Source organism: Bufo bufo, chromosome 3 (assembly GCF_905171765.1).
Source record: "Bufo bufo chromosome 3, aBufBuf1.1, whole genome shotgun sequence".
In the NCBI taxonomy this organism is placed as follows: Eukaryota; Metazoa; Chordata; class Amphibia; order Anura; family Bufonidae; genus Bufo; species Bufo bufo.
The window spans coordinates 354268387-354412565 of NC_053391.1; the positions used below are offsets into that span (position 1 = coordinate 354268387).

The following is a 144179-nucleotide window of genomic DNA, read 5'->3' on the forward strand; positions in this document are numbered from 1 at the left end:
CCCCCCCTTATGCATACAAAATTACACTGCCCCCCCCTTATGCATACAAAATTACTCGGCCCCCCCGCATACAATATTACACAGTCCCCCCTCCCCCATACAATATTACTCGGCCCCCCTGCAAACAATATTACACAGTCCCCCCCCCATACAATATTACTCGGTCCCCCTGCACACAGTATTACACAACACCGCCTCCCCCCCCCCCATACAATATTACAATCCCACAATCCCAGGGTAAGGGAATCTGAGGTTTTCTGACAGAAAACCCCCACCTCAGCATACAGATCTCCACAGTCACGAACTGTGGAGATCAGAACCTTTCCTCCGTGCACTCTGACAAGCTGGGCACACCTACCATCAGGGGCTGCTGTAGGTAGGATGGTACTGGCACAGTTTACAGTTTACCTCACAGGGGATCCGCTCCTGCCAGGCTCCCGCTCAGAAGTCTGACAGAAACAAGCAGAGTAGGAGCAGGGAGCGCGCCTGTGGCAGGGGCTGACTGGGCATGCGCATTTACACAGTAGGCATGGACGGAGCTTCTCCATGTCTCGTGCAGCCATGGACGGACTGGCTACACATCAGAGCTGAGCTCTGGGGGTGTGGCTTCAGATTGTTTAAAAAATAGGCATATCTACTTAAAGACATATATTAGGAAATGTCCTTTTTCCCTGCCTCCCACACAGTTGCTGAAAATACACGGAGAGTGGCCAACCCCTTTAAGAGCTCTGTGTGAAAAGTTTGCTTGATATATAGGCATATTTTTCTTGCATTCTCTACAACGATATCATGCCGAAGGATATAAATGGAGTTCTTTTCCATTGGCTCCTATTTCGGTTATTTGGACAGCAATCAGCGATGTTGGACGAAGAACCAGAGAGGAGAAGGATTCATCCCACTGTCGCTCAGCATCAGCAGAAGGGACAGTTCCACACTATATATAACAATCTGCCTCAGGACCTTTTCAAATTCCATAGTTACTGCCGTATGTCCATGGAGGCCTTTGATAATCTATTGTCTCTACATCCAGACCTGAACTTCGTGGACACGAGCATTCGACGCAGCATCTCTGCCGAGCAATAGTGTTGATCACGAATATTCGAATTTTTATCGCGAATAAAAGGTACTTCGAAAATTCGCGAAAATTTCGAATATAGTTATATATATTCGAAATTTCGAATATTCAAATTTTTTCAGATTTTTTTTTTTTTTTTTTTTTTTATCAGTACACATGATCCCTCACTGCTTCTAGCTTGTGGGCCAATAAGAAGGCTGCAGGAGTAGTAGTGTTTGCGAATTTTGCTCTATATTCGTTTTTTTTTAATATTCGCTATATTGCTATATATTCTTGTTTTAGAATATTAAGAATATTCGAAAAAACAAAGTTATAGCAATATAGAGAATATTCTAAAAAAATCGAATAGAGCAATTTAGCTAATATAATGATATAATCTTCTTTGTCTAATAGTTGTAAGTTGAAAAATTCGCAATAAAAATTCGAATCCGAAAATTCGAATTCCGAAAATTCGCATATTGCACAATCATTACCTTTCAGATTTTTTGAGTAAAAAAAAAAATTGCGAATTTGCGAATTTGCGAATTTTCGGCGAATATTCTACAAAATATTCGCGAAATATCGCGAATTCGAATATGACCCCTGCCGCTCATCACTACCGAGCAAAGGCTTATAGCCACGTTGAGGTAAGAAATATTAATAATGTATATTTTGGTAAGTTTATTTAAAAAAATTATATATTAATATTATTTTTTTTTGGTTTTCACAGATTCCTTGCAACTGGAAATTAGTTTGCATCGCTGCACTTTGAGTTTTTGCTTGGGATCTCAACAATCTCTGGGATCGTCTGTCATACGTGTAAAGTCATATGGCAGCGACTGAGAGAAGCGGTGATGCCCGCCCCCAAGGCGGAAGATTGGCTTCGTATCGCTGAGGGATTTTACCAATCAGCGCAGTTTCCTAACTGCATTGGGGCACTGGACGGAAAACACATCCATGTAAAGAAGCCGTCTCACTCAGGGAGCTTCTCCATGTGCAAGCAGTAACTTCAATTACAAGCAGTATTTTTCTGTACTGCTATGGTCTTGGCTGACAGTAACTTCAGGTTTGTAATTGTGGATATCGGGGCCTACGGGAGCACCTCTGACAGCCGCATCTTTAGTGTTTCCAGAATGGGTGAACGGCTTTGTGAAAACCAGCTTGCCCTGCCAGAGCCAAGAAGACTACCCGGATCTGCAGGTCTGCCGGCTCCATTTGTGATTGTGGCAGATGAAGGATTCACATTGTCACCCCACCTGATGCGGCCCTTCCCTAGACGCGATCTGGATGATCGAAAGCGCATCTTCAACTATCGATTGACTCGCGCCCGTCGGTATGTGGAGTGCGCTTTTGGAATACTGTCCACTAAGTGGAGAGTATTCATGTCATCCATACAGATGAATCCAGACCATGCCACCCTGGTGATACAGGATACATGATGCCTCCGCTGATGCAGATATTGGTCAAAATATGACATCTTCTGTCAGAGCCAGACTGGACTAGCTGTTCGGGAAGTCTATGCCGACTTTTTCTGCAGTCCAGAGGGGCAGTTGGAAGCCATCCGTGGAAGTCGTTGATTTCAGCTTGATTCTGGATTCCAAGCTACTATATAAATTTAAATTTTCTTAGTTTAGTTAGATCCCCTATTGTTTAGTTTAGGGATTCGCAAGAGAATGAGGACCCTTGACGTGGGCTTGCGGGCTGAGGTATTTTGTAATTTCCAAATTCCACTATTAATAAAAAATGATATCTTAAAAAGAGTAATAATCATTACTCGATTTTTTTTAAGACGCAATTGTACCCGCACTATGTTTTACAGTGTTTTACTTCAATATAGAAAAGAGGAAAAATTATTTATTATGTGAAAATGCTCTTAATAAAAAAAAATATATAAAATTTATTTTTAATGACTCATTACTGACTCTATAAATATAGTCCATATTGCTTAATTTACTGGATATAATAATTTTTCTATCACTTTATACACTGCTCATTTCCATGGTAAAAGACCACTCTGTAATCCATCAGTGGTGGACGTGCTTGCACACAATAGTAAAAAACTTTACCCGCTCTGGTGGCCAATAACATGTGTCTGTACCTAGGCTAGTGTATTTTCCTATATAGTGCAAGTATGGCCATTACTGATGGATTGCAGGGTGGTCTATAACCATGGAAACGAGTAGTGTATAATGTGATTGAAAAATTATTATAGACAGCAAAGTACACAAAAAGGACTATAACAATACATTATTAAGTATTTATTCAATCTATATGGATAAATGCCACATAGGGCTCATGCACATGAATGTGTGCTGGCCCGTTTTGTGCATTGGGAAACGCAATAGCGTTCCCCAATGCACTTGCAACCTCCAAGCTGGCTAGCGCAGACGAATCTAGACCCATTCAACTAGAATGAGTCCGTGATCCCTCCATTCTCCCAAAAATTTGTGCATGCACTAAATTTTTGTTGTGTGGAGGCACGGCCTGATACACCACAGAATATTAATTTATTAGATTAAAGGGGTTCTGCACTTTCATTTAACTGTTGATCTATCCTCTGGATAGATCATCAGCTTCTGATCGTCCGGGGTCCGACACCCGGGACCCCCGCCGATCAGCTTTTTCAGAAGGCAGCGGCGCTCCAGCAGCGCTGCGGCCTTCTCACTGTTTACCACCGGGCCGCCGGCCCACTGACGTCATGACTAGTATCAACTAGCGTGGGCGCGGCTGAGCTCTGTTCACTTGAATGGAGCTTAGCAGCGCCCACACTAGTTGATACTAGTCGTGACGTCAGTGGGCAGGCGGCTGGGCGGTAAACAGTGAGAAGGCCGCGGCGCTGCTGGAGCGCCGCCGCCTTCTCAAACAGCTGATCGTGGGGGTCCCGGGTGTCGGACCCCGGCCGATCAGAAGCTAATGATCTATCCAGAGGATAGATCATCAGTTAAATGAAAGTGCAGAACCCCTTTAATAACAAAATCAGAAACTAACTTAAATTATAATTCAAAAAGTTCCCTAGTAAAAGGGCCAGGATTAGTAGCGGGGAGACGACTTCCCTCTGATGATCCTTGGTATTGACCGACTTATTGTGCACTCCCCTGCGAACAAGGTTCGGAAGTATTATAATACCTATGAGGAGGAGGATTATGGGATGCAGTAGATCTAAATGGCCTCCAATTTAACATGGCATCCCGAGCTTGCTCCAAATTGTGGACAGTATCAATTGGTTCTTCTGGACCTGCAAATAGGTCCAGGACAAGTGCCATTGCTGAAATACATCTTGCTTTACGTTCTTCTGGTATACGTTTTAATAATGGGGCCAAACTTTTTAATAAAGTTTTATCGGTACTCTCACCACGATTCTGGTTTAGATACTCCAGAACCCTTGATTCAACAATGGTTCAAGCATCTAAACCAGAATCGTGGGGAGGGGGACCCCTACGTCTACCAGAAGAACAACGCTGTGAATTTACCGGCTGGTCAGCAGGAATATCTTGTGGCACACTCTCAATGTGTGGAGATGCATTTGGAATTTCTACAGAAGCCTGCACAGACGTTCCTGCAGCTTGACTGGAAGATTCTTCTGTCTCAATGCTCAGGTTATCAACAGTCCTATAAATATATAAAAATAATTATTAATAAAAAAATCATATATATTTTTTTATATAATATACAAAAAATTAGCATTTCTATAGGTTTTTAAAGAATAGTATAGGACAGGTATGCTGAACCTACGGCCCTCCAGCTGTTGCAAAACTACAATTCCCATCATTCCCGGACAGCCTACAGCTATCAGACTACAGAAGAGCATGGTGGGAGTTGCAGTTTTACAACAGCTGGGGGGCCGCAGGTTGAGCATCCCAGGTATAGAATATCGAAATACCTTAGGCCCCTTGCAGATGAGCGTCATGGACTCTGTCTGGATGCGTTGCGGACAAGTTCAAAGAAACCGGCGCAAGTCTGCATGCAATTTCAGTGAGATTGCGTTATGTAGTTCTGTTTTTTTTTTTGCGCTAATTCTAATCATTTTAATGCGTTTTGCATGTGCGTAATAAAAAACTGAATGTTGTTATCTAGAAACGAGTTGCAGTTTTACAACAGCTGGGGGGCCGCAGGTTGAGCATCCCAGGTATAGGATATGGAAATACCTTAGGCCCCTTGCAGATGAGCGTCATGGACTCTTTCCGGATGCGTTGCGGACAAGTTCAAAGAAACCGGCGCAAGTCTGCATGCAATTTCAGTGAGATTGCGTTATGTAGTTCTGTTTTTTTTTTGCGCTAATTCTAATCATTTTAATGCGTTTTGCATGTGCGTAATAAAAAACTGAATGTTGTTATCTAGAAACGAACCCCTACTTCACAGAATTTCGGGTTTGGGTTAGATGTTCAATTGATTTTATTTCTTCCATTATAAGATGGTTATAAAGGAAAATTATAGCTTTCTTAATACAGAATGATAAGTAAAATGTCCATTGAGGGGTAAAAAATATATAATAAACTCACTTGAATGAAGATAGAATGTCCTTCTATCTTCATTCAGCAGGACCTGCGATGAAGTCACAGCGCTCACCACGTGGTGAGCCCAATGACGTCAGCGCAGGTCCTTTTGCAAGTACTGAAGGAAGAAGAAAGAAGAGTAGACCGGCTGCGCTATCAAGTGGATGAGGTGTGTTTATAATTTATTTTTTTTAAACCCTCAATGGACATTTCAGTTAGCAATCTGTATTAAGAATGCTATTATTTTCCCGTATAACCATTTTATAATAGAAAATAAATAAGTTAATTTCGGGGTCAAGTTCAGCTTCGCTCATCCCTATTTGGATCGGATATTTGCACATTACAATGATGCTGTGCACGTCGGGCCACCCGCTGTTCTATTGTCCCGCACTCCTGTAATATGATCATATGAGTGTAGGACAATAGTCCCACGTGTGGCCCAACGTGCACAGCATCATTGTAATCTATGATGCTGTGTACTACCACGCGCATGAAATATGCCACTCACGGACATAAGTCTCGGAGGGCATATGGTCATTTACATGAGCCCTTTAACTTTAACTCAAATTCTCTAAATAAAATAGAAATAGAATGTTTTTTAAAAATTACTTACAGTCTTGTTTCTATTATTGGTCTTTAAAATTGTAGGTGTGCTTTATACAGGTATGGCTACTTTTTTAATGTCCCGTCACCCCTTTTCTGCTTGATATTAAGTTCCCTTTTGAACTGATCACGACAGGAATACCATCGATTCTTGATCCGAGAAACTAAAAAAAATTAAAAAAAAATTTTGTTAACCATACATATATTTTTATATTTTTATCAATTTAATATTTTGTCTATATGAGAATATCAAACTATACAACCACTATTATATTACATATCCTGTATTTTCTATAAGGGGTTAAAATCTTTGCAAAGCAAAAAAAATTTATACAAATGCAGCTGTATATTGATGCTTTGCTATGCAAAAGTTTGCAAAAGTACATTTATTGTAAGTGAGGGGTTAAAATATTTGCAAAGCAAAAAAATGCATACATATGCAGCTGTATATTGATGGAATATGGAAGGCATGGGCAACCTGCTGCTCTCCAAATGCTGAACAACTACAACTCTCAACAGCACGTCATGGTGGGAGTTGTAGTTTTATAGTTGGAAAGCCACAGTTTGGCCAGTCCTGAATACACGCTGTTGATACCAAAAAGATGGGCATACATATACAGAAAATATAAAGTCTTTATACTCACTGACAGTTTGACGCTTTTTGGTGTCAGCCTTCTCCCATTCTGATCCTTCAATTTATTTTCCTTTCTCCTCCCATGACCTGTCCTTTTGAATTCGGTCATGGTAGGAGTCGGACCTGGTATCCCATAGGTTGGGACGTTCTTCAATGCGGGTTATAAGCTTTTCAACATCTATCATTGGCATCTTCAAGATTTGGCAACTCTGGTGAAGACAGGATCCTGCTCTGCCAGGGCCTTGCTCTTTGGTCTCTGAGGTCAGGACTTAATATCCAGGAACGCAATTCGCAATTGCGGATGACATACGGAATGTCATCTGTATGTCTTCCGCATTTTGCGGATCCATTGACTTTCTATTGTACCACGGACCGCAATTTGCGGATAATAGGACAAGCTTTATATTTTTTCGGACTTGTGGAATGGAATCACGAATGCGGACAGCACACATTGTGCTGTCCGCATCTTTTCCGGACCCATTGTAGCGTCATAGACACTTGTTAGGCCATTTTACTCCCTGAAAAAAGTCTAAGGTGTACCAATACGCCTTAGACTTTCCCCAGTCTAAGGTGTACCAATACGCCTTAGACTTTCCCCAGCTTTTCATCAGCGCAGGGTGCGCTGTGAACGGCACAAGCAGCGCAGCAATGCTGCCGTTGCCTGCAATAACCAATAGCAGAGCTCCAGATAGCAAGAAGCTTTGCTATTGGTTCGTTTGGGCGGGCGCGGGAGCAATACAGGCCACTGCGGCAGGAAGGAGGAGGGGCCGGCTCCCGGGGTGGCTGAAGCAAGGAGTGCCGGGCGCGCTGCGCAAGGACCCCGAGAAGCATGGCGGTGGAGGAGCTGAAGCCTATAGCCCAGACATCAAGATGGACCTGCAGAAGAAGGTGACAGCGCAGGGTTTAATGTATTGATGTGTGTAATGTATGTAGTGCAGTGTGTGATCATCACACACTGTACCAGTGGCATAGCTATCAGGGAAGCAGGGGAAGCGACTGCTTCGGGGCCCGAGCTCAGAAGGGGCCCCAGAGCAGTACTGAATGTTTTCATTAGATCTAGGGCTGCCCCTACTCACAACTGCTGCACTTTATAGAAGCAGATGCCACTTACAGCAGCAGTGCTGGAGCTTCTCCCACTGAAGGTCCTTAGTGAGGATCAGATACAGTATAATTGCTGTCTTCTCCTCCTCCTATGGCCATTCTCAGGCTGGGATCCGCAGTACTGGCACACCACTTGCCAGTACTGCTTTCTGTTTTCTATTGGCTGGCAGCTTACTATGACATCAAATGCCAACCAATAGCAGAACTTTATGGGATCAAGCCCCACCCACCAGTGTGAAGCTACTGTAGAGCAGGCTGGCTGCTCCAGCACTCAGAGCTCTAGAATGCCTGCCCCCTTCCCATGTGTCTTGTTCTCTGACCCCCCCCATAGTAGGTTACTGATTAACCCCTCCACTGCTGTCCGTGGATGGCACAGAGGGGTGATGGCACCTACTTCTCCAGGCTGCCTGTGAGGACCAGACATCAGCTGTCTACAGGAAAGGTGTCTGTGTGTACAAATAGGTGTATAAACTACTTGTATGTTCATGTGTGTGTGTGTGTGTGTGTATATAATATATACAGTACAGACCAAAAGTTTGGACACACCTTCTCATTCAAAGAGTTTTCTTTATTTTCATGACTATGAAGGCATCAAAACTATGAATTAACACATGTGGAATTATATACATAACAAACAAGTGTGAAACAACTGAAAATATGTCATATTCTAGGTTCTTCAAAGTAGCCACCTTTTGCTTTGATTACTGCTTTGCACACTCTTGGCATTCTCTTGATGAGCTTCAAGAGGTAGTCCCCTGAAATGGTCTTCCAACAGTCTTGAAGGAGTTCCCAGAGATGCTTAGCACTTGTTGGCCCTTTTGCCTTCACTCTGCGGTCCAGCTCACCCCAAACCATCTCGATTGGGTTCAGGTCCGGTGACTGTGGAGGCCAGATCATCTGGCGCAGCACCCCATCACTCTCCTTCATGGTCAAATAGCCCTTACTTTCAAAGTTTTCCCAATTTTTCGGCTGACTGACTGACCTTCATTTCTTAAAGTAATGATGGCCACTCGTTTTTCTTTACTTAGCTGCTTTTTTCTTGCTATAATACAAATTCTAACAGTCTATTTAGAAGGACTATCAGCTGTGTATCCACCTGACTTCTCCTCAACGCAACTGATGGTCCCAACCCCATTTATAAGGCAAGAAATCCCACTTATTAAACCTGACAGGGCACACCTGTGAAGTGAAAACCATTTCAGGGGACTATCTCTTGAAGCTCATCAAGAGAATGCCAAGAGTGTGCAAAGCAGTAATCAAAGCAAAAGGTGGCTACTTTGAAGAACCTAGAATATGACATATTGTTTCACAGTTGTTTCACACTTGTTTGTTATGTATATAATTCCACGTGTTAATTCATAGTTTTGATGCCTTCAGTGTGAATCTACAATTTTCATAGTCATGAAAATAAAGAAAACTCTTTGAATGAGAAGGTGTGTCCAAACTTTTGGTCTGTACTGTATATATATATATATATATATATATATATATATATATATAGAGTAACCTGATACATTTGAAACAAACCTTGACCAACATGAGGTATGCCTTTAAACAACGTGGGTACCCAGGAAGGAGTCTTGATACACAGATGAAAAAAGTGGTAGAAGTGTCACAGCCAGACAGCTGAGAAGCGCTCACAGGAGCTTCTCAGATCCTCCTCCTTGAATTTCTTTGTTTTGGTTTAGTTTCTCATCTCGTTAGTCTATCTCAGCTGTCATGCAGTTAGACTGATCGCTACCCTTTAAGTTCCTCCCCATAATGCAGTAGTGTGCGGCTGATACAACTTCCTGGAGTGTGTGTGCATGCTGTTCCCAGTTCCCAGTTCCCTGTTCCCAGTCGTCAGTCGTCATTCGTTTGCAAGATAAGTGCTGTTTATGTATTTATGATTTTGTCTTTTCTGGATCCAGGTGACCCTGACTCCCTCCGTGTCAGTGTAGGGAGCCGGTGGTCGTGTCCCTTCACTATTGTAGGGTCTTCAGGTAATAGATAGCCGAGGAACGTGGATATGCGGCGATCCACCTTTGGGGTGTTCGCATAGGCTGAGCAGTGAGGGAGAGCGGCAGGTCTATTGCAGGGGTCTCCCTTTGTTCCTTAGTTGTGGATCCAGAGAGACATTGTTTATATGGTATTGTCTTGTTTCCTGTACACCATCCGTGACATTATCAGCCGCCAAAACCGTCTCAAGCATGGATCCGGTTTCACTTTTGGCTGAACGCTTTCAGGGTCTTTCTTTGGAGGTAGCTGATCTCCGTAAGACTTTTTCTCAGTTTCAAGTGACCGGTTCAGCTTGCGTTCATGGAGTTTGTGCTGAGCCTAAGATCTCGCTCCCGGATACGTTCTCCGGGGGTAGTGAGAATTTTGTGCGTTTTAGAGAGGCTTGCAAACTCAATTTTCGCCTTCTTCCCCATTCTTCTGGTGATGAAGAACGGAGGGTGGGGATCATTATATCGCTGCTCAGGGGTAACGCTCAGTCCTGGGCCTTTTCGCTGCCGGAGGGGGCACGGCCCCTTCGTTCAGTGGATGAATTCTTTTTAGCCCTGGGTCAGATATATGATGATCCGGATCGTATTGCTCTGGCTGAGTCTAGACTACGTCTGTTATGCCAGGGTAAACAATCCGCAGAGATATACTGTTCAGAATTTCGGAGATGGGCAGCAGATACGGGTTGGAATGATGCTGCACTCCGAAGTCAATTTTGCTATGGTCTTTCAGAGGGATTGAAAGATGCATTTGCCTTTCATGAAAGACCTACCTCCTTGGATTCTGCTATGTCTCAGGCTGTTCGTATTGACAGGCGTCTTAGAGAGAGAGGAGAGATCTCTCCTTCCTGTCATACTCAGTCCCGGGACAGTGCAGCGGTCTCATTCTGTGCACAGGGGTCTCAGTCGCTGTCAGCCCCTTCTGAGCAGGAGTCCATGCAGCTGGGGTTGATTGCCTCTGACAATAGAAGATTCAGCCCGCAGGGGAGGGTTTGTTTTTGTTGTGGAGGTATAAATCATCTGGCAAATGTTTGTCCCTCTAGGAGATTCAGGCAGTTTTCTGGGAGTAATAAAGAGACAAAAAGGAAAAAATCTTTTAAAAATGTTCCGTCTGTTACTATTGGCAGGGTTGAGGCGGAAATTGAAGGTTTTCTGTTTGCTTGTAGTTCCCGTTTTGTCCTGCCTGCTAGGGTGGCGCTAGAGAGCAAGAGCATTTTCTGTGAGATTTTTGTGGATAGTGGAGCAGCTGTCAACCTCATTGATAATCAATTTGCAATAACTCATGGTTTCCAGGTATGCACTTTGGGAAAGGATATTCCTGTTTTTGCTATTGATTCAGCTCCACTTTCTCAGAAATCATTAAAGGGCATAGTTCACAATATCCGTTTAATTGTGAGTGATGCTCATGTTGAGGATGTGTCATGTTTCGTCCTTAGCGGTTTGCCTACTCCTCTAGTGTTGGGGCTACCCTGGCTCACTAAACATAACCCCACCATTGATTGGCAAGCGAGGCAAATAAATGGTTGGAGTAACTTTTGCAGAGAGAATTGCCTCATAACATCTGTTTCTGAGGTTTCTACTAAGACTGTACCACCTTTCCTCTCTGAATTTTTGGATGTCTTCTCTGAGAGTGGAGTTCAGGGTTTGCCTCCGCACAGGGAGTATGATTGCCCTATTAATCTCATCCCAGGCGCCAAGCTGCCTAAATCTCGTTTATACAATCTCTCCCAACCTGAGAGGGTCGCTATGCGGGCTTATATCTCTGAGAGTCTGAGAAAAGGACACATACGACCCTCGAAGTCACCTGTTGCCGCTGGTTTTTTCTTTGTTAAGAAAAAAGATGGTTCTTTAAGACCTTGTCTGAATTTCAGGGAGCTGAACAGTATCACTATTCGTGATCCTTATCCGCTTCCTCTGATCCCGGACCTGTTTAACCAGGTTGTTGGGGCTAAAGTCTTTTCCAAATTAGACCTAAGAGGGGCATACAACCTGGTTAGGGTCAGAGAAGGAGACGAATGGAAGACGGCTTTCAATACCCCTGAGGGCCATTTTGAGAATTTGGTTATGCCTTTTGGTTTGATGAATGCCCCAGCCGTTTTTCAGCATTTCGTCAACAGCATTTTTTATCATTTAATGGGAAAATTTGTATTAGTGTATTTGGATGACATATAGATTTTTTCTCCTGATTTCAAGACTCATAAGGAACACTTACGTCAGGTCTTGCTCATCCTGCGGGAGAATAAATTATACGCGAAACTGGAAAAATGTGTGTTTGCGGTTCCAGAAATCCAATTTCTGGGGTTTCTTGTCTCCGCTTCTGGTTTTCGCATGGACCCCGAGAAGGTCCGCGCTGTGCTTGAGTGGGAGCTTCCTGAGAATCAGAAGGCGCTGATGCGTTTTTTGGGCTTTGCCAATTACAGGAAATTTATTTTGAATTATTCCTCTGTTGTTAAACCACTCACTGATATGACCAGAAAGGGGGTAGATTTTTCTTCCTGGTCGGTAGAGGCGCGTAAGGCCTTTTCTAATATCAAGGAGAGTTTTGCTTCCGCTCCCATCCTAGTACAAGCTGATATTTCGTTACCCTTCATAGTTGAGGTTGATGCTTCTGAGGTAGGGGTGGGTGCGGTCTTGTCTCAGGGTTCCTCTCCTGCCAAATGGCAACCGTGTGCCTTTTTCTCAAAGAAACTCTCCTCCGCAGAGAGAAATTATGATGTGGGAGATAGGGAATTGTTGGCCATCAAGTTGGCTTTTGAGGAATGGCGCCATTGGCTAGAGGGAGCCAGACACCCTATTACCGTGTTTACTGACCATAAAAATCTGGCCTACTTGGAGTCAGCCAAGCGTCTGAACCCGAGACAGGCCAGATGGTCTTTGTTCTTTTCAAGGTTTAATTTTGTTGTTACGTTCCGCCCTGGGGTTAAGAATGTGAAGGCAGATGCCCTGTCACGTTGTTTTCCGGGAGGTGGGAATTTTGAAGACCCGGGTCCCATTTTGGCTGAAGGTGTGGTGGTCTCTGCTCTTTTTCCTGAATTGGAGGCAGAGGTGCAGGCAGCCCAGTCAGAAGCTCCTGATCTTTGTCCTCCTGGGAGGTTGTTTGTGCCTCTCGCTTTGAGACACAAGATTTTTAAAGAACACCACGACACGGTCCTTGCTGGGCACCCGGGGTCAAGAGCCACACTGGATCTCATCTCTCGGAGATTCTGGTGGCCTGCGCTTCGTAAGTCGGTTGAGGGTTTTGTGGCAGCTTGCAAGACTTGCGCTCGTGCCAAGGTCCCTCATTCACGGCCATCAGGTCCTCTCCTTCCTTTGCCCATTCCTTCCCGTCCTTGGACACATCTGTCCATGGACTTCATAACGGACTTGCCTCGTTCCTCGGGGAAGTCTGTGATTTTGGTGGTGGTGGACCGTTTTAGCAAAATGGTGCATTTTATCCCTTTTCCTGGTTTGCCCAATGCTAAGACGCTGGCGCAGGCATTTATTGACCACATTGTCAAATTGCATGGGATTCCTTCCGACATAGTCTCTGATAGGGGCACGCAGTTTGTTTCCAGATTCTGGAAGGCCTTCTGTTCTCGCTTGGGGGTTCGGTTGTCATTCTCTTCTGCTTTCCATCCGCAGTCGAATGGCCAGACAGAGCACGTCAATCAGAATCTGGAGACATATCTGCGCTGTTTTGTGGCGGAGAATCAGGAGGATTGGTGTTCTTTTTTGTCCCTTGCTGAGTTTGCTTTAAATAACCGTCGTCAGGAGTCCTCTGATAAGTCACCATTTTTTGGTGCATATGGGTTCCATCCGCAGTTTGGGACTTTCTCGGGAGAGGGCTCTTCTGGTTTGCCTGATGAGGACAGATTCTCCTCGTCTTTGTCATCTATTTGGCAAAAGATTCAGGATAATCTAAAGAGCATGAGTGAGAGATATAAGCGTGTGGCGGATAAGAGACGTGTGCCTGGTCCGGACCTGAATGTTGGTGATCTGGTGTGGTTGTCTACCAAGAATATCAAATTGAAGGTTCCCTCCTGGAAGTTGGGTCCTAGGTTTATTGGGCCTTACAAGATCCTGTCTGTCATCAATCCTGTTGCCTACCGTCTTGATCTTCCTCAGACTTGGAAGATCCATAATGTTTTTCATAAGTCCTTATTGAAACCTTATGTTCAACCTATTGTACCCTCGCCTTTGCCTCCTCCTCCGATTATGGTTGATGGAAATCTTGAATTTCAGGTCTCTAGGATTGTGGATTCTCGTCTTGTCCGCGGTTCCCTCCAGTACCTCGTTCATTGGGAGGGTTATGGTCCTGAGGAGAGGATGTGGGTCCCAGTGACGGACATTAAGGCCTCTCGTCTCATCAGGGCTTTCCATAGTTCCCATCCTGAGAAGGTGGGCCCTGAGTGTCCGGAGTCCACTCCTAGAGGGAGGGGTACTGTCACAGCCAGACAGCTGAGAAGCACTCACAGGAGCTTCTCAGATCCTCCTCCTTGAATTTCTTTGTTTTGGTTTAGTTTCTCATCTCGTTAGTCTATCTCAGCTGTCATGCAGTTAGACTGATCGCTACCCTTTAAGTTCCTCCCCATAATGCAGTAGTGTGCGGCTGATACAACTTCCTGGAGTGTGTGTGCATGCTGTTCCCAGTTCCCAGTTCCCAGTCGTCAGTCGTCATTCGTTTGCAAGATAAGTGCTGTTTATGTATTTATGATTTTGTCTTTTCTGGATCCAGGTGACCCTGACTCCCTCCGTGTCAGTGTAGGGAGCCGGTGGTCGTGTCCCTTCACTATTGTAGGGTCTTCAGGTAATAGATAGCCGAGGAACGTGGATATGCGGCCATCCACCTTTGGGGTGTTCGCATAGGCTGAGCAGTGAGGGAGAGCGGCAGGTCAATTGCAGGGGTCTCCCTTTGTTCCTTAGTTGTGGATCCAGAGAGACATTGTTTATATGGTATTGTCTTGTTTCCTGTACACCATCCGTGACAAGAAGTGAGCAGGGAGCAACTGCTGACCACCAACAGAAATAAGGCACATAGAACCAATAGAATCCCTCTGGTGACTATGTACACGGAGGACAGCTATCAGATTAGGAGTATCATTAATAAATACTGGCCCCTTTGGTGATGTAGAGGAGTTTAAAAGTGCACCCCTGATGTCCTACAGGCGACCTAGGAATCTAAAGGACAGATTAGTCCATGCGGATGTAGGCCCCATTAAAAAAAGTGGGACAGACCTTCTTAAAAACACCTAAGAAGGGTTTTCCATGCCTAAACTGCAAACAGATTCAGAAGGGAGGCAGCTTCACACATCCAACAACTAAGGTTATATGTACAGTCAGGTCCATAAATATTGTGACATCAACACAATTCTAACATTTTTGTCTCTATACACCACCACAATGGATTTGAAATGAAACAAACAAGATGTGCTTTAACTGCAGACTGTCAGCTTTAATTTGAGGGTATTTACATCCAAATCAGGTGAACGGTGTAGGAATTACAACAGTTTGCATATGTGCCTCCCACTTGTTAAGGGACCAAAAGTAATGGAACAGAATAGTAATCATAAATAAAACTTTCACTTTTTAATACTTGGTTGCAAATCCTTTGCAGTCAATTACAGCCTAAAGTCTGGAACGCATAGACATCACCAGACGCTGGGTTTCATCCCTGGTGATGCTCTGCCAGGCCTCTACTGCAACTGTCTTCAGTTCCTGCTTGTTCTTGGGGCATTTTCCCTTCAGTTTTGTCTTCAGCAAGTGAAATGCATGCTCAATCGGATTCAGGTCAGGTGATTGACTTGACCACAAGTGGGAGGCACATATGCAAACTGTTGTAATTCCTACACCGTTCACCTGATTTGGATGTAAATAACCTCAAATTAAAGCTGACAGTCTGCAGTTAAAGTACATCTAGTTTGTTTCATTTCAAATCCATTGTGGTCGTGTATAGAGCCAAAAATCTTAGAATTGCAAATGATGTCCCAATATTTATGGACCTGACTGTAGACAGGGCCGGTGCAAGGATTTTTGCCAACACAAGCGAAGCTACATTTTGGCGCCCCCCCCTCGCAGCTCACCTGGCCCTGGTCCCGTCTGCAGCAGCTGGCTTCTCCTCTGGTCCTGGTATCTTCTCTCTGCTTCAGACAATCGCTGGTTTGAGGACCGTTTTCTTCGCCCTCTAGGTTTTAGAGGAGGATAATAAAAACATATTTTCCATTACACCTCAGGTCAGACCAGCAATCAGAACCCCAATGTTCATCAGACCTAAGCTCACAGCCCCAATCAGACCCCCAATGTTAATCAGACCTCAGATCAGAACCCAATGTCAGACATCAGCTCCCATCCATGAGCCCCCCCATGTCAGCCATTAATTCCCCCATGTCAGCCATTAATTCCTCCATGTCAGCCATTAGCCCCCAATGTCAGCCATCTGCCCCGATGTAAGCAATCATGCCCCCATGTCACATCAGCCCTCCATGTCACATTTCCCCCCTCCATGTCACATTTCTCCCCCTCCTTTTTACATAATCCCCTCTGTCACATCACCCCCATGTCACATTTCTCCCCCCATGTCAGATATCTCCCCCCATGTCACATTTCACCCCCTCGATGTCACATTTCTACCTCTTAAAGCCTCAATGTCACATTTTCTCCCTCCATGTCAAATCACCTATGTCACATCAGCACTCCATGTCACATTTCTCCCCCTCCATCCATGTCACATTTCTCCCCCTCCAAACCATGTCACATCACCCCCTTCGTGTCACATCATGATCACATCATTACCCCCTATTGTGTCACATTTCTCCCTCCCCATGGCACATCAACCCCCCCCCCCCCCCCCCCCCCTGGCCAGCCCTGGCCCTATCCCCATGTCACAGACTACAGACTCCCATCATGTCACGGTCAACATCCCCCCCCTCCATTTATGATTTGTTGTTTTTGTAATTTTTTTTTTAAACACATTCTTAAACACAAGAAGGTTCATTTTTCCGCCCTTCCCCAGAGTGCGCCCTAAGGCAGCCGCTTGGTCTGCCTTATTGTAGCACCGGCCCTGACTGTAGAATCAACTTCTATTTGACATGTAATTCATCCTTTGTGATATATGTGTTGTGGTGCCCCTGTTTGCTACTATATGTAGGAGAAACAACATTGGACTTCAAGACACGCTTTAACTATCACCGCTATACCATCCGCAAAAAGTGGATGGATTTACCGGTGTCTAAACATTGTACATAAATGGGCCATAGTGAGAGAGATATTAAATAGATGCTTATTGACCATGTCCCATTATCACGAAGAGGTGGGAATAGAGGCTTATTTCTAAAAAAGAGAGAAATCCTTTGGATTATGAAACTAAATACCTTAAAACCGATAGAGTTGAATGTTGAGTTCAGACCTTGGATATGTACTTAGATGGCTGCTGTCCTCTGGATGTTACCCTTGTCCTGTTATGTTGACTTGTGAGTTATATATGGGGTGCTTTTTATATTTTCTAAATGGATTCCTTTGTTTTAACCTGCAGATTATGCACAGTTGAACGTTTGGAGGACAAGAGGTAATGATTCGGATCCCTGCCACACATGAAGATGCTGGATAATTGTCGAATAGAAATATATCAATAATTGTGTACAATGGATGAGATTGTACACATGATACCACTGCTTTTGCTATTTATGGTCAGGGCTAGGAAACGTCAGCGTACGCAGAGACCCCTGCCCTGAGCAAGGTGGCTGAATTATGCCGGGAGCCACGACGAGGGTACACCAAGAAAAGGGGGCATACCCAGTGAAACCTTGGAAAAAAGGGGCGGGGGGGGAGGGGCGTGAAGCTCGGGCGCCTGGCTGGACTGGAGTGAGCAGAATATAAGGCCAGACGCCCCTCCCACAAATGCAGGCTGGAACCAGCCTTACCTATTTATGGTCAGGGCTAGGAAACGTCAGCGTACGCAGAGACCCCTGCCCTGAGCAAGGTGGCTGAATTATGCCGGGAGCCACGACGAGGGTACACCAAGAAAAGGGGGCAAAAAACAACCATTAGTAACAACATTTTATTACATGATTTACAAAGCCAAAGAACAAAAGGCACGTGCGATCTCAAATTGAGGATCAGGAATATATCTAGTGTAGCAAGAGGACCGCCATCGCCCCATGCTTCGAATGACGTGAGCTGGCACCTGATGTCGTGATGCGGCTGAAGCTGCCCCTATGCGGAAAGAATGCCCTGATATAATTTTGGGGTCGTATCCTAAACCTTGGGCAAGAGCACGGATGCAGGTAATGAACCGTGTGGCGGTAAGGGGTTTGCCGGCGTGCGGCAGGAGAGGACTGTCTGAAGGACCGACCCGAATGAGTAATAATAATTGGTGCAGCACCTGAACTGGGCACCATAAGTTGGAGGACGGATAAAATTTGATTGCAGTAGGGGGACCCGTCTGACTGGTCTTGGTAGAGGGTAGGAGGAGAGTGTAGCAACCTCGGCCCCAAGACAGATGCTGTTTCAACGGGTGACCCTGACGGTTCGGACCGGCTAAAACTTCCCCAGGCCTAAGAAACCCATAAAAAATGAGGTACATGGCTGCTTTCAAGACCAAGCTAGTGGAGGGCCCAAAAGGATAACCGTCCAAAGACGAGGAGAGAGCCCTAAACAACTCGCTAGACACGGGTTGCCTACGGCTCTGGGACCCCTTACCCTCTTTCTGAATACCCCGAAGGGTGGCCTTAATGGCCTGAACAGAGAAAAAGGACCCGCGGTGTGGATCATCCAGCATGAAGTGGTGTTGCAGCCCAGCTAAATAGAGTTTGATGGTATTGTGTGACAGCCCCAGTTGGTAGTGACAATGGGCTAAAAAAGCCATGATGTGAGCCGTTTCGGAATGAAGACCCCTTGGGTGAGTTCTGGAGAATTTATCGAACGCCCTCAAGCCGGCCTGGTAATTCCTCGCCGTATTATGCGAAAGAGACTTTCTGACCAGACCCTTGGCTTCGTCTATGAGGACATCTAGCCCAGGGTGAGGGTGCTGAAATGAGGCACGGGCGCACCTGACCGATCCGCGTCGGGCACTTCCTGGAAAAAAACCGGAAAATTAAAGCGGGAAAGAGCGTCCGCGGCCCTATTCTGCTCGCCTGATATATGTATGCATCGGAAATGAAAATTGTGGCGGAGGGACAGCCAGACTAGCTTGCGCAAAAATGCCATGAACTTGAAAGACTGGGCCCTGCCTTTGTTAACGATGTCCACCAAGGTCTGACTATCCGTGACAAAGGACACGGACGAATTAGACCAAAGGTGACCCCAAACCTGGGCTGCCGCCACTACGGGATATAGTTCCAGGAGGGGAGAGGATTTAAGAGCAGCAGGATCAGAGGCCAATTCTGGCGGCCATCCGGCGGCCAACCAATGGGACCTGAAAATGGCAGCGAACCCGAATGACCCCGCGGCATCCGAAAAGACGAGAGGAGAAGCTGAACCCCACTGTGGCACGAACAGCGAAATGCCATTCCAATTGGACAGGAAACTGTCCCACATGCACAGGTCCGCGATGGCATGACCGTCGAGATGGACAACAGAATCCTGCTCTGGAGCGGAGGGCAACAGACATAATAAACTGGCGAGAAAGGTCCTGCCTTGAGGCAAGATTCTGGTGGCGAAATTAAGCATCCCCAGCAAGGATTGCAACTCGACCTTGGTCAAAGAGAGGGACCGGACCGCTTGAGAGATGGCTGATCGGATCCGGTGCAATTTCTCGCTGGGGAGGCTGGCCTCCATCTTAACAGTATCCAGAATTATGCCCAAGAAGGTGACCCTGGTGGCCGGACCCTCCGTCTTGGCGGCAGCGACAGGGACCTGAAGACGGGCAAAAATATCCAAAAGAGTGTGAGGAATGGATGGGACCTGACTAGGACTTTCTACCATAAGGAAGTCATCCAGGTAGTGAACTACCATGGATAACCCGCCATGATGGATAAGGATCCAGTGCAGTGCTTTGGCTAGTTGGTCGAAAAGCCACGGGCTACTTTTAGACCCGAAAGTGAGACGGTTGGCGAAGTAGTAATTGCCCGCCCACTTGAAGCCATAATACTTCCAAAGCTGTGGGTGGATAGGAAGCTGCTTGAAAGCATCGGCTATATCTACTTTCGCCAACCAAGCCCCGGCCCCTGCCAGCAAAATGTACTGAATTGCCTCGTCGACCGAGGAATATTGCATTGAATACTCCTCGGATGGGATGAGAGAATTGAGACTCGGGATGGCCGACATATGAGGCGCAGAGAGGTCGTAAATGAGACGCTTTTTATTAGATGACAGTTTAGTAACAAGACCAATGGGACTGATGCGCCAGGACTGGAAAGGAATGTCTGAGAACGGACCGATGACAAACCCCTTGTCGACCTCCAGTTGGATGAGAGAGGTGACAGCCTCAGGATCGCTGGCCGCGGATAACAGGTTAGGACCCGTCCAACAGCCCTGCGGGAGAGTAATGAGGCCCGTATGGAAACCCTCTCGGAACCCATCCAACAAGAAGGAGACAAAAAGCCGATCAGGGTGGTCCCGCAGAAGAGCAGCCAGTAACCCCAAATTAATGTCGGCTAGTCAGGAATCCTTGGCTGCCCTCCTGGGACAGGAGGAGCGGGGATGGGCCCGAAAACAAAGGGAACAAATATGGAGCGCCCGGCAGGAATTGAAGGCACATCCCTTGGCGTTAAAGTTATTGCAAACCTGGTTGCACCCGAGAAACACGATGGGTCTGCCCAGCTTATCTAACGACGGGGAAGACCTGGATGACCCAGAAGGACCTGCCGAGGGGGCTGACTGTGGGGCTTGCACCGGATTGGGACACCAGTCGGTAGAATGAAAAATGGACTGGCAGGTAGCACAGAGGGGGGCCTTGAGACCCGCAAAATGCCGGCAAAACAATTCCATATCCAGCTCCGCCCAGCTAGACACGAACTGGAACTGACTCAAAGCGGCCGCGGCTTTAGCCGAAAAAGAACGATGATAATCGTAAAATGCCGTGCCGCCGTATTTGTGCCCCAAGTCCGTAATCCGGTACAAGTAAGTGTCCAGCTCTTCCCTGCGATCTGGTTGAGCAGAACACACCACGTCCCTGTAAAGGCTGAAGGCCAGGACAAACTCGGACATAGATAGTTTTCTATTGAGCCGAGCATCCTTAGCTCTCAACACCACAGAAACCTCTCCGCAGTTGACGACCCGATTCTCTGAAATATCCTGGGAGGCAATAAGGATGGATGCGAGATTCACGTCCTTGCCCGCCAGGATATCCTTTTTAATATGCTCGGGAACAAAGTGGGAAGGGGCGATCTGAGGGGTGACAGAAGGCCTACCTGCAACGTCCAGCGGAATGGCAGGGGTGACTGCCGACCCTGGAAATTGCGGTGGAACCGTGGGCCTGGATTCCAGGACCGCTACCCTAGCCTGAATGTCCGAAACTGAGCCAGCCAGCCCAGTGATGGACGACTGAATCTGAGCTAAGGCCAGCTGTATAGCATCCGGGTTGGAAGGGCCCGCCATCGGGGCCGGGGCCGTCATCAGCAGGCGATACAATTCGGCCTTGCGAGCAGACGCCGGATGCCGTATCCCCCTGCGGTTGAGTTCGGCGACCAATCTAGGCACCGTCCAGCTTCTTAATGATGCACCGCTGTCGCGCCCAGAGACGGGAGTTCCAGGCATGGAGACGTTATCGACCATATCGGAGGAGACGTGGGACATATCTGACCTGAGAAAAAAGACGAGTAAAGAACACCTAGAAAAAGCAACGATACAGACGTATGCGAAGAGGCCGGACGGAAGAATGTGAGAAACAATAAAGTAAAAAAATGCCCATCGGACGAACCACCTACCTGGTAGGACACGAATGGATTTGGAAGCACGGCCCCAAAAACCCCAAATGCTAAAGATGGAGCAGAGAGCGCTCCGGAATTGCCTGGTCGAAAACGTAGAACGCGTACAACTAAAGTCCGAACTAAAGGGAGGAACAATACAACGATAGAATTAAAGAACATAAACAAACCCTAAGAATAAACCGGAGACACAGACAGCCTGGGCGATCCAGGGACATTGACAAACCTGGACGATCCAGGGACACTGACAACCTGGGTGATCCAGGGACACTGACAACCTGGGCGATCCAGGGACACAGACAACCTGGGCGATCCAGGAACACTGACAACCTGGGCGATCCAGGGACATTGACAACCTGGGCGATCCAGGGACATTGACAACCTGGGCGATCCAGGTACATTGACAACCTGGGCGATCCAGGTACATTGACAACCTGGGCGATCCAGGGACATTGACAACCTGGGCGATCCAGGGACACTGACAACCTGGGCGATCCAGGGACACTGACAACCTGGGCGATCCAGGGACACTGACAACCTGGGCGATCCAGGGACATTGACAACCTGGGCGAACCAGGTACATTGACAACCTGGGCGATCCAGGGACATTGACAACCTGGGCGATCCAGGGACACTGACAACCTGGGCGATCCAGGGACACTGACAACCTGGGCGATCCAGGGACACTGATAACCTGGGCGATCCAGGGACACTGACAACCTGGGCGATCCAGGGACATTGACAACCTGGGCGATCCAGGGACACTGACAACCTGGGCGATCCAGGGACATTGACAACCTGGGCGATCCAGGGACCCAGACAACCTGGGCGATCCAGGGACATTGACAACCTGGGCGATCCAGGGACCCAGACAACCTGGGCGATCCAGGGACATTGACAACCTGGGTGATCCAGAGACACAGACAACCTGGGCGATCCAGGGACACTGACAACCTGGGCGATCCAGGGACATTGACAACCTGGGCGATCCAGGGACATTGACAACCTGGGTGATCCCAGGACCCCGCAAAAAGGGGGAACCGGGAAGTAACGTGAAAAAATCCCCTCGCAAATTCTGGCACCATGATGCTGGAGGATTTCGAACCCTGAAATAAGCGTGAATTGATATATTGTTTTCTTTTATTTATTTTTTTTTTAATAACGCCCCCCCCTTTTTTTTTTTTTTTTTTTTAACCAACCAGCATTGTAGCTCCTAAACCCGCTGGTGACCTGCTGGAGGGGTTTAGGAGGCATGAATGTAGCGAAGCCCCCCTGGACACAGGAGTACCCCTGCACCAAACCTCAGAACCGTGCATGCCTCCAGAGTTGACAGCGCAGCTTCCAAGGCATAACACACCGACTCGCCCTGACACAGGAGTACCCCTGCACCATAACATCAGAATTTGCGAGTACCTCAAGTGCAGACAGCGCTGTTATAAAGGCATACAAACAAAACCCCGCCGTGACACAGGAGTACCCCTGCACCAAAACAACAGAATTAATGAGTACTTTTAGAGCATGCAAACAAAGCCTCGCCGCGGCTCTGCCGCTGGCCCCTTAACTCTTTAATGAACCTTATGCAGAGCGGCATAAATGGAAGCGTGCTGAGTTAGGACACCGCTCCCCCGACCCAGCCGCCTGTGCCTGCGTGGGCGGAACATGCTGGGGGAGAGCGGCATCCCACCGGGCAACCCCCCAAAGCCAGTAACCCGGGCGAACGTGAAACTAGAGCGGGGACGCAACACCCCGATTACCTGGCAGGCTGGCGGCGGAACTGGCGGCGGAGGCACGTGACCGCGATACCCGGAAGTGACGATACTGAAGGAGGGAGCGTAAGCCGCAGTAATGCGTGAAGCTCGGGCGCCTGGCTGGACTGGAGTGAGCAGAATATAAGGCCAGACGCCCCTCCCACAAATGCAGGCTGGAACCAGCCTTACCTATATGTGTGTTCTTTCCTCACCTGGAACTCTTGGACCTAGTTTGGTACAGTTTGTACCTGGTTCCGACTGGGATGAGTTGCAGATTATTACTATAGTAATAAGTGGGATGTAAATGAAGTAGGCTGGAGCTCCTAGGAATGGAAGCCTTGCGTACCTTCAATAATCCCCTTTGGACAGTTTGAGATCAGGTCACCCGATATTCTCTTCGAACATCGTTTGAGGAGATATATATGGGGGCAAATCCGGTCTTCATTACAGGTTTACTCTGCTGTTTTTTGGGGGTTGGCGGGCACGACGATGCTTGCACTTGGGGACAAGTGCGGAATGGCCTGAGCCGCCTACTGATACAACTGATGACATTTAGCGATGTCTGCAGATGTTGAGGACCCCTTTAATGCAGAATTGTAATCTGCTTCTTATGCTTGTCGGCACGTATCACTTCCTATTGAGATTTCTCTCCGTTGTCTGGGAATTTGCGGTTGTGGACAGACGTCACTAACTTGGGGCGATGGAAGCTTGCTTTATTTTTATAAAGTTGGCTTTATCCTCCTAAAAAGTGAGTAAAGACACAGATCCTGCGATAGTTTTACCTAGAAACTGCAGGACCTGAGACACGTGATTGACTCCGTAGCAACATTTACAACACGTGATTGTCTCCGGAGCAACACTTACAAACAGGCCGCATGTGATTTCAACACTCTGGTCACCTGACCTTTAGATCAGCTGATTTGGAGATCAGGTGATACATGTGTTCATAAAAGACGATCTAAACTATTGATGTATGCGCAACAGAGTTGCGCAGGCACAGTTGTCCAGGCACCATGCCAGATCTCCATGTGTCGCTCGGATCTTCATCAGGTCAAAAACGTTCAACTATTGCTTTTAATCATGTTTATATGCAATCACCTGGGTATTAATGAATGTTTCAATTATTATGAAATGTGACTTAGAGTCCTTTTATGTACAAACACTACTGTTGGGATATATATTGCTGTCACATACATATTGCACATATGTCTCATTTGTTTTTGAATCATGCTTTTTTGGATTTTGACACATGAATTTATGAATTTTAACATGTTTCATACTTAATGATGTTATTGATTAATTGATATGCAACATGCTATATATACACTATGTGCACCCCCCTTTTTGTATCACTGCTTGAAAAGGGTTCCAGTGTGCGAACCGAAACGTTGTTATTTGGTGTGTGGCATGTTTTCGTCTTTTCATGTTGTTCCTTGCCTTAGCAATGTGCTCCTACGGTTTGGTGTGCTGACTGACCCCCTTTTTTGGTTTTTCTTTGCAGTCTGTACTGGAGGTGTGGCTGCCTCCCCAGTCATGCACTCCTGACCACCCTGTCTGCCTTACAGGCCGATTTTAATTAGTGTCAGTACATAGTCAGGCCTGCTCCACTTCACTCACTGAAGCCATTGCACCAGGATTGAGATAGTTTGTGGACTCTCACTGCAACCCTTGGTATCCATTGGCGGCGGTGATGCTGTGGAGGGGGCCTGCTGTGTAACCTACACTCCCTGAAGTGTATGGTAGCCGTCATGGCGCCTAACAGGTAGAATTTAGCATAGGAACCCGTCTAATAGAGAGTGCCTTGACGTTCGGCAGACGGGCTCAGATTATTTTGTACAAAACGATTTGCCAAGTATCTCTCACTTATAGTGTAGCACTTGTAATTTTTATGCAATTTTGTACTTTATATTGCAGTAAATTGTCGCATTGCATGTTTTCGTCTTTTCATTCTTTTGATGAGCTTCAAGAGGTAGTCCCCTGAAATGGTCTTCCAACAGTCTTGAAGGAGTTCCCAGAGATGCTTAGCACTTGTTGGCCCTTTTGCCTTCACTCTGCGGTCCAGCTCACCCCAAACCATCTCGATTGGGTTCAGGTCCGGTGACTGTGGAGGCCAGGTCATCTGGCGCAGCACCCCATCACTCTCCTTCATAGTCAAATAGCCCTTACTTTCAAAGTTTTCCCAATTTTTCGGCTGACTGACTGACCTTCATTTCTTAAAGTAATGATGGCCACTCGTTTTTCTTTACTTAGCTGCTTTTTTCTTGCCATAGTACAAATTCTAACAGTCTATTAAGTAGGACTATCAGCTGTGTATCCACCTGACTTCTCCTCAACGCAACTGATGGTCCCAACCCCATTTAGAAGGCAAGAAATCCCATTGGCGCCATGATACTGGCACATTGAGGGGGGAGGAGAGAGGCACTTGATACTGGCACATTAGGGGGCAGGGGGAGAGGATGGCACTATGATATTAGCACATGGGGGGGTAAAAAATGGACATGAATCATGAGGGGAAGAAATGTGAAATGATGGGGGGGGGGCAAAATGTAGATTCGATTGTGTTGACAAAAATCCTTGGACCGTCCCCCCCTTTAAAACGCTTTGACTTACCCAGGCCGTTCTGAGATTGTTTTTTCGTCACATATTGTACTTCATGACACTGCTAAAATTTGGTCAAAAAAGTAAATTTTTTTGCATAAAAAAAAACCAAATTTAACAAAAATTTTGAAAAATTAGCAAATTTCAAAGTATCAGTTTCTCTACTTCTGTAATACATAGTAATACCCCCAAAAATTGTGATGACTTTACATTCCCCATATGTCTACTTCATGTTTGGATCATTTTGGGAATGACATTTTATTTTTTGGGGATGTTACATAGCTTAGAAGTTTAGAAGCAAATTTTGAAATTTTTCTGAAATCTTCCAAATCCCACTTTTTATGTACCAGTTCAGGTTTGAAGTCACTTTGTGAGGCTTACATAATAGAAACCATCCAAAAATGACCCCATTCTAGAAACTACACCCCTCAAGGTGTTCAAAACTGTTTTTACAAACTTTGCTAACCCTTTAGGTCTTCCAGAAGACTTCATGGCAAATGGACATAAAATTTAAGAATTTAGATTTTTTTGGAAAATTTTTAATTTTAACCCATTTTTTCCAGCAATAAAGTAAGGGTTAACAGCCAAACAAAACTCAATATGGGTTGCCCTGATTCTGTAGTTTGCAAAAACACCCCATATGTGGTCGTAAACTACTGTTTGGCTAAACAGGAGGACATAGGAAGAGGGGAACCCCATATGGGTTTTGGAAGGCAGATTTTGCAGGACTGGTTTTGTTTATACCATGTCCCATTTCAAGCCCCCCCCCCCTTGCACCTCTAGAATAGAAATTCCAAAAAAGTGACTCCATCTAAGAAAGTACACCCCTCAAGGTATTCAAAACTGGGTTTACAAACTAACTATTTAGGTGTTCCTCAAGAGTTAATGGCATATGGAGAAACAATTTAGAAATTTCAATTTTTTGGAAAATTTTCCATTTTAACCCATTTTTTCCAGCAATAAAGTAAGGGTTAACAGCCAAACAAAACTCAATATGGGTTGCCCTGATTCTGTAGTTTGCAGAAACACCCCATATGTGGTCGTAAACTACAGGGTGGGCCATTTATATGGATACACCTTAATAAAATGGGAATGGTTGGTGATATTAACTTCCTGTTGGTGGAACATTAGTATATGTGAGGGGGGAAACTTTTCAAGATGGGTTGTGACCATGGCGGCCATTTTGAAGTCAGCCATTTTGAATCCAACTTTTGTTTTTTCAATAGGAAAAGGGTCCTTTGACACATCAAACTTATTGGGAATTTCACAAGAAAAACAATGGTGTGCTTGGTTTTAACGTAACTTTATTCTTTCATGAGTTATTTACAAGTTTCTGACCACTTACAAAATGTGTTCAATGTGCTGCCCATTGTGTTGGATTGTCAATGCAACTCTTTTCTACCACTCTTCACACACTGATAGCAACACCGCAGGAGAAATGCTAGCACAGGCTTCCAGTATCCGTAGTTTGGTGCTGCACATCTCGTATCATCTGAAGGCAATCGTCTATGCTGTGAAGATACGAGATGTGCAGCACCTGAAACTACGGATACTGGAAGCATGTGCTAGCATTTCTCCTGCGGTGTTGCTATCAGTGTGTGAAGAGTGGGAGAAGAGGGTTGCATTGACAATCCAACACAATGGGCAGCACATTGAACACATTTTATAAGTGGTCAGAAACTTGTAAATAACTCATGAAAGAATAAAGTTATGTTAAAACCAAGCACACCATTGTTTTTCTTGTGAAATTCCCAATAAGTTTGATGTGTCACATGACCCTCTTCCTATTGAAAAAACAAAAGTTGGATTCAAAATGGCCGACTTCAAAATGGCCGCCATGGTCACCACCCATCTTGAAAAGTTTACCCCCTCACATATACTAATGTGCCACAAACAGGAAGTTAATATCAACAACCATTCCCATTTTATTAAGGTGTATCCATATAAATGTCCCACCCTGTACTATTTGGCTAAACGGCAGGACATAGACAAAAAGAAGGGGAACGCCATATGGTTTTTGGAAGGCAGATTTTGCTGGACTGGTTTATTTATACCATGTACCCTTTCAAGCCCCCTGATGCACCCCTAGAGTAGAAACTCCATAAAAGTGACCCCCATCTAGGAAACGACGGGATAAGGTGGTTGTTGTTTTGGGACTATTTTAGGGGTAAATATGATTTTTGGTTGCTCTATATTACACTTTTTTGAGGCAAGGTAACAAAAAATGTAAATTCTAAAATTGTTTCTACATTCGCTATTTAGTTTTGTGGAACACCGAAAGGGTTAACAAAGTTTGTAAAGTAACTTTTGAATACCTTGAGGGGTGTAGTTTCTTAGATGGGGTCACTTTTTTGGAGTTTCTAGTCTAGGCTACATCAGGGGGGGCTTCTAATGGGACATGGTGTAAAAAAAAACAGTCCATCAAAATCTGCCTTCCAGAAACCATATGGCGTTCCCTTCGTTCTACGCCCTGCCGTGTGGCTATATAGCCATTTACGACCACATGGGTGTTTCTGCAAACTACAGAATCAGGGCTTTAAATATTTAGTTTTGTTTGGCTGTTAACCCTTGCTTTATTACCGGAAAAAAAGGATTCAAATGGAAATTTTGCCCAAAAATGGGTGTTTTGGCACCGTTTTTATTTTATATTTTTAGCGCTGTTCATCCGAGGGGTTTGGTCAAATGTTATTTTTATAGGGCAGATTCTTACGGACGCGGCGATACCTAATATGTCTACATTTTAGAATTTATTTGGATTTTACACTATATTATCATTTTAGGAACCAAAAAAAAATATTTTAGTATCTCCATAGCCTGGGAGCTAAATTTTTTTTTTTTTTTTAGTTGGGCGACTATCTAATGTAGGGGCTCATTTTTTGCAGGATGAGATGGCGGTTTTATTGGCACTAATTGGGGGTGCATATGACATTTTTATCACTCGCTATTACACTTTTTGTGATGTTAGGTGTCCAAAAATGGCTTTTTTTTACACGTGTTTTTTTTAACGCTGTTCATCCAGGGGGGTTGGGTTACATGTTACTTTTATAGAGAAGATTTTTACGGACGCAGCGATGCCCAATATGTATGGCTCTCAGACTTTGGAAACAATAAGCAGGCATCCTAAAACTGCTGCCCTCCAGATGTTGTAAAACTACAATTCCCACCATGCCCTGCTGATGGCTGTAGGTTGTCTGGGCATGCTGGGAGTTATAGTTTTACAACATCTGGAGGGCCGCAGTTTGAGGATGCCTGCACTAAAACTAATATTTTTGGATAAAAAAAAAATTGTTTCCGTGTCTCCAAAGTCTGAGAGACATAGTTTTTTATGTTCTCTAGGCGCAGAGGCCCAGATGATCGGGGCAAGTGTCACATTGAGTGGTGGTGTCCTTCTGTATCCCCCTCTTGTGACATACTCTGCATCTTTTTTGTACCATGCCCGGGTTTTGCGCATGGCGTTATATGGCTTGAGGACTTGATCAGAGAGATCAACTCCTCCCATATACCGATTGTAGTCGACGATACAATCGGGCTTGAGGACCATTGCCGCGGTACCTCACACAGGGACAGGGGTGATGCCATTACCGTGCATTGTGGACAGCATAAGGACATCCCTCTTGTCCTTATACCTGACCAGCAACAGGTTTCCACTGGTAAGTGCACGGGTCTCACCCCTGGGGATAGGTACCTGGAGGGGGTGGGCAGGGAGGCCGCGCTGATTTTTCCGCACGGTCCCACAAGCGAACGTGGATCTGGCGGCAAGGGACCTGAACAAGGGAATGCTAGTATAAAAGTTGTCCATGTACAAGTGGTAACCCTTATCTAGCAGTGGGTACATAAGGTCCCACACGAGTTTCCCGCTAACACCCAGAGTGGGGGGACATTCTGGGGGTTGAATACGGGAATCTCGCCCCTCGTACACACGAAATTTGTAAGTGTACCCTGAGGCACTCTCACAAATTTTGTATAGCTTCACGCCATACCTCGCCCGCTTAGTGGGAATGTATTGGTGGAAACTGAGTCTCCCCTTGAACGCAACGAGAAACTCATTAACCGCGACCTCCCTTCCAGGTACGTAGGCCTGCTCAAATTTGGCCCCAAAGGATCACCTCGGGGGGGACATGCTGCATTATCGGAATAATGCAGACATTTCTGGATGGCCTCAAACCGGGAGCGTGTCATGGCCATACTGTAGAGTGGGGTCTGGTAGAGGATGTCCCCACTCCAGTATTGCCTGACACTGGGCTGGACGGGGGGGGGCAAGTGGCAGGGGGGGGTCTAGGGTCTGAAGCTGAAACAAAAAAAAGTTTAGATACAAGTGCTTTTTTTTTTTTTTCCTAACTAACTTTTTTCTTCTATCCCTGCCTAACGGTGCATCTCCCTCACTGACCCTAACCTACCTGGAGGGCGATGGGTGCAGGAGGGTGATGGATGACGATTAGGGGGGACTCAGGAGCTGGTGCTGGACGGTGCTGCAGGGTGCTCGTGAAGAACAGGAAGAGGAGCGCAGGAAGTTTGAATCTCGCGCCTCTCTCCCCTGCACCAATCAGCACCCTGGACAGCAGCATTCAGCACCAGGGCCAGCACCGCCTCTTCAAATCTGTGTAATCACGCCACCGATCACAGTCTTTTTCCGGTTCATCGGGTCACCGGAGACCCGAATAGACCGGAAACGCAGCAAACTTGCGGTTTTCTGCGATCGCTGATTACAGGGGGGTCAAATGACCCCCCCGGCGTTGTTACAGGATGCCCGCTGAATGTCACGAGGGTGTCAAGAACCACGCCTGACTCCGTTATACCCGGGGTCAGGAAGTCGCAGCGGTTGTGTAACAGGGTTCCGAAGGTGCACTCGGTCCCCCATTGCCCGCAGAACTGTTGCTTAGCTTTGGGAATGAGGATCTGTGTTTGACCTCATTCCCAGGGCGGCTTTACTAGCTGGGTGGCTCCCTGTTCCTAAGTCTGCCTTGAGCGCCGAGCTGATCACTCGGTGCTCAACTGGTTGGTCTGTCGGTCATGTGACGCTGGCCATGTCACATGACCCTCACTCCCCACTATAAATACAGGCAGCCTGCTAGCCACAGGTTGCCTGTTAATTTCTAGGTTCCTGGCTATTTTTTGGACTACTGAATACTCACCTGATTCCGTTCCCTGACGATCCTTTTGCCTGCTCCTCCTGTACTGCGCATCCGTCCTGATATTCGTTCATGTTCCGTATTTTGTCTTGTCTGTCTTCCGTGCACGTATCCTAAGTTAGGGACTGTCGTCCAGTTGTCCCTTGTCATCAGGACTCGTGAGGCAAGTAGGCAGGGCCAGGGGTGAGGGTGGAGCGCAGTGGTCACTATCCTTCCCCCTGTGTGTGTGTGGACGTGACCGTTACAGGTTGGCTGCGCGCTCTATGTAAGATAGGGCTGTTTCCTTATGGTAGCTTTCTGGGTTTGCTTTGCAACCCTTTTTGGCTCACTCAGGGATCCGTAGCTCCTTCTCCTCAGCTGTTCCTTGTCCAGTACTCCCAACCTCCTTATATTCCCCTCTGTCACGGCCACGGTTATGGTCGTGACTCCTTGGGAGTCGCATACAGTTGCCCGCGGTTTTGGTTGTTGTGTCAACCGCAGCTGAGGCATTATGTAGTTGGCCTCGGTGCGGTTGCCGCGGACAACAGCCTTGTGTGCGGTTCCCGGGGAGTTGTGTGTGGATGCACGTTTGTATGTCTGGTGTGCACTGTAGTTTATGTTTGTGTGCGCACGGACATCATTCCCCGCACTGTGGTTACCCGTGGCAACCTTAGGTGGTATTATGTACATGTGGTGGCAGTGTCCCGGCCTTCGGGCTGACTCCCTGGACACGTGTGCCACCCATGTCGTTGCTTGCGGCAACGGCCACAGTGTGATCTGTTGGACACTTTTCCTTTTTGTGAGTTTCCCTTCTGTGGTGTGTGTAGGGTTAACTCCCTTCCCAGTGTGTCTGTGATGTCACTGGGTGTGTCCTTCCTTTGGGTGTGGCCACTTTGGGCCTATATAACCTCTCTCTGTGGCAGGGCTCAGGAGGTTGCTTCAGCATGCTTGCTGATAGCAGCCTCCTGTGTTTTTCCATCTGCCTGTGAGAGCCACCACTGTGGTCATAGATTTAAGTTTATGTTTATGCCTTCTTGTATGTCATGTTGTATGTGATGTTCTGTTGGGACCTTCCTTGTCACTTTTGTGCAGTTTACGGTTCTGGATTCCTGTTGCTCAGGGATCCAGTCAGCAAGGCTGTGGCAGGTTGGAGGAACTTCTAGTTCGCCTGCCATACCCGTAAAACTGTTTGTGTTCCCCTTTTTCCCAACAGCTTGGCCAGTGAGACTCCTGCTCCTCCGCGTCTAGGAGGAGTAGGTCGTCTTACCCTGACTCCTAGCGCAGGGACCGGACGGAGGGTGAGTTAGGGATCCGAGGTTCCTGCGCATGGGTCCTCCTACCTTTAAGGTCGGCCCATGCAGTTAGGAGTTAGGGTCAGGGTAGGGACGCTGTTAGGAGGTGACCTGCTCCCTATTCTGTTCTCCTGGCCGAGTAGGCCTACAGCATCTGGCACCTCACGGCTGAGGGTTTCCCCCATCTTCAGCCGTGACAGTATGACCACAGCGGCATCTCATGTGGCGTTATTCCCTCGAAAGAGGGTAAAGCATGCACCGCTATCTGCGGATGGGGTGTATGCGCGTTCTCCGGAGGGAGAGCGTTATGGGGCTCACCATTTACGGCGCGGTGAGTGGCATTCCCCGCCATTCCTTGCTCACCGTTGTCCGTGTTGGTGTCCCCTTTTGTTTGTCTTTCCCCTCCCCCCCCTCCCACTGTTTCTTATGCCTCACCAACTTTCCCCTTTTGTTGTTGGGAGGGGCTTTGAGGGGTGGGAGTATGCCTTCCCTCGAAAGAGGGTAAAGCATGCACCGCTATCTGCGGATGGGGTGTATGCGCGTTCTCCGGAGGGAGAGCGTTATGGGGCTCACCATTTACGGCGCAGTGAGTGGCATTCCCCGCCATTCCTTGCTCACCGTTGTCCGTGTTGGTGTCCCCTTTTGTTTGTCTTTCCCCTCCCCCCCTCCCACTGTTTCTTATGCCTCACCAACTTTCCCCTTTTGTTGTTGGGAGGGGCTTTGAGGGGTGGGAGTATGCCTTCCCTCGAAAGAGGGTGTAGCATGTACCGCCGTCTGTGAAGGGGTACATGCGCGCTCTTCGGAGGGAGAGCGTTCTGGGGGTTTCGCCTCTGATGGCGCGGTGAGTGGCGTTTCCCCGCCATCCCTTCACCGTTGCCTCGTGTGGCGTCCCCCTGATTTTATTACACGTGGTGTGTGTTTGGTATGCGGTATGCATACCTTCGAAAGAGGGTGCAGCATGCAGTGCCATACCCCTGTGGCCTGCATGCGCGTTCTCCGGAGGGAGAGCGTTCCTGGGGGTTCTCCGTTAACGGCACGGTTGGTGGCGTATTCCCCGCCACCTTACCTTCCGTGTCCGTGTTGGGGATCCCTCGTCCCTCTCCATGTTCCCATCTCTGGTCGTTTGCTGGCAGCACTCCGTAAGTAGTCCAGCTGCGTGCTGGTTAGGGGTGTCTGCTGGCAGCGACTGGAGTGGGGACGTGTGTGGAGAGTTCCTTCGTCCATCTCTCAGTGGTTCTTTCCCCTTTGTTGCTGGTGCGGGCTGCAGTCCTCGTCGGACTGGCTAGTGTGAGCCGGGAGAGGATGCAGCTGACAGTGACCCCTTTTTTAGAACCGGCACTGAGAGTGGACGTCCCCTTCTCCTATCCCCTTGTCCGAGTCCCTCATGTATTTTTTTTTGGTGGGGGGGCTTTGAGGGGTGGGAGTGTCACGGCCACGGTTATGGTCGTGACTCCTTGGGAGTCGCATACAGTTGCCCGCGGTTTTGGTTGTTGTGTCAACCGCAGCTGAGGCATTATGTAGTTGGCCTCGGTGCGGTTGCCGCGGACAACAGCCTTGTGTGCGGTTCCCGGGGAGTTGTGTGTGGATGCACGTTTGTATGTCTGGTGTGCACTGTAGTTTATGTTTGTGTGCGCACGGACATCATTCCCCGCACTGTGGTTACCCGTGGCAACCTTAGGTGGTATTATGTACATGTGGTGGCAGTGTCCCGGCCTTCGGGCTGACTCCCTGGACACGTGTGCCACCCATGTCGTTGCTTGCGGCAACGGCCACAGTGTGATCTGTTGGACACTTTTCCTTTTTGTGAGTTTCCCTTCTGTGGTGTGTGTAGGGTTAACTCCCTTCCCAGTGTGTCTGTGATGTCACTGGGTGTGTCCTTCCTTTGGGTGTGGCCACTTTGGGCCTATATAACCTCTCTCTGTGGCAGGGCTCAGGAGGTTGCTTCAGCATGCTTGCTGATAGCAGCCTCCTGTGTTTTTCCATCTGCCTGTGAGAGCCACCACTGTGGTCATAGATTTAAGTTTATGTTTATGCCTTCTTGTATGTCATGTTGTATGTGATGTTCTGTTGGGACCTTCCTTGTCACTTTTGTGCAGTTTACGGTTCTGGATTCCTGTTGCTCAGGGATCCAGTCAGCAAGGCTGTGGCAGGTTGGAGGAACTTCTAGTTCGCCTGCCATACCCGTAAAACTGTTTGTGTTCCCCTTTTTCCCAACAGCTTGGCCAGTGAGACTCCTGCTCCTCCGCGTCTAGGAGGAGTAGGTCGTCTTACCCTGACTCCTAGCGCAGGGACCGGACGGAGGGTGAGTTAGGGATCCGAGGTTCCTGCGCATGGGTCCTCCTACCTTTAAGGTCGGCCCATGCAGTTAGGAGTTAGGGTCAGGGTAGGGACGCTGTTAGGAGGTGACCTGCTCCCTATTCTGTTCTCCTGGCCGAGTAGGCCTACAGCATCTGGCACCTCACGGCTGAGGGTTTCCCCCATCTTCAGCCGTGACACCCTCTCACACTTCTCTGGTTGCCAGATATAGAGCTTCCTGCCTGGACTTCTATTCTGACCCTCTGGAGCTGTGTTGCTGCGTTCTCTGGTTGTTGGTCCAGAACGTTACCCTCCGGATCCCTGTTGGACCTTTGTGGTCTGCTGTGGTCGCCCACCTGGGTGTATGTGTTTGTCTGTATTGTCTGTCCTCTCCCTGGTGTTTCCCTCTTAGTGTCAGTGGTGCGGACTAGCGATCCCACCGGCCCGTTCACTATCTAGGGCTCATAGGGAAAGCCAGGGTTTAGGCACGTGATCGCCGCACGGGTGAGGAATCCGTCTAGGGACGTCAGGGCAGTCAGGTGCCAGCCACAAGGTGAGTCAGGGGTCACCACCTTTCCCTCTCCCTTGGGCAGGGCTTTCCCTTTTCCCTCCCTGTGCGTGACGCCGGTCATTACACTGAAGGATTTCAGCGGTCATCCTGTTCCGATTAACCCCCGCGGCGCCGCAATCGCGATTTAAAGCCATGACATACCGGTACGTCATGTGTCCTTAAGGACTCGGGAAACATGCCGTACCGGTATGTCATGTGTCCTTAAGGGGTTAAGTAACTGGCTATACAGCTCTCATAGCTGTGTGGGTAAATACTTTGCCTCTGATGTGAAAGGTCGTGAGTTCGAATCCCAGGAGAAACTTTTCTGAAAGACAGGTTAAAAGAGATTTAAATACACCACGGTCTTGTAACTGTGTGTCAGCTCGCTCTGCCCGAAGTGACTGAACAAACTCAGGCTCGCAATCACAGCGCATCCGGCGGCAAGTACAGGAACAAAGGGAGTCAAGGAGATGATGTTAGATGGATCACAAGTAGTAGGGGGCGGGGCGCATACTGCTTGGCATTCGGACTCCAGAGTGTCGGTGCCCCCAGGCACAGTACGCGGTGGCCTACTCTGCTTATGGGTGGTGCCGGCCCTGAACCCGGCCTTATACTCTCTCTGTGTAATATCGTGGTACGGTGGCCAATTATGCAGTGGGTCAGGATATGTGTATAAAAGTCTATGATTTGTTTGTGACGCCAATTGCAGTTTGCGCAGGGTACTAACACAGGGCCCTTTAAGGTGTTGTAACTCACGTACCAGGTGAGGAATGCCAGAGTGGGGATAATGTCTCTATGTAGTGTCAACGGTGTCTCCTACCTTGGTACGGCTGGACTCCTGGTACGGCTCACTTGCTATAAAATGAGTGCTGCTAGTAGGAGTAATTGAGGAACTTTGGTAGCAGTAAATGAGATCATAATGGTAACATAATCCAACTTGTCTTTACTGAATGGCAGCATGAATCCGTACGAGCTACAGCAATAGTCTTGGATCCCAGCAGGTCTTGGCAATATGTGGCAGGGATCAATATCTCTTCTGCTTCTTATCATATGCCTAGTTAATCTGGCAGGTATCTATCTTCTGCTCTGTCTATCTTCAGCTTGATATGGGCCTGACTAGCTGAGGAGGGATTTGGCTTCTCCTGGTCTCTGGATAAGTTACTCACAGTTCTGCTTGCAGGGAATGGTTCGTCCTGGAGATCTGTAGTACTGGAGGTGCTGCTTCCTTGTCCCCAGCACTGAGGCTGAGGGCTCAGTCTGGGGTTGGTGATCTTTGGTCTCAGCCGAGACAGATCCTGGTCTGGGATCACTATCTCTGGGAGCTCCTACCAACACAGCCTTCCCCTAGCAGGGGGGCTGGTACACTAACTATACTTCCTTTCCTCCCCATGAGGCAGGATGTGGGAACATTCCACACCTCCCCAAAGAGGGGGGAGCTAGACTGGAATGAACTATTCCAGTCTAGAAACACTAAACTGGCTAAGATCCTGCTACATACTGCTGCTACCTGCTGGTGTACATTGAAATTACAGCATAATATATAAAACAGGCCTAGAGAATACATATAATTAAGAATGCAATGTTAGATTACACCAGATGACAATACACATACACCTAACATGTTGTAGCGGGGAGAGAGAGTTTAGTGACATACTCCGGGATGTTACATATCCGATAATAACAGCCTGGACATGCTGAGAGTTGTAGTGCTCTTCATTTTACCTCTCCCTGAGTTGCTCCCTAATTTCCAATAATAACAATCTGGTGATGATGAGACTTATAGTTCCCTTATCACTATTATCATGTTCTGCAGCCGCTGAGGTGTGTATTAGGCTTTGTTCAGATCTGTGCTGGTGACGTTCACTGTTCTGCCGTCATAGGAGCAAATCAACGAATATCACTGCAGTTCCGAATCTGCCACTTCATGGACGACGACACCCGACGGATCCTGATGACTATGAGATCTGACGGGTTTCCATCTGCCAGGCTTAAAAATTGTGTCCAGCATTTATGACCTGATCTGTGTCTGAGGCCCCAACACAGATGTGATCAAAGCATTTTATGTTCTCTAGCATCAGATTATGATGTTCTGCAGCAGCTGAGGTGTGTATTGGGAGGTTCTGCTGCAGCTGAGGTGTGTATTAGGAAGTTCTGCATAAGCTGAGGTCAGTGGCGTACCGCCCATATAGGCAGACCACGCAGCTGCTATGGGGCCCGTGGCGGGGAAGGGGGGCCCGGAGCGCATGGAAGGCCCCACCCCCTACATCTGTATTATACACTGCGTGCAGAATTATTAGGCAAATGAGTATTTTGACCACATCATCCTCTTTATGCATGTTGTGTTACTCCAAGCTGTATAGGCTCGAAAGCCTACTACCAATTAAGCATATTAGGTGATGTGCATCTCTGTAATGAGAAGGGGTGTGGTCTAATGACATCAACACCCTATATCAGGTGTGCATAATTATTAGGCAACTTCCTTTCCTTTGGCAAAATGGGTCAAAAGAAGGACTTGACAGGCTCAGAAAAGTCAAAAATAGTGAGATATCTTGCAGAGGGATGCAGCACTCTTAAAATTGCAAAGCTTCTGAAGCGTGATCATCGAACAATCAAGCGTTTCATTCAAAATAGTCAACAGGGTCGCAAGAAGCGTGTGGAAAAACCAAGGCGCAAAATAACTGCCCATGAACTGAGAAAAGTCAAGCGTGCAGCTGCCAAGATGCCACTTGCCACCAGTTTGGCCATATTTCAGAGCTGCAACATCACTGGAGTGCCCAAAAGCACAAGGTGTGCAATACTCAGAGACATGGCCAAGGTAAGAAAGGCTGAAAGACGACCACCACTGAACAAGACACACAAGCTGAAATGTCAAGACTGGGCCAAGAAATATCTCAAGACTGATTTTTCTAAGGTTTTATGGACTGATGAAATGAGAGTGAGTCTTGATGGGCCAGATGGATGGGCCCGTGGCTGGATTGGTAAAGGGCAGAGAGCTCCAGTCCGACTCAGACGCCAGCAAGGTGGAGGTGGAGTACTGGTTTGGGCTGGTATCATCAAAGATGAGCTTGTGGGGCCTTTTCGGGTTGAGGATGGAGTCAAGCTCAACTCCCAGTCCTACTGCCAGTTTCTGGAAGACACCTTCTTCAAGCAGTGGTACAGGAAGAAGTCTGCATCCTTCAAGAAAAACATGATTTTCATGCAGGACAATGCTCCATCACACGTGTCCAAGTACTCCACAGCGTGGCTGGCAAGAAAGGGTATAAAAGAAGAAAATCTAATGACATGGCCTCCTTGTTCACCTGATCTGAACCCCATTGAGAACCTGTGGTCCATCATCAAATGTGAGATTTACAAGGAGGGAAAACAGTGAACCTCTCTGAACAGTGTCTGGGAGGCTGTGGTTGCTGCTGCACGCAATGTTGATGGTGAACAGATCAAAACACTGACAGAATCAATGGATGGCAGGCTTTTGAGTGTCCTTGCAAAGAAAGGTGGCTATATTGGTCACTGATTTGTTTTTGTTTTGTTTTTGAATGTCAGAAATGTATATTTGTGAATGTTGAGATGTTATATTGGTTTCACTGGTAAAAATAAATAATTGAAATGGGTATATATTTGTTTTTTGTCAAGTTGCCTAATAATTATGCACAGTAATAGTCACCTGCACACACAGATATCCCCCTAAAATAGCTAAAACTAAAAACAAACTAAAAACTACTTCCAAAAATATTCAGCTTTGATATTATTGAGTTTTTTGGGTTCATTGAGAACATGGTTGTTCAATAATAAAATTAATCCTCAAAAATACAACTTGCCTAATAATTCTGCACTCCCTGTAGTCATATTGGGCATTGAGTAGGCCCACTTGTCTTCCGTCCCCCTCCATCCTCCCTCCCCTGAGGGGTTAAAAATAATTAAAAAAAACTCACCTCATCCACTAGATCGCGCAGCCGGCATCCTCTTCTTTCTGCAGGACCTGCGATGATGTCATCGCGCTCACCGCGTGGTGAGCGCAGTGACATCACCGCAGGTCCTGCTGAATGAAGATAGAAGAGGATGCCGGCTGCGCGATCAAGTGGATGAGGTGAGTTTTTTTTTTGTTTTTTTTTTACTATTACTAATTAAAATGTGGCTAGCTGCCAAAAGTGAATATATCTATGGCTACTGTGCAGCATACATTTATAGCTTCTATAGCTCAGTGATATATATCGAGACACTGTCCCCCATTTGTTGGAGGGTGGGGATGTCAGGTGTGCCTTATTGAGATATAGCACCACTGCTATTAGTATTCAGTAATCCCCTGAGCCTAAAATACGGCTCACTGGGGTCCCGGCTTTGAGGTGTGCTATACAAAGAGGTGCCACCTGCCTAACAATCCCTATACCCTCCTTTGAGGCTGACTACAGATAAACTGATTCCCTAACTCGCGTCCTGCTCGACGCGTTTCTCTGTTGGACATAAGCTAGCAGTTCCTCAGGAGTCAAGCGCGGGGAAAAGAGCACCAAACAAACAATAATGGATGCTGCACGCTGCTGATATTGAGCGTACAGCGACGCGTAGCCTCCGGCACTATGATGGCCGTCTCGCTGTACGCTCGATATCAGCAGTGTATATGCACAATTATACCACTTCCCTCTACACTAACGTATCATTTTTATAAATTTTTTTACAATGTAACTATGGTGACGGGTGCCACAATATGGCGTCTGTCTGAGGCGTCTAGTAACATATATATGTTTATTAAATGTATGAAAAAAATGTGATGTGAACCTGGCCTAGCTGACAGGGAAGAAGCTGAACAGACTCCGCCAACTATGATGGAGTCTGTTCAGTTTCCGTTCGGGATCCTGTCTTTTTACCGGACACAAAATTGCTGCATATAAGGCTTTTTTGTCTGCAACAGAGGCTCCAAATGCAGCCTCCAACACAGATGTGAGCAAGTGTAGGCCTATATATCATGTATCTGAATTACTTCAAATTTCTCAGATAAAAATACTCCTCAGAAATGGTCAGAGGAGTATTTTTACTCCTCTGGAGAAAAAATTGTGCAACCTCTGTCCACTGTGATGCCAAGGGTGATAGCACCAGTGCCTCAATAACAGCTAGCCAATGTGCTCCCACAACTGCCAGCCACTGTACCTCCATAGTTAAAAGCCACAGTACCCCCAAACTGCTGCCAGTGAGTCTCCATAAGTGAAATCCACACTGGCCCTACCACTCCCAGCAATATTGCTAACATAGGAGCTATCCACACTGATGCTAAAGTTGACAACCATGTTGCCCTTACAAATGCCATTCACAGTGCCCCCATAAGTGCTAGCCACTATGCCCATCTAACAGAGCAACCACAGTGCTACCATAAGAGACAGCGATTGACAATGCCATATTAGTGCTAGTCAATGCCCCAAAACATTTTATCCACTGCTTCTATAACTGCTTGCCATAGTTTCTTTGTGCCAGTCACCCCACACTACAAATGCCAGTCACAGCTCCCCCATAACAGATACATGTCCTATAAATTTCAGCCAAAGCCCTCCATAAATTTTCACCATATCCATAGTTGTGTCTTTAACTTTCGGGTGACTATTTGTCCTCTTTTTTCCAGACATGTACTCTTTCTGGGACCTAAAAAAATTCCCCAACCAGAATTTATTAATTACTAAAAATGCCTGGCATTCTCAACGGGGAAGGGGGTGGGAGTGGGGCGCGGGCACTATAATCTGCTACAATGCAAGAGCTGAAGGACTTGTGATGACGTCACCTTCATGTGATCAGTGCAGGAAGGGCCGGAGCTCAGCAGTGGAGAGGAGAAGTGGGAAGAACCTGTGATGATATCACAATCATGTGATCAGTGCATATGGGGATGGAGTTCAGCAGTGGAGAGGAGAAGTGGGAAGAACCTGTGATGATATCACAATCATGTGATCAGTGCATGTGGGGATGGAGTTCAGCAGTGGAAAGGAGAAGTGGGAAGGACCTGTGATGATATCACAATCATGTGATCAGTGCATGTGGGGATGGAGTTCAGCAGTGGAGAAATGGTGAGCCTGAGAAACCTTGAAAGTTGTAGTCCTCTTCTCTTATACTCAGTCTCTGAATTGTCCTCTGAGATCCCACTAACAGAATGGGCATGCTGGGAGTTGTAGTCCTCGCCAGTGTCCGACTGGGGGCCAACTACACTGATGCATGCAAATATGCCCTCAGGGGTACAGGTGACTAGTCCCCCACCTTCTGGACACCTGGCGCATGGCAAAGTAGAGTGACTGCACTAGGTTTAGATAGGCAGAGTACAACATCTCAACCAGCCTAAACGTCCAAATAATAACACTGACTAGATTATTTAACAGTTTATTATTACAGATGGATTGGGTGGCTGAGATGACGTCTAGACACTGGGGCAGGCCAGCCAGTGTCCTTGTTTCCTAGGCTCCCGCCTTCTTAAAGGCTCTGCAGGGACCCCTATAATCAAACACCATGTAAAGTCTTGCTGCTGTCTGCCACTGTGTGAACGGGTAATATTTGCAGGCATATGAGCAGTGGACCCCCAGAATGAATTTTACTGGTGGGCCCTAGGCACCCCAGTCCGACACTGGAAAGGTCTAATAAATGCCAAACGTACAAAACAGCACACTGCCAATTACATATAAAATTCATTTTCATTTAATACATCATGTTTAAAAACCTATATAATAACGGACAGAAACATCGACCGCATTAATAATGGCATCATATGAGGTACAATAAAGTGCAAATAGAGGGCTATAGGTTATTAGTAACCATGGTATAAATATATATCATAACCAGGTTCTGAAAGAATAGTAATACAACTAAGCCCTCTCACAGTATAAAATAATACTGACCCAAATGGGTAACAAACAGACACCCCAACCTGTTTCGCATTCCCTTCTTCCAGGGGTTTGATCTGAATTGTCTGGTAGATGGGGGTCCTTCTTGACTCTGTCTATCCGCCGCTAGACATGGTCAGGACTATGGAAACAGCCGTGCTACACTGTTTATGTACAAGTGAGATGCAATAACATATCTGAGATGGGAAAAACCCTTCAAGCCCTCTGAAAACCTGACAGCAAAGGGTTGCAGGCACAGAGCACACACCCAGATGGACTTCCCTGGTAGGCGGATAGAAACTATGGGAGTGCTCAGGTGCTGCGTGGTTACTTAGTGAGTCAGGAAATGATCACGTAGAAATAAGACATGTATACAAGGGGACCGTAATGTAACCATGTCTGCTTGTCTGAAGTGGACCCTCTTGATTGTCAGCTCCATGGCGGGCCACCTTGCAGGTAAGTTCTTCATACATTGTAGTCTCATGTGATACGTAAAGCTATAGCAGGACGCAACATGACGAAGAAGCAACCATTTTCCATGTAGCAGAGCTGAACTTGATATTTCACTGAAGCACCTGCACTTCAATGTGAAGCAGTCAGCTATGCAATGTGATATGATAATGAGTTAACTTGTGCCTGATGACAATTTTAGCTCTACTACATTGAACAAACAAATAGGGAACAAGAATCACTTAAAAAATAGGGTCAAAGGAAAAGTATTGCATACAGTACATGTTTGATTTTCATTATAGGGACTCTTTCATTACAGATGTCAGTAAACACCTAGAGTTAACACAGACACACACAAGTGCCTTCATGACAAAGGACAACTATATCTGCGCTAGGCACATACCTGTAAGTTTATACATGAATTTCCTATGAAAGATATGACAACAAGGAAGTCGTTCTTATGATAGCACATAGTCGTTGGAGCGGATAGTGAGACCTCTTGCACCCGAACGTTGTGTGCCCGTGGCCGTATTGCGGCCTGCATACGGCGGGTGCGCAATACATGGGCACCGGCCCGTGTGCACTCCGCATCATGGATGTGGACCCATTCACTTGAATGGGTCCGCAATCACGGAGATGCGGAACGGAAGCACGGATCGGAACCCCACGGAAGTACTACGGAGTGCTTCCGTGGTGTTTCTGTCCGTACCAACGCACCGCAAAAAAATGGAACTTGTTCTATTTTTTTGCTGTGCGGACGGATCACGGACCCATTCAAGTTGAATGGGTCTGGGTCTGGATCCGTCCCGGCCGCTGCACTGACGTTGCCCGTGCACGGAACGGATTCACAACGTTCGTGTGCAAGAGACCTGACTCTTTACGTTACCTTCTACCTGCTCGTGACGTAAAAGTTGAGCGCCTCTGCAATATACAGAAATGATATAAAGGATCTGCGGAATGTAATGTCTGGCAATAGGATTACATGAAATTTCTGTACCAGATAGATTTTTTATATATCACCTTAAAACCCAGCAAGTGAAATCATGTGCGCAACTTTTTCTGGTCCACGGGCCACAATAAAACTACTTGGAATAAAACTATTGGGTGCCCTTGGTCTAAAGTCACCATACATAGTGTAAAAGGGCAAGTCCCTAATATTATGATTGGGATGATTTCCTTAAAGGGAACCTGTCACCTGGATTTTGTGTATAGAGCTGAGGCCATGGGTTGCTAGATGGCCGCTAGCATGTCCGCAATACCCAGTCCCCATAGCTCTGTGTGCTTTTATTGTGTATAAAAGCAGATTTGATACATATGCAAATTACCCTGAAATGAGTCAGAGCTTGAAAATATGACTCTTCTCTGGTCACACAAGTAAGATATGACTCTTTTATGTTAATTTGCATATGTATCAAATCAGTTTTTTTCCACAATAAAAGCACACAGAGCTACGAGAAAAAGGTGATCGTAAGAGTCCTAGAGCAAGAATTGACAGAGGGGTTTTATTCGACTCTTTTTCTGGTCCAAAAACCAAATGGCTCGTTTTCGGACCATTATAAACGTGGTGTTTAAACAATTTCTGCAGTACGAGAGATTTCGTATGGAGTCCATCAAATAAGTAGTAAATAATCTTTTTACGGACTGCTTCATGGCCACAGTAGACCTGAGAGATGCATACTATCAAATCCCCATTCATCCCAGCCACCAGAGGTTTCTGAGGGTAGCGGTCCAGTTAGAGAAGGAGATTCTGCATCTTCAGTTCCGAGCATTACCCTTCGGACTCTCTCAGGCTCCGAGGGTCTTTACAAAGATTATTTCGGAAATGATGGCTCGCGTCAGGGAGCAGGACATAATCATTATACCATACCTGGACAATTTTCTGCTGGTGGCCTGGTCAGGTCAGATTCTTCAGGGTCAGATTGCCTGATTGAGGGAAGTTCTAGAGAGGCTGGGATAGGAGATAAACCTAGAAAAATCCAGTCTACGCCCAAGCCAGAGATGCAGTTTTCTGGGAATGATTCTGGACTCCACTTCCCAGAAGTGCCAACTACCCCTGCAGAAAGCCTTACTGATCAGGTCAAGAGTTCAGCTTCTTCATTTGTCTCTGTCAGTCACCACAAGAGAGGCCATGTCGGTGCTGGGTCTCATGACATCCGCTATTCCAGGAGTGTAATTGGTCCAGTACCATTCAAGGTCTCTTCAGCTACAGATCCTGCAGCACTGGGATCGGATTCTCCCCTCTTTGGACATGGAGATGTCTCTGTCCTCCCAGACCCTAGATTCCTTGGGCTGGTGGATGGATTTAAAGAACTTAGAGAGGAGTTCCTTGGACCAGGGAGGCGGTTCTCCCCTTAACCACAGATGCGAGCCCCTCCGGTTGGGGAACCCATGTGGGGTCCCTGCTGTTACAAGGCAATTGGGACAGCAGATCTCTTTCCCAATTTCAGGGAGTTGGATGCGATCAGGATAGCCTTGATACAGAGTCTTCCGGTCATCAGGGACAGAAACATGAAAATTTATTCGGACAACATGACAGCAGTGGCCTAGCTCATCTGACAGGAAGGGACAAGAGCTCAGGGCCTAATGTCTCTCACTCATCAGATTTTTAGCCTAGCAGAAGCTTCTCTATTATCTCTTTCTGCAGTTCATCTAAGAAGTTCAGACAATGTGAAAGCAAGCTACCTCAGTAGTCATCAGATATACCAGGGAGAGTGGTCCCTAGATCAGGGGATTTTCAACCAAGTAGCAGCTTTGTGGGGTACTCCAGAGATAGATCTCTTTGCCACCAGGTCAAATAGAAAAGTAGAGGTCTTCTTTTCTCTTTCTCCGGAGGAACATCCGAGAGCAGTGGATACTCTGGCCCAGTCTTGGAGGCAGGGTCTTCTGTATGCCTTTCCCCCACTAAAGTTGCTTCCAAGAGTCCTCAAGAAGATCAGAGAGCAGAAGTCCACGGTAATAGTGATAGCTTTTGGCCAAGAAGGGTGTGGTTTTCCTGGCTCCGCAAAATGTCAATAGCAACACCTTGGGTGCTTCCATAATCCCAGTAGCTTCTATCTCAGGGTCCAGTTTTTCACCCAGAGGTGAGAAATCTGCACCTGACTGCCTGGTTATTGAAAGGGAGATTTTAAAGAAAAGGGGTCTCTCTGAGGAAGTAGTAGACACTCTGTTGGCCAGTCGGAGAAGGGTCACTACCGAGATCTACCTTAGGGTTTGGAGGACTTTTTTCAGATTTGCCAAAAAACCTGTGGATGTGCTAGAAGCACCTGACATCCCGCTTGTGTTAGATTTCCTACAAGAGGGGTGGAATAAAAAACTTAGGCCTAGCACTTTAAAGGTCCAGATTTCAGCCTTAAGCGCCTTGTTTGAATTTAAGTTAGCAGATCACACATGGATTAAACTATTTGTAACAGCAGTGTCTAAATTATCTCCGGTATGTAAAAATAGAATTCCCCTCTGGGATTTAAACTTGGTCTTTCATTTGGTCGTAAAGTACTTCAGGCTGTGGGTCCCACCCTAGAAAAAATTCTTGCCTGTTCTCCAGGGGTGCTGTCATAGGTGAGAAAGAATGATTGGATTACACTTACCGGTTATCGGTTTTATTTGAGCCTATGACCGCACCCGGTTAATTCCCGACCCCAGATAGTTTCTGTAGAGGGGTGTATATATGTACATACAGTACAGACCAAAAGTTTGGACACACCTTCTCATTCAAAGAGTTTTCTTTATTTTCATGACTATGAAAATTGTAGATTCACACTGAAGGCATCAAAACTATGATTTAACACGTGGAATTATATGCATAACAAACAAGTGTGAAACAACTGAAAATATGTCATATTCTAGGTTCTTCAAAGTAGCCACCTTTTGCTTTGATTACTGCTTTGCACACTCTTGGCATTCTCTTGATGAGCTTCAAGAGGTAGTCCCCTGAAATGGTTTTCACTTCACAGGTGTGCCCTGTCAGGTTTAATAAGTGGGATTTTTTGCCTTATAAATGGGGTTGGGACCATCAGTTGCGTTGAGGAGAAGTCAGGTAGATACACAGCTGATAGTCCTACTGAATAGACTGTTAGAATTTGTATTATGGCAAGAAAAAAGCAGCTAAGTAAAGAAAAACGAGTGGCCATCATTACTTTAAGAAATGAAGGTCAGTCAGTCAGCCGAAAAATTGGGAAAATTTTGAAAGTAAGGGCTATTGACCATGAAGGAGAGTGATGGGGTGCTGCGCCAGATGACCTGGCCTCCACAGTCACCGGACCTGAACCCAATCGAGATGGTTTGGGGTGAGCTGGACCGCAGAGTGAAGGCAAAAGGGCCAACAAGTGCTAAGCATCTCTGGGAACTCCTTCAAGACTGTTGGAAGACCATTTCAGGGGACTACCTCTTGAAGCTCATCAAGAGAATGCCAAGAGTGTGCAAAGCAGTAATCAAAGCAAAAGGTGGCTACTTTGAAGAACCTAGAATATTACATATTTTCAGTTGTTTCACACTTGTTTGTTATGTATATAATTCCACATGTGTTAATTCATAGTTTTGATGCCTTCATAGTCATGAAAATAAAGAAAACTCTTTGAATGAGAAGGTGTGTCCAAACTTTTGGTCTGTACTGTAGGTATATAAAAAAGATAGAGAGATATTAAGGTGTGTTAAGACGTTTTGTTTTTAGTTCTTGAGAAAAAGACTGGAGATAGAGGGGATGATCCCTCCTTTAGGGTCCATTCACACGTCCGCAATTTCGTTCCGCAGTTTTCGGAACGGAATTGCGGACCCATTCATTTATATGGGGCAGCATGATGTGCTGCCCGGATCCGGAATCTCAGATCTGCACTTCCGGGTCTGCAATTCCGTTCCCGAAAAAAATAGAACATGTCCTATTCTTGTTCGAAATTGCGGACAAGAATAGGCATTTTCTATTAAGTGGCAGCGATGTGTGGTCTGCAAAATGCGGAATACACATCGCCGATGCCTGTATTTTGCAGATCCACGGCTCAAAGAAAAAACAGATCATTAGCTATTAAACAGGCTGACATTATACATGTGCAAATGTCACCTGAATTTAACTCCGCTATTCGTTTTTATTATATGCAAATTAGCCTCTAGGAGCGGGGGGGGGGGGGGGACATTGCACCTGCTCCTAGAGGCTCTGTTCTCCCACCTTATGTCACGCCCTTCTACTCTTGATTGACAGAGCCAGGCCAGTGTTGGTCTCCTCCTGCCGGTCCTGTCTGCCGGGGAAATCTCGTGTTAAATTCAGAGTTAAATAGCAGAGATAAATTCAGGTGACATTTGCACATGTATAATGTCAGCCTTTTTAATAGCAAAAATTGTGGTGACAGAAACCCTTTAATTGGGGTTTCTGATTTTTGTAAAAACAAATCAAAATCATTGCAAGGGCCCATTCACAATCCAGCTTTTGCTGCCAAAATTTTTGCTGCAGATTCTGGTTTAAAGCCACACCCGCCCCAAGAAGGGACAGGTCTCTTCTTGGCGCAATTTCCGGTATACAAAAGCGTTATTCTGACTAATACAAGCAATCCAACTACAGGACAAAAAAAATGAAAAAGGTAAATAAAGTTTTTAAAGTCATAAAAACATGAAAATATTAAAAGTTCAAAATCACCCTCTTCCCATTTATCACATAAAAATGATTAAAAAGCTAAACATAAACAGTATTGCAATGATAAAATATCGTAGTATCACACATGGTAAATGCCATAAAGAAAAACATGGACATGTTTTTTGATCATGTCAAACACAAGGTCAATATAGTGAAAGCCACCCGAACTAACTGAAATGTTTTTACAGTTTTGCAATACATTGTATGGGGCCTTTAACAATTACAATTCATTCCGCTAAAAGAAAACCCTTATACAGTTAGGTCAATGGAAAAATAAAAAGTTGTGTCCCTTGGAAGGCGAGGAGAGAAAAATTAAAGCCTAAAGGTAGATTTATCAAAACAGTTATAAAGGAAAACTGGCTTACTTGTCCATAGCAACCAATTAGATTTCACCTTTCTTCTTTCAGAGCTCCTTGGGAAAATGAAAGGTGGAATCTAATTGGTTGCTATGGGCAACTAAGCCAGTTTCCTTTTAAACCAGTTTGATAAATTACCCCCGTAATTTCCAAAATTGCACCCTGAAAGGGCTAAAGCCATTCTGTCCTCAGCCTATACAGTATAGTATGGGGATAGTGCCACTCTCTCATTAGCCCAAATGGCACAAAAAATGTGTGTGTCATTTGGCTAATAGGCTGCATTACATAATACAGTGGAATTTGGCGTATTCTCTCTCAGCAAAAGTCATTGAGATGCTATTAATGATCTTTGTCAGATGGCTGCTTTCTATCTTGTGTTTCTCATGACCTTCCAGACTGCAGGCACCATCAACAAATTGCGGCATCGTTTACAGCAGCCTGTATTACGTGAATGAACCAAATTCTGAGAATGACATCACATGATTATAGTAATAATCTGTTTATATAGCACCGACATATTCCGCAGTATGATACAATTCAGACTGTACAAACAAAATCAAACTAATCAGCAATTCAAAAAAGAAAATAGATGTGACGCACTGGACTAACTATTGACCCAAGAGGTGCACTCAGTCGAGTGGACTCACCCAGTCCAGTCAAAAAGAGAAATATAATAGAACAAAAGTAACTGGGCACTCTCAGGATATCTGGACCATTTGAGATTTATTAACATATAATAGCATTAATAACTGTACTTACTGACAATGATAATATAAAACTGTAATTTAAAATACCTATTCACTACACCATAAAACACAATATGCAGTAGTCTAATATGGCAAATACTAAAATATAAAATACTAAAATTCGAGGAATAAAATAGAATATTCAATAATTAGTACGAATATTCGGCAGATACTCTTATGGGAAAGTCTAATATTTAAAATTTTTGGCGATAATCCAATGTCCTTTATGTATGTCCCTTTCGATATATAACAGGGATATCCGAAAATAAGCAAAGTCCCAATGCGCAATCAAAGAACAAACTCAAGCGGCGTCCCACTAATAGCATCCACCAGCAGCGTCTCACTGGAATAGTAATGCAGTTTTTAAATCGCTGGATAATAATTGCTGGATAAAATCGTACGGTCTTACCGTCTCCTTTGATAAGTCGACAAAGATGCAGTTATGGACCTCTGAGTTTGCAGCCCATATCTCGTAGTAAACTCGCACACCAGCAATTGTTTGGCACATGTAGTCAGGCCTTCACCATGGAATCAGGCCTTGCACATTCTTTTCCAAGTATACCTTTCGTGTGACTAAGGGTTCTTTCTTTGCGACTTTCCAGTCAAATCTCCAGCTTCCCAAGTGATCCAAATGTTGGGGTCCTGTCTAGGCTAGACGCGTTTCGGGGTAGCTACTGAGGAAGGGGTACTTCTAAACCCCGAAACGCGTCTAGCCTAGACAGGACCCCAACATTTGGATCACTTGGGAAGCTGGAGATTTGACTGGAAAGTCGCAAAGAAAGAACCCTCTGTCACACGAAAGGTATACTTGGAAAAGAATGTGCAAGGCCTGATTCCATGGTAAAGCCCTGACTACATGTGCCAAACAATTGCTGGTGTGCGAGTTTACTACGAGATATGGGCTGCAAACTCAGAGGTCCATAACTGCATCTTTGTCGACTTATCAAAGGAGACGGTAAGACCGTACGATTTTATCCAGCAATTATTATCCAGCGATTTAAAAACTGCATTACTATTCCAGTGAGACGCTGCTGGTGGATGCTATTAGCGGGACGCCGCTTGAGTTTGTTCTTTGATTGCGCATTGGGTCTTTGCTTATTTTTGGATATCCCTGTTATATATCGAAAGGGACGTACATAAAGGACATTGGATTATCGCCAAAAAATTTTAATATTAGACTTTCCCATAAGAATATCTGCCGAATATTCGTACTAATTATTGAATATTCTATTTTATTCCTCAAATTTTAGTATTTTATATTTTAGTATTTGCCATATTAGACTACTGCATATTGTGTTTTATGGTGTAGTGGATAGGTATTTTAAATTACAGTTTTATATTATCATTGTCAGTAAGTACAGTTATTAATGCTATTATATGTTAATAAATCTCAAATGGTCCAGATATCCTGAGAGTGCCCAGTTACTTTTGTTCTATTAATCAGCAATTCAACCATAGGAGAGAGGGCCCTGCTCACAAAAGCTTACAATCTAAGAGCAAATTGGGATGGCACAAAAGGTAAGTGTTTTTTGTACAATGGTCCGGTCATCTTTTATGGAAAAAAACACAAAGTAATTTACATAAAGCTGCATGAGCCAGTGACCCAGCCAGTATCTGTGTATGTATGAAGTGCATTTGAATGTATGGGTTACAATAGGGAGTGTCAGCGTAGAAGAATTAGATTATGAAATGTCATAGGCATGCCTAAAAAATATGGTTTTAGGGCACGAATTAAGCTGGCCATGCACATAAGCTCAATGTCAGCCAAATCTAAGGTGTATGGGGACTCTCGACCTTCCCCTAACATCAGATGTCGGGGAGGTACGAGTCGGAAAAGCTGGATTTTAGCTTTGTTCTCGGAAAGATAATCTACTGGTAGAGGTGTCTGGCAACAGCTTTCTCTCCTGTCACCATTTACTATATATGCAGGATTGGCTGAGCCCAGAATGCATAGATATAATTGAAAGATCTACACTGGTTCTGTGTTTTGGTTCCTTCCTTATATAGTTTTTGATAACAAACACTTGCAGCGAGCCCAGGAGGAGTGGATGGTGTTGAACCCACGAATCACAGTGGCAATCTTCACACTGGCACTCCCTAGAGCCGTGCAGTGACAGGGGGGTGCACCCTGGTGTTGAGGCTTCTGCTTGGTAGTAGTTGGGGTGCCCTCAGTGTTAGGTGTTGGTCTGGATGCATAACAGGAGAGCAAGTGTAGTGACCAGTGAATGGTGCTGTCAGTAACCAGGCCAGTTGGTATCAATAAATAAGCCTCTCTTTACTAAAGCGCAGGATAGTAGTATTACATACAACAGTAACAAGACACAATTCCAAGTAGATCACAGTGCAATTCCTCCCAATAATAACATATGGACAGCAGCAATGATGAAGGTTGTAGTACCCCTGGTTGAGGGGTGAAGATTTAAGATACTGTTGGCCAGACCATCTCAAAGTGTGGCAGGGTGTGTTAGCAATGTTCCCTCTCACAGTAGTAAAGTCTCTGTACCATAAACATGCACAATACCTTGCTGGCTGACTCCAATGCACAGCCTTGTAGATTCTGGACCTTCTGATTTCCTTCTCTTTGGAGCACTTTGATGATAAAGTAGCTTCCTCGGCTGTAGAAGTCTCAGAGATGAAGGTTCTCTGAGCTCGGGCCTAGATCTGGGGAGTTGCACATGTAGGTCCTCACTTGAGTTCTAGATGTGCTATACTCTCTATTTACTAACCAGGAGGCGGACCCAAGCCAATCTCCTGTAAATCTAAGAGGATGATCCAAAGTTGTTAACTCTAAACTGTATATACAATGCTATTAGGTATACAAATGCAATAAATCAGAACATTTCACCAAACAGTATAACATTACAACAATTGCCCTTTTGCAGTAACCCTGTTTTAGGGTACTGCACATTGATGTTTGATTAAGGGCTGTGGGGCCCTTTTACATGGTCCAATGCACGTGTACTTATTGGGAATGAGCCATTCATGCCAATAATCAATGAAAAGATGGCTAGCTCACAGTAATTTGCATGTACTTTTACTAAATCTTATACATAATACACTGCTCAAAAAAATAAAGGGAACACTTAAACAACACATTGTAACTCCAAATCAATCACACTTCTGTGAAATCAAACTGTCCACTTAGGAAGCAACACTGAGTGACAATCAATTTCACATGTTGTTGTGCAAATGGGATAGACAACAGGTGGAAATTATAGGCAATTAGCAAGACACCCCCAATAAAGGAGTGGTTCTGCAGGTGGTGACCCCAGACCAATTCCCAGTTCCTATGCTTCCTGGCTGATGTTTTGGTCACTTTTGAATGCTGGCGGTGCTTTCACTCTAGTGGTAGCATGAGACGGAGTCTACAACCCACACAAGTGGCTCAGGTAGTGCAGCTTATCCAGGATGGCACATCAATGCGAGCTGTGGCAAGAAGGTTTGCTGTGTTTGTCAGCATAGTGTCCAGAGCATGGAGGCGCTACCAGGAGACAGGCCAGTACATCAGGAGACGTGGAGGAGGCCGTAGGAGGGCAACAACCCAGCAGCAGGACCGCTACCTCCGCCTTTGTGCAAGGAGGAACTGGAGGAGCACTGCCAGAGTCCTGCAAAATGACCTCCAGCAGGCCACAAATGTGTATGTGTCTGCTCAAACGGTCAGAAACAGACTCCATAAGGGTGATATGAGGGCCCGACGTCCACAGGTGGGGGTTGTGCTTACAGCCCAACACTGTGCAGGACGTTTGGCATTTGCCAGAGAACACCAAGATTGGCAATTTCGCCACTGGCGCCCTGTGCTCTTCACAGATGAAAGCAGGTTCACACTGAGCACATGTGACAGACGTGACAGAGTCTGGAGACGCCATGGAGAACGTTCTGCTGCCTGCAACATCCTCCAGCATGACCGGTTTGGCATTGGGTCAGTAATGGTGTGGGGTGGCATTTCTTTGGAGGGCCGCACAGCCCTCCATGTGCTCGCCAGAGGTAGCCTGACTGCCATTAGGTACCGAGATGAGATCCTCAGACCCCTTGTGAGACCATATGCTGGTGTGGTTGGCCCTGGGTTCCTCCTAATGCAAGACAATGCTAGACCTCATGTGGCTGGAGTGTGTCAGCAGTTCCTGCAATACGAAGGCATTGATGCTGTGGACCGTTCCCCAGACCTGAATCCAATTGAGCACATCTGGGACATCATGTCTCGCTCTATCCACCAACGTCACGTTGCACCACAGACTGTCCAGGAGTTGGCAGATGCTTTAGTCCAGGTCTGGGAGGAGATCCCTCAGGAGAACGTCCGCCACCTCATCAGGAGCATGCACAGGCGCTGCAGGGAGGTCATACAGGCACGTGAAGGCCACACACACTACTGAGCCTCATTTTGACTTGTTTTAAGGACATTACATCAAAGTTGGATCAGCCTGTAGTGTCTTTTTCCACTTTAATTTTAAGTGTGACTCCAAATCCAGACCTCCATGGGTTGAAAAATTTGATTTCAATTTTTTTATTTTTGTGTGATTTTGTTGTCAGCACATTCAACTATGTAAAGAACAAAGTATTTCAGAAGAATATTTAATTAACTCAGATCTAGGATGTGTTATTTTCTGTGTTCCCTTTATTTTTTTGAGCAGTGTATAAAATCCAATGCATGAAAAACAGCCTTTACATATACATAAATGACAAAAAAAAAAGTTCATACAATCTATTTCATAGACACGGTCCCTTTAAATGCATAGCTTTCGCATATATAAAAGATATAAAATACAAAAAATTTATAATTTCTTTTGTTTTGGATGTATGGTTAGTAGTGTCAGTTTGTATTTAATTCGGAAAATGCTTTAACTTTTTTTTGTATTTTTTATCTTTTATATATGCGAGAGCTACGTATTTAAAAGGGACAGTGTCTATGAAATAGATTGTATGAACTTTGTTTTTTTAGTTATTCATGTAATATGTAAAGGCTGTTTTTCATGCATTGGATTTTATATTATGTATAAGATTTAGTAAAAATACATTCAAATTATTGTGAGCCAGCCATCGTTTCATTGTTTGCTGGGTCTGTATTAACACTGCAGGGTGGTCAGTAGGCCGGGCTCCAGAGTAACTGGTCCTCTAGACTGTTAGTTTTGTAAAGTCATTCAAATCGCCTCATTGTTGATTTGAGTTAGAGCAACATTTACATGCAGCAATCCTCTCCTCTGTCTGCAGTAGTGATCACATAGATTCAGAGGTTGTCGGCAGCACATCCCTGATTACACAGCACTTTATGTACAGCATGAAATATGTGATCACCGGTATGCTTTAAGGGCATACATAGATCTCACAGTGCTCCATAGCAAAAGTTAGCATGGGTCCCCCAGCACCACTCAGTTTCCCGTTACACATGCATCAAAAACGCCAAGGCAACATGGGATGTAAAGTGCAATGCCCCAGGTTTCTGACAAATTTACTATTCTTTTATTAAGAGGAAATAATTTTAATAAAAAGTGTAATAAAAAAAAGTCACACACTTCTGTGTAGAAAAAGAGGACCACCATATTTCTTATTATATTTACTGGCGTACATTGATAAATCTCCTGCTTCCCGTCACACAGTATACTATAAAACTGTCTGCCTGCAGCCACCACAAGGGGGAGCTCAGTGCATATTTATAGAGTTACTATTGAAATCAATAAAAGCTATAGAATCGCAGAGCACCCCATAGTGGCGGCTGACAGAAAATGTAGTGAAGTTAAAGAATTTCCCCTCCCCCTGCGCAGTCATGTGGTCTGCCTCTGTGGTAGGTACACCACTGGTTTGCTTGTTTGTTGAGGATTGGTGTCACATTTACACAGGGCAATTATTGTACAAACACTCATTCCAGCTAATTGCACCGATTCTAAGCCTGTGTAATAGGAACAGTAAACTATGGATATAGGAAATTAATCAGATTTTTTGGGGTAATGCATTCTAGAGAAATGGTCAGCTCGAAGTCTTGGAGATGGGAGTAGGAGGTTCGAATTATGGAGGAGGTTTTTCATAGGAAGAACTGAGAACATGATTAGGGTGGTAGACAGAAACGAGTGAAGAGATAGAGAGGAGCAGCACTGTGGAGTGATTTATGAGTGACAGGGGTAAGTTTACATTTTTTAGTAGACGGACAGATAGGTGAGCCTGACTGCTATGTTTACTATATGTATTAGAGAGGGGGAAATGGTAAGCCATAATGAGGAGTCTCCAAACTGCACCAAATGTATTGTGTCAAATTACTTTTTAATAGGAAATATCACAGAGCTGAATGTATCAAAGGAGTCGTAAAAACTGTGCCCTCACAGTGCCGCATCTGTAAGTCTAGAACAACAAAAGGACATGAACAGTTTGTCTTATATGCCCAAAAGTTGCACCTATGTATCAGAAGGTCAGTATAGGACCAGTGTAGGTGCAGTTTGTGGTCTCTTGACAGTCATAGACTGCTACTGATGTTGAGGTTCTTTCCAGACCCAGAGACCCCCAAGCTTTCTGCTCTAGCCACTCACCCAACTGTCACTAACTGCTCATTGCTTTCTCAGGCACAGCCGATCAAAAGTGGGCAAAGATGTGGCTGGGCTGTGGGCTTCTAATGTCTACCAATAGATCACGTACTACTGCATCCAGCTAACATAGATCAGAGTGAAAAACTGCAAGCAATGCAATGCTTAAAAGGGAACCTGTCACCAGTTTTATGGTGTCCTAACTAAGGGCAACATAAATAAGTGACTGATTCTCTTTGCACAATGCTGGGTCACTTTCTTTAATTGACCCAGTCAATCTGCCAACATCTTGTATTGAAAAGCTCCAGCTCATAATGATGAGTCATGAATATTCATGAGCTCCTGACTCTCCCCACCCACCCGCTGCTGATTGACAGTTATTTTCCATATGAATCAGCAGCAGGTGGGCAGGGGAGTGGCTATAGCTCTAAATTAAAAAAACGCTGGACTCAATGACATCACGCTGGACTCAAATCAGCTCATTAGCATGCGGCATGTGGCATCTTTGTGTGTATATTATGAGGTAACCATCTGTCACACCAGTAAGTTAATACATCTAAGGTACTTTTTAGTAGTTAATGATTGTATATAATTAGTTAGATTATAATCAAATATCCACATGACAGGTTCCCTTTAAGCATACCACCCTTACAAGTTTAATGAGCGGGAGGCCAATTAGAATTGAGCTGCAGTAAACAAGAGTGGATCAGCGCAACAATGAGAGTTATCTGTTCCCACATTCGGAAAAGGAGGAATTCTGGAGATGTTTTTGAGGTGTAGTTGACATGAGAGTGCAAGTGACTGAATATAGGGGACAAAGGAAATATCAGAGTCGGACATAAAACTAAGACAACAGACTTGATGCCTAGGAACTATGGTAATACCATATACTGAATTGTAAATATCAGGATTAGGTATGTTATTAGGTTTTGGAAACCATTTTTGTAAGATTCTGTTCGCTGTCCTTAACGTCATGACCTCTCGCTCTCTCTGAAACTGAATCACAATTTAACATGGCCTTAGGTGAAAAACAGCTCGTAATCTCATATTCCAAGTTTTTATAGCCATACAAAGTGCAGTTTTACAGTTTGTGATGTCACACAGTCATTTTACACTGAAACATTACTGGGTTTCTTGCTGTGGTATCCCAGTTAACTGGGAGTTTACGTTATATAACTCCAAGAAGCCAAATTAAGTGGTGTGTGAAAACCCAACATTATCCGAATAGGCGAACCAATCCAGTTGTATATTATACAGTGTACATATGCATCACAGACACAAGAGCAAGCTTCAATCTCTGTTACTTTCATTTAAAGGGAACCTGTCAGCACAAAAATGGCCTCTAAACTGTCCGCTGTACCTTAGAGCTGATGTCATCTGGTTTCTAATGATGTCTAAGTCGTCCGATGGGCATGATCGCTGTAAAACAACTTTTATTCCGCCACCATCTGTATGCAAATGAGGATCTTGAAGTCAAGCTTGCTGCCCCCCCCCCCCCCCCTCCTTCTTGGTTGAATGATAGACTTTTTTGTTTCCTTCATGGTCAATCCCTTGTTTAGATCTCGCACAAGCTCCAGAGAAAATAACATATGGTGCATGCACCTCTGGTCCTCCTCAGGAACTAGTGCTCGCCAAGGTGTGACTGTTATATTTAGATTTTCATACCTATTCAGACCTATTTATAAGTTGGTAAAAAAAAGTCATACAGTGATAAACTCAGGCTTAAAACCTGTCCTACATTTAGGGACAATATAGAATAATGTATTCTTGTTTTTTTTTAGCTTTTGCTAACATTTATTTCTGTAAGATACAATGCACTGGATCATATGGCTTGTACACAGGGTAGTATGGACCTTTTCCTACTGTAGTTACTGTATTGCACTATTAATATGATGATGCATGGAAAATAGTTGAGAAATGGGCAAAGGTTGAGAATGACTTTTCAGTTTGATCCTTGATCACGTAGTATTCCAGCACATGACCAAGCAATATTGTTTAAAAACAGGACTGTGTTTCTCAATTAATATAGGCAAAATGTTGTGCCCTTATACACACAAATGCATTTCTGAGACCCTAAGGCCCACATAACTACTGGACAGCATTTCATGGGAGGATGTACCATATATGCAATGTGTTCAGCAAAATAGGGGTCCAGAATGTAAGAAGGTCCATCTCCAACCTAAAAGTACATTGTAACTTTACATTAGATTGCAATAAGGGACTGAATTGATGAGTTTAAAGGCTCAGGATGACTAGTCAGAAAGATTTAAGGGGGTGCTTTATGACGAGCTATTGGAGGTCAAGGGGTCCTTTATATAGTTATTGCACAGGGGGCCTCTGCTGGGTGTGTTTGCTATTGCCCAATTTGTATATTATTTCATCATTTGCTACTATTTGGACATGACAAAAATCATTTAAAGGGGTTGTCTCACTTCATGAAAAAAAATTGATCTTTCACACACTGATCAATAAATTTCCATCAGTCACCATCCAAAAAGATGGGAGGTTTTAAAACTTGCATATAATGTATACAGAAACTCGTTAATGTACAAACAATCAAAAGCTTCAGCTCACCAAGCTTACTGCGGCTGTGTACGGAACCCCTAGACCTGGGATTACATCCAAGAGAAAAATATTCCAGCATACAAAACCGTAGGTTAAATCTTTCAATATTAATCTCATGCTTTTAAAATCCATAGAACCGACCAGAATCACATGAGGGTCAACGCGTTTCGACGTGTTGTCTTAATCATGACCAAATGACATGCCCATACATCACTTCCTGCCCATACATCGTTTCACCGCCCGCATCACGCCTCTTCACCATATGGTTACATAATCAGTAATTGCTTAGTAGAAGCGCGCAGTGTAACATACTAAAAACTGATTAAATAGAAAACCTGTACAAACTGCAATAAAGACAGGAACATAATTAATATTCAAAGATTAGATCATACCTATTATTCATTCCTTTAGGCAATCTGCTGTCCAGTAAAAAAAAATCCAATATGACTCTATTGATTAACCTTCTACTGATGTCACCCCCCCTTGACAAGAACTGAAAACCCTCTCAATTCCCATAATGTGCAGATCAAGAAGATCTCCTTTATGAACATCTCTAAAATGCTGTGATAGCATAGAGATGTTCATCAATTTCTCATTTGATATATCGCAAAGGTGTTTTCTCATTCTTGTCTTGAGGCTATTTAGAGGTGCAACCTGCATATTGCAATTTACATCTTCTGCATGTAGCTACATAAATCACGTTCTTAGTGTTGCAATGAATGTAGATTTTTATTTTATATGATTCTCCTGTGGCACTTGAAGTAAAGGTTTTCCCTGGTTTCAGATAGTTAAAAAATTTGCCTACCATGACTAGTGTTGAGCGAACTTATGTTTTTAAGTTCGGCGTACAAGGTTTAGGATATCTAAGAATTCCGTTATGGATTCCGCTACCACGGACCATAAGTTATGGTGCCACAGATACATACAACATTCAGGGGTATGCGTTTTCAGGGTAGGACCGCGCTGCTGTTTTAGCAATGTCAGATTCTTCACTCTAGCACAGAACCGTCAGCATATTTGGACATAGAGAACCAAATCGCCTTCCACAAATGTACTCCTCTCCTCCAACACACTCCTGTGGGCTATCGAGGGATGGCACCAATAGTGAAGCACTGATCGTTCCAGTCAGATAATAAGGTTTATTATACTCACAAAGCCAATCTAAAAGCTCATCACAAACATAAAACACCGTCTAAGTTTGCGATGAGCTTTTAACCAGGATTGGCTTTGTGAGTATAATAAACCTTTTTATCTGACTGGAACGATCAGTGCTTCACTATTGGTGCCATCCCTCGATAGCCCACAGGAGTGTGTTGGAGGAGAGGAGTACATTTGTGGAGGTCGATTTGGTTCTCTATGTCCGAATATGCTGACGGTTTTGTGCTAGTGTGAAGAATCCGACATTGCTAAAACAGCAGTGTGGTCCTACCCTGAAAACGCATTGACTGTTTATGTGAACATTACCCACTTCACTTTTGGGACCAGCGACGCTGATAATACAGGCAACGTACTGAAGTGTTTCTTTTATTAACATTCAGGGGTAGATCTATCAAAACTGGTGTAAAGGAAAAATAAAATGTTATTGACCTTGGAAGGCAAGGAGGAAAAAATTAAAACATAAAGGTAGATTTATCAAAACAGTTAAAGGAAAACTGGCTTAGTTGTCCATAGCAACCAATCAGATTCCACCTTTAATTTTTCAGAGCTTCTCTGGAAATTGAAAGGTGAAATCTGATTGGTTGCTATGGGTAACTAAGCCAGTTTTCCCTTATAACTGTTTTGATAAATCTACCTTTATGTTTTAATTTTTTCCTCCTTGCCTTCCAAGGTCCATAACATTTTATTTTTTCTTTACACCAGTTTTGATAGATCTACCCCATTGCAGAACAGATGATCACTAATAAAATGGGTTGTTGGACACCTGCCGATCAGATATTCATGGCCAGGCCATCACTAATAAAACCCTGGAATACCTTTTTAATGGAACCTAGACCATGGTCAAATGTAACTAAATAATAAACAAAAACACCCTTATTCAAAACAGGTCCGCTTTATCTTGGTTCCTTTGGTGGGGCTGGACACTTGACAGAGCATATGAAATTGAGGAACCCAGCCATCTTTATATTGGATCACATATCCACTTCAGGTATCGTGGTATCAACCAGCCCCACCTTTTGGCTTCACTTTTCCTCTTCTCCTTTTTTGTAGGTGAAGGGGAGGGGGGGGGGGTATTTTAACCACCCTCTATGTGTACCCCCTGATGAACCCAAATACTGGGGGAAACGCGTCGGGTTGATAGGGTACTGGATTGGTTTGCTAAGGCGCATTTAGGGCAATCTAGGACAGGTACGAGGACGGAAGATCACCACCACTAGGTGATGCCTCCAGGCTGAGGATCAACCAGGATCATTATAGGGAAAGGTTTTTTTCTCACATGGTTGTATCCTCGCATATACCTACCTCTGGGCCCTTGACTATTTTGAATAAGGGTGTTTTTGTTTATTATTTAGTTACATTTGACAACCATAGGTCGTTTTAAGGATACTAATAAATGCTTATGTTTTAATGGTTCTACTAGCAATTTTCGATTATTCTTCTTTAATTACATGTTCTTGGTGCTCTTCTAATCTAATAGTTTTCATGTGCCACAGCCATTGTTTCATTTGCACTAGATATAATAAATCATTTTACACTCTCAAGGAAATCCATCAATTTTCCATGAAGAATGTAAGTCCTTGTTTGGAGGTCCTTATCTCCTCCTGCTCCTGTACCAGTGCGTCACTCGGTAATCTCATGTCATCTATACTATGTACTTGTTATTAGTTTCTTCACGTTATATATTTACTCCTATTGGCCAGTAGAGATTATTTAAAAGTTTTCAGTAGAACGGCATCATATAGCTGAGGAACACAGCGGGGATTACCTATTACAGCCCTCTATCTACTGTACATCAGTTTTCCGGTGTTGAAGAATTGTCAATTTTGTCACAAGTTTTTACAACAGAATTTGTGACCTTTTAGCTTTTTCTAGTACCCTTGCCACTTTTCCCAAAAGGGCCGGGGCATGGTCAGGAGGAGGCAGGCCACAGGTAGACTTTTACGGCCAAACTCATTTAATAACATGTACGCCATAAAACTGGCGCACATTACACCAGGAAACTAATAGCTGACCGAGATTTTATTTTTTTTGGTGCACGGACAGTCCAAGATGCAGTAAATTTATGAACAATTAATTAATAAATTTGGTGCAGCCTACTCACCCAGAATTTTTACTAAGACTGACCTATGAAATGCCAGTCTTAATAAATTGGCTCCATCTAGCTTAGGCCAGGTCCAGACAAAGCAGGTAATTTCAGCTTCAGATTTGACGTGAATGTGGATTTTGTAGCAGATTTTACTACAGATTTGCTGTGGATTTCATTGTGCAGAAAATACAGTACATGTGACGGGGTTTTTAAAAACCCCATCCACTTATACTGTAAAATGCTGCGGATTTGTGGTGCGAAATCCGTACAGCACATCTGCCCCAACTGGAGCAGTCTTATCAGGGCATCTAATACAGTATATGATGTTTCTTAAAGGGGCTGTGCAGGAGCTTTATACTGAGCATTAGTGTTGATTGAAGTGAAGCATCTGAAGTGGAATTCGGTCCGAAGTTTAGGAAAACTTTGATTCTAAACTAATCCGAATGTCCTCGCATTTTGTGGCAACTAATCAGTTTTCCTAAAGGCTGCACGTGTTAGAAAGTGAAAGTAAGTGTAGAGGAGACAAGCCCAGGAACACGAGATCACCCATAATGCCGTGCAGCCAGCCAATCCGCAGGTAGCCATCCACTGTGATGACACAGCTAGGCAGAGCCCTAAAAAACCCTGATCCCATGCGTTCGCCACCATTTTCCTGTGAGCTGATCATAGAGAGAGATGTAACAAGATGCTCATACACTAGGGACAGTTTTGCTGCAAACTGTTAACATAGAGTGTAGGACAATACTGGAGAGGGAGAGTACAGGGAGACTGCAGGGGGAGCATAGGAGACTGCTGCACTTCAGACTCTGATTATCGCCGTGTACATAACAAGAGTCATAGCTAATCCATTCTGTTAGCTGGAGCGTTACTGTGCCGTCAGTATTACATGCAGGTCTACTTTATTGCTGTGTACATAATTGTGTAGTGCACCAATATTCATAGTTAATGCGTTCTGTAAGCTGTAGAGTTACTGTACATCAGTATTACAGGCCACTGTTACTTTTAGGCAGATTGGCCTAGGTATACCTGATTTATAGCAATTCATGGCAAATTAATTCGTAACAAATCAAATTTCTTGTTTAGCAAAGTTGCTGAATCAAATTTTTCAAAACTTCACACATCTCTACTGATCACCTATTCTCAGGATAGGTAATCAATATCAGATCGGTAGGGGTGCAACACCCGGCAACCCCGCTGATCAGCTGTTTGAAGAGGAGGAGGAACTCCATCCGAGCGCTGATTCCTCTTCATTATACTGCCCGTCATTGTGGAAGTGCAGTCTAATCACAAGTACTCGCTCACTTTCGTTCACTTGAATGGAGCAAGTGCTTGTAATTACACTAGGTCACCACTGTAAGGGAGACAACGGGCAGTGTCTCGCAGGGGGTGCTGCCTCCTCTTCAAACTGCTGATTGGCAGAGGTGCTAGGCATCCTGAGAATAGGTCATCAATATAGAACCCCTGCACAACCTATTTAATTTAAATGGGTTGTCTCTGCAAATATGCACCATATTTGGGGACAAATTTAAAATATAAAACGGTACAATTATTTTTGACAGTTATATAAAATTATCATTTTACATTTAACCAAGTTTGCTGGTGTGTGTGTTGGGGAAGGGGTTCTTTTAGGCATCTCTACTTTATGCCAGTTACCAGTGTTGAGCAAATCGAAGTATCCGCAGTGGACTTCGATCCAAATTTCAGGGAAAATTTGATTAGCTGCGAAGCCGAATTTCCTAGTGCATTTGTAAATGTATGTTCAGAATTTTGCACATTTTCCTGTTTTTTAAAGAAAAAAAGCAGCATAAAAAAAAGAAAATAACATCTCCAAAATGGCATGCCTGAACATACCCTGAGATATCGTGTTTTAAAACACCTTGCAATTTTTATAAATGTGGCTATGTACAAACTTTACGGACGTTTGTAAAGCATTTCAATATACAAATAAGTTGCAAAACAATTATTATCACTCCAATATGATTTTACCTGCTTTATTTGTGGAAGATTTGAATATTTTAGTTCCATACATCTGAATGGAGTTGTTTCTACAGCTTGTGCATAGATTTCTGTAAATCCCATTTGGATCTCTGGCCATTCACATAAGTTATAACACCTTGTTGAAGTGTACCCTGTAGTCAGACACAGGTGAACAAGTTCAATGCGAGAAACTTGCTGCGTGTGGCAGTGTGAGTTCCCATTCTGAACTCTGCTCCTCTGATAGGATCACACAGCAATATAATGATTTATAAGATGGTTTGCCCATGTGAGTCCTAGAATCTACTGAATTACACTGCCAGCTTTATGTCAGTGTACTCCAGTAGATTCCAGGTCTTGCAGGGACACATAGCATTATAAATCATTACAATGCTGTGCAATCCCATCAAAGGATGTCTCACATTGAACTTGCTCGTCTGTGTCTGGCCTAATGCACAAGAGTTTTCAGCCACTTCAGGTCCACCTAGGCCAGTGATGGTGAACCTTTTAAAGACCGAGTGCCCAACTCGCAACCCAAAACCCACTTACTTAATCGCAAAGTGCCAATGGCAATTTAACCTTAATGTTGAGGTTTTATTTTAGAAAAACTCATGCATTCACATCTTTTGCTTTAAAAGAAAAATACAATAACAGACCTTTCAATGATACAAATGTAGGACCCCAGCTTTAATAATGGCCCCCATAGTGTAGAATTTTTTTTTACTGTCCCCAGCTTTAATAATGTCCCCTATAGTGTGTGTGCGCGTGTTTTGTTTTTTTTTTGTTAGCACCCTCAGCTTTAATAATGCCCCCAATGTAGGTCCACATCTTAAATAATGGCCCCCGGTAGGGTATGAATAATTTTTTTAAATGCCCCATCTTAATTTCCTCCATGCTTTAAATAATGCCCCCATAATGGTCCACCGTTTTCTGTTTTCTTGATTTTACACGAAAAAAAACCCACACCTTATCCACTTGCTCGCTCTGCAGCAGTCTCTTCTATCTTCTCTGAACAGGACCTGCGATGATGACGTCACTGCGCGCTCCCACGTGGTTACGTCACCACACACATCGCAGGTAATTCGGCAGGTCCTGCTCAATGAAGAGAGAAGAGACTGCCGCACCGCGAGCAAAGTGGATGAGGTGATTTTTTTTTTTTTTTTTTGCTGCGGGTCACCATGGGGGCATTATTTAAACCATGGGGGACACTTTTTTAAACCCCTAATGAAAGTGTACTCGTCAATTGACTGTTAAAAACGGTCTTATTGATTTCAGTGGGGTCCGCATGGCTGTGTAAACGGACAAAAATAGGACATGTCCTATTTTTGGACAGATGCTATTCACTGGCTGTTAAAAGAACGACCATGTGAATAGCCCCATAGACTTTCATTGGTGCTAAAAATGGCTGTGTGACGGACGTTACTTAGACGGCAGTCACACGGCCATTATTCACTGTCGTGTGCATGAGGCCTAAAGGATCATTCAGAAATGGATCAAATAAATGCTAAATGTGCAACTGATGCACAGGATTTTTTTTTTTACAGGATTTTTATTTTTTTTCTTTATTCAGAATGGAAAAATAATGGTAACTTGAACACTTCCCAACTTAGGCTACTGTCACACTAGCGGCAGCCTTCTCCGGCAGGCTTTTCCTGATGCCAGTCCCTCCCCTCTGTGTTCGCAGCGCTGATGCCAGTCCCTCCCCTCTGTGTTCGCAGCGCTGATGCCAGTCCCTCCCCTCTGTGTTCGCAGCGCTGATGCCAGTCCCTCCCCTCTGTGTTCGGCGCACATGATGCAAGTCCGCTGGAGTCCGGGACAGCGATCCTCCTCTTTATACATATGGGCTAGGGCACGCGTGCCGACAGAGAAGGCTCTGCGTGCCCTCTCTGGCACGCATGCCATAGGTTCGCCATCACGGACCTAGGCGGTCCGAACTCTGCATGGACATTCCTGAAAAAAAATTAAAGCTGTACTATTACTAACAAAAACACTAATAGCCTGAGTGTCTATCTATATTTAGGAGATGTTGACGTGGAACTGTGTGATCGCCACTTGATGATATTGTTGTGTGATTGGTGTCAATTTCTGGAAGAGCTGGTTTTCACCGGCATAGTTACTATATTTGACTTGCTCGAAGGAATGTGTCCAGGGCTTTTTTCCTTCACATTCTACTCTGGCTGAGTGCCTCTATACACAAGCATGTCTAAGTAGTCTGGCACAATAGGCTGCTTGCAGCAATACAATGGTAGCATTAATGTACCAGAAATAGTAGTGTCATACAGATAGTCCTTGTGAAAATACAAGTACCATACAAAAATATTGTGTCATTCCATGCAGTAATAGTAAGGCTACTTTCACACTAGCGTTCAGAGCGGATCCGTCTGATGTCTGCTCAGACGGATCCGCTCCTATAATGCAGACGTTTGTATCCGTTCAGAACGGATCCGTCTGCATTATAACTTAGAAAAATTTCTAAGTGGGAAAGTAGCCTGAGCGGATCCGTTCAGACTTTACATTGAAAGTCAATGGGGGACGGATCCGTTTGAAGATTGAGCCATATAGTGTCATCTTCAAACGGATCCGTCCCTATTGACTTACATTGTAAGTGTGGACGGATCCGCTCGCCTCCGCACGGCTAGGCGGACACCCGAACGCTGCAAGCAGCATTCAGGTGTCCGCTTGCTGAGCGGAGGCTGAACGCTGGCAGACTGATGCATTCTGAGCGGATCCGCATCCACTCAGAATGCATTAGGGCTGGACGGATGCGTTCGGGGCCGCTTGTGAGCCCCTTCAAACGGAGCTCACAAGCGGAGCCCCGAACGCTAGTGTGAAAGTAGCCTAATAATCCCCCCTATACTGGCCCCAGTAGTAATATACTCCCCCCAACTGCAGTTTTAGCTCCATGGCTTCCAGAGAATTTTGCACAGAACTCACACGAAGAACAGACATGTTCCGTCTTAGAAAGATCTCAAAATCAATAAGTAGTCCTCAGTCATATGATTGGCACCAAAGAACTTCAGCACAGAATCTGCGACAGAATGCTTGGACAAAATACATTGTGTGTTCTCACCCTTAGGCTCCATTCACACGTCCGCAAAATGGGTCCGCATCCGTTCCGCAATTTTGCGGAACGGGTGCGGACCCATTCATTCTCTATGGGTACGGAATGGATGCGGCCAGTGTGCTGTCCGCATTTGCGGCGCGCGGCCCCGATCTTTGGGTCCACAGCTCCGCAAAAAGATAGAGCATGTCCCATTCTTGTCCGCAGCTGCGGACAAGAATAGGCATTTCTATAGGGGTGCCGGGCGGGTGTGTTGCGGATCCGCAATTTGCGGGTCCGCAACACAGCACGGACGTGTGAATGCAGCCTTACCTTCGGGTTCCTCCACAGGTGACAGCTGTCAGATGAATGAGAGGTAGGGTCTAACTGTCCTTCTATTACAGTAAGATCAGCAGCCTTAGGGCTCTTTCACACGAGCGGATGCCATGCGGGTAATCCGCTGCGTGAAAGAGTGCCAAGCCGCGCTTTGGACAGCAGAGACACAGAGCATTATCAATCATGTTAATGCTCTGTGTCTCCGCTGTCCAGAGCGCGGCTTGGCTCTTTCACGTAGCGGATTCCACGCACGGCATCCGCTCGTGTGAAAGAGCCCTAAGGCGCCTTGTACGGTCAAAAACCGAGAAGGGGATTTACGTAACTCATATGATGTAAAAGTATACATTTTCTGCAGGTACAATTCTATGGTTTTAAATATTAGACATGGTAAAAAAAAAAAGCATCTGATCCTTAGAAGGTCTTAAAATTAGGAAAATACCGCCAATGAACAACACACAACAGCCACTGTTTCATTATTTATTCCACAAAATTGAAGCCAAAATAGAAAAACCATAGTACAACCCATGAATCAATAGCTTGTAGAACCACCTTTAGCAGCAATAACGTGTCGTCATTTTCTTGTATAACTTTATCAGTCTCTCAAATTCTTCTGGAGAAGTTTGGCCCACTGTTCTTTACAACATTGCTTCAGTTCATTCAGGCCTGTGGGCTTTCCTTTATGTACAGCTCTCTTAAGATTCCTCCACAGCATTTCAATTGAGTTGAGGTCTGGACTTTGGACCATTGCAACACCTTGATTTTTGTAGATGTTGTAGATTTGCTGGTGTGCTTGGGAACATTGTCCAATTATATGACCCAATTTTTGCCAAGCGTCAGCTGTTGGATAGATGGCCTCACATATGACTCTTAAATATTTTGGTATATAAAGAATATACATGTTTGATTCAATGACTGCAAGGGTCCAGGTCCTGTGTCTACAAAACAAGCACACCATTCTTGACGGCTGGTGTTTGTGCGGATATGCTGTGTTTAGTTTTCGCCAAATGTAGTGCTGCGTATTATATTCAAACATCTCCATTTGATCTTGTCAGTGAAAAAACATTTCTCTGAAAGTCTTATGGTTTGTTCAAACTCAAGCTGAGCTACCATTCTCTTTTTACAAAGAGGAGTCTTTCTCCTGGCAACCCTTCCAATCAAGTTACACTTGTTCTATTTCTAATTGTACGGTTATAAACTTCAACAGTCTAAGGACAAGTTTACATCACCTTTTAGCCTCCGTTCTTCTAAGGGTACTTTCACACTTGCGGCAGAGGATTCCGGCAGGCAGTTCCGTTGCCGGAACCCCCTGCCGGATCAGTCAAAACGTATGCAAACTGATGGCATTTGTCAGATGGATCAGGATCCTGATCCGTATGACAAATGCATTGAAATTCCGGATCCGTCTCTCTGGTGTCATCCGGAAAAACGGATCCGGCATTTTATTTTTATTTTTTATTTGAGCAGACCGCAATGCCGGATCCGTTTTTCCGGAACACTCGGGGCCGGATCTGGCATTAGACACAATCTGAACAGAGAGGAAACATTTGCACTTAAAACTATGTTGGATGATAACTCCCTTATCTTTAAACCTGCTGATAAAGGGGATGCCTTAGTTGTTTTAGACAAGGAATACTATATAACAGAAATTCTGGGCCAACTGAGGGACACCAACACCTACCAGAAAATAGAAACCGATCCGGTTTTTCTCATTAAAGGTATTATCCAGAATATTGCTGATAAAGCCAGGGAGGATGGATTGATTTCTTCGATGCCAAACTAGGGGATTTCTTGATTAATAAATACCTGATTACCCCGGTGTTCTACACCTTACCCAAAGTGCATAAATCCATGACCACACCTCCAGGTCGCCCCTTTGTGGCATCGACTGACTCCATCCTGTCTCGCCCAGCAATCCTTTTAGAAAAAGGTATTAACTCCTTTGACCCAGACATCACCATCGTACATACGCGACACAGGTCATTTTTTATCTGAGATTCATCCTTTGGTAATAGATAGGGACTGCATATTAGTCACATTTGACGTATGCAGTCTCTATACCTCCATAACACACGAGAAGGGACTTGCAGCTGTTGCAGAACTGTTAGAATTATTTTTTTTCCCTTTACTTTATATGTGCTGGCTTCTATCACTTTTGAGCATAGTACTTGAACAAAATAATTTCTTATTCCAAGATTCCTTTTATCAACAGCGCCGCGGGACCGCGATGGGATCAAATGTCGCACCGCCGTACGCAAATAGCTACATGTCACATTTTGAGAGTCATTTTGTTTATTCTGACCCATTATACATACAGCATTGTATTTTTTGGCGTCGTTTTATCGACGATATCTTTTGCGTATGGCGGGGCGACATCCGATCCCTCGCGGAATTTGCTACCCACTTGAACTCAATCTGGGCAGAGCTACAGTTCACGATGCATTATGACATGGATAAAATTTCCTTTCTTGACACATGGGTTCTGAAAGGGAAGGAGGGTGGATTACACACTGATTTGTTCACAAAGGAGACTGACCGCAACAGTTTACTTGTATTTTCCAGCAGTCACCCGGTTTCTACAAAGAAATCTATCCCTATTTCCCAATATCAGCGGGTTAGGAAAATTGTTAGCAATCCGGAGGTCCGTGAAACCAGATTACGAGAAATGACAAGTAAATTCTCAGCCAGAGGTTACCCTAGGCAACTTTTACAGGAACAAAGGAATAAAATAGATATTCCACTAGAAATCAAGGCAGAGAAGCAATCACGCATTCCATTGGTGGTTAAATACCACCCATTGACCCAACAATTAAGGGGTATTGTCAACAGACATTGGCATACCATTTCAAAATCATATCCTCAGACTGAGGAATTCCAGAGACCTCCCATGTTATGTTTCAAAAGGGTTGACAATATTAAAGATAAGATAGTCAGGGCCGACATTGGCAGTAACAAACAAGAATTGAGACAGCGTGTGTTATCCTCTCCCAGATAGGGCACATTTCCGTGCCTGAATGGTGTTAACCGCTCAAGCGTGATCAGGGGGACTCATTTTTCTCACCCACATTCTGGAGAGAGAATTCCCATAAGAGGTGTATTCACGTGTGATAGCAGATTTGTTATTTATATCCTGAAATGTCCATGTGGACTATTATTTGTGGGTGAAACCTCTATGAGAATTAAAGACAGGCTGAGCACACACAAGTCCACCATCAGAAAGGGGAATTTATTGCTCCCCGTACCATATCATTTTCATGAGAAAAAGCATACAACAGGTGATTGAAAGTGTTCCATTACCCCGCCGTGGTGGTGATCGAAATAAATTACTTTTGAAAAAGGAAGGGTACTGGATCCATCGTTTGCAAACAATGGAGCCAAGAGGCTTGAACCGTGAATATAATATAAGCAGTTTAATTTGATAATAAAAAAAATTTTTTTTTTTTCCTTTTCAGCGGAACTAATCATGGGACTTTTTCCACTATAATGCATAGAGACTCACGGAGCTTCCCTATCCACTACTGTATTTCTCCAGGGGGAGGAGCCAGTGATATGACGTCAGTTCCTTTGCATTTTGTTTGTCATTTAAGACATGTTATGAGGATCCTTGTACACAGTCTGATGAAAGCACGTTTGAGTGCTGAAACGCGTCACTATGAATTAATATGTGACTAAAATTTAATTCTGCATCAAAAATCAAGCGCGAGTGCCGGTCCCTCCTTTACAGCTGGCATTAATGCATGTCAATGGATCCGGCATTCCAGCAAGTGTTCCGGAATTTTGGACGGAGATAAAGACGCAGCATGCTGCAGTATTATCTCCGTCCTGAAAAGGCAAACAGACTTAACTGAAGACATCCTGATGCATACTGAACGGATTTTTCTCCATTCAGAATGCATTAGGATAAAACGGATCAGTTCTTTTCCGGTATTGAGCCCCTAGGATGGAACTCAATGCCGGAAAAGAATAACGCTAGTGTGAAAGTACCCTAAAGCGTCAGAAAAACAGAACTTCTGTCAGAGATCCATTATTTTTGACAGGAGAAAAAGTACTTTTCTCTTACCTAAAAAAATATCAGATCTATGACGGAAGTGACAAACGGATGCAAACTGATCATAACTGATGCCTAAAATAAAGGATCCTTTTTCAAAAATGTCTTGTCCATCTAACTAATTCTGGCCTAACTGAGGCCTGTAGAGTCTTAGGGTGCTGTCACACAGTGCAGTTGTGATGCTGTTGAAATCTGCATGCAGTTGATTACATGCAGCTACTGCGTCAACATGAATTCACTATGAAATTTTTAATTTAGACAATTTAGCGGCCTCATTAAACCCTGGTGTTCTGCATAGTAGAAATCTAAACCATTTAAATTCGGCAGTCGTGATTGCATGTTTGTTGATGCGGTAACTGCATCACAACTGCATCCAACAGCACCGGATCACATATTTTTTATATTATGCCCTGATAAAACCATAGAATTCAAAGAGTGTGTACTTTATTTCTCTTATGACTGTATGTATTATACAATGCATCGTGGACACAACCATAGTGGATATTTATAAGCATATTACCATGATAACCTACCATAATATCTTACGGCTATATAATGACAAGAATTTTTTTTCATTATTTATTTAAATATAATGCATACACCTAAGGCCTCACGCACACAACTATATTTTTGGTTTGCATCCAATCCATTTTTTGGTTTGAACATGGACCCATTAATTTTTATGGGGGTGCAAAAAATGCAGACAGCACACAGATGTCATCCGTGTTTTGTCTGCCCCTATGTATCCATTCCACAAATTATAGAACATGTCCTATTCTTGTCTGTTTTGTGGACAAGAATAAGCATTTCTATAATAGGGACAGAGGAAAGTGTGGGATGCACGTGGCCAGTATCCTTAGTTTGCAGACCACAAAATACATGCGGTTGTGTGCATGAGGCCAGTGGCATACCAAGGGTGAGTGCCCGTGGTCAGGGGAGGTGCCAGAAGCAATGAGTGCTTCCATCAATACAGATCAAAGTGCTCATTGCTGGAGCTGCAGTCCTGTCACTCACTGACCTCTCAGATCCTTTTCTTCTTCAGGCCGGCGCACTGAATGATGAAGCAGGAAGCCTTCTGCTCCCTGCTCCACCATTCAGCCTGCAGCCACAGATCACGCTGCTGGCCTGTGTGGGAGGAGCCTGAAGCCCGGGAATCTGCCTAAACTTCTCACACAGTGCTGCAGAGCAATCTGTGTCTGCAGGGGAGAGCTGGATCTGAGCATCAGGAACGGGACAAGGTGAGTAGTTACAGATTTTTTGTTTTATTAACACAGAGGGGGCACAGAGGGCTTTACTACTATGAAGGGGGACAATGGGCATTACTACTGCGAAGGAGGCACAGAGGGCATTACTACTGCGAAGGAGGCACAGAGAGCTTTACTACTGTGAAGAAGGCACAGAGAGCTTTACTACTGTGAAGGGAGCACAATGAAGGGATAAGTACTTTAAGGGGGCACAATGTGGGCATAACTACTTTGAAGGTTGTACAATGAGGGCATAAATACTGTGAGGGTTGCACAGTGTGGGCATAAATACTGTGAGGGTTGTACAGTGTGGGCATAATCACCGTGAGGGGGCACAATTTTTTTACGGCAAGCCACTGCATGAGTCCTTACGTTTTTGATCCAGAAGAAAGCAAACAATCTGGGTACATACAGCCAATTTGTGCCACAAGGAAAAATTTCTTCTTGACACCAGAAAAGGTGATCATTCTTAGAATCCTAGATCAAAGATATTAACCTATTCCCGACTGCTGTATGACTATGTTATGGCTTTGGGAAGGCAGGGAGTAAAAAACGAAAATGGAAAAATCGCCCAGTCATTCATGGGTAATACAACTGATTACATATTGACAGCTATTCATTAGTAAGTTATAGTTACATATACAACATCCAGAAGATCCCAGTTAGTCTAACAATGATCTAGTATCTTGCAGGCCTTTTCTCCACTCTGCAGCTCACAGTGCAACTGTGGTCATCTCTGCTGCTGAAAAGAAAACACTGCTCCCTATGTCACAGGATTAGGAGAGTTATCAGGTTCCTTACATGACATAAGCAATTGGCGAACCCCAGAAGAGCAGGACTAGGCCATTGAAATGCAATGCAAATGGAAGCCATTTTTTAACCAAGCTACTTTTAGAGGCATGATACACATTTTAGAGGCCACTGGTAATGCACAAGCTGCTTTTCAGGTCTTGTTGCAGACATTCTATTCAATAGGAAGTTATAGGATTACATACGTATACAACTTCCACAAGATCTGCATCCCAGTTCATCTCCTTTGGTCCATAGATCGGGCTCTGTGTGGCAATTTTCGGGTGTACAAAAGACACAAAATCCTGTTTAAGTGCAATTTTTGGTTGGATTTGGATTTTTAACCAGGGGAACATGGTCACCCACAGCCCAACAGATTTACTATAATTTATGCTAGAAACTGATGTAAATTATAGCAGATTGCCAAAGGATGTGCAATCTCAGATGTGCCTCTTAAGAAGATACGCCAAATTTATTATCTTCCAATGAACTTATTAAGACTTGTATATGAAATGCCTTGTCTGAATAAATTCCCCCCATAATGTATACCGTAATAACTCACCATATTACAAATTTCCGTCTATACTGTAAAAAGCTTATAACTGGTGGTATAATGGCGGCAGATATTCCTCCACATTTCTGTGTTTTGTTATTGGCCCCATAACCTCAAAGAACAAGCCACAGCCTCAGGTGCCCCCTTAAAATCTCTTTTCCAGATGGCCCTTTCGTTTTTGCCCCAGACAACTTTACCTTAGACACTGGGATGTTTTCATGATATTTAGTACTTGAAGCTTTCTGTTACCAATATTCCAAATTCCGACTGTTGATCTCAGACATTGAAAGCTTTTAGCAGGAAATATCCTCATTGTGAAGTATCTTCGATCCTGTGCTCTTTGCACCTCTATATCCTTGCCTGAGCAGATGCCACCTGATCCCTGGTTTTTATAGAGCAATGGTCATTATGACATCATGTAGTAAGGTTACTATAGCCTCCTGTACTTCTGATAGTCATATTTACAGGGCACACTGATTAGCATGAATGTGTGGAATAGTGTGCCATCTAGTCAGCTACTGAGATTCTAGGCTCGTTGACAACACAAGCAGGTCACTTGTGTCATAAGAACAGTAGCCTCAATTACTTTAGACTCATTGGAGAAGATTTAGTAATGAAAATGCACCACAATTATGAAAAAGAAAATGTCTGCTTTACACCACATTTATTAAGTGTTTTAGGCACTTTTTCTGACTGACAAGGGGGCATGACTTAACAGAAAGGGGCAATGACTTGCTTAAGGAAAAAGGGGCTTTGAGCATAAATTTGCAAATTTTTGGTGGCATTTATCATGTACAGAAAGTTAATAAAAAGGCACTTACTAATGTATTGTTATTATCCATATTGCCTCCTTTGCTGGATGGATTCATTTTTCCATCACATTATACAGTTCTCGTTTCCATGGTTACGACCACCCTTCAATCCAGCAGCGGTGGCCGTGTTTTTTCCTATAGTGTGCAAGCATGACCACTGATGCTGGATTGCAGGGTGATTGTAACCATGGAAACGAGAAGAAAGATGATGCAAAATTAAATTTGGTTTGTATGGAGATCCAACATTCCACTTATGCCCTCTATGCCTCATGAGCTGCATCCAATGTCTACCCTATGACCGTCTCCATTTTTCAGATTGCCCCCTATAACACACTCTGTCTAGGCGACACATTTACCCCTCTCCCTCATAAATTGTATCCCTTGTCCTCCTCCACCTCTTAAATTACCTCCATGACATCTTTCTCACATATTGCCCCACCTGTTCCCCTTTTCCTTAACGGGGTTGCCCTACGAAAAATATTCTACAGTTCTGCAATATTCTACAAACCAGCACCTAGATCTGAATTCTTTTGTGAATGCATGTACATAGTTAAAAATTTAGCATCGGGCTGCTGTCCCAGCCTTCGGGTCCCCGTCACAGCAGCACGGGGACCCGATGGGGACATGGAGGGAGCTCCCTCTCCCCACACATGCCGCAGTCAGCGCTGACCGCTGCATAGTGAGGGTTATTGCGCCGGCATCAGTGTTTTCATCGATGCCGGCGCATACAGCAGGGGTCCGGCTAACGGGAACAGCCGGTCCCCTGCAGCTGATCGAGCGGGCGCAGCTCCTGCACCTGCCCGATCAGCACGCCGTAGTACTACAGCGCTGGTTGGGAATTCAATTCCCGCAGCGCTGTACTATCACCGTGCTGGTCGGGAAGGGGTTAAAGGATAGACATGAAAGAAAATAGTACCACCACCAAACTACTCTTCTGTGGTCGATGTACACTGTTGAATTCCCCGAAACATAGTTTGAGAACATTTTCAATTCAGTAGCCAAAGGCTAGATAGTTCCCGTTTGTGGTCAATATTAAAACGTAACATTTATTTCATTTTATTTTTAAAAAAAATGGCAAAAAGGAAAGAGGATCAATATTTTAAATTATATACAGCTGGACTCTGACTCACTAGATCCTTGTCACTCTCCAATTGGAGTACTATATTTACTCATGTGGGGATAACCATAGGGATATTGCTGCATATCCCCTGGGCTACAATGTGAATGCTTCCTAGTTTGGATTCACTGCCGTGGCAACCGTTTCTCCCCTATATGTTATCTTTCAGTGTTAGGGGATCAGTAGAGTATTCCAGGATTTCTCACATTTCTAGCTAGATACCCCTTTGCTTGTGGAGTTCCCAGCTGAATACCCCCATTTCCTTTGTAGAGCTGTTAGCTGGTTACCACGATCCTATCCTAGAGTTGTTACTATTCTCGCTGCCCTTCCCCCATGAGTATGTTTCCCTGTCGTCTAAGTATGCATGCTGTATGCCTGCAGTGCACACAGCTGCTACCACAGAGCACAGCCATATGATTAAAAACTAAATTGCATCTCCCCTACATGTTTCGCCACAACTGTGGAGTCCTCAGGGGAAATGGAGCTACTGTCAGTAGCTCCATACAGCATGCATACTTAGAATTGAATAATAATGAATCTCCCGGGTCCAGAAGGGTCCTTGATGTGAAAAAATAGTTTGAGAAAGGCCTCATGCACACGACCGTGCCATTTTTTACGGTCCGCAAACCGATTTGCGGAACGGGCGGCCGTCAATATAAATGCCTATTCTTGTCCGCAAAGCGCGGACAAGAATAGGACATGCTATATTTTTTTAGCAGGGCTGCGGAACGGAGCCACGGATGCGGACAGCACACCACGGAGTGCTGTCCTTATATTTTGCGGCCCCATTGAAGTGAATGGGTCCGCATCCGAGCCACCAAAACGGCGGCTCGGATGCGGACCCAAACAACGGTCGTGTGTATGAGGCCAAACACACAAGTTATATTATTTCTTCTTTATTATCATCACCCACATAGTTGTGTTGTACAGTGAGTTATACTTAAGTGCCACACCCTAGCAACAGTAGAATAGACATTACAACACAAAACACGTGCACAATTACATGTTGGTTTCGAATGGTATGATGACCTTAGGAGCACCCATATTGGCATGTGTGGTGTGTGCGTACGGTAACATTATGTGGTCTATTGTCATGGTGACCATTAACTAAATACTACGAACACCGTCTTTACAAAAGAGCACGTCATCACAGTAATGTCTGCATCAGTAATTAATAGACTAGTAGACCAATAAGATAAACTATAGCAGAGTGTTTTCGTGGGCACTGTAAAGGCCACCATTATTATAATGGACATTAAATTGCTCTGTAAAAATAGCGATGCCTAATAATGCTATCAAACTAAGGTTAGTGCTATTTCCTTCTTGTCTAATTAAAATACTTATCTAACATGTGTATATTTCTTAACACTTGAATAGATCTACCATTTTACAAGTAGTGTAGTACCATTGTTGTCAGTGTACACAGGTGAAAATTAAATGGATTTTGCAATAGATTGCCTGTCCTCACGATAGGTCATCAGTATCACATCGATCGGGGTACAATTTCCCGCATTCCCAGTGATCAGCTGTGGCCCTCCTTCTAGGCCATGTGAATTCACATTCATCGGTCACATGGGTCAACTAAATGGGGCTGGGATGCAATAACAAGTACAGCCATCATCCAAAGAATGACGCTATGTTTAGTAAGCTGTGACGAGGCCGCAGCACTGACTTCTGATGGTCACCATGGCTTCCTAAACAACGGATTAGTGGAGGTACCGGGGTCGGACTGAGGATAGGTCATCAATATGAAAACGTTATGGGAAAGGTTTAACAATAGTGTTAAAGGGTACATAAATTAAGTTAGCAAAATTGTTGAATATTGGGAAAATTGCACCAAAATTTATTAAAATGGGGCATATGGATTAATGAGTTTAGAGCACTTTGCAAAATACTCCTAATATACATTGCTAAAGAAATCAACTTTGTAATTAAAATTGCATGTTTGACCATATTTTATGATTGGTCTTTCACAGCTGTGACTTCCTTGAGACTTAAGAGTACGGCCACATGGTTAGGTTTCCTGGAGGAGTTTTGGACGCCAAAACCAGTAGTGAACTAAAAAACTGTAGTCCTATATATCATAGAATGGATTTAACCAGCAACAAGCATCATGACTTATAATGGGGTCCACTGAGGTTCTATGAGGGTTTTCTTTGATTTGACAGTAGGCACTGCATGCTGAGCTAATTGTGCCAGGAAGTGTGATGGAAACCCTAACAGAAACACCCATGTGTGTTCCTAATTCAGTGATGAGCGGCAGGGGCAATATTCGAATTTGCGATATTTCGCAAATATTTGGGTGAATAGTAGTCATATATTCGAGAATTCGTGATCTCAAGTCATTTCCAATCGGAAAATTCACGATTTGAAAATTTGCGATCAACATTACTCCTAAAGTCAAAGGTATTGCAGCCTTCTCATTGGCCCACAAGCAAGAAGATATTATCTTCGAGAATATTCGCGATTACGAAGATATAGCACTATATTCTAGATATTGCGATTACAATATTCGGAATCAACACTAATGGCAATGAGAACAGATGGGTAAAAGTCTGACCAGTTTGCTTAGAATAAAATAAGGAGTAGGGTTGAGCGAACACCTGGAAGTTCGGGTTTGCCGGATTTGGCCGAACTTCTCAGCAAAGTTCGGGTTTGGGGACCCAAACTTGACCCTGAACCCAAACCCCATTGAAGTCAATGGGGACCCGAACTTTGGGGCACTAAAATGGCTCTAAAAGTCATAGAAAGTGCTAGAGGGCTGCAAAAGGAAGAAAAATAGGGGTAAGAGCAGGACAATTGCCCTGCAAACAAATGTGGATAGGGAAATTAATTAAAAAAATAATACATTTTAAGTAAAAAATTAATGATCTTGAACTAGGAGGCGGAGGTCAAAGTGGAGTAGGAGGTTGAGGAGGCGGTGAAAGCGGTGGTGGAGGAGGTAGCCAACACCTATTTTTATATTTTTTTCTATAAATTTGGGAAGACCCCAAAACATTGAGAAATATAAAAAAGAAAACAGAAAAGTGTGTTGGAGTATAACAATGGCTGGGTGCGGCCGATATACTGGTCTATTCAGCACAAGGTACAGACAAGTCCAGTGGGATCCATGCCTGGTTTATTTTAATGAACGTGAGCTTGTCCACATCTGTGATGATGCCCCCTGCCGTGCTTAACATACATTCGGACAATACACTGGCCGCAGGGCAGGCCAGCACCTCCAAGGCGTAAAGGGCAAGCTCAGGCCATGTGCCCAATTTGGAGACCCAGAAGTTGAATGGGGCAGACCCATCAGTCAGTACGTGTAAGCGTGTGCACACATACTGCTCCACCATGTTGATGAAATGCTGCCTCCTGCTAAGACGTTCCATATCACCTGGTGGTGCTGGTTGTTGTGGCGTGCTGACAAAGCTTTTCCACATTTCGGCCATGCTAACCCTCCCTTCTGAAGTACTGGAGTTGCCCCAGCTGCGTTGGCGACTTCTTCCTCCTCCTCCTCCTCCTCCTCCGCCTTCGCCTTGTGCTTCCAGTGTGCTTGAGTGTAGTGATAGTAGGAATAATAGAGGAACTTTGCAGAATAAATAATGTCCACACCTTTAGATGAAGTTCAAACGTTGCTTTACTTGAAATAACTTACATCCAAACAGTATACAGCTTTGGTCTCTTGGTCCCAGCAGGTTTTGGCAATGTTTGGCAGGAATGAGTACTTCTGTTTTAAATGTGGAGCTTGCAGAGTAAACTTCTGCTTGATAGCTCTGTAACTGTGGCTGGATTAGCTTCTGCACTTATCTGGTACCTTCGGCTGTGTGGGGACAGACTAGCTGAGGAGGAATAGGCTTCTCCTAGGACTCTGGATTTATCTCACAGATGGATTCTCAGGGGATGCTTTAATCCTGGAACTCTGGAGTTGGTCTGTATTTTCTGCTCTGCAGCCTTTCAACAAGCTTTATTAAATGTCCGAACCTCGAACCCGAACTTTTCCGGCAAAGTTCGAGTCCGGGTACCAAAAATCGTAAAGTTCGGGTTCGCTCCACACTATTCAGGAGCTCATGTCTTATTTGCTTCGCTTGAGTCAAATAAATAGTAATTGTTGTAGATGTTGGGAAAATATTCATATTTTAGAGGGATATTAAAAAAACCTGTTAAATGTTAACTGCATTTAGTTAATTTTTACTATAACGTATGTATTTTTGTGGCTTTAGGACAACTCGATGAACCTAGAAATGTGAAAATAGAGTCCAGGAACTACAGTCTCTTTCTCACATGGCTTCCAGCTCCTGAAAATCCTTCTTTTGTAACCTATGAAGTACAGTACACCAATTTCACCTATGACAGTGACACCAACGATATATACAGGTACTGCTATACTACAACTGAATACCGTACTGCTCTTTTGATCTGCACAGTATACAATAATATGTTTCAGAAATTGACACCCATACAAATGACAGATCATATGATAGATTAAGGGCAGAAACCCCTGATCATTGATCCCCTCTCCAACTTAATCCATGTAGTGATTCTGCTGTACAGGCCTCCTCCCACATCTCTCCAAATACAGTTGCAAGAAAAGGTATGTGAACCATTTGGAATGATATGGATTTCTGCACAAATTGGTCATAAAATGTGATCTGATCTTCGTCTAAGTAACAATAGACAATCGCAGTCTGCTTAAACTAATAACACAAATAATTAAATGTTACCATGTTTCTATTGAACACACCATGTAAACATTCACAGTGTAGGTGGAAAAAGTATGTGAACCCCTAGACTAATGACATCTCCAAGAGCTAATTGGAGTGAGGTGTCAGCCAACTGGAGTCCAATCAATGAGATGAGTTGGTTACAGCTGCCCTGCCCTATAAAAAACGCACACCAGTTCTGGGTTTGCTTTTCACAAGAAGCATTGCCTGATGTGAATGATACCTCGCACAAAATAGCTCTCAAAAGACCTACGATTAAGAATTGTTGACTTGCATAGAGCTGGAAAGGGTTATAAAAGTATGTACAAAAGCCTTGCTGTTCATCAGTCCACGATAAGACAAATTGTCTATAAATGGAGAAAGTTCAGCACTGCTGCTACTCTCCCTAGGAGTAGCCGTCCTGGAAAGATGACTGCAAGAGCACAGCGCAGACTGCTCAATGAGGTGAAGAAGAATCCTAGAGTGTCAGCTAAATACTTAGCATATGCCAGAGACTTTTGTAACATCCCGAATCTACGATACGTAAAACACTAAATAAGAATGGATTTCATGGGAGGATACCACAGAGGAAGCCACTGCTGTCCAAAAAAAATATTGCTGCACGTTTACAGTTTGCGCAAGAGCACCTGGATGTTCCACAGCAGTACTGGCAAAATATTCTGTGGACAGATGAAACCAAAGTTGAGTTGTTTGGAAGAAACACACAACACTATGTGTGGAGAAAAAGAGGCACAGCACACCAACATCAAAACCTCATCCCAACTGTGAAGTATGGTGGTGGGGGCATCATGGTTTGGGGCTGCTTTGCTGCGTCAGGGCCTGGACGTATTGCTATCAAAGGAAAAATGAATTCCCAAGTTTATCAAGACCTTTTGCAGGAGAACTTAAGGCCATCTGTACACCAGCTGAAGCTCAACAGAAGATGGGTGTTGCAACAGGACAACGATCCAAAGCATAGAAGTAAATCACAACAGAATGGCTTAAACAGAAGAAAATACGCCTTCTGGAGTGGCCCAGTCTGAGTCCTGACCTCAACCTGATTGAGATGCTGTGGCATGACCTCAAGTAATGGATATGTAGAGAGAATCTCTAAATCGCACATCCTCATACCTATGCTTCTGATATACAACTGTTTTCAATTATCAGCATTTCTTATGATAAAACATGGCTATACAGCGATGCTATCAATCATTTGCTGTGCACTATAAAGAGACAATTAGTATACAGTTTGATCAAAGCGCATAGGCCCACTTACCGCGACAAGGTTGCCTCTTGTTTAAGTGGGAACCTACTCTAACCATGGCGCAGAGCCGTGCGGCGACCACCACGCCTCCACATCGCTCCAGCAGGCAACGTGATCCAGCAGCCGCACAGCAGCCCCACTGTACAGTGAGGCGACATGGGCCCCGGGTCCCATCACTCTACCAGCACGGCACAGAAGCAGAGACGGCCGCCGTCAAGCGCCGCATGTGAACTGGTGCAAATGGCTCACCTGTTCACAGCCTCTCAGGAACTCCAACTGAGATGTGGTAGGAATTTATAGACCCTTTGCAGACTTGATTGATAGCATCGCTGTATAGCCATGTTTTATCATAAGAAATGCTGATAATTGAAAACAGTTGTATATCAGAAGCATAGGTATGAGGATGTGCGATTTAGAGATTCTCTCTACATATTCATACAATTTATGCTATAAACTTCTTTTCCCCCCTCCCCTGAGTCAGCACTCCTCCCCATGTGGCTCAGGTGCTTTTTAATCAGCAGAAGTCTGCAAAGGGTCTATAAATTCCTACCACATCTCAGTTGGAGTTCCTGAGAGGCTGTGAACAGGTGAGCCATTTGCACCAGTTCACATGCGGCGCTGGACGGCGGCCGTCTCTGCTTCTGTGCAAGGCACCCTTGGCCGCTGGTCCATTTTCCAGCAAGGCTCGTCAAAGGCGTTGTGACTCTTCACAACAGACTCTGGTAAGCGCATTACTTTTTTCATTACTGTAATCGTTTTATACTTTACTACACATTTGGCGCTGCCTCTCTCTTCTCCCCTCCCTTTTATGACCTCAAGTAAGCCATTCACACCAGACATCCCAAGAATATTGCTGAACTGAAACAGTTCTGTAAAGAGGAATGGTCAAGAATTACTCCTGACCGCTGTGCATGTCTGATATGCAACTACAGGAAACGTTTGGTTGAAGTTATTGCTGCCAAAGGAGGTTCAACCAGTTATTAAATCCAAGGGTTCACATACTTTTTCCACCTACACTGTGAATGTTTACATGGTGTGTTCAATAAAAACATGGTAACATTTAATTCTTTGTGTGTTATTGGTTTAAGCAGACTGTGATTGTCTATTGTTGTGACTTAGATGAAGATCAGATCACATTTTATGACCAATTTGTGCAGAAATCCATATCATTCCAAAGGGTTCACATACTTTTTCTTGCAACTGTAAATGTTGTTGTGGGGAGGAGGCCTGTATAGCAACGTTGCTCAGTTAGAGAGTGGCAGGAGGACACAAAGTCAGGGGGTGGAGAGGCCACTAGGAGTCAGTGACTCGGGAGGTCACTCTGTCTCCTGACTCAGCAATATTCCTCACCTCTCTAACTTCCTAGTGATGCTGCTGTACAGGCTCCTCCCCAATTCCCTCCAACATAGTGGCGCTAGATTGAAGAGGAGTGGGGAGACAGCCTGTACAGCAGTGTGGTTAAGTTAGAGAGGGGCAGGGACTCGAGGCTCGACATAATGGGAAGTAAACGGCATAAGAAGTATGGGCGTAGGGGACGGTGACTGCAGAGAGACAGGGGGCAGGCAGTATATCAGCTGGCAAGCTTGGGACTAGGAAGCCATTTTCTTGTAATGCTCCACAGGGAAGGTAGTATCCTCTGCATTTAGTGATTGACTAGCATGGTCAGTAGGTTCCCTGTTCTCTTCATTCTCTCAGTACCAACATAGTGCTCTTATAGTGAAGGCACCTCAGACACCTCATTCATTCATCTCTACTTCTAAATTCATAGAAATATCTAGTGATATCTCCATCTATAGCAGGGTTTCTCAACTCTGGTCCTCGGGACCCACCTACCGGTCAGGATTTGAGAATATCCCACAGAATGAACACCTGTGGTAAGTCCTGATGCATGGACACTAATTATATCACCTGCTCAATACTAAGGAAATCCTGAAAACATGACTGGTAGGTGGGTACCGAGGACCGGAGTTGAGAAACCCTGATCTAGACAGTGGAGAAGGAAATTGTGGGAGGCAGTGGCGTAGGGATCGCCATAGCAACCATAGCAGTGGCTATGGGGCCCTACGCCACTGCTATGGTTGATTTTTTTATTTATTTACACACACACACGGGGTTCGGGCCTGGCTGAGGAGAAGGAGTCAGGACTGGAGCAGGGCGCACGTGCAGCAGATGAGGTAGGCGGTGGAGGGGGCCGGGACGGGGGCGTACCTTGGGGACGGAGCCAGCCACCAGCGCCGCAGCGCAGGAATCCTAAGTTACCGATCTTCAGTTGAAGCCGCGGCGGGCGTGTGTGGGGGAATGGGGCCTGCTGCCGGCGACTTGCGGCACCATTGTGAGCTGCAGGGCAGGCTAGGGGAGGGCCGAGGGCGGGCACAATTAGTGGGCGGTCCATCCGTGGCCCAGGCCGGCTCGGGCCTGGCTGGGGAGGAGTCAGGAGCAGTCAGAGCAGCACAGATAGAGGTAGGCAGTGGAGGGGGCCAGACCGGGGGCATACCTGAGTGGAGGGAGGAGGGACTTGAGCCAGCCAGCCACCAGGTGGAGAAGCAGCAGAGGGAGGTGGACTCAGGCGGTGGAGGGGGCCGGTCCTCTTCTCTCTGCTCGGTGCTCCTGCCTCCTCCTCAACTGGTCTCCACTCCAGTCCTGCCAGTCTGTGCCTGCTGTGACTAGTGTGCTCTAAATAAAAGTAAGTGAAAGAAAGTGAGAACTTATGATATACGAGATACTTGATCTGAAGTTAAAAAGAGCTGCCTGCAGAGTGGTGCCCCCAAGAGAAGCAAGGGGCGCCCTCCTTATCATCTTAGCAGCTCTTTTTAACTTCAGAATTCAGATCATCAGACTCACTAATTACAAATTTACAGCACACACACCCCTATAGTGTCCACCATCAGACATGGGAGGGAAGAAACCCCAGAACTAGAGTGTGCCCCCAACTTGGGGGACACACTGACACTCTAGTTCTGGGGTTTGTTTTCTTCCCTCCCCTGTCTGATGGTGGACACTACAGGGGTGTGTGCTGTAATCAGTAAGTGAGAGTCTGATGATCTGAAGTTAAAAAGAGATGCCAGCAGTGATAAGGAGGGCGCCCCTTCCTTCTTTTGGGGGGCACACTCTAGTTCTGGGGTTTCTTCCCCCCCTTATATGACAGACTAAGGGTACTTTTACACTTGTGGCAGAACGGATCCGGCAGGCTGTTCAGCCTGTCGGATCCATCCTGCCGCTATTTCGCTGGACCGCTGCTCCGTCCCCATTGAGCGGTGGGAGAACTAGGATGGGTGTTTGGGTGGAAGCTCTGGAAGGGGTGGTGGGAGGCCCGAAAGATATGTGGGGGGCCACCTTTTTTTTTTTGCTATGGGGCCCATGCATTTCTATCTACGCCCCTGTGTGGAGGCATTACATACCATGTGTATCTCAGAGGCTATACGTGGGGGACTATTTTCTAGGCAGTAGAAGGGAAGAAGGTGCTCCAAATGTGTGAGTAAAACAGTTTTCATTTAAATTCCTGCTCATTCTGGGTTTTGGAGTCAAGGAGGTGGACTTATCAGTGATTGTCAGCCTTCCCTATACAAACTTATATATGAATCTGCTCAACTCCTCCTGCAATATGCTGACTGAATTGCAGTGCATTTTCATGGTGACAGGTTTGCTTTAAAGGGTGAAGTCATAGGAGTTCTAAAGATTTTGGTAACCACAATGGCTTGACAAAGCCTGTCTGTGGAAGCACAATTAGGGGTGGGCGATAAACGATATTATCGCCCAAAAAAATCGGGGGCGACGATATAGATTTTAGCTATATCGTCCTATTGCGATAGATGACCACGGAGCGGTAGTGAATTGAAGAAGCTTCTCACTCACCACTCTGTGGCCTGCACTGGCCAGGGCCTTGCGTGCACACATGTTCAGCGCGTTGGCTGACGCCGTGTGTGACGTCAGGTCCCTCCCAGTGCATGCTGGGAAAAAGACGCAGTCCGTCTCCTGTAGACTACATCAGCCAGCCGCGCACCCTGCAGCAAAGAGGGGGGGGTGGATGGCTATGGCATGGGGCTGATGGCGCTGGCTGGGGGACATGATGATGGTGGCAATAGCATGGGGATGATGGCGCTGGCTATAGGACATGATGGTAACAATGGCACAGGGCTGGTGGCGCTGGCTGGGGGACATGGATGATGTGGCTGATGGCGCTGGCTGGGGCACATGATGATGGCAATCGCATGGGGCTGATGGTGCTGGCTGGGGGACATGGATGATGATAGCCATGTAATTTGTATACATACAGAAGAAAATAATATATTGCGATATATGGTTAGATCCCACATGCTTCAAATTATATCGAGATATAGATTTTAGGCCAGATTGCCCAGCCCTAAGCACAATTAGTAAATAGGTCATTCCCTACAGTACCATTACAGAGATGCAAAGAATGGAAAATGGTTTCAGAGATGCTTAAAATTCTTATATCTAATACCAATATATTTTTTCAAGTAAAAGGTATTTAGTTAGGGATGAGCGAACCCGAACTGTATAGCTCGGGTTCGTACCGAATTTTGGGGTGTCCGTGACACGGACCCGAACATTTTCGTAAAAGTCCGGGTTCGGTGTTCGGCGCTTTCTTGGCGCTTTTTGAAAGGCTGCAAAGCAGCCAATCAACAAGCGTCATACTACTTGGCCCAAGAGGCCATCACAGCCATGCCTACTATTGGCATGGCTGTGATTGGCCAGTGCACCATGTGACCCAGCCTCTATTTAAGCTGGAGTCACGTAGCGCCGCACGTCACTCTGCTATGATCAGTATAGGGAGAGGTTGCAGCTGCGACGTTAGGGCGAGATTAGGCAGATTAACTCCTCCAAAAGACTTCATTCTGTGATCGATCTGCAGCTGTGGATCATTGAAGTGCTATTATTGACTTGCTCACTTTTTTGAGGCTGCCCAGAGCGTTTTTAGATCACTTTTTTTCTGGGGTGATCGGCGGCCATTTTGTGACTTGTGGTGCGCCAGCACGAGCTATCACCAAGTGTATTTAACCATCGATAGTGTGGTTATTTTGTGCTATATCCTACATCAGCTGCAGGCTGAGCCTGTGTCACCGAAGTGCATTTAACCATCAACAATCTGGTTATTTTTTGGCCATATACTACATTAGCTGCAGGCTGAGCCTGTGTCAAAGAAGTGCATTTAACCATCAACAGTCTGGTTATTTTTTGGCCGTATACTACATCTGGTGCAGGCTGAGCCTGTGTCACCCAAGTGCATTTAACCATCAACAGTGTGGTTATTTTTTGGCCATATATTACATCAGGGGCAAGTTGAGCCTGTCACCCAGCGCCTAAAAAATAGACCTGACATTTCTATTCAACCAAATCTGCACAGTTTTAGCTGGTCAAGTTATTTGTAGTGACCGTAAAAGCAGACTTTTTGTTCTGGGTTGAAAAAGCATTCCCAAATTTGCCATTCTGAAAATAACTAGTTTGTGGTATTTGAGGCCTACTTGAAATCTATCCCAAAAAGAAAATCTTACATTGAAGGTATTGATAGTGTGATTCAGAAAAACCTAAGACACACGCTAGCGTGCTGATAGAAGTGTCATTCTGTGATTAAACCTATAACTGTCACACAGCGCAAAAAAAAACAGGTCTCACATCTCTATTCAACCAAATCTGCACAGTTTTAGCTGGTCAAGTTATTTGTAGTGACCGTAAAAGCAGACTTTTTGTTCTGGGTTGAAAAAGCATTCCCAAATTTGCCATTCTGAAAATAACTAGTTTGTGGTATTTGAGGCCTACTTGAAATCTATCCCAAAAAGAAAATCTTACATTGAAGGTATTGATAGTGTGATTCAGAAAAACCTAAGACACACGCTAGCGTGCTGATAGAAGTGTCATTCTGTGATTAAACCTATAACTGTCGCACAGCGCAAAAAAAAACAGGTCTCACATCTCTATTCAACCAAATCTGCACAGTTTTAGCTGGTCAAGTTATTTGTAGTGACCGTAAAAGCAGACTTTTTGTTCTGGGTTGAAAAAGCATTCCCAAATTTGCCATTCTCAAAATTGTTGTGAACGGGAACAATGAGGAAAACATCTAATAAGGGACGCGGACGTGGACATGGTCGTGGTGGTGTTAGTGTACCCTCTGGTGCTGGGAGAGGACGTGGCCGTTCTGCCACAGCCACACGTCCTAGTGAACCAACTACCTCAGGTCCCAGTAGCCAGCAGAATTTACAGCGATATTTGGTGGGGCCCAATGCCGTTCTAAGGATGGTAAGGCCTGAGCAGGTGCAGGCATTAGTCAATTGGGTGGCCGACAGTGGATCCAGCACGTTCACATTATCTCCCACCCAGTCTTCTGCAGAAAGCGCACAGATGGCGCATGAAAACCAAGCCCATCGGTCTGTCACATCACCCCCATGCATATCAGGGAAACTGTCTGAGCCTCAAGTTATGCAGCAGTCTCTTATGCTGTTTGAAGACTCTGCTGCCAGGGTTTCCCAAGGGCATCCACCTAGCCCTTCCCCACGGGTGGAAGAGATAGAATGCACTAACGCACAACCACTTATTTTTCCTGATGATGAGGACATGGGAATACCACCTCAGCACGTCTCTGATGATGACGAAACACAGGTGCCAACTGCTGCGTCTTTCTGCAGTGTGCAGACTGAACAGGAGGTCAGGGGTCAAGACTGGGTGGAAGACGATGCAGGGGACGATGAGGTCCTAGACCCCACATGGAATGAAGGTCGTGCCACTGACTTTCACAGTTCGGAGGAAGAGGCAGTGGTGAGACCGAGCCAACAGCGTAGCTAAAGAGGGAGCAGTGGGCAAAATCAGAACACCCGCCGCCAAGAGACTTCGCCTGCTACTGACCGCCGCCATCTGGGACCGAGCACCCCAAAGGCAGCTTCAAGGAGTTCCCTGGCATGGCACTTCTTCAAACAATGTGCTGACGACAAGACCCGAGTGGTTTGCACGCTGTGCCATCAGAGCCTGAAGCGAGGCATTAACGTCCTTCCGCCGCCAAGGATCGCAGGGCAATATTCTTTGCCTCCTGTCTCCTCCTCCTCCTACTCAGCTTCCTCCTCCTCTTCTTCCACCTGCTCATCCAGTCAGCCACACACCTTCACCACCAACTTCAGCACAGCCCGGGGTAAACGTCAGCAGGCCATTCTGAAACTCATATGTTTGGGGGACAGGCCCCACACCGCACAGGAGTTGTGGCGGGGTATAGAACAACAGACCGATGAGTGGTTGCTGCCGGTGAGCCTCAAGCCCGGCCTGGTGGTGTGCGATAATGGGCGAAATCTCGTTGCAGCTCTGGGACTAGCCGGTTTGACGCACATCCCTTGCCTGGCGCATGTGCTGAATTTGGTGGTGCAGAAGTTCATTCGCAACTACCCCGACATGTCAGAGCTGCTGCATAAAGTGCGGGCCGTCTGTTCGCGCTTCCGGCGTTCACACCCTGCCGCTGCTCGCCTGTCTGCGCTACAGCGTAACTTCGGCCTTCCCGCTCACCGCCTCATATGCGACGTACCCACCAGGTGGAACTCCACCTTGCATATGCTGGACAGACTGTGCGAGCAGCAGCAGGCCATAGTGGAGTTTCAGCTGCAGCACGCACGGGTCAGTCGCACTGCGGATCAGACACACTTCACCACCAATGACTGGGCCTCCATGCGAGACCTGTGTGCCCTGTTGCGCTGTTCCGAGTACTCCACCAACATGGCCAGTGGCGATGACGCCGTTATCAGCGTTACAATACCACTTCTATGTCTCCTTGAGAAAACACTTAGGGCGATGATGGAAGAGGAGGTGGCCCAGGAGGAAGAGGAGGAAGAGGGGTCATTTTTAGCACTTTCAGGCCAGTCTCTTCAAAGTGACTCAGAGGGAGGTTTTTTGCAACACCAGAGGCCAGGTACAAATGTGGCCAGACAGGGCCCACTACTGGAGGACGAGGAGGACGAGGATGAGGAGGAGGTGGAGGAGGATGAGGATGAAGCATGTTCACAGCGGGGTGGCACCCAAAGCAGCTCGGGCCCATCACTGGTGCGTGGCTGGGGGGAAACACAGGACGATGACGATACGCCTCCCACAGAGGACAGCTTGTCCTTACCTCTGGGCAGCCTGGCACACATGAGCGACTACATGCTGCAGTGCCTGCGCAACGACAGCAGAGTTGCCCACATTTTAACGTGTGCGGACTACTGGGTTGCCACCTTGCTGGATCCCCGGTACAAAGACAATGGGCCCACCTTACTTCCTACACTGGAGCGTGATAGGAAGATGCGCGAGTACAAACGCACGTTGGTAGACGCGCTACTGAGAGCATTCCCAAATGTCACAGGGGAACAAGTGGAAGCCCAAGGCGAAGGCAGAGGAGGAGCAAGAGGTCGCCAACGCAGCTGTGTCACGGCCAGCTCCTCTGAGGGCAGGGTTAGCATGGCAGAGATGTGGAAAAGTTTTGTCACCACGCCACAGCTAAGTGCACCACCACCTGATACGGAACGTGTTAGCAGGAGGCAACATTTCACTAACATGGTGGAACAGTACCTGTGCACACCCCTCCACGTACTGACTGATGGTTCGGCCCCATTCATCTTCTGGGTCTCCAAATTGTCCACGTGGCCAGAACTCGCCTTTTATGCCTTGGAGGTGCTGGCCTGCCCGGCGGCCAGCGTTTTGTCTGAACGTGTATTCAGCACGGCAGGGGGCGTCATTACAGACAAACGCAGCCGCCTGTCTACAGCCAATGTGGACAAGCTGACGTTCATAAAAATGAACCAGGCATGGATCCCACAGGACCTGTCCATCCCTTGTGCAGATTAGATATTAACTACCTCCCCTTAACAATATATTATTCTACTCCAGGGCACTTCCTCATTCAATACTATTTTTAATTTCATTTTACCATTATATTGCGGGGCAACCCAAAGTTGAATGAACCTCTCCTCTGTCTGGGTGTCGGGGCCTAAATGTGTGACAGTGGCCTGTTCCAGTGGTGGGTGACGTGAAGCCTGATTCTCTGCTATGACATGAAGACTTATTCTGTGCTGACATGAAGCCAGATTCTCTGTTACGCGACCTCTCTCCTCTGCCTGGGTGCCTGGGCCTAAATATGTGACAGTGGCCTGTTCCAGTGGCGGGTGACGTGAAGCCTGATTCTCTGCTATGACATGAAGACAGATTCTGTGCTGACATCAGGCCAGATTCTCTGTTACGGGACCTCTCTCCTCTGCCTGGGTGCCTGGGCCTAAATGTGTGACAGTGGCCTGTTCCAGTGGTGGGTGACGTGAAGCCTGATTCTCTGCTATGACATGAAGACAGATTCTGCGCTGACATCAGGCCAGATTCTCTGTTATGGGACCTCTCTCCTCTGCCTGGGTACCTGGGCCTAAATGTGTGACAGTGGCCTGTTCCAGTGGTGGGTGACGTGAAGCCTGATTCTCTGCTATGACATGAATACAGATTCTGCGCTGACATAAGGCCAGATTCTCTGTTACGGGACCGCTCTCCTCTGTCTGGGTGCCGGGGCCTAAATGTGTGACAGTGGCCTGTTCCAGTGGTGGGTGACGTGAAGCCTGATTCTCTGCTATGACATGAATACAAATTCTGCGCTGACATAAGGCCAGATTCTCTGTTACGGGACCTCTCTCCTCTGCCTGGGTACCTGGGCCTAAATGTGTGACAGTGGCCTGTTCCAGTGGTGGGTGACGTGAAGCCTGATTCTCTGCTATGACATGAATACAGATTCTGCGCTGACATAAGGCCAGATTCTCTGTTACGGGACCTCTCTCCTCTGCCTGGGTCTAAATATGTGACAGTGGCTTGTTCGAGTGGTGGGTGACATGAAGCCTGATTCTCTGCTATGACATGAAGACAGATTCTGTGCTGACATAAGGCCAGATTCTCTGTTACGGGACCTCTCTCCTCTGCCTGGGTGCCTGGGCCTAAATGTGTGACAGTGGCCTATTCCAGTGGTGGGTGACGTGAAGCCTGATTCTCTGCTATGACATGAAGACAGATTCTGTGTTGACATAAGGCCAGATTCTCTGTTACGGGACCTCTCTCCTCTGACTGGGTGCCTGGGCCTAAATGTGTGACAGTGGCCTGTTCCAGTGGTGGGTGACGTGAAGCCTGATTCTCTGCTATGACATGAAGACAGATTCTGTGCTGACATGAAGCCAGATTCTCTGCTATGGCATGAAGAGACTGATTCTGTGCTGACATGAAGCCAGATTCTTTGCTATGGCATGAAGAGACTGATTCTCTGCTGACGTGAAACCAGATTCTCTGCTATGGGACCTCTGTCCAATTGATATTGGGTCATTTTTATTTTTTATTTATTTTTTTTAATTCATTTCCCTATCCACATTTGTTTGCAGGGGATTTACCTACATGTTGCTGCCTTTTGCAGCCCTCTAGCTCTTTCCTGGGCTGTTTTACAGCCTTTTTAGTGCCGAAAAGTTCGGGTCCCCATTGACTTCAATGGGGTTCGGGACGAAGTTCGGATCGGGTTCGGATCCCGAACCCGAACATTTCCGGGAAGTTCGGCCGAACTTCTCGAACCCTAACATCCAGGTGTTCGCTCAACTCTATATTTAGTTCATACTTGTATACTTTTATATCTTGTGAACAGCCAATTGTCATATTTGTCAGTTCATAAACCTTGTGATAAGGGGCATACATACATGTAAAGCCCCATCGTCTCATAGCAGTTGTATGTGCGGCTCATAATACAGATTTCTCAGTTATTTTTCCTTGTGTTTGTGAATAATGATGTAGTGATTTGCCACTTCCTATTTCTTCAATTCATAGGACTTCAAGAGGTTGTCTGGAACCAGTCCTCATGTTGTGTTTTTTGTACAATATACACTGCTCAAAAAAATAAAGGGAACACAAAAATATCACATCCTTGATCTGAGTTCATTAAATATTCTTCTGAAATACTTTGTTCTTTACATAGTTGAATGTGCTGACAACAAAATCACACAAAAATAAAAAAATGGAAATAAAATTTTTCAACCCATGGAGGTCTGGATTTGGAGTCACACTCAAAGTTAAAGTGGAAAAACACACTACAGTCTGATCCAACTTTGATGTAATGTCCTTAAAACAAGTCAAAATGAGGCTCAGTAGTGTGTGTGGCCTCCACGTGCCTGCATGACCTCCCTACAACGCCTGTGCATGCTCCTGATGAGGTGGCAGACGGTCTCCTGAGGGATCTCCTCCCAGACCTGGACTAAAGCATCTGCCAACTCCTGGACAGTCTGTGGTGCAACGTGATATTGGTGGATAGAGCAAGACATGATGTCCCAGATGTGCTCAATTGGATTCAGGTCTGGGGAACGGGCGGGCCAGTCCATAGCATCAATGCCTTCGTCTTGCAGGAACTGCTGACACACTCCAGCCACATGAGGTCTAGCATTGTCTTGCATTAGGAGGAACCCAGGGCCAACCACACCAGCATATGGTCTCACAAGGGGTCTGAGGATCTCATCTCGGTACCTAATTGCAGTCAGGCTACCTCTGGCGAGCACATGGAGGGCTGTGCGGCCCGCCAAAGAAATGCCACCCCACACCATTACTGACCCAATGCCAAACCGGTCATGCTGGAGGATGTTGCAGGCAGCAGAACGTTCTCCACGGCGTCTCCAGACTCTGTCACGTCTGTCACATGTGCTCAGTGTGAACCTGCTTTCATCTTTGAAGAGCACAGGGCGCCAGTGGCGAGTTTGCCAATCTTGGTGTTCTCTGGCAAATGCCAAACGTCCTGCACGGTGTTGGGCTGTAAGCATAACCCCCACCTGTGGACATTGGGCCCTCATATCACCCTCATGGAGTCTGTTTCTGACCGTTTGAGCAGACACATGCACATTTGTGGCCTGCTGGAGGTCATTTTGCAGGGCTCTGGCAGTGCTCCTCCTTGCACAAAGGCGGAGGTAGCGGTCCTGCTGCTGGGTTGTTGCCCTCCTACGGCCTCCGCCACGTCTCCTTATGTACTGATGATGGTAGTTGGGGTACCCTTAGTGTTAAAAGTGGAAAGCAGGAGATGTAAGTGCTGTGGCCAGCGAGTGGTGCTGGAGTCAGTAACCAGCCCAGTTGTAGAAAACAGACAAGTGTCTTTTTACTAAAGTGCAGAATGGGAGTGGTAGTACATCCAACAGTATCACAGTTCCAAACGATTCACAATGCACTCTTCCCAGATAGTGATGTATGGATATTAGCAAGGATGGAGTTGTAGTACTTCTTCTGTCTATCTCTCCAAAGCCTCCCTGCCTGCAGAATCTAAGGCTGGCAAAAAGATTTGCGCATACTTGTCTGCAATTCCCAGCTGAGGGGTACAGGTTTAGAATATGCCTGGCCAGGAACATTTCACAGTGTGGAAGGCTGTATTAGCAATGTCCCTCTCAATGCAGTAAATTATTATCAGCCTTAAACAGGAAATCCTTTTCTGACTGACCCCAGTGCTCAGCCCAACAGATTCTGGATCTTCCTGGTTAATTTTCTCTCTCTCTTTCTGGAGTACTGTAAGGAAGAGATGGCTTTCTTGATGCAAAACTCCAAGGAGTGATTACATGTAGCGCCTCTCACTTCATCAGCTAGCATTAGAAACACCCTGACTGAATTAGTGGTGGCCCTAAGTCCATCACCTAGCTTCCTACAAGGGGAGAGTCTGGATTGTTAATCATGACTTATCCATACAAAACTATACTGGACAGTACAATATATTAGAACATTAAAAAACATTTAAATACCAAGAAATGATTTTGCAAGTACCCTATTCTGAGGCACTGCATTTTGCAGTTGCTTTTTGTTAGTTATTACTTAGTTTCCTATTATTCCCAAGTTCTGTCGAAATTTCCGTCCAGCATAACGGAAACCAGACAGATCGTTATGCTTGCGCATATAATTCTATTATGACGGATCAAAACGAATGCCTCTAAAGGTTTTAGTTTTGACTTCCGTCTTATGGATTCTGTTATTTTCCGTTATGATTTCCGTTATAACATGGTTATAACGGAATACATAACGGTGATGTAAACAAGCCCTTAAAGTAAGCCAATTAATAGTTGGTATAAAGTCAGAGAAAAGTGACTATCCCTGCACCACATTTATCATTCAGCCTGAGCCCCTGTGATAAATCTGGTGCAGGTCTAGGCAGCCGGTCTAAGCTTACACTATCTTTAAAATTAGTAAATTTGGGCCATAAACCTTAAATGGCTCTCTACTTTGGACAATGCCATTGATGGCACCGCCAGAATTAACTGTAATCTGAAACGACTGCTGTAGGATAGCATTTAGTTCTCCTGCAGGGGAAACAAAAAATGACAAAGTTGATATTGACACTGTTTGGCTGACAATGTAATGTATGGACATGGTGCGTCCTCCAGAGGGATAATAGATCAGATGCAGCAATGCACAAAGCTGTTGAATAAATGTTCAAAACAGATATAAATTTACTATGCCTATCAGTAAGAAATGTTGCAAAATATAAGAAACTAACCACTTCATCTAAAAAAAAAATCCTGTTTGTCATGTGCTTCTGTAATCAAGTTTTATGTTTATCACAAGAGTAGTGAATCTCTAAGCTCAAGCAGCTTAGCGCTGGCTAGACTGAGGTGTAGAGTATAAGGAATCTCACCATTCTTCTCACCTGACTGTTTGATAGATGCATTTTGTATCGAAGGAGTGTAGCCAATAGTAATCGATGAAAATGCAACAAGGCAGAAGATGAGATGGAACCGAAATCAGGAAACAGGAGTCTATACCAGAAGGAAGGAGGTGACAAGACCGAAGAAAGATACTAGAACCAGGCCAAGGTCGAGGCAAGGGTCATGATTAAAGTCAGAAAGAAAGTCTTTATAATAAGCTGGAACAATAAACATGCAAGGATGTACCTTAATCTTCAGTTGACGAGTGTAGTCTACAGTCATTTTTAATTAGGCCTCCAGTCCTAATGTCATTTGAGAGCACTAGTTGCCCTGGCACCCAACACTGCTTGTGGCACAAAGGAGAAGACCTGCATGTCCAGAAGAGCGGGACAGAAGTAGTGGCATCTGGTTGTACAGTAATATGACAGTCGATGTCTGGTTCCTCTGCAGCATTGATGTAAACGCCGCTGGAACTGAATGAGATTAGTAACAAATAATTTCTAAATCAAATTTGCATTGTAAATGTGCTAATATGCCAAACCCTATAAATGTGTTAACGATGTGTGCTTGATTTTCTGCTATATGTTTATAAATGGGCTCTGTTACTTCCATAACCCATATCGGTTATTCAACTTTTTTAAAATTAAATCTGATTAAACACTCATTTGTTTCATTCTTAAGATGGACACCAGTCCCTGCATGTGAAAATATCTCCATTACAGAGTGTGACTTTAGCTGTATCCTTATGAAATTTTGGGACTGGAACCACACAGTACAGGTGCGAACTGTTTCTCCTGCCAGATCTCCATGGGTTCAAATTCAAAATATAGAATACATGTTTACAGGTATGTAATAATTCAGTTATCCACTATTTCCATATGTTTACATACAGTATATTCATTTAGGACACTACTACTACTCATTACTAGTGTTGGGCTCGAATATTCGAATAGCGAATATCATTCGCGAATATCAGCACTTCGAGAATATTTAGAATATAGTGATATATATTTCGTAATTTCGAATATTCTAGATTTTTTTTTCCAACAGTAACCTCCCTTCTTGCTTGTGAGCCAATGAGAAGGCTGCAATATCTTTGTCTGAGCTTAGCAACACCCCTAGCAACCAATAGGAAAGTTGCCTACCCCTTACTATATAAGAACCTCCCCAGCAGCCCTTGTATGCAGTATTTTGCAGATCTGATAGAGAGACAGCAGTGCTATTGCTGTGCTCTCTGCTTTCCTGTGTCATAATTAATATATATATATATATATATATATATATATATAAACTATTAATGTTATATCCTGATATAGTGGAGCTGATAGGTTCTGCTGTCCATACATACATGCTACAGACATAGTGCTGTGATGTCACAAGTTCATAACAATACTTAGTGCACGAATCACTAATAAGTAGTCAGACCTATTAAAATGTGAAGTTGCACGAATTGCGCCAAAATATTTGCATCATTGGTGCCGATTTTGCAATCGCAAATATATTGAAGCACTCTATCTGCATATAAAGCTATTGTAATGTTCTGCCGTGCAAACCATGTTCAAGTCTCGGGAAACTTCTAGCAGCTTGAAAAATGTAGCTATAGTGACCCACCCCTGTATTTCGAGCGCATTACACGAATATTACATTGCTGATTTTTCGCGATCAAGAAATTAAATTTCAAATTTGCAAATTCTCGAATATATTACGAATATTCTACCAAATATTCGTGAAATATCGCGAATTTTGAATATTGCCCCTGTTGCTAGTCATCACTACTATTTTACAACTACAAAGACTACCACTACCATTGGCCGTAAGGCCATTAATCTCATATATACATTGTAGCAATCTGAGTATTTGCAGTTGGTTGGCAATGACAGATTCTCAGACTTCGGGGGTGCTTTAGTTTTCATCCAGTGCAACACAATACAAGGCATCCAATTTAAACATCACTTGGGTGAAGCCAGAGCACAAAAAGCATAACACAAAACATGAAATGAACACCTGCCTATCTGAGCGCTAACTATACAGGGAACTTCTCTCTCACCTATGCTTTCAGCATGTCAGGAGGGATATGACTTTGCATAGCGACACGGTCTAACAGCCACCATGCTCTGACCCCGACTGAAGCTCTGAGGCCTCTATTTATTCCCCAGCAACAATCCGAGTAGCTCTACCTGGGATCTCCTCAGGCCAGGGAAAATAGCCGTGCTGGAGTAAAGGTGCATTTACACACGCCGACCAGCAGCAGATTGTTGGGACAGTCGGCTGCTCGTTCAGTGGAGTAGACCGCTGCATTTACATGCAGCTATCACCTCCACAGTATGAGGAAAAAGTATCGCTATTGCGATCACTCGTCCTCATACAGCTGCTTTGTTTATGGGCAGCAGATTTTGATAGCACGGTCTGCTGCCCAGGAACTATAATTTAGGTGCCTCCACAAACTACATGATCTCCCGATGAAGAGTGTTTCACTCATTCGTTGGGTGATCGCCAACACCTTTAGATGGGCACATCTGGCCAATAATCTGCACTTGTAAATCAACCTTAATGGTGTGGACTGGTAAATCCCACTACCAAACCTACCTACGGAAGGCAGGAATGACACATATCATTGCAATCTAGTAACTCCCCTTCATCTCTTTTGTATCACTAAGACCTGATGACAGCTCATTATGAGACAGTAGGCAAAGACATGCAAATTGCTCCTATCTGCCCCTAGTGGCCAACTATATATCCATAAAGTTGCCATCACTGTCAAAAGCATTTACTTTTAGCATTTGAGTTCCTTAGTTTAATGGTATACAGAACTTATTGATGACATCCTCAAGATAGGTCATGAGTATCAAATTGGTGGGGTCTGACTCCCATTACCCCCACCAATCAGCTGTTTGAAGTCAGCACTGCGCTCAGACAAGCACTGCAGCCTCTTTATAGTAAACAAAGCACAGCACCATGCATTGTATAGGGTATTGCAACTCAATTCTTTTTAACTTGAATGAGACTGAGCTGCAGAAAGACCATGTGACTGATGAACATGATGTCACCAGCTGAAAAAGAGACCGCAGTGCATGCTCGAGAACCACAGCCCCTTCCAAAAGCTGACCATAGAGGTGCTGGGAGTTGGACCCAACAATCAGATATTGATGACCTATCCTGAGCATAGGTCATCAGTATGTACGTTCAGACAACACCTTTAAGCATGTTGGGCTTTGCACAGGTTATATTCAATGGATGTGTAATGGAATGTAATGCATACTTTGTTATCTTTGCAGTGGACCCGGACCCTCCAAATCTAACTGTAACTCAAGGAGATGACTCTATAACTGTTAATGCCTCTACACAGATGCCAATTTGTGTACGACCATACATCTTTTATAGGACTTTGACATATTTCGTGATGATCCAGAATAAATACAATACAAATGAGGTATAAATACTACATTTCAGCACACTGAATACAGAAACATTAATGTGAGGATTGACCATAATTGTAACAGCTCTAAGAGATAACTAAATGTAAAAATCTCATAGCTACAAGCGGATTTAACGGAGTAACAAGATGCCAGAATTTAACAACTCCACTTCACATTGTGAAATAGCTGTTGGTGCAAATCATGTACCTTTATATGTAGGCAGAATTGCCTTTTGAACATTGAATGGATTTTCTTCTTTTTCATATGCTCTTTCTTATTAGGTCATAGAACAAGAACTGGATGGGCCTTCAATCACAATCAAAACTCTTGGATACAATGGAGAATATTGTGTTACTGCCAAAACAATACTTACGACTTTTAATGTTAAAAGGAGCAAGTTCTCTTGTCCAATTTGCCTCAATTTCACCCAAAAAGGTAAAAAAATAAAATAAAGTGCCGAGAGCAGTGAATGAAGTACATCAGATTATTTTTAAAAGAAAATTGACTTCTGGCACCCAAAAGCGGTGTACATCCCATACGCCGGATTTATTATATGTATGTCACCACATATACCTAAAACCCCTACTTTGGCACTATGACAACTTGTACCAAGCTGGATTGTGCAGGGTGAAATAGTACATCGCAGTTGCAGCATGCCGCATTGTGACACCATTGAAATACATTGGGGCACATTTATCAAGCTCGTCTGTTTTTGCCCATAAAATTAGACAGACGTATTTCATTCGGTTGTCTCTCTTTTGCCAAGTATTTTTTTTAAAGTCGCACAGCTGTTGATGGCGTATTTTTATTAGTCTGACCTCTGGTGGTTGTTTTTCAGTTAGGTTCATTTTCACTTAGGCCTCGTTCACACTTCAGTGTTCGGTAAGGGATTTGAGAGCCAAAACCAGGTGCCGGTCAAAAATCACAGAACAGGTTCAGATCTTTCCATTATACCTTATCTCTGTGTAGGCTTCACTTCTGATTTTGGCTAACAAATCACTGATGGAAATCACTGACCAAACAAGTGTGAACGAGGCCTTAGACTGCTCTTATTTATTTGCACATGAAAAAGGTTGCGGAAAAAAGTTGTACGTCTCCTGGCAAGTGCGACTTTTAATGCAAAAAAGGTCCTGGAGTGAAGTAGAAATGAGACTGTTTTTGGGACAAATTCAGATGCAAAAAATGGCGCACCTACAGTGCATAAACAGATTGGAAAAAAGTCACAAAAGTTAGAAAACTTCTGAATTAGTCTAAAAACTCAAAATAGACAAACAAGGCACAAAAGCCTTCAAAACAGGATCAATTTCAGTAGTAAATGTGACTGAAAAAAATAAGACTGTCTAAAATAGCATTTTTTAGACTAAAAACAGACGCAGACATAATGGGGAGATTTACAAAAACTGGTGTAAAGGAAAACTGGCTTAGTCACCCCTAGTTGCCATCTGATTGGTTGCTATAGGCCAAATTCCTCTCTCTAGACAGTGGAGAAAGAAATAGTGGGGGCATTACATATCATATGAATCTCTGGGGTCTGGGGCTATATGTTAGGGACTATTTCTATGCAGGGGAGGAATGGGTTGACAAGAGTTCATTGCAATGCTTCCTGCACAACCAGGAGGAAAAAATGGGGGTCATTTTTGAATGAAAACAGGCGTAAATTTGGGCGGAAAACTACTCCATCAGGGGTTCTGCCAGTGCAAAGGGGAAGCAAAGACCGGTCTTTATACATTACCCCCAATAAGCATAAAAGTGAGTTAAAGAGTTATACATTTGTGGGATAACCTATTTAATGATCTGATTCAATAGGTTTTTCTATGACAAAGTAGAGTATTCCTATGCAGTGAATAGGACATATTGTATGAAGTGTCATTGCAATATACATGCAATGAAAGCTTTGCTAGTTTTTTTTCATATATATTACTTTCCCCTCTCTGGTAGCGCCCCCCTGCTGTTTATCTTTCTGATCCACCTTTTCCTGCATTCAGTGGTGGAGTAACACTCACTCTCAGTAGCTTCCCTTTTCCCTTCCTCTTCTCAGTGCTGGCATAGTGATCTTATAGTGAAGTCGCCCAGACACCCATCATTCATTCGTACTTAGTTATTTTTATTGATGACCTGTTCTAAGGATAGCTCATCAATATTAGATTGGCGGGAGTCTGATGCCCGCCACCTCCGCCAATCAGCTGTTTGAAGAGAAGGCGTGCACCGAGTCAGCGCAGCACTCTCTTCATTTTGTACCTGCTCGCCATCGCAACAGCAGCGCTGAGCAGTGTAATTACAAGAAGCCATCCCATTCACTTCTATAGGTCAGTTCCTAATAGAACAGTCCTATCCTTGTCTGTAATGCAGACAATAGGAAATGTTCTATTTTTTGGCGGAATTGACATACAGAAACGTATTTTGTTTACCCATTGAAAACAATTGTTCCGCATCCAACCCGCAAAAAAAGGACACGGAAAGAATATATGTTTGTGTGCATGAGCCCTAGATCAAAACCTTTAGACTTTTTTGATTATATATATATATATATACATATACACAAGAAAATCTGCAGCACTCTAAACTTGGTGGGGAAAGTGATAAGTTATTCATCCATGATCATTTTCTTCACCAAGTGTTTTCATGCATCATTATCTTTAATTTTTGTGCTACTTATTTTTTCCTATTAGTATGTATACATTACAGTATATATTATGTATGATGTAACTGTATTTGTTTTGAAGAGTCTGTATTGATAGCAGCCACTCTTTTTGAGGGTTTGTGAAATTATTGTTCTATTCTCATTGTAACATAGACATACATCTTGGTCGCCTTCATACAGTCAGTGTTGGATCTGTGATTTTCAGCAGTGAATGTAAGTCAAAACCAGAAGTGGGTGAAAAACACAAAACATGTGCAAATTTTTCCATTATACCTTATTTCTGTGTAGGATCCACTCCTGGTTTTGGTTCATAATCAATGATGGAAATCACTGATCACGCACAAGGCTATGTCTGTATGTCGGTCCACAAACAACAGATCTGCAAAATACGGATAACTTCAATGCAAATTCCAAATTTTTCTCAATCCCATCAATAGAAAGGGCAATTCTCATCCACACTATGGAGAAGAATAGGACATGATCTATAATTTGGCCACATGTATTTGCAAAAAAATAGAGATTTGTGCATGGCCCCTGTGGGGATTCGCTCTGGTAGACAGGGTGTGCGGATGCAGTACAGAGGCAAATTACCAGTTCTTAAATCAAACTTCTGTGTTTATTCACACATAAAGCAAAAACAAAACGTCACTTTGCAGTCTTGGTGATAGTTCACACACAATGGAAAGTCCACATAACAAAAAATCACCTTGTTGGCAGTTCTGCCTCCAGCAGTCCATAGCAGGCTTTTAGGGGGCCTGTTTCCCCTAAATAGGGGGTCTCAGCCTCCAGCACGGCACAAGCCTCAGATCCCTCGACACACACCTTGCTGTGAACCCAGCTGTCTTTTAAGGACAGCTCGGTACTGCCAAAACCCAAACCGGCACTTAAAATCCAGTCCGGTGTTTGACCCCACCTGGCTGCAAATCAGCCCAGCAGCACACGCTGGGAGAAAAATACCTCTTTACCCAGACCATACCCTGCACTGTGTCACACCCCTTGGACATGAATGGCTCAGGGTGCTATCTGCAAAAAAGTGAACAGCACACAGATACAAATTTTCGGTTGTATGCATGAGGTCTTAATAGGTTTTTCTCCTTTCTGTCCTTGCTATTAGTTTGTGTGATGTTTTATATGTAAAATATTACATCTTTTCTTTTTAGATGGGCGCTATCACACAGTATTACTTGCTGTGCCAGCACTTTTTCTAATTTGCAGTGGTATTGCTATTATAACTTGTCTGGTCTGGTATAAGATAAGAGTAACCTTCAAGATGCCTCAAGTTTTGGTAAGTTCTGCAAGAGTTCTCTGTGTAATATTTAAAATGGAAAATGTATTGGGGCACATTTATTAAGCTTGCCTTTTTTGTAGAAAAACAAAAAACTGGCGTATTGGCAAAGTCTGTATTCAATTTGCACCACATTTATTATACCTTAAAGGAAATCTGTCACATGGATTATCACTAATAAAGTAAAACTATTGTCATGTAGAACATACTACCTCATTCCCTGATATACCTTTTAGGCCTCATGCGCCTTCCACAATTTGCGGCCCATTGTAGACATGCCTATTGTTGTCCGCAAAACAGACAAGAATAGGACATGCTATATTTTTTCTGCGGGGCCTCGGAACGGAGCAACGGATGCGGACAGCACACAGAGTTCTGTCCGCATCTTTTGCGGCCCCATTGAAGTGAATGGGTCCGTACCCGAGTCGCAAAAACTGCGGCTCGGATGCGGACCCGAAAAACGGTCGTGTGCATGAGGCCTTATTCAGCGTTTCTTGTTTTCTATCCTGCGGAAATCATCTTTGTATGATATACAAATTAGGCAGTAAGCTGTCCAGAGGGGCGTTGTTTTCTTTGAACAGTGCTCAGGAACGTCCCCATCCAGTGCCCAGGCCTGCCCTCCAGCAGAGCCCAAGCACGCTCCTCCTGGGCTGAGACTCCACATCCTCATCAGTCAAAAAGTCAAAACGGGCACAAAAACTGTTGGTAAATAAGACAATCGTAAACAGGCTTTTTACTCATGAAAACAGGCAGCGACACTTTAGTAAATGTGCCCCATTTACGTTTCAAGAAAGTGGTTTGCATAAATTGTTTTACGCTGGGGCTATAGCTAGACTTTTTGTAGCACTTTTCATTGATTTTAACTATTAAGCTCCAGATGTAGTTCAAAGCAGTAAACTGACTTGTATGCAATCTTGTGTACTGCTGCTGTCACTTGATGTTAAAAGTGCTACAAAAAATCTAGATATAGCCCCAGCTTTAGGCCTCTTGCTCACAAACATATTTTCATTCCGTGTCCGTTTTTTTTGCGGACCGTGTACAGAAACATTCATTTCAATTGGTCCACACAAAAAAACGGAAGGTACTATTATGGGCCAGCTGTTCCATTCCGCAAAATACAGAATGCACATGGACGTCATCTGAATTTTTTGCGGATCCGTTTTTTCTGGACCACAAAATACATACGGTTGTGTGCAAGAGGCCTTAGGCTAGGGCTACACAGCGACATGTGCTGTGTGACAATAAGTCGTGCAACAAAAAGGGTACAACTACATTGCAACATGTGTCACATGATATTCATGTCGCACATTTTTTGTAATAGTCAATGGTGTCGCACTGCGAAATGCTGCGAATGCGATCCTTCCAACTTGGATAGATTTTTTGCTTCACCATTTTTTATAAAGAATGTTGCGCGACTTTTCGGCGCCAAGGAGTCGCGCAACAAATGTCTCCGTGTAGCCCTAGCCTTAGGCTGCCCATACACATTCAGTTTTTGATCAGTTTTTCTGATGCAGTTTTTGAACCCAAAATGAGAAAACCTCATCAAAACTTGAGCTTGTACAGGTAGCTTTAGATTGCCCAGCCATTTTCAGGTTTTCTGTTTCAAACCGCAGAGACCAGGGGGAAATGTGTGCAATCAGCTATGTGTTTTTATGCGTTTGGTTTTTTTTTTCCCACCAATTTATGTGGTTTCGCCTTTTTAAGGTATAAATTTGCTGAAACTCCACTCCTGAGGTGGTGTAGTTTTGTTAGTCTGCTTTGTGTGGGGTTGTGCGACAATTTTATTTAAAAAGTCGCATCTTCTAGTAGATGGCAAAAGCTTTCACTTTAAATATAGTGCCCGCTCACAAGCTCAGCAGGTGCCATAGCCGCTGGGTTTCCACTGTTACATACAGCCTTTTAACCCCTCAAATGCATCTGAGTGTTGAAAATGAGGGAGCAATGCGTTCCAGCGCTGGTAACTGCTTCCTCTGACTAAGATCAGAGTTACCTTGTAATGATAGGTCTGAGCCTGTAGGTAGCAGCACTGCATTGGAATATACTATATTCCATATTAAGTGATGGATCAATTTCCGTTACAAAATAGAAATGGCAATCTAATAACTGCTTGCTATTGTCACCTAGGGTAAAAAAGTATATTAAAAAAAAAAGTTACAAAATATTAAATATAAAAGAAAATCTAAAAATTCTAATCACCCCCTTTCCCCAAAATAAAAATAAATAATGAAAAAATAAACATCTTGGACATTAACCCCTTCAGTACCAAGCCACTTTTCACCTTAAATCCCAGGCCGATTTTTGCAAATCTGACATGTCACTTTATGTGGTAATAACTTTGGAACGCTTTTTCTGATCCAAGCCATTCTGAGACTGTTTTGTCGTGACACATTGTACTTCATGACAGTGGTAAACTAGAGTTTTATCGCTAAAAAATTATTGAAAACTCATACAAATGCCAAAATAGTATCAATAAAAACTACAGATTAAAAAATGAGCCCTCACGTAGATCTATAGACCCAATTATAAAATAAAAGTTATGGCGGTCAGAATATGGCAATGAAAAGAAATATATATTTTTTTCAACGTTTTACTTTCTTAGTATTAAGAAAAACTATCTAAATGTGGTATCCTTGTAATCATACTGACCTGGAGAATGAAGGTAACAGGTTAGTTTTACCGCATAGGGAATTCTGTAAAAACAAAACCCATGAAATTTTATTTTTTTCCAGTTCCACCCCATTTGGATTTTTTTTCCAACTTCCTACTACATCTTATGCAATATTAAATAGTGCCATTAGAAAGTACAAATTGGGCTACAAAAAACAAACCCTCATATGGCTATGTTCACGGAAAAATAAAAAAATTATGGCTCAAGGGATTAAAATAGGGTTTATTCCGTTCTCTAAAGGAAACCTGCTGTCCTTACTTTTAAATCCTAACAGCTCCAGCCCATGCTAATGAGTCCCAATATTCATAAACTCCTGGCTGTCCCCACCTACTTGCATCTGACTGACAGGTTTTTTCTGTATGAATCAGCAGCAGGTGGGCAAGGAAAGCCAGGAGCTCATGAATACTTGGGACTCCTCATTCTGCACTGGACCTTTTTAAATACACAATTTTGGCAAAATGGCTGGAACAACCAAAAAAAGGAGACCCAGCATCTTGATAAGGAGACTTGTCACCCTAAGGGCTCATGCACACTACCGTATGTATTTTGTGGTCTGCAAAAAACGGATCCGCAAAAAATACGGATGACGGCAGTATTTTGCGGAACGGAACAGCTGGCCCCTAATATAACAGGACTATCCTTGTCCGTAATGCGGACAATTATAGGACATAATATGGACACAGAGTAACTTCTGTTTTTTATGCAGACCCATTGAAATGAATGGTTCTGCATACGGTCTGCAAAAAAAACTAAACAGACAAGGAAAGAAAATACGTTTGTGTGTGCATGAGCCCTTAGTTAGGACACCATAAAACTGGTGACAGACTCCCTTTAAACCTGTTGGCCTATCAATATTAGGGAAGTGGGCGTCTAGCTCTCTGTAACCACACATCCCCTTTATTGTTTATCAGGCACAACATACCCTTAGTAATGGCTGTGTGTGGTATTACAACTAAGAAGAACTCAATTCCATTCAAGTGGATAGGACTGACCTGCAAAATCAGGAACAGCTACTGCTAATCGTACAGAGCTGTGTTTGACAAACGGCAAGGGTCCCGAGAGTGGGACCCCTGCCAATCTAGTATTTTAAAGAACTGGATAACCCCTTTTAACTGTATTGGGGGAATATATTAGAAGTGGCAATTCTTACAGCATTCATAATAACAAACCCCATATAATACACCCAAATTGTTAAGCAATTATAATTCTAGTCCATATTTCGGAGTTTTATGTACCAGATAGACCATCTACGCCAGCAAGGTACCTAGCTCAGATTTCTGGTATAATATGCACCAGTTGTCTGGCTCACATATTGTTAAATGAGTCTGGCAGCCCACCTTTATATTGTTTTTCTGATACAGAGTCACTATGCTAATATATATGGAGCATGACAACTAAATATGATACCCCATCAAGCAATGCATGGATGGAACTACACCTGTATATTAGCTCAATAAGTCCTACAAACACTACAAAATACATCATAAAGTAAATACTTAGATTTATGTAATCAGGAAAACTCCAGTTTAAATCAAACCTTAAGTATATTCCTGCATTTCATTCTTATTTAGCTTTTAATTTACTATACTTTTTTTTAAAGGATTTTTCAAATAACAAATATTGCCAGAAGAATCCATGTTTGCCAGAACTGGACCCCAATATATATCATTCAGTTACCATTTGTAATATGGCAGAAGAGGACTTCTCAACCAAACTTCAGATTCCTGATATATATGATGATGGGGACAATATTTACCCAACCAAAGGCCAAGGATACATGGTGCGACCCTCTATGCAAACTTTAGATCCTCATAGGCAGCTGTACTTTTCTTCTAAAGGCTTGGAGTTCAATTCCAGCAGTGACAACTCTTCATCTGGCTGTACCTGCCCAAATACATCAGGATCAGTCACAAACATGTTCTTCGAAGCAAAGAATGATCAAACTAGCGATTGTTCTAATGAGATCAATATAGATGTCTCAAGAGATGTTCAAATGTTTCCCTCTACATCCATTTCTGAGAGCAACCGGTTTGACAGTCTCCCTACATCAGTCTCTAATTCCTTAGGGAACGTGCTCTTTGATACATTGTGTATAGGGGGCAATAATGATCCTATGGACATCTCAGATGGGGAATCTGATAACCAGTACTGCACAGACTCTGAGGACGACTTGGACTCATTCCATACAGACTATAAAAAGTCTGATTCCAAATTTCCTTCAGAAGATGAAAACGCACATAAAGACTGCAGTTCAGGCTACACACTGAGGACTTGCATGTCAAGGAAATATTAAATATGGAGAAACAAATATATTTATTTATGGAAGATTAGGGCTAATATTGCAATGAATGGTATAAAGTGTGTGTGTGTGTGTGTGTGTGTATACCACCTATAATAAAACAGAAGGATTCTTGTTTTCTCTACAAGGATTTTATTGTTCCAAAGCATTAAAAATGAGTAGACAATCTTAATTAAAATTATCCTATTTTGTGTCTACAGTCCAATACACACACCTATGTGTTTCCTTGGTAACAAAATGTGTAAATGTTCCCATGTGGTCATATTTCCAACCATGTATTCCCTACCTAGTGCTAACCTACCAAATAAATTAGCAAGGGTTAAGGAAGGAAGAAGGAATATGCGAGGGGGTATAAATGATCAGACTACACAGGGTTTGTTTTTTGTCTGTTACCATGGAGACATACAGGATTGCATAGTTGCTGTTTACTTAAAGGGAACCTGTCATGTGGATATTTGATTATAATATAACTAATTATATACAATCATTAACTACTAAAAAGTACCTTAGATGTATTCACTTACTGGTGTGACAGATGGTTACCTCATAATATTAACACAAAGATGCCGCATGCTAATGAGCTGATTTGAGTCTAGCGTGATGTCAATGAGTCCAGCGTTTTTTTAATTCAGAGCTATAGCCACTCCCCTGCCCACCTGCTGCTGATTCATATGGAAAAAACTGTCATTTAGCAGCAGGTGGGCGGGGAGAGTCAGGAGCTCATGAATATTCAGGACTCATCATTATGAGCTGGAGCTTTTCAATACAAGATGTTGGCAGATTGACTGGGTCAATTTAAAGAAAGTGACCCAGCATTTGGCTAAGAGAATCAGTCACTTATTTATGTTGCCCTTAGTGAGGACACCATACAACTGGTGACAGGTTCCCTTTAACTCTACAAATAGTCTTAACTGTAATTTGTAATTTTCAAAATTTGAATTTCTCTGCTTTTAAGGCAGATAGTGATCCCTCACAAAATAGTTATTACTTTGCATTTCCCATATGTCTACTTTATGCTGCCATTATTTTGTAAATGTCACTTTATTTTTTAAAGACATTAGAATGCTTAGAATTTTAAAAGCAATTTAAAAAAAGCTCTTCTGGCACCATTTTTATTTTTTGTTTTTTTACGAAGTTCATCTGACAGTTTAGACCAGGCATCCTCAAACTGCAGCCCTCCAGCTGTTGCAAAACTACAACTCCCAGCATGCCCGAACAGCCTACAGGTATCAGCCTACAGCAGGGCATTGTGGGAGATGTAGTTTTACAACAGCTGGACGGCCGCAGTTTGAGTGCCTGGTTTAGATCTTGTGCTATTTTTATAGAGCAGGACACAGACATGTCGATACCAAATATGTCTATATTATTTTTTTTCTCAGTTTACATAATAAATCACGCTGTCTGCATATTCTGAAAGCCATATTTTTTTCTTTTTTGGGCAGTTGTCTCATGTAGGGGCTCATTTTTTGTGCGTTGAGTTGACGGTTGGATTGGTACTACTTTGGTCAATATTGGACTTTTTGATTGCTTGGTATTAAAATGTTTGTGATGTAAGGTAAATCTTGTGATATTTTTATAGAGCATGTTGCTACAGATGCAGCGATACTGAATATGTCTATTTTTTTTATTTATTTTGGTTTTACAGAATAAAAGCATGTTTGTGTGTCCATTATCTGAATGCCTTATTTAATTTTTTGGGCAATTGTCTCATGTAGGGGCTCATTTTTTTGCGGGATGAGTTGACATATATTGGACATTTTGATCATTTGGTATTACAGTTTTTATTATTTTATTTTTTTACAGCATTTACCTAAGACGAAGATCATGTGATGTTTTTACAAAACAAGCAGGTTACCGAATATGTCTATGTTTTTAATTTATATTGGTTTTACACAATAAAAGCAATTTTTGAAAAAAAATCATGTCTCCGTTTTCTGAAAGCCATTATTTTTATTTTTTGGGAAATTGGCTCATGTAGGGGCTAATTTTTTGTGGGTTGAGGTAATGGTTGAATTGGTACTATCTTGGTCTATATTGGACTTTTTGATCGCTTGGTATTACACTTTTGGTGGTGTAAGGAGACAAAAAATAGCTTTTTCAGCACAGTTTTTTTATTTTATTTTTTATGGCATTTACCTTAGGGGGTAGATCATGTGATATTTTTATAAAGCAGGTCGTTACAGATGCATTGATACCAAATATGTCTATTTTTTACATTTATTTTGATTTTACACAATTAAAGCATTTTTGAAAAAAGAAAATCATGTTTTGAGTCTCCATTTTACTGAAAGCCATTTTTTTATTTTTTGGGCAATTGTCTCATGTAGAGGCTCAATTTTTGTGTTTGATTGGTACTATTTTGGGGTACATATGAACTTTTTGATCACTTTTTATTCAATTTTTTTGGGAAGTGAGGTGGGCAAAATTGCAACTCCATCGTAGTTTTTTTTATTTATGACATTCACCATGCAGGAAAAAATCCTTTTATAGATCAGGTCGTTACGGTCGATACCAAATGTGTAGTGTATTATATATTTTTTTCATTTGTAACCAATTATAAATGTGCGTATATGGGAAAAATTTAGATAATTTTTTTTTTTTAACACTTTTGTACCACTTGGTTCTTGAAGATCCAGGTGATCCGATGGCTCTACAATACACTGCAGTACACTGTATAGTGTATTGAAGTGTATTTTGACTTACACTAAGGCCTCATGCACACGGCCGTGAGCAGTCCATGGTATCCCGGCCTGGCATCCTGCTGAGAGCAGAAGCGCACGGCATCATTGGTTGCTATGACGCCGTGCACTTCATGCCGCCGCTGCACTACAGTAATACACTCGTATAGATCATACGAGTGTATTACTGTAGTCCGGCGGCATGAAGCTCGCGGCGTCATAGCAAACAAAGACGCCTTGCGCTCCTGCTCTCAGCAGGATGCCAGGCCGGGATACCACGGACCGCCTCTGGCATGACCCTGTCAGGCTCAGATACCATGGCAAGCCTGGATGCCTGTGATTATAGAACCAATACTGTTGTCATTTAACTGAGAATATGTTGTGCAGGTTTTTTTGTTCTTTTTCTGCATCCTAGAAGAACCACTAGTGAAGACCATAAATAAGAAGGAAAAATAAGCTTATACCGTTGGGAACCAGCTCCTGTATTTGCTAGTTAAGGTCAGAATTTTCATTATATATTGTACAGGATAACTTTATTACATGAATAGTAACCTCTTTTCCCATAGGTATTAATGCAGCCTTTGTAGTAGATTACAATTCGTTAATTCTGATTCATTTCCTTTCTCTCACAGTTGTTTATCTTTAGAATTCACTAATGATGGGAGAACCAGGTACTTATGTACCCAGCCAGGTAACACCGGTTCCCTCTTAAATTCAACTGTATCACCATTATCAGGACAATGGGCCCTCTTGCACACGAAAGTGCCATGTGTTGCGGTCCGCAAATTGCGGATCCGCAAAACACTGATGCCTCCCGTGTGCCTTCCGCATTTTGCGGAACGGTACAGACGGCCCATTATAGAAATGTCTATTCTTGTCCGCAAAACGGACAATAATAGGACATGGTCTATAATTTTTGCGGGGCCACGGTACGGAGCAACGGATGCGTACAGCACACGCATCCGAATTGCAAAAAATGCAGCTCGGATGCAGAACTAAACCTTAGTCATGTGCAAGAGGCCTGATACAGTTGAATACTGTGGTGGCCACAGGAGCCCATGTCTTCCTGCCCTGCCATTCAACCTCATAGGAAACAGGCCACTTGGTTCAAAGCCTGTAAGGCAATAACAGATGATATAGGGATGCAGGCATTAAAGGCCTCAGGCAATTTGGTTGGGCTACAGGCTACTTTAAGTTGCCACCCCTGGCTATCGTGTCAATCAAACTACGGTATATTCTGTGTTGCAAAGGAATAGAGCGGTTGCCAGAGACCTAAAAAATAGCAAATTAATCTGAAAATGATTTCTAAGGGAGTTATGGGGTAATTTATCAAACTGGGGTAAAGTAGAACTAGCTTAGCTGCCCATAGCAACCAATCAGATTCCACTTTTCATTTTCCAAAGGAGATGTCGAAAGTGAACCCGTATGCACTTCACAGCTATGTCTAAAAAATCTTCATGTGTATTCCCCAACAAAAGATGGCAGGTCCATGCACTTTTACCTTCTGTAAACTCTTGTGACAGGGGCTGCGCCCCTCTTGTTTTAAAGGAGTTCTCTGAGATTGTAAACCCCGGTTTATATAGTTGGACAGGATGCAAAATACAAAGAAAAGCCTCACCCCGCTGGATGGGAAGTAGGACATGCTGTTTGCATGCACATCACCACTCCTGGCAGCAGGACATGCATGTAGACAGCCCATCAGTTCCAGTACAGGGAGCTCGACACTGGACTGAAGATTCGGTGATAGGTAAGACTTTTAAACCGTGCCCAGCTATACAAACAGGGTTCCAAGTCTCGGAGAACCCTTTTAATTGTTAATTACTTGTCATTCTGTAATGTCTCATTTTTTAGTGCATGTTCTTTCTGAATTGTAAAATGCAATAGAATATGGTAGCACTAAACAAATATTTTTTTTTTATTATTAACCCAAATTTGTATGTCTGACTTGTATGCAAACTATAAATTACTACATGGTATCTGCCTCGAAAACTTTACTGGGTATGTAAAGGAATAGCAAGTGGTCATGTGACTAATGGCGCAGCCCCCCCCCCCCCCCCCCCGATGTTGTACAATTGTATGATTTTCCTAAATTATGACGTAAAGTCATGATTTTATGAAAGACACGGAGGCGAGTATTGCTTAACCCTTTCTTTACTGTCACACAACAGCAGCAAAGAATTCAATAACAAAATCAACCAATGGGCACACAGCCCTCCCCTTTAGTCCTAGTATAAAGGGACAACCCCTTCATTCTGTCTTCCTCTTTCTTTGTCTCAACAAGTCCACCAACGGAATAACTGGAACAACCGGAACCAGGAGAACTCCAACAAAGCGATCACCACGCCCTCGAACAACCGACTTGGAGGCACGGCGTCAACAGAAACTGCAGAAGACACCCACAGTAGTCCAACAGCAGCGAAGGGGTCAACCTTAAAAGAAATAAATAATAATAATAGCAAGAAGGTCAAAGACGCGTATATCGTACATACATTTGGAACACCATACGCGCTAACAAAGCAGCAATAAATTAACATCAGTCAATCATAAATAAATAACTTGAAACAACAAAATAACGCCATAAACATATCACACAAACCCTAGAGATAAATAATGGGTGGGGCAATACTCGCCTCCGTGTCTTTCATAAAATCATGACTTTACGTCATAATTTAGGAAAATCATACAATTTTATTTCAAGACATGGAGGCTCCTATTGCTAGTTTAAAGCCTGTCTACAATAGAAGCGAACAGATGCGGATCTGGCCGAAAGTAAAATTCCCTAAACGTGGAGACACGTGACCAATCCGCCAACCGCATGACGTCCTCCAGACGTGCCCCAGACAGAGCTAAGGAGGTCGCAGAAGCACTACGAACGGAATGCGCCGTAAAAATGGAAGTGTCAATACTAGACAGAGACAAGATCCACTTCACCCAACGCGAGAGAGTCACGGCAGCCACCGGAGCAAAGGGTCTACGGAAAGAAACAAACAATTGAGAAGCAGAAGAGGACTGCAAGGACCGAGTCCTAGATTCGTACTCCCTCAGACAAGCGACCGGACAGAGCGCCACCGATGAAGGAAAAGCAGGGTAAGATACTGACGTGATATTAGTCTTGGTACGCCGAGAAATGTTAAATGTAACGCCCTCAGGAGTGAAAGACCGGGCGTCATGATCCAAGGCCCGGACATCGGAAACCCTCTTGCAAGAGATAAGGCAAAAAAGGGTAACCAACTTGGCCGACAGCTGGCGAAGGGATAAGTCCTCATTGGCGTGCCAGGTGGAAAGAAAAGACAAAACGGAGGAAACGTCCCAAGAACTAGAAAAACGAGGCCTGGGAGGCCGCGCAAACCGGGAGCCCTTGAGCAACCGGCACACCAGAGGATGACGTCCAGCAGGACAACCATCGAATCCCCTATGTCCGGAGGAAATAGCTGACCAAAACACATTTATAGTATGATAGGCTTTCCCGTCATCATAAAGGGAACTGAGAAATTGAACCAACTCACCTACAGCAGCCGTAGAGGGATCCAGGTTCCGAAGGAGGCACCAACCAGCCCGAGATCGCCAAGCTGCCCTATAGGCTCTTCTGGTACCCGGGGCCCACGCACTTTCCAATAGGAAAATAGCCGTCTCCGAAAGACCCTCGGTCTGCCATGACAACCCGACACTCTGCACGCCAGTAGACGAAGGGACCCGTCCAACACCAGAGGATGAGGATGGTTCAGAGGATCCAGAAGCAGTGACGTCCGGAGAGGAAGTAGAAGGGGAATCTCCACCAGAAGCTCCAAGAGTTGAGGGAACCACGACTAAGTGCCCCAAAAAGGAAGTACTAACATCAGCTCCGAGGCTTGCAGGCGTATCTTGGCCAAAATCTGCGGGATCAGCGAGAACGTTGGGAAAGCATACATCACCCCCTCCGACCACTGTTGAAGAAGGGCATCCACCGCCTCCGCGGCCAGGTCCGGTCTCCAACTGAAGTACCTGGGAAGTTGGGCGTTCCAGCGCGAAGCGAAAAGGTCGATCGAAAACGGGCCCCAACGAGATTCGATGACAGAAAAGACCTCCACGTCTAACCTCCAGTCGCTGGCATCTGAGATGTAGCGTGAGTTCCAATCGGCCAGTGTGTTGTGCAATCCCGGTAGGTACTCTGCCACCACCGATACGTTGTGGGCCAGGCAATAATCCCAAAAGTCTTTGGCCAGATGTGTCAGCATCGACGAACGGGTACCCCCCATGGAATTGATGTAACGGACGGCCGAAATGTTGTCCATCCGAAGGCGAATACATGCCCTGGCCCTCCTGCAGGTGAAGCTGCGAATGGCAAAGGAACCCGCCAGAAGTTCCAGGGCATTGATGTGCAAGTGAGACTCTCCCGTGGACCAAGGGCCTCCCGTGGAGACCCCTTCGCAATGGGCGCCCCAACCGTGAAGGCTGGCGTCCGATTCTATCACTACATCCGGGTGCGGTCCAAACAGAGCCCTGCCATTCCAAGCAGAGAGATTGGCAATCCACCATTCCAATTCGTTCCTCGTCTCCGGATCCAAAGAGATCAGATCCGCATAAGAAGCACCTGCAGGTGCGCGATTTTGAGACGCTGGAGGGCCCGATAATGAAGGGGAGCCGGAAAGATAGCCTGAATGGACGATGATAAGAGACCTATCACCCTGGCCAAATGACGTAGGGAAACCTGCGGAAGAGACAGGGTGCGACGTAACTCCTTGCGGATCGACCGCACCTTCGAAGGAGGAAGGCTCAGAGTCAAAGAGAGGGAGTCCACTTGGAAACCGAGAAACTCCATGGACTGAGCAGGAACCAGACAAGACTTCTCCCGGTTGATTATGAAACCCAGTGCGGAGAGAAGGTGTACCGACAACTGAAGGTGGGACAGGAGAGAGGTCCGGTCCGCGGCCATAATCAGAATGTCGTCCAGATAAATTAGGAGTCTCACCCCCCGACAGCGAAGCCACGCCACAACCGGGCGCAACAGTTTTGTGAAGCACCAGGGGGCGGACGAAAGCCCGAAGGGGAGACACGTGAAGCGCCATATCGACCCCTGCCAGTGGAAACGAAGAAGGTCACTGGAGGGGAGCGCTATTGGAACCGTCAAGTATGCATCCTTGAGGTCCAACTTGGCCATCCAGTCTACGGGCAGCAGCATGTCCCTCAGGAGGTGGATGCCCTCCATTTTGAAATGCCTGTACCTGACGAATGCATTTAGGGCCTTGAGATTGATGACGGGACGGAACTGGCCTCCTTTCTTTTCCACCAGGAAAATACTGCTGATCACCCCGCCGTGATCGAGAGGGGCCGGTTCCACCGCCCCTTTGAGATAAAGGGCTCGCAATTCCACGTCCACGAGGTTCCGCGATACCTGGGAACGGTACGTGGGGGGAAGCGGGGCTGGAACCACCGGGGGAGCGACAAGTTCTATGTGGAAGCCCTGGACCGTGGACAGCACCCAGGGGTCGCTGGAAACATGCATAAACATCGGTCGCCCAGGGGTCGCCCAAACATGCATAAAATGTTGGAGTCTGCCCCCTACATAACGTTCCGAAAAAGGGAGAAGAGGAGGTAGACTTACCAAATGGGCGTCTGAGGTTTGGATTTCCTCTGTATGGTCTTCCCCGTCCATGAGCACCCCGGGAAGGGAAGAAGGACGGTTGGTGTCTTTGGTCATGGACAGGCGGGCGGTAGGAGGTGAAGGAGCCTCGACCCGAACCACGGGTCTGGAACGAGGAACGGCCGGACAGACGGCCCCTTGTACTGCCGGCCCTGGCGGAAACCCTACCACTAAATACCCTACGCATTGACGTTTGGGATTTATCAAGGGCGGTAAAGGTCCCCACGAACTTCCCCAGTTCCTTAATTAAGGGATCCCCAAAGAGGAAACCTTGGGCCTCTTTGCCTGATTCTGACAGAGCCATATTAGTCAGCTTAGGCTCGATTTTCAAGAGAATGGCTTTGCGCCTTTCAATACTCAGGGAGGTGTTTGCATTTCCTGCCATGCAAATGGCTCTTTGGGCCCAACCACGGAGTTCCTCCGGGTCGACCAGTTGACCTTCCGCCATGGCGGATTCCGCCAAATCAAAGATTTTTGTCAGGGGCCCCATAATATCCAATTACTTGTCCTGACAAGCTTTGAGAGCCGAGTCTAGGCCTCTCTTGGGGCTAAATCCCGTCTTCGACAGGAATTGGACAATCTTTGGGTCTATGACCGGGGTTTCGCATACCTTATTAGGTATCGCCGGTCGAGGGCATTCAGCCCGGAGTTTGTTCCGTGCCTCTTTGCTAAGCAGTTTGTGGACCATGGATTCCAGATAACTGGTCACGTGAGGCGCCGGAAGCCATTCTGCGGACCTGGGGTGATGTAGGGAGTCCGGGTCAAATAGCGGAACACCCGCCGGATCCAAAAGGGAAACGGACTGACCAGGGTCCGCTGGGTCGGCCTCTATCGCTCGCCGGGGTAAAGGTGAAAAGGAAACAGAGGTTCCTTGGGCAGGTGACCCATCAATGTCTAGATCCTCGGAATCATTATAGGATTCCATCAAAGCCTCCTCCTCAGATTCCGCATTAGAATCGGACTCTAGCTCGGGTTGGGACCGGGCCGACTTTCAGTGCCGTGCTCTTTCTGCCTGGCGCGGACAGGCTCTTTTGTGCGGCCGAGGCGCGCTGTCATTGGATGGGACAAGGCCATCAGTCATATCAGTTCAGGAGGCATTAGGGGCTGGTATGGAAACGGGAGTAGGGGTCACCGTAGCTGATGTATTAGCAATGAGCACCTGTGAGATTGAGTGCGTCAAAACTGAGGACATGGACCCCATGGCCGAAACAATGGCCTCAGAAATGGACCTCTGTTGGGACAGGGCCTGATTATCAGTGGTTAAAGGGGCAGTGCCACCTGTAGAAGGTATAACCCCCATATTCTGAGGGGGCAAGGGGAAGTCACCATGAGAGGGGGTCCCCAGCGCTGAGGGGGGCGCCTTCTGAGAGGACAAGGCAAGGTATGGTACCCACAGGGTTAATATGCCAGAGGGAAGGACAACCCAGAGCCCAATAAAGTAAGCTACACCACAAAGCTGACCCTAGCACTAGAAGAGGCTAACTAGCTAATGCAGAGTAAGTCACCCTGCACAGAGGATCCGCTGTTCCGATGTCGCTGCAGCAGAGACCGCCCACCGAATGAAGAGAGCGGTGCGGTTCACCTAAGATGGCGTCCGAAATCTCGCGAGATCTCGGACGCAACAGGAGGAGCGGCGGGAACAGGTTGCCGAAGCAAGCAGAGGCGGCCCGAGGTCTCGCGAAAGATCGCGCGATCTCGGACGGCACAGCACAGCGGCGGAGAAGGTAAACGCGCCGCCAGTAAAACGGAGATGACAAAACCAGGAGGGAAAAAATCCTTACCTAGAAGCGACTATAAGGGAAAGAAGGGAAATAAGGGGGGGAGAGAGAACAGACCCGAGAGCTGTGAGGAAACCCCCCCCCCCCAGATAACTGGGCAATAGTACAGATAAGGACTATGAACACCAGATATAATTAGTCCTAAAGCAAATGGAACAAAAAGCAATATATAAATATCTATAGACCACAATACCACCAGCACCTGCAAGCAGGAGGGTGGAATACTTAACTTGTGTGCATCAGCAAAGAAAGAGGAAGACAGACTGAAGGGGTGGTCCCTTTATACTAGGACTAAAGGGGAGGGCTGTGTGCCCATTGGTTGATTTTGTTATTAAATTCTTTGCTACTGTTGTGTGACAGTAAAGAAAGGGTTAAGCAATAGGAGCCTCCGTGTCTTGAAATAAAATCTGGACATGCCTTTCATAGTACGCATTTATATATCCCAATGAGACAGGTCAGCAGCAACGTTAGTTTACACCCAAGACGGAAATTTAAAATATATACTAAGTGATTAAACTTATTTGTCAGGCATGCTGTCTGTTTGGTACTCTATCTAGCCTGAATCTAGATCATAGAGTGGATCTGTGAGTCCTGCTTCTTCCGTCCACACAGAGTGATTGACAGATGGCCTTCCAGTTATGTAAAGTTCTCCTCTATCCACAGCATAGGGGTAACTATTAGATTGGTGGGGGTCCAATCACTGGGACCCCCACTGATCACGAGAACAGGGACTCTGTAGCCCCCTGAAATGAATGGAGCGGCCGGTTGGGCATGCACACATGCCACTCTATTCATTTCTATGGGAGATCCAGAGAAAGTGCTCTATCCATTTCTTTGGGGGTTCTAGAGATAGCCAAAGTGCTGTACTGAGGTATCTCCAAAACTCCTATACAAATGAATGGAGCGGCAGCTCCATTAATTTCGGAGGCTGCATGGTGTGACGGGTCCCTGTTCTCATGGGGATCCCAGCTGTAGGACCCCCACTAATCTAATAGTTATCCTCTATAGTGTGGATAGGAAGGTAAGTATCCAGAAACTAGGACTAGTAACAGGATCAGTAGTGACAAAACACTTTATTTAAAAAAACACTGCATTTCAAGGGCAAAACATCTTGTTCCTCAGGTCAAATAATACAGACATGTTTTAACAGTTCTTATATTTAAAAGGACCTGATTTAGGTGCGCAGTGAACCAGCAGAGGTCAAAGTTAAAAAGAGGAAGGAAAAGTTGACAATTACTGGCCATAAAATTGGCTGATGCAGAAATTGGAATAAAGATATAAAAAATATGGGAATAAAAACAATATAAAAATGGTAAAGGCAGTGTAAATAGTGAAGAATGAAATATGATTGCTGGTGGTATCATTGAATATGTAGTGGTTTTGAAAAACGTGAATGATAATACAATTAGTATAGAATGCTGCTGTATATTTTAAAATGGTAGAGGCTTGTTTGGGATTAATTATACCATACTTCCAGGATCCTATTTTCAGTATTATAGTCAAGGGGAATATAATTAAAGGGATTATCCCAATATTCATGTAAAAAAATTAAAATCGGATATCATATAGTACATTGTAAAGGGGGAATATTAATCACCAATATTTATGCAAATATCAACAATTAATATTCATAAATGGGAGGAGCCGTCTATTGATGACTCCGCCCATTTATACCTTTATATAACAATAACAATACCTTCGCTATGCTTTACACTGATCGCTACGCTAGCTGCATGCGCCTAACTAACTATCGCCAATAACTACACGTTACACAGATAGTTACAAGTAACACAGTATTTATTACTTACAATACACTACGCATGCAATACACTAACAATACAGCACTAAATCCTAAACTACACTACACATTCCCATATTCCACCCATAAACTAACTAGACAATTCACACATACAAGTATATAACAACCCACCCCATCTGACTATTCACTGTCCCTACAGGGTACGACGAGGGTTACACGGTGGCACTACAGGAGTGTATGTAGTCCACAGACACTAATACAGTAATAGGGGTGAGATACAGTGGGGGTCATCAGGGGGGTGTAACTGAACCACAAATACAATCAGGGGCACAGGATCAGGGAACCAGTGGCACAGGATCAGGGGTACAAACAAGGATACAATAAGGCAAGGGTTTGGGGGATCAGGGTGTCCAGTAACACGGCAAGGGTAAATCAGGGCCCAGGGTATACATCAGGGGCAAGGGTTAATCAGGGCCCAAGGTGCACATCAGGGACACAAATATAGGGGTTACAGGACCAGGGGTGTGGGTTAACCAGGGGAGAGATATAGCGTTCGGGGGTCAGGGGATATACTTAATCCTTCCAGCGTTAGTAGGCCTTTTCCAGGCGGTCATCATGGAGCTGCTCTCTCCCATGTGTCTCTGATTCTAGTCTGGTTGCAAGAGACCGCGCCTCTGCCCTGCTTGGGGCTTTATAGCCCAAAACCAGCCCCCCTCCTCCTTCCTCAGGCATGTGACATCATAGTGTGCCTTAGTCCTCCTCCCTAGTCCCAAAAATGCTGGGAGTAATGGGCATGGCCATGGGGCAGAGGTGTGGAAAACAGGTTATGATGTCTCTGGTTAGAAGGCCCTCCACGAACGGTGCCAGAGAGTCTGATTGTATGGGGCCTGAACAAAAGGGGACTAGATGCTAATCAGCTGTTATCCTACAGGCTATCAGCACAAGTTTTTCTCTAAACAACTCTGTAGATAAGAGTTGGAATTGCATATATACATATATATATCCACAGATGCTTGGGGCACATCTATAAACACATACACATACAAAACCGGGGGTATGAATGGGCAGCAATAAGCCCACATACATACTGTCATGCTGACATAAGTGTATATACATAGACACGTGTGCAAATACATACACACATATCTATATATACACACACCCTCGCATATATCTGGGGCATCACATACAGGGGACATGCATATGTCCGCACTTGCCATACAGGGCCAATATATACACGGTCATACAGGAAATATATACTAACTATAAGGGGACACATATAAGGGGGCACATATATATACAGGGAGTGCAGAATTATTAGGCAAGTTGTATTTTTGAGGATTAATTTTATTATTGAACAACAACCATGTTCTCAATGAACCCAAAAAACTCATTAATATCAAAGCTGAATATTTTTGGAAGTAGTTTTTAGTTTGTTTTTAGTTTTAGCTATTTTAGGGGGATATCTGTGTGTGCAGGTGACTATTACTGTGCATAATTATTAGGCAACTTAACAAAAAACAAATATATACCCATTTCAATTATTTATTTTTACCAGTGAAACCAATATAACATCTCAACATTCACAAATATACATTTCTGACATTCAAAAACAAAACAAAACCAAATCAGTGACCAATATAGCCACCTTTCTTTGCAAGGACACTCAAAAGCCTGCCATCCATGGATTCTGTCAGTGTTTTGATCTGTTCACCATCAACATTGCGTGCAGCAGCAACCACAGCCTCCCAGACACTGTTCAGAGAGGTGTACTGTTTTCCCTCCTTGTAAATCTCACATTTGATGATGGACCACAGGTTCTCAATGGGGTTCAGATCAGGTGAACAAGGAGGCCATGTCATTAGATTTTCTTCTTTTATACCCTTTCTTGCCAGCCATGCTGTGGAGTACTTGGACGCGTGTGATGGAGCATTGTCCTGCATGAAAATCATGTTTTTCTTGAAGGATGCAGACTTCTTCCTGTACCACTGCTTGAAGAAGGTGTCTTCCAGAAACTGGCAGTAGGACTGGGAGTTGAGCTTGACTCCATCCTCAACCCGAAAAGGCCCCACAAGCTCATCTTTGATGATACCAGCCCAAACCAGTACTCCACCTCCACCTTGCTGGCGTCTGAGTCGGACTGGAGCTCTCTGCCCTTTACCAATCCAGCCACGGGCCCATCCATCTGGCCCATCAAGACTCACTCTCATTTCATCAGTCCATAAAACCTTAGAAAAATCAGTCTTGAGATATTTCTTGGCCCAGTCTTGACGTTTCAGCTTGTGTGTCTTGTTCAGTGGTGGTCGTCTTTCAGCCTTTCTTACCTTGGCCATGTCTCTGAGCATTGCACACCTTGTGCTTTTGGGCACTCCAGTGATGTTGAAGCTCTGAAATATGGCCAAACTGGTGGCAAGTGGCATCTTGGCAGCTGCACGCTTGACTTTTCTCAGTTCATGGGCAGTTATTTTGCGCCTTGGTTTTTCCACACGCTTCTTGCGACCCTGTTGACTATTTTGAATGAAACGCTTGATTGCTTGATGATTACGCTTCAGAAGCTTTGCAATTTTAAGAGTGCTGCATCCATCTGCAAGATATCTCACTATTTTTGACTTTTCTGAGCCTGTCAAGTCCTTCTTTTGACCCATTTTGCCAAAGGAAAGGAAGTTGCCTAATAATTATGCACACCTAATATAGGGTGTTGATGTCATTAGACCACACCCCTTCTCATTACAGAGATGCACATCACCTAATATGCTTAATTGGTAGTAGGCTTTCAAGCCTATACAGCTTGGAGTAAGACAACATGCATAAAGAGGATGATGTGGTCAAAATACTCATTTGCCTAATAATTCTGCACGCAGTGTACTAATATAAGGGTGATTATAAGGGGGCACAGCTTCCAGGGACCACATATTTCCCACAGGGGCCACCATGAGCCCCTGGGGATCACCATGGGCAGACGTGCGCAGATGCTTGGCACATCTGCGCGCATCACCCCATGATGCAGTGGTTAATGTATGCATATATATACCATACATGCCCGCACGTGTTTGCAGGCATGCATGGATATATATGCATACGTCTAAACCTTTCCTCAACATACATGATAATCTCTTTCTAAGGCCTCATGGACACGAAAGCGGGCCCGTGCTACTGACCACAAATTGAGTTCCGCAATGCACAGGAACTAACCATGTGCCCACCATCTGCGGACACGGACCTATTCACTTGCGGTGAGCACTATTTTTTGCGGTGCAGAGACACGGACAGAAAACCCACAGAAGCACTCCGTAGTGCTTCCATGGGCTTCCGATCTATGCCTCTGCTCATTGATACGGTGATACCGTGATACAGTGCACACATGACTGGTGCCTGTTTATTGCGGACCCGCTGTTTGCAGGCTGAAATACGAGCATGGCCGGAAAACAGCCATGTGCATGAGCCCTAACAAAGCTAGATCCAGCTGTGTACTGCACATGGATCCAGAGATCTTCACATTCACTGCTCCAATTGCTCTGCTAGATTTATTTCAAGCTGGTAGTTTAGGGGTTGGCACTTTCTCAGGGGGCATGTCCTTTCTAGTGCAGCTGATGGTAGTGGAAGAATGGAACTGAGCACCACCCGAGCATTAAACTGCTGTTTAAACCAATATCGGTACAATATTCAGAGACAGTACTACAAACACAGCCTGTCAAGACATTGCTGGAACACACCAGAAAGAGAAGGGCATCAATTCTCCAACACCTCTATAGACCAGGTACCCGTCTTGCAGAAAATATTTCTGAATCTAGCGGCTACAGATTTTGATACCACACGGCTTTAATGAGATAGTGGAAACTATTATATAATTACTTTATATAATAATAATTGTTCAATTTCTGGCATGCCTGCTGACCTATATAGGTACCTAATAGTGTCAATCTAATCAAAATACAATTATAATTCTCTAATTTGGCCCAATTCCTCATATATATAAATCATACGTTTGATCTGTTCAAATTATTAGTCACTTGCCTTCACAGTTTTCTGTAAACCAACGCCCTCTGGTCCAATTTTATTAAATATGTAATAAGATTAATATAATATCAGTAAATAGTCCCTTATTTGAATAGACTCAAACCATTCATATTCTCTTTCAGTTATGTCCTTTCTTCCTCTTCAGGAACATTGTAGAGATCTGCGTACTTTGTAGCCTGACAACAAATATGAAAGTATTCTTAATATGGTCTGTTACTTTTATTATACTGACCTCTAGTGGTCATATGGCATTAAAGGAGTTGTGCAGCTAGTATACAGCATATTAATTAGGAGGGCACTATAGGGGGGGCATTATACCTACAGAGGGTCACTGTAGTGGGGCATTAAACCCACAGGAGGGTACTACAGAGGGGCATTACATCTACTAGAGGCATTAAAAGGCTGGGTTCACACCTGAGCGTATTGGGTATGCGCATTTTACAGGTGTTTTTATCAGGCGTTTTTGAGGCGTATTTTGGGGCGTTTTTGTATTTAGGAAACGCTCGTAATACGCGCGTTTGTGTGATTGGCAACAGAGGCATCTGTGGATGACGCTGTTATGTGGGGGATCTGTAGATGACGCTGTTATGTGGGGGATCTGTGGATGACGCTGTTATGTGGGGGATCTGTGGATGACGCTGTTATGTGGGGGATCTGTGGAGGACGCTGTTATGTGGGGGATCTGTGAAGGACGCTGTTATGTGGGGGATCTGTGAAGGACGCTGTTATGTGGGGGATCTGTGGAGGACGCTGTTATGTGGGGGGATCTGTGGAGGACGCTGTTATGTGGGGGATCTGTGGAGGACGCTGTTATGTGGGGGATCTGTGAAGGACGCTGTTATGTGGGGGATCTGTGGAGGACACTGTTATGTGGGGGATCTGTGGATGACGCTGCTATGTGAGGGATCTGTGGATGACGCTGTTATGTGGGGGATCTGTGGATGACGCTGTTATGTGGGGGATCTGTGGATGACGCTGTTATGTGGAGGATCTGTGGATGACGCTGTTATGTGGGGGATCTGTGGATGACGCTGTTATGTGGGGGATCTGTGGATGACGCTGTTATGTGGGGGATCTGTGGAGGACACTGTTATGGGGATCTGTGGATGATGCGCTGTTATGGGGGATCTGTGGATGGCGCTGTTATGTGGGGGATCTGCGGATGGCGCTGTTATGTGGGGGATCTGTGGATGATGCTGTTATGTGGGGGATCTGTGGATGACGCTGTTATGTGGGGGGATCTGTGGAGGACACTGTTATGGGAATCTGTGGAGGACACTGTTATAGGGGATGTGTGCTATGACACATAGGGCCATGAGGGGGCCAGCATAAGACACACATATAGCATCTTATGCTTGTCCCCCTCATGGCCCTATGTGTCCCCTCATGTGTCCTAAACTGCGCACATAACTGGCTTTGTGTGTAAAGTATTTTACTACTGTCTGAAACAAGCTCTCTCCTATTGATAAAATGGCCAGCCTCTCTACTCACTTTCACTATGGCTGGCCGGCCGGCGCTTAGTAACGCTCCTCCCACTTAATTCAGGAAGCAGGAGGGTTACTAAGTGACTTCAGTCACGCTGCCGCTCGCTGCAGTGCATTCATAGTGAAAGTGAGTACAGAGGCTGGCCATTTTATCAATAGGAGAGAGCTTGTTTCAGACAGTAGTAAAATACTTTACACACAAAGCCAGTTATGTGCGCGGGGCCCCTTCATATATAATCGCAGCATTTTCGGGTCGGCCAAATCGCCATATCGCATGTGGCGATTATCGCGATTCGATAATTTTTTAGATATATCGTTATGGAGTGGTCTGTTGTCAAGGACGAAACGCGCGTACGTACGTTTTTAAATAAGCAAACAAGAAACGCCCATTTAGGCGCGTTCCCGCTGAAGTCTATGGGCAGGAACGCGCGACAATACGCCCCAAAAAGGCTCCTGTACTTCTTGGGACGTAGGGCGTTTTACAGCGCGTTCGTACGCGCTGTAAAACGCTCAGGTGAGACCCATGCCCATAGGGAATCATTGGTTCTTGCCTGTTGAGCGTTTTACAGCGTGTAGGAACGTGCTGTAAAACGCTCAGGTGTGAACCCAGCCTAAGGGGTATTATACTTACTGGTGCACTGTAGAGGGTATTATACCTACTATTGGAACTAGCCTAACATGTCTGTGTGACAAACTCTGCAGGGACAAGACATTGCTGAAAGAAGCGAAAGAAAAAACGTCTCAACATCCAGAGCTTCAGAAGGTTGCTTCGCCTTTATTCAGATTCATAAAAAGAAATGCATCCAGTACACACCTCACCCACCACCCTAGTTAGCTGACATGTTTTGAAATATTCAGTTCTTAATCATAGCCTGTGCTAGCATTTCTCCTGCAGTGTTGCTATCAGTGTGTGAAGAGTGGGAGAAGAGGGTTGCATTGACAATCCAACACAATGTGCAGCACATTGAACACATTTTATAAGTGGTCAGAAACTTGTAAATAACTCATGAAAGAATAAATTTACGTTAAAACCAAGCACACCATTGTTTTTCTTGTGAAATTCCCAATAAGTTTGATGTGTCACATGACCCTCTTCCTATTGAAAAAACAAAAGTTGGATTCAAAATGGCCGACTTCAAAATGGCCGCCATGGTCACCACCCATCTTGAAAAGTTTCCCCCCTCACATATACTAATGTGCCACAAACAGGAAGTTATTATCACCAACCATTCCCATTTTATTAAGGTGTATCCATATAAATGGCCCACCCTGTAGTTCCAGATTTCCAATGACCTTCCTGGTTGCGCCATGCTGACCCAAATTTTTTTATACAGATTTCCAATTTTATTTTCAACTATCCAAATTTCCCCAAAAACCTTAATAAAAAATTTTTAGAACAAAGAAAAAAAAAGTATGATATGTAAAGGGCAAATGATCATTATTGCACAGGCACTTTGAAAACAGACGTATAGGACCAGCATATTGTTAGGACTACTGTCTGTGCCCTCCACCCTCCTGCCGTTTCCTCTTGGGGCAGACCATGCAATATGGTGTCCTGGTCTCTCATGTCCTCTCTATGCTGCTGCCTTCATGCTCCTACCTAATGCTCCCTTAGGGCGTTGCAGCATCCCACTACGTGTGTGTGGGCACTTCTTAAGAGCACTTTTTATATTATTACAAGCATTTGGTTGTTATGTATAACTTTGCATTTGTGTGACTGCAAAATCCCTGTTAACAGGCCTATTAGGTGCAATTTATACATCCCACCACTAGATGGGGATAAAGTGCAGGTCCTATATATACTCAAGTCAGATTAGACAGATTAGTCAAGGCAGATCAGATAAACTAGGATGTAGTCCGCAGAGAGCAGATCTGAGGTAGTCAGATCAACTTAGTGGGAGGAAAGATAGAGTGAAGACTTCACAACACAGATTAGTGAGTGGAGCCAACTTCGCTAGAAGGTGTTTACTCAGATGTTTAGGTGCAGAAGAGCGTTTTCCTTCTGTAACTGGACCATAGACTTGCATCCCTGACCAGTAGGAGAAGAGTTTGCCTCCCTGGAAAAGAAACAAGCATTTCTAGGAATTCATTGGTGATAAGAGCCATTATTGAGGGCCACAGACACCTTTGCATGGTGGAGGTTTATAGCTTCAGGCAGCCACACCAACCTTCTGAGGGACAGTTGAGTTTTCCTGTCTACAAATATTTAGCTTGTAGGGAAAGTCAAGGAATAGGATCCAAGGCATCTAAAGGAAACAGGTATACCTAACCCACTGCTCCAAAACCAACCAAGCACCTGACAAGCCTTAAACAGTGGATTTGCAGTATCGTCTCTGTACCATCTAAAGACTGCATAATTGTACCACAGCAACTGAAAAGCCACCAAAGTAAAAGTTGTGAGTTGCATCTTACCACTGTCTACCTCATTATTCCTACCTATGGTTGTACCACCATTAACGGTACTGGCGTCACGATAAAAATCATCAAAGGACTCAGCCGCAACAAGCACCCTAAGCACCCTTAAAGAGGACCTTTCACAACTGTACAAAATAAAAACGAACTAGATCAGTGGGCAGAGCGGCGCCCAGGGGTCCCGATGCACTTACTAGTATGTCTGGGCGCCGCTCCGTTCGCCCGGTATAGGCTCCGGTGTCTGCGCTCCCTCTGACTGATTTCTTGTATGAGGCGTGTCTTGCTGCAGCGCTGGCCAATCGCAGCGCACAGCTCATAGCTCATAGCCTGAGCATTATTAAACAGATACACACGGTTCCTAAGGAAAGCTGGCTTGTCACGATAGATGTGGTCAGACTCTACACCTCCATCAGTCACGATGGCGGGGTGGAGGCAGTTTCACGCTTATTGCAAACTAGTGATTATACTGACCTACAGATAGAATTTTTTATGGAATTGTTACGTTTGGTGCTATATGAAAATTATTTTATGTTCGGTGACGTCTACTACCTTCAGCGGCGGGGGACAGCGATGGGCTCGAATGTGGCCCTGCCCTACACAAACGCTTTCATGACATTATTTGAGGATAACCATATATATAAAGATTTAAGTTATAAGAAACATGTTTTGTTGTGGAAAAGATATATTAATGATGTGTTTTGCGTGTGGGCGGGGCCACTCGAGCCCCTCACGTCCTTCGTGGATCGGCTGAATGGGATTTTTCCCGAGTTAAAATTCACAGTCACATATGATCAGACTGAGATTAGTTTTCTAGACACATTGGTCATTAAGGATGAGGAGGGTAATTTGCACACAGATCTTTATAGGAAGAAGACTGATAAGAACAGTGTGTTGCACTATACAAGTGCACATCCTCCACCCCTAAAGAAATCTATCCCTAAATCACAGGTACAAAGGGTAAAAAGAATTGTTTCCGATCCCCAATTGCAGGGACAGAGGGTAGATGAGATGTTGCAAAGATTTGAGATGAGGGGTTATCCATCGCAGATATTAACAGAAGCTACTTCCCCAGCTGAGAAAAATAAAAATAAAGGGGACCCACGCATTGCATTTACCCATAAATACCATCCATATAATGGGAAATTCGATGGTATTATACATAAATGCAGAGTGTGCTTGGCTTGCATGCTGACCTGCATTCCCTGGACTTTATGTGGCTGTCATGGCCCATAAACAGGTAGGAACAAGTGTTAGGGACCACTCAAATGAGACGACCTTGACGCGGTGAGTGGCTTATTACGGTGAGTATATCCATCCTACTCACAGGGCTGTTATCGTAATCCAGGCCGGCCGTGCAGACGAGCGGCAGCGTCACTGACTGAGGTCACGTGCCTACGCCGCCTACTTCATTCATAAAGTAGGCCTGGCAGGCACGTGACGTCAGTCAGTGACGCTGCCGCTCGTCTGCCCGGCCGGCCTGGATTACGATAACAGCCCTGTGAGTAGGATGGATATATTGAATGTTCTACTACAGAGGGGGCCTCATGAATAGAATCATTATTAATTTTACACATTTTATAACTGTACTGGAGCGGCAATGGGGGGGGGGGTCTGTGGATGGCAGTGTTATGGGGGGGGTCTGTGGATGGCACTGTTAAGAGGGGGTCTGTGGATGCCACTGTTATGGGGTGGGGGGCTGTGGATGGCACTGTTATGGGGTGGGGGGTCTGTGGATGGCACTGTTATGGGGTGGGGGGGCTGTGGATGGCACTGCTAAGGGGGGGGGTCTGTGGATGGCACTGTTAAGGGGTGGGGGGTCTGTGGATGGCACTGTTATGGGGTGGGGGGGTCTGTGGATGGCACTGTTATGGGGTGGGGGGGTCTGTGGATGGCACTGTTATGGGGTGGGGGGGTCTGTGGATGGCACTGTTAAGGGGGGTCTGTGGATGGCACTGTTATGGGGTGGGGGGTCTGTGGATGGCACTGTTATGGGGTGGGGGGTCTGTGGATGGCACTGTTATGGGGTGGGGGGGTCTGTGGATGGCATTGTTATGGGGTGGGGGGGTCTGTGGATGGCACTGTTAAGGGTGGGTCTGTGGATGGCACTGTTATGGGGTGGGGGGTCTGTGGATGGCACTGTTATGGGGTGGGTGGGTGTCTGTGGATGGCACTGTTATGGGGTGGGGGGGTCTGTGGATGGCACTGTTATGGGGTGGGGGGGTCTGTGGATAGCACTGTTAAGGGAGGGGGGTCTGTGGACGGCACTGTTAAGGGGGGGGGGTCTGTGGATGGCACTGTTATAGGATGGGGGGGTCTGTGGATGGCACTGTTATGGGGTGGGGGGGTCTGTGGATTGCACTGTTATAGGATGGGGGGGTCTGTGGATTGCACTGTTATAGGATGGGGGGGTCTGTGGATGGCACTGTTATAGGATGGGGGATCTGCGGTTGCCATCCCCAGATCCCCCATTAACAGTGCCATCCCCAGATCTCCCATTAACAGCCGAAGCATACCGCCGATGTGGACGAAGCACAATGTCCATAAGTCGCTTAAAAGTGGCGGGGGCGCCATGCAAACCAAAGGGTAACACCTTATAGTGATACAGCCCCTCAGATGTGACGAAGGCAGTTTTCTCTTTGGCAGCCTCCGTTAAGGGCACCTGCCAGTACCCTTTCGTGAGGTCCAAAACAGAAAAGTACCGTGCTTGTCCTAACCTCTCGACTAGCTCAGCCACGCGTTAAACTTTGACTTTGACTCCTCAATGACGTCTAGCTGCAATATCAGCTGCACCTCCTCCGAGATGGCTTGTCGCCGAGCTTCGGGTACCCGGTATGGTTTTAACCGGACTTTTGCCTGAGGCTTAGTGACAATGTCATGCTGGATTATGGAAGTGCGTCCATGGAGGTCCGAGAACACATCTATGTTCTGACTAACGAACTCCCTGGCCTCCTGAGTCTGTTTAGAGGAGAGCCTGTCAGCAATTTTTACTGTGGCAGCCGCTTCTCTTGCATCAGACAGAGGGCCGGAACCTCTCCTAGAAAACCCGACTGCGGGCTGTCTTCAGTACAGGGTTCCATATGTTTCCACGGTTTGAGTAAATTCACATGGTAAACCTGCTCCGGCTTTCACCGCCCTGGCTGGTGTACCTTGTAGTTTACATCTCCAATTTTCTCGAGCACCTCGTAGGGCCTCTGCCACCTAGCCAAGAACTTACAGTCCACGGACGGAACCAGAACCAAGACCTGATCACCCGGGTTAAAGTCTCTATCCGATCTTGCATCTGGGTAACATACTCAATGATACTCTTATGTGGAGTGGGTTGTTGTTCCCACGCCTCTTTGGCCACGTCCAAGAGACGGCGAGGGTGTCTGCCATATGGCAGGTTGAAGGGCGATAACCCAGTAGAGGCCTGGGGTAACTCTCGCACTGCAAACATGAGATAGGGGAGAAGGAGGTCCCAGTCTTTCCCATCTTTAAACACTACCCTTTTCAACATATTTTTTAATGTTTGGTTAAAGCTTTCTACCAGACCGTCCATTTGCGGATGGTAAACAGACGTCCGTAGTTGTTTTATGTGCAGCAACTTACAGAGTTCCCTCATCACCTTGGACATAAAAGAGGTCCCATTGTCGGTCAGAACCTCTTTAGGTAGTCCTACTCGGGAAAACATCTCCATTAACTACTTAGCTATGAGTTTGGCCGAGGTATGTTGCAGTGGCACCGCCTCAGGGTACCGAGTGGCGTAGTCTAGGATGACTAAGATGTGTTGATGCCCTCTGGTGGACTTCGGTACTGGGCCTATGAGATCCATAGCTATTCGGTCAAACGGTACCTCGATAATCGGGAGAGGTACTAGCGGACTACGGAAATGTGACTGGGGGCTAGTTATCTGTCAGGTCGGGCAAGATTTACAAAACTCTTCCACCTCTCTGAATATGCTGGGCCAGTAAAACCACTGTAGAATATGATCCTGAGTTTTCTGCAGCCCCAGGTGACCCCCGAGAACGTGTTGGTGGGCTAAATCTAACACGACTTTGCAATAAGCCTTGGGGACCACCAACTGTTCAATATGCTCCCCCCATAGTTGGTTTACCCGATACAACATATCCTGATGAACCACAAAACAGGGAAACACTGACTCTGCCCCAGGTTGTTGTGGTTCACCATCTACTATTAACACATTTTCCCAGGCTCGGGATAGGGTTGGGTCCCGATGTGGGGCGGTACCAAAATTATCCCCGGAGACATTGAGGTCTGCCAATTCAGGACCCGGCGGCAAGTCCTCCACGTCTCCCACCATCACACTTAGCGGGGTTGTCTCCCCCTCTTCCACCGAAGCCTGGGAAGTCTCTAACTATTATTAGTTCATAGTGGTTGATAAATGAGCGCTGATACAAGCCCTCTAACATTCGCAGTAGAGACAGAAGAATCATTCTGTGTCCAAGTAGTAGCGCATGAGTAGTGGATACGAAGCGATCATTGGAGCACAAGGAAAAGGAGTGGTCAACATGCATAGCAGTCATTCGGACCAACCTCTGATAGGATAGTAGAATAACATTGTAACAAAGTAGTTACTAATTAGCTATCAGGGCAGTGACCTCACAATAGGGAAGTTTTAAAGTCTGGTTCCCGCCCCTTTTCTCACTAGCAGACTGCCCGAAAACCCTGAAGACGCCAATGAGTTGGCGAAACATGTCGGGGGGAAGCTTGTGAACTGTTTTTAGACAGCGTGTGCACTCTAGATCTGACTGCACTGAACTAAATGGACAATTCAGAAGAGTCTTAGCTAAAAGCGATACAAACATACACTGCGTCACAGTCTTCTTGCTAACACTGCACTGTGAATAAACAGTGCTAGCACATTCTATAGGGCAAATAGCAGTCACTTCGTAGGCACCGCTGATAGTTTTAAATTCTATTTCAGTTAGGAAAAAGGATTTTATAATAGGTAATAAATGTTACGTTTCAAGATATGATTACTGGTAGCGCATGTAAGGCTACTTTCACACTTGCGGCAGGACGGATCCGACAGGCTGTTCACCATGTCGGATCCGTCCTTCCGCTATTTCGCCGTGCCGCCGGACCGCCGCTCCGTCCCCATTGACTATAATTGGGACGGGGGCGGAGCTCCGGCGCAGCAGAGCGGTGCACGGCGAAAGCCGCTGGACTAAAAAGTCGGACATGCAGGACTTTTTAGTGCGCAAGTGTGAAAGTACCCTAACTAAGAGACAACAATTGGTCCTCTGGACCATTTGTAAATATTGATCATTAAAGTGTCTCAACATGTGTGAAAGGGTCAGCTTTGGCAATTGATAATAATTACCTGTGTTTATCACGCATTATTTCCAGCCTATGTGTCTGCACGTTCAGTTGAGTTCATGTTTAACCAGTTGCCGCAACTGTAACGCCGAAAGGCGTCATCGCGGCGGCTCCCCCAGGCTACGCTAACGCCGATTGGCATCATCTCGCGTGAGCTGAGATTTCCTGTGAACGCACGCACACAGGCGCGCGCGTTCACAGGAACGGAAGGTCAGAGAGTGGATCTCCAGCCTGCCAGCGGCGATCGTTCGCTGGCAGGCTGGAGATGTGATTTTTTTAACCCCTAACAGGTATATTAGACGCTGTTTTGTTTGGATCGACCACCAGAGAACACAGGTAGCTCAGTAAAGTAGCACCAAACACCACTACACTACACTACACCCCCCCCCCCCCGTCACTTATTAACCCCTTATTAGCCCCTGATCACCCCATATAGACTCCCTGATCACCCCGTCATTGATTACCCCCCTGTCATTGATCACCCCCCTGTAAAGCTCCATTCAGACGCCCGCATGATTTTTACGGATCCACTGATAGATGGATCGGATCCGCAAAACGCATACGGACGTCTGAATGGAGCCTTACAGGGGCGTGATCAATGACTGTGGTGATCACCCCGTATAGACTCCCTGATCACCCCCCTGTCATTGATTACCCCCCTGTCATTGATCACCCCCCTGTAAAGCTCCATTCAGACGTCCGCATGATTTTTACGGATCCACTGATAGATGGATCGGATCCGCAAAACGCATACGGACGTCTGAATGGAGCATTACAGGGGGGGTGATCAATGACTGTGGTGATCACCCCATATAGACTCCCTGATCACCCCCCTGTCATTGATTACCCCCCCTGTAAAGCTCCATTCAGACGTCCGCATGATTTTTACGGATCCACTGATAGATGGATCGGATCCGCAAAACGCATACGGACGTCTGAATGGAGCCTTATAGGGGCGTGATCAATGACTGTGGTGATCACCCCATATAGACTCCCTGATCACCCCCCTGTCATTGATTACCCCCCTGTCATTGATCACCCCCCTGTAAAGCTCCATTCAGACGTCCGCATGATTTTTACGGATCCACTGATAGATGGATCGGATCCGCAAAACAAATACAGGCGTCTCCCTGGAGCCTTCCAGGGGGGGTGATCACCCCATATAGACTCCCTGATCACCCCCCTGTCATTTATCACCCCCCCCCTGTCATTGATCACCCCCCCTGTCAGGCTGCATTCAGATGTCCGTATGATTTTTACGGATCCACGGATACATGGATCGGATCCGCAAAACACATACGGACATCTGAATGGAGCCTTATAGGGGGGTGATCAATGACAGGGGGGTGATCACCCCATATAGACTCCCTGATCACCCCCCTGTCATTGATCACCCCCCTGTCATTGATCACCCCCCTGTCATTGATCATCCCTCTGTAAGGCTCCATTCAGACATTTTTTTGGCCCAAGTTAGCGGAAATTATTATTTTTTTCTTACAAAGTCTCATATTCCACTAACTTGTGTCAAAAAATTAAATCTCACATGAACTCACCATACCCCTCACGGAATCCAAATGCGTAAAAAATTTTAGACATTTATATTCCAGACTTCTTCTCACGCTTTAGGGCCCCTAGAATGCCAGGGCAGTATAAATACCCCACATGTGACCCCATTTCGGAAAGAAGACACCCCCAGGTATTCCGTGAGTGGCATATTGAGTCCATGAAAGATAGAAATTTTTGTCCCAAGTTAGCGGAAAGGGAGACTTTGTGAGAAAAAAATTAATAAAATCAATTTCCGCTAACTTGTGCCAAAAAAAAAAAAATTCTATGAACTCGCCATGCCCCTCATTGAATACCTTGGGGTGTCTTCTTTCCAAAATGGGGTCACATGTGGGGTATTTATACTGCCCTGGCATTTTAGGGGCCCTAAAGCGTGAGAAGAAGTCTGGGATCCAAATGTCTAAAAATGCCCTCATAAAAGCAATGTGGGCCCCTTTGCGCATCTAGGCTGCAAAAAAGTGTCACACATCTGGTATCGCCGTACTCAGGAGAAGTTGAGCAATGTGTTTTGGGGTGTCATTTTACATATACCCAGGCTGGGTGAGAGAAATATCTTGGTCAAATGCCAACTTTGTATAAATAAATGCGAAAAGTTGTCTTTTGCCGAGATATTTCTCTCACCCAGCATGAGTATATGTAAAAAGACATGCCAAAACACATTGCCCAACTTCTCCTGAATACGGCGATACCACATGTCTGACACTTTTTTGCAGCCTAGGTGGGCAAAGGGGCCCACATTCCAAAGAGCACCTTTAGGATTTCACAGGTCATTTACCTACTTACCACACATTAGGGCCCCTGGAAAATGCCAGGGCAGTATAACTACCCCACAAGTGACCCCATTTTGGAAAGAAGACACCCCAAGGTATTCCGTGAGGGGCATGGCGAGTTCCTAGAATTTTATATTTTTTGTCACAAGTTAGCGGAAAATGATGATTTTTTTTTATTTATTTTTTTCCCTTACAAAGTCTCATATTCCACTAACTTGTGACAAAAAATAAAAACTTCCATGAACTCACTATGCCCATAACGAAATACCTGGGGGTGTCTTCTTTCCAAAATGGGGTCACTTATCGGGTAGTTATACTGCCCTGGCATTCTAGGGGTCCAAATGTGTGGTAAGAAGTTTGAAATCAAAATGTGTAATAAAATGACCGTGAAATCCGAAAAGGTGCTCTTTGGAATATGGGCCCCTTTGCCCACCTAGGCTGCAAAAAAGTGTCACACATGTGGTATCTCCGTACTCAGGAGAAGTTGAGCAATGTGTTTTGGGGTGTCATTTTACATATACCCATGCTGGGTGAGATAAATATCTTGGTCAAATGCCAACTTTGTATAAAAAAATGGGAAAAGTTGTCTTTTGCCGAGATATTTCTCTCACCCAGCATGAGTATATGTAAAAAGACACCCCAAAACACATTGCCCAACTTCTCCTGAATACGGCGATACCACATGTGTGACACTTTTTTGCAGCCTAGGTGGGCAAAGGGGCCCACATTCCAAAGAGCACCTTTAGGATTTCACAGGTCATTTACCTACTTACCACACATTAGGGCCCCTGGAAAATGCCAGGGCAGTATAACTACCCCACAAGTGACCCCATTTTGGAAAGAAGACACCCCAAGGTATTCCGTGAGGGGCATGGCGAGTTCCTAGAATTTTATATTTTTTGTCACAAGTTAGCGGAAAATGATGATTTTTTTTAATTTATTTTTTTCCCTTACAAAGTCTCATATTCCACTAACTTGTGACAAAAAATAAAAACTTCCATGAACTCACTATGCCCATCACGAAATACCTGGGGGTGTCTTCTTTTCAAAATGGGGTCACTTGTGGGGTAGTTATACTGCCCTGGCATTCTAGGGGCCCAAATGTGTGGTAAGAAGTTTGAAATCAAAATGTGTAAAAAATGACCGTGAAATCCGAAAAGGTGCTCTTTGGAATATGGGCCCCTTTGCCCACCTAGGCTGCAAAAAAGTGTCACACATGTGGTATCTCCGTACTCAGGAGAAGTTGGGGAATGTGTTTTGGGGTGTCATTTTACATATACCCATGCTGGGTGAGAGAAATATCTTGGCAAAAGACAACTTTTCCCATTTTTTTATACAAAGTTCGCATTTGACCAAGATATTTCTCTCACCCAGCATGGGTATATGTAAAATGACACCCCAAAACACATTCCCCAACTTCTCCTGAGTACGGCGATACCACATGTGTGGCACTTTTTTGCAGCCTAGGTGGGCAAAGGGGCCCACATTCCAAAGAGCACCTTTCGGATTTCACCGGTCATTTTTTACACATTTTGATTTCAAACTACTTACCACACATTTGGGCCCCTAGAATGCCAGGGCAGTATAACTACCCCACAAGTGACCCCATTTTGGAAAGAAGACACCCCAAGGTATTCGCTGATGGGCATAGTGAGTTCATAGAAGTTTTTATTTTTTGTCACAAGTTAGTGGAATATGAGACTTTGTAAGAAAAAAAAAAAAAAAAAATCATTTTCCACTAACTAGTGACAAAAAATAAAAAGTTCTATGAACTCACTATGCCCATCAGCGAATACCTTAGGGTGTCTACTTTCCGAAATGCGGTCATTTGTGGGGTGTTTGTACTGTCTGGCCATTGTAGAACCTCAGGAAACATGACAGGTGCTCAGAAAGTCAGAGCTGCTTCAAAAAGCGGAAATTCACATTTTTTTACCATAGTTTGTAAACGCTATAACTTTTACCCAAACCATTATTTTTTTACCCAAACATTTTTTTTTATCAAAGACATGTAGAACAATAAATTTAGAGAAAAATTTAAATATGGATGTCGTTTTTGTTGCAAAATTTTGCAACTGAAAGTGAAAAATGTCATTTTTTTGCAAAAAAATCGTTAAATTTCGATTAATAACAAAAAAAGTAAAAATGTCAGCAGCAATGAAATACCACCAAATGAAAGCTCTATTAGTGAGAAGAAAAGGAGGTAAAATTCATTTGGGTGGTAAGTTGCATGACCGAGCAATAAACCGCTAAAGTTGTGGAGTGCCGATTTGTAAAAAAGGGCCTGGTCTTTAGGGGGGTATAAACCTGTGGTCCTTAAGTGGTTAAAGGGCATTTGTCAGAAGATTTGTATCTATGAAACTGGCTAACCTGTTGCATATGCACTTGGCAGCTGAAGGCATCTGTTCCCGCATTGCTGAAAAAATGAAGTTATAATATATGCAAATGAGCGTCTAGGAGCAACATGCGTTACACCTAGAGGCTCTGCTCTCTGCAACTGTCGCACCCTCTGCACTTTGATTGACAGTGTCAGATAGGGTAAAAGTGATCACACCTGGCCCTGTCAATCAAAGTGGACGCGGAAGTCGCAAAGAGAGGAGGTTTAATGGCAACATCCCCCCTTGCTTCTACACGCTCTGTACTATACAGGCCATGCGCCATGGCGCATGCGCGGCGGCGTGCGCGTTCAGGACATTGCCCTGCTGGGAGAAAATCTTTAGTCTTCTGCGCAAGCGCGGCCCGGCCGGGAGAAGAGTCTAGGAAGTGAACGTGAAGGAAGGCAAGTATGAAAAGGGAAGATGAGAATATCCCTTTAATTGTAAAGATGAAGTAAGCTTAACCACCTCAGCCCCCTTAGCTTAAACACCCTTAATGACCAGGCCACTTTTTACACTTCTGACCTACACTACTTTCACCGTTTATTGCTCGGTCATGCAACTTACCACCCAAATTAATTTTACCTCCTTTTCTTCTCACTAATAGAGCTTTCATTTGGTGGTATTTCATTGCTGCTGACATTTTTACTTTTTTTGTTATTAATCGAAATTTAAAGATTTTTTTGCAAAAAAATGTCATTTTTCACTTTGTTGTAAAATTTTGCAAAAAAAACGACATCCATATATAAATTTTTCTCTAAATTAATTGTTCTACATGTCTTTGATAAAAAAAAATGTTTGGGTAAAAAAAAAATTGTTTGGGTAAAAGTTATAGCGTTTACAAACTATGGTACAAAAATGTGAATTTCCGCTTTTTGAAGCAGCTCTGACTTTCTGAGCACCTGTCATGTTTCCTGAGGTTCTACAATGGCCAGACAGTACAAACACCCCACAAATGACCCCATTTCGGAAAGTAGACACCCTAAGGTATTCGCTGATGGGAATAGTGAGTTCATAGAACTTTTTATTTTTTGTCACAAGTTAGCGGAAAATGATGATTTTTTATTTTTTTTTACAAAGTCTCATATTCCACTAACTTGTGACAAAAAATAAAAACTTCTATGAACTCACTATGCCCATCAGCGAATACCTTGGGGTGTCTTCTTTCCAAAATGGGGTCACTTGTGGGGTAGTTATACTGCCCTGGCATTTTAGGGGCCCTAATGTGTGGTAAGTAGTTTGAAATCAAAATCTGTAAAAAATGGCTGGTGAAATCCGAAAGGTGCTCTTTGGAATGTGGCCCCCTTTGCCCACCTAGGCTGCAAAAAAGTGTCACACATGTGGTATCTCCGTTCTCAGGAGAAGTTGGGCAATGTGTTTTGGGGTGTCATTTTACATATACCCATGCTGGGTGAGAGAAATATCTTGGCAAAAGACAACTTTTCCCATTTTTTTATACAAAGTTGGCATTTGACCAAGATATTTATCTCACCCAGCATGGGTATATGTAAAATGACACCCCAAAACACATTGCCCAACTTCTCCTGAGTACGGAGATACCACATGTGTGATACTTTTTTGCAGCCTAGGTAGGCAAAGGGGCCCACATTCCAAAGAGCACCTTTCGGATTTCACCGGCCATTTTTTACAGATTTTGATTTCAAACTACTTACCACACATTTGGGCCGCTAGAATGCCAGGGCAGTATAACTACCCCACAAGTGACCCCATTTTAGAAAGAAGACAACCCAAGGTATTCCGTGAGGGGCATGGCCAGTTCCTAGAATTTTTTATTTTTTGTCACAAGTTAGCGGAAAATGATGTTTTTTTTTTGTTTTTGTTTTTCTTACAAAGTCTCATATTCCACTAACTTGTGACAAAAAATAAAAACTTCCATGAACTCACTATGCCCATCAGCGAATACCTTGGGGTGTCTTCTTTCCAAAATGGGGTCAATTGTGGGGTAGTTATACTGCCCTGGGATTCTAGGGGCCCTAATGTGTGGTAAGTAGTTTGAAATCAAAATCTGTAAAAAATGGCCGGTGAAATCCGAAAGGTGCTCTTTGGAATGTGGGCCCCTTTGCCCACCTAGGCTGCAAAAAAGTGTCACACATCTAGTATCCCCGTACTCAGGAGAAGTTGGGCAATGTGTTTTGGGGTGTCATTTTACATATACCCATGCTGGGTGAGATAAATATCTCGGTCAAATGCCAACTTTGTATAAAAAAATGGGAAAAGTTGTCTTTTGCCGAGATATTTATCTAACCCAGCATGGGTATATGTAAAAAGACACCCCAAAACACATTGCCCAACTTCTCCTGAGTACGGGGATACCAGATGTGTGACACTTTTTTGCAGCCTAGGTGGGCAAAGGGGCCCACATTCCAAAGAGCACCTTTCGGATTTCACCGGCCATTTTTTACAGATTTTGATTTCAAACCACTTCTCACGCATTCGGCCCCTAAAATGCCAGGGCAGTATAACTACCCCACAAGTGACCCCATTTTGGAAAGAAGACACCCCAAGGTATTTCGTGATGGGCATAGTGAGTTCATGGAAGTTTTTATTTTTTGTCACAAGTTAGTGGAATATGAGACTTTGTAAGGAAAAAAAAAAATCATCATTTTCCGCTAACTTGTGACAAAAAATATAAAATTCTAGGAACTCGCCATGCCCCTCACGGAATACCTTGGGGTGTCTTCTTTCCAAAATGGGGTCACTTGTGGGGTAGTTATACTGCCCTGGCATTCTAGGGGCCCTAATGTGTGGTAAGTAGGTAAATGACCTGTGAAATCCGAAAGGTGCTCTTTGGAATGTGGGCCCCTTTGCCCACCTAGGCTGCAAAAAAGTGTCACACATGTGGTATCGTCGTATTCAGGAGAAGTTGGGCAATGTGTTTTGGGGTGTCTTTTTACATATACTCATGCTGGGTGAGAGAAATATCTCGGCAAAAGACAACTTTTCCCATTTTTTATACAAAGTTGGCATTTGACCAAGATATTTATCTCACCCAGCATGGGTATATGTAAAATGACACCCCAAAACACATTGCCTAACTTCTCCTGAGTACGGTGATACCAGATGTGTGACACTTTTTTGCAGCCTAGATGCGCAAAGGGGCCCACATTCCTTTTATGAGGGCATTTTTAGACATTTAGATCCCAGACTTCTTCTCACGCTTTAGGGCCCCTAGAATGCCAGGGCAGTATAAATACCCCACATGTGACCCCATTTTGGAAAGAAGACACCCCAAGGTATTCAATGAGGGGCATGGCGAGTTCATAGAATTTTTTTTTTTTTTGGCACAAGTTAGCAGAAATTGATATATATATTTTTTTCTCACAAAGTCTCCCTTTCCGCTAACTTGGGACAAAAATTTCAATCTTTCATGGACTCAATATGCCCCTCACGGAATACCTTGGGGTGTCTTCTTTCCAAAATGGGGTCACATGTGGGGTATTTATACTGCCCTGGCATTCTATGGGCCCTAAAGCGTGAGAAGAAGTCTGGAATATAAATGTCTAAATTTTTTACGCATTTGGATTCCGTGAGGGGTATGGTGAGTTCATGTGAGATTTAATTTTTTGACACAAGTTAGTGGAATATGAAACTTTGTAAGAAAAAAAAATATAATTTCCGCTAACTTGGGCCAAAAAAATGTCTGAATGGAGCCTTACAGGGGGGTGATCAATGACAGGGGGGTGATCAATGACAGGGGGGTGATCAGGGAGTCTATATGGGGTGATAACCCCCCTGTCATTGATCACCCCCCTATAAGGCTCCATTCAGATGTCCGTATGTGTTTTGCGGATCCGATCCATGTATCAGTGGATCCGTAAAAATCATACGGACATCTGAATGCAGCCTTACAGGGGGGTGATCAATGACAGGGGGGTGATCAATGACAGGGGGGTGATCAATGACAGGGGGGTGATCAGGGAGTCTGTATGGGGTGATCACCCCCCTGTAAGGCTCCATTCAGATGTCCGTATGTGTTTTGCGGATCCGATCCATGTATCAGTGGATCCGTAAAAATCATACGGACGTCTGAATGGAGCCTTACAAGGGGGTGATCAATCACAGGGGGGTGATCAGGGAGTCTATATGGGGTGATCACCCCCCTGTTAGGCTCCATTCAGACGCCTGTATGTGTTTTGCGGATCCGATCCATGTATCAGTGGATCCGTAAAAAACATACAGACATCTGAATGCAGCCTTACAGGGGGGTGATCAATGACAGGGGGGTGATCAATGACAGGGGGGTGATCAGGGAGTCTATATGGGGTGATCACCCCCCTGTCATTGATCACCCCCCTATAAGGCTCCATTCAGACGTCCGTATGTGTTTTGCGGATCCGATCCATGTATCAGTGGATCCGTAAAAATCATACGGACGTCTGAATGGAGTCTTACAAGGGGATGATCAATGACAGGGGGGTGATCAGGGAGTCTATATGGGGTGATCACCCCCCTGTAAGGCTCCATTCAGACGCCTGTATGTGTTTTGCGGATCCGATCCATGTATCAGTGGATCCGTAAAAAACATACGGACATCTGAATGCAGCCTTACAGGGGGGTGATCAATGACAGGGGGGTGATCAATGACAGGGGGGTGATCAGGGAGTCTATGTGGGGTGATCACCCCCCTGTCATTGATCACCCCCCTATAAGGCTCCATTAAGACGTCCGTATGTGTTTTGCGGATCCGATCCATGTATCAGTGGATCCGTAAAAAACATACAGACATCTGAATGCAGCCTTACAGGGGGGTGATCAATGACAGGGGGGTGATCAATGACAGGGGGGTGATCAGGGAGTCTATATGGGGTGATCACCCCCCTGTCATTGATCACCCCCCTATAAGGCTCCATTCAGACGTCCGTATGTGTTTTGCGGATCCGATCCATGTATCAGTGGATCCGTAAAAATCATACGGACGTCTGAATGGAGTCTTACAAGGGGGTGATCAATGACAGGGGGGTGATCAGGGAGTCTATATGGGGTGATCACCCCCCTGTAAGGCTCCATTCAGACGCCTGTATGTGTTTTGCGGATCCGATCCATGTATCAGTGGATCCGTAAAAAACATACGGACATCTGAATGCAGCCTTACAGGGGGGTGATCAATGACAGGGGGGTGATCAATGACAGGGGGGTGATCAGGGAGTCTATATGGGGTGATCACCTCCGTCATTGATCACTCCCCTGTAAGGCTCCATTCAGATGTCCGTACGTGTTTTGAGGATCCGATCCATGTATCAGTGGATCCGTAAAAATCATACGGACATCTGAATGCAGCCTTACAGGGGGGTGATCAATGACAGGGGGGTGATCAATGACAGGGGGGTGATCAGGGAGTCTATATGGGGTGATCAGGGGTGATCAAGGGTGAATAAGGGGTTAATAAGTGACAGGGGGGGGGTGTAGTGTAGTGGTGTTTGGTGCAACATATTTCTGAGCTACCTGTGTCCTCTGGTGGTCGATCCAAACAAAGGGGACCACCAGAGGACCAGGTAGCAGGTATATTAGACGCTGTTATCAAAACAGCTTCTAATATACCTGTTAGGGGTTAAAAAAATCACATCTCCAGCCTGCCAGCGAACGATTGCCGCTGGCAGGCTGGAGATCCACTCTCTTACCTTCCGTTCCTGTGAGCGCGCGCGCCTGTGTGCGAGCGTTCACAGGAAATCTCGGCTCACGCAAGATGACGCGTATATGCGACGCTGAGCGCAGGGCTGCCACCTCCGGAACGCGAATCTGCGTTAGCCGGTCCGGAGCTGATAGGCTGTCTAGACCTGCACAACATTTACCACAGTGGCTCTGGCTGGATGATAAATTTGACAGATTTTTAAACCATAATAGTGGTCCACAATGGTGCATGTTAGAAGTGTAGAAACCCTAGATGTGCAAAATTGAGCCACTTTTTAGGCACATTTTTGGTGCAATTTAGTAAAATGGGGCCACTGTTTGTAGCAAGGGTAGGCAACCTCCAGCACTCCAGCTGTTGTGAAACTACAACTCCCAGAATACATACTCACTCTGTTCTTCTCAGAACTACCATAGAAATGAATGGAGCATGCTGGGAATTGTAGTTTCAGCTGGAGTGCCAACAGTTGATGACCCCTGGTCTATAGGTATTGGGCTCTGACAAGGGCTATTGACTGAGCAAAAGATGGAAGTATTAATTGAGCATTTAAATGACAGGACTAATTGAGCACTGTATTGTGGTATTATTTAAGCACTCAAAGCAGCACTGAGCACTGTATTCAGGTATTCATGGTGGGAGAAACCAAGTTGGTTTAAATATGCATGAAGCTGCATGAATGGCAGCATCACAGTATAATATGGGGTTTACTGAGCGATTACACTTAGAATCACAGTGGATTGTAGGTACTGTACTCTGTGTCTTGAAATATTTAGAAGCAGTGTTTTCTTTAAATATTACTAATAACTAGCAATTGAATTTGCATACATTTTATATCTGTTAGTCATCTACAGTATGTCACATGCGTTGGGAATTAAAAACCACTATGACTAAAAACCATCCAGGTTCAAACTGTGTAAGAGTTACTTCAATGTTCACTACTACTGGATTCAATTATGCCTTAAAATGTTTTGGATTTAATGTCATTTGGACGTATGCTGGATACCAAAAACAGAGCCAAGTATTCTACTAGGGTTGAGCGAACCCGAACTGTAAAGTTCGGGTTCGTACCAAACTTTAGGATTTTTGGACCCCGGACCCGAACCCGAACATTTCAGTAAGGGTTCGGTGTTCAGCGCTTTCTTGGCGCTTTTTGAAAGGCTGCAGAGCAGCCAATCAACAAACGGTTAACTGTCTGACCTTAGAAGCCATCACAGCCATGCCTACTAATGGCATGGCTGTGATTTGCCAGAGCAGCATGTGACCCAGCCTCTATATAAGCTGGAGTCACGTAGCGCTGCACGTCACTCTGCTGTTTCAAGTGTAAGGAG

At 44.8% G+C, this 144179-nt stretch overlaps 1 protein-coding gene across 1 annotated transcript; it reads left to right on the top strand.

Annotated features, from left to right (window-relative positions):
- Positions 1-42489: 42489 nt before the first annotated feature.
- On the top strand, positions 42490-107861 carry LOC120995351 (interferon lambda receptor 1-like). Its single transcript, XM_040424498.1, has 7 exons — positions 42490-42599; positions 79740-79893; positions 95805-95968; positions 98399-98553; positions 98821-98974; positions 102341-102465; positions 106734-107861. Exons 1-7 carry the CDS (start codon positions 42539-42541, stop codon positions 107424-107426), a joined length of 1506 nt encoding a protein of 501 aa, XP_040280432.1. The 5' UTR covers positions 42490-42538; the 3' UTR covers positions 107427-107861.
- Positions 107862-144179: the final 36318 nt, after the last annotated feature.

Excerpts from the sequence above, each read along its gene's own strand:
- LOC120995351 (XM_040424498.1), top strand. The coding sequence starts at position 42,539 with ATGTCTGCTTGTCTGAAGTGGACCCTCTTGATTGTCAGCTCCATGGCG. Across the intron at positions 98,975-102,340 it reads CCTCAATTTCACCCAAAAAG|ATGGGCGCTATCACACAGTA; the intron begins GTAAAAAAATAA and ends TTTTCTTTTTAG. Across the intron at positions 102,466-106,733 it reads TCAAGATGCCTCAAGTTTTG|GATTTTTCAAATAACAAATA; the intron begins GTAAGTTCTGCA and ends TTTTTTTTAAAG.